General features: G+C 40.5%; 1 protein-coding gene, 1 non-coding gene and 2 pseudogenes across 5 annotated transcripts; 2 read left to right on the top strand and 2 right to left on the bottom strand.

The window, feature by feature from the left end:
• Window positions 1–72,406: 72,406 nt before the first annotated feature.
• On the bottom strand, window positions 72,407–143,286 carry Nceh1 (neutral cholesterol ester hydrolase 1). 4 transcript variants are annotated; one of them, XM_074073761.1, is made up of 6 exons: window positions 143,044–143,176; window positions 107,628–107,767; window positions 95,381–95,609; window positions 91,259–91,328; window positions 78,926–79,097; window positions 72,407–76,554 (listed from the first exon to the last, which is right to left on the bottom strand). In XM_074073761.1, exons 4-6 carry the CDS (start codon window positions 91,294–91,296, stop codon window positions 75,937–75,939), a joined length of 828 nt encoding a protein of 275 aa, XP_073929862.1. In that variant the 5' UTR covers window positions 91,297–91,328; window positions 95,381–95,609; window positions 107,628–107,767; window positions 143,044–143,176; the 3' UTR covers window positions 72,407–75,936. The 4 variants fall into 4 exon arrangements, with proteins under 4 accessions (XP_073929862.1, XP_020014902.1, XP_073929864.1 ...); XM_020159313.2 differs by lacking the exon at window positions 107,628–107,767 and having other exon boundaries at window positions 143,044–143,286; XM_074073763.1 differs by lacking the exons at window positions 107,628–107,767; window positions 143,044–143,176 and adding an exon at window positions 103,556–104,092.
• Window positions 120,038–120,538, top strand: LOC109683465 (small ribosomal subunit protein uS10m pseudogene; annotated as a pseudogene).
• Window positions 123,368–124,432, top strand: LOC109683455 (heme oxygenase 2 pseudogene; annotated as a pseudogene).
• On the bottom strand, window positions 128,901–129,006 carry LOC141423649 (U6 spliceosomal RNA). The gene has a single exon (XR_012448487.1). It is a non-coding gene; the product is annotated as a U6 spliceosomal RNA (small nuclear RNA).
• Window positions 143,287–144,179: the final 893 nt, after the last annotated feature.

Raw genomic sequence — 144,179 nt, 5'->3', positions numbered from 1 at the left:
ATAAAATGAGTCCAGGGCCAAGACAAAAGGCCCCATGTAGAGATAACTGCCCATTCCCACCTTCCTTTGTCTCCTTCTGTAAACAAACTTTCCAAAGCAGACCTCCCCTGCTGCTCCTATCTAAACAACCTGGGGTCTCTAACCCAGCACTAGCTCACCTATTAACAACCAACACATTCCTTGTAACCTGATGCCCTGCACCGTGCTTTAAGAATCCTGTGAATTCATTGAAGGGGGTCCATCTGTTGTAAGCTCATCTGGTACCTTCAGCATAAAATAAAATCTGAGTTCTCCACTTCTCTGTTGCTTGGTTTCTTGTCTGACAATATTTCCACAACAGTTCCACAAGCATTATTTCCTTTTTTCTCCAAAGAGAGGAGTCTGCCTTCTTACTTGCCCAGAATGCGTGTGTTGAAATGTTTTATTATAAGCTCTTCAAGTCCTTTTGGAAAGTAAGCATAAGATTAGTTTCTCTCTCTCTCTCTCTCTCTCTCTCTCTCTCTCTGGCAGTATTGGAACTTGAACTCAGGGTCTCACCTCTTGAGCCACTCTGCCAGCCCCAAGATGAGTCTTACAGACTTTTGTTAACATTAGCATAAAGTAAATACTATTCCTTATTCTCAGTCACTGAGGGAACATGACTCTCCCACATCCCATAGTTAGCCGGAGAAGTAGAGTAGGTAGATTGGATGTCGAAGACTAAGCATCTAATGTTTTTAAACATTCTGCTGTTTGTCCTCCAAAAGAATGTTGTTAGTAAATGCATTCCTTCACTTCTTTTAACTGACAGTTAAAATGTGTCCTGACAAGCTTAAAAGGTTGCAAAGGAGGTATTTTCCCTAAGGTTGTAATAATTAACATTTTAAAACAAAGTTACTTTATCACACTTTAAAAAAAAAAGTAAATGTTTCTGTAATGGCTGTGGGTGTAACTCAGAAGTAGAGTTCTTGCCTTGAATGCATAAGGTCCTGGGTTTAATCCTCAGTACTGCAGGGGGATAAAGAAAAGACACAAAAAAAATTTTCCAACAAAAATATGGCAAGGAAACAGACAGAAGTGGTGGCTGGAGGAAGAGAGAGCAGGAGAGCAGGTGGGAGGATGAGGGAGAAGGGGGAGGAAAAGAAAGAGAGATACTAATTTTGTTAAAGATTTACTACTCATGGATTCCCTGAGGAGGAAATTTCCGGGAAATAAGGAACTAAGACTGCATTGAGAGTTTCCTGTTGGCATTCCTTCCTATTGTTGGGTCTGATAACCTAAGGCAGATGAGTGAGCATCCCATCCCCCGTGGAGAGCAATATCATTCCTGCATCCTGAGGAGATGGAGGCCTGCATTCCTGCATCCTAAAGGAGAGATACAGATCTGCCACAGGGCTGATGAGCAAAATGCTCTCAAGATTGTTCCCCTCCCCCAATAAAGGTGCAAACCAAACCAGTTCACCTGAGAAAGCCCGCGAATCCATGGCCAATGAGAAAAACCCCCAACCCAGACTTAAAATGTCCATAAAAACCTCAGCCTTAACCTTGCAGTGAGCCACCAGCTTCAGGACTCCACTGCACTTCTCTAGCTGTAGCCTTTCCTTTCTCTCTAATAAATCCCACTTTATATACCAGCTTTGGCTTATCATTCAGCTGCCCCATGAGCCAGTTCTCTGGACTGTGAAGGCAAGGACCCTCAACACTGGCATGTAACACTATTAAAGGTCTTTTTCAACTTACTAGGCAAGTTAACTTGTTTGACTATTTAACAATGTCTGACTCTCTTTGATTTCTGAATTATATAATACCCAAACAAAGAAAATGATCAACCAAAGAAAGCTAGTAATTTTTCTAGACATTTTGGTCAGGGTATTCAAACATTAAAGATGTAGAGCTGAGAAACAATCAGGTAAGGGTGATGTTGCAATCAGAAAAGCGAATGTCACAGAAATGGACTTATTGGTCTCTCTGGGAGGATTTGAAGGTGACATATTTTCAGTGGGATGAATCGTGCATGTTTTTATGGTCGCCGGTCAAAGTGAAGGTTACTCTGCATAAAAGACATGTTGTTTTGCATTCTTCCAGCCCGATTGGTGAGTATGTCCCTGAATTCAGATTAGAGAAATGTTTATGGCTCCTGCCTACAACACTAATTTATGACTTTTCTCTACAGTTGTACTCAGGTCATCTTTCATGCTATTGGAGACTTTCTTTTCAATATAAGATATAAGAGAACAGAATAATATAATTGATATTAAAGAGACTATGACTACCTTTTGCAGGATCATCTTTTGATCTGAATGGAATGGATGAGGAATGTAAACAAAACTGTGTATGCATTTAAATGTGAAAGGAGTTCTTCAAGCAGAAAACACAATAAAATGTTCACCATGTAGCAGCCACATATCTGATCTGACCTATGTGACCTTGGAGACAATGCTATCTAACATGAACATAATAAATACTTGTCCTACCTACTTCATTAACACCCACAAACAATACTGACAGAAGCCACTTCCCGAATAATTTGCCTCTTTTTTTTTTCACATTAACCTTGCTATATCTATTCTTAACTATTCTGCAAACTGGGGGTTCTATCTCTCTCTCTCTCTCTCTCTCTCTCTCTCTCTCTCTTACTGGAGGAGAGACTTACTTTTTCATATACTAAGTCATTTCCCCTTCCCTTGGGAAAAGTCAAAAATGGAATCTTTTAGGTCCCTGGCATTCTTGGGGCAGGCAGAAGGTCCTGAGGCTAGCACTGAAACCAGACCCCCTGATTCATGACTGCTTGCCCAACTCCCCTGTTTGTTTCTCTGCTTGAAAAACACCTCAGGAACTTCCAGTTACTCAACTAGCCAGGCATGTCGACCCGTTCCATCTGGTGATCACAGATAATCAAACCAGAGACTCTTTTCCTCCCCCATGGCTTGGACCCTCCTATAAAGCACACTATCCATTTCAGCCAAGATGCTGCTCCCTGATTTTGGGGGAGGGGAGGCTGACAGCCCTGCAGTCTGGTTCCTAATAAACCTTTCCTTTCCACACATACTGTGGTCTTTATTCGGCAGTACCTGACATCTGGTGCCGAAACCTGGGAGAGGATAACAGGACTCTCCAGCCTGGGGCTGCTCCTGTGGCTTTCGTGTCCTGCCCTCTCCTGAGCCCAGACTGCTGAATTGACCCCACGTGCCTCTGGTCTGTGGATCTCAGACCTTACTGCCTTGCTGGCTTTCCCATCCATCATTAGCCTTTCTCTTCCACTGCTCTCCACCTGATCTACTCCTTTCCTCAGACTTGGTAAATGTCACCCTCCTGCTGGGGCTACATGCTCTGCCCAGTGTGGAATTCATAGCCTCTGTCCACCCACTGGGGTGCCCACTGTTTAGCACGGGGACACCTGGCTAACCAGTTGGGACATTTTCCATTGGATGGCAACCCAGACTGGGGACGCCCACCCTTGGGAACCCATTCAGGTGACACTCCCACTCTCTCCCACTCTTTCTCTCTCTCTCTTGCTCTCCCTCCCTGTTTTCCTTTCCTCTACCTAGGGTGAGATCTCAACAGCCCCTCCAGCTTACTTTGACTAAACAGCAACTGGATGATTCTGCTCTCCTTGCCTGAGTCATGTAAGAGAGGCTAGATCTTGACCTAGGTCTATATTGGCCTGAAGAGTAAACTCACCAAGGGCATCTGCCTCTCTCTCTCTCTCTCTCTCTCTCTCTCTCTCTCTCTCTCTCTCCTTCTGCATTATGGGGACCTCCCACTCTACATTAGACACGTCCACTGGGATGCCTTCTCCGCACCCTCCCCCTTGGTCTCCAAGATGATATAAAACCTAAGCGACTGATCTTCACACACTTCTAGATCTTGACAATTTCTGCCACTGCAATAGCAAGTGATCTGAAATTCCATTTGTCCAAGCTTTTCTTTCTTTCTGCTCTCAACCCTCCCTCCTCCAATCCTGTAATGCTGTTAAAAATCCTCCTTGCCAGCAACAAACCCCATTCAGAAGACTCTTCTCTTACTTGTGACCTCGTGGGCTCTGTCTGCCCATCTCCCAACTCCTCCTGCCAATCCTCTACATCAATCTCTTCTTCTACCTCATCTTCTCATGACTCAGACCCCCCTTCTTCCACCCCTGCTGGCTCTCCCAAACATCTGCCACCCTATTCCCCTTCTACAGTGGTCACAATTGACCCTGAGCCATTGGCTCCTCAGGAGCCAACACCACCAGCCTTGCCCTCAGCCCCTGCTACACCCTCACCCTTCTCCTCCCCACCTGCATCCCATACTGGCTACCATGCCTCCTCCCAAGCACACTCAGCCCACCTGTACCACTCTGGGAGGTGGCAGGAGCTGATGGCATCATCAGAGTTCATGTGCCCTTTTCCATGACTGACCTTTCCCAAATTGAAAAGAGACTTAACTCCTTCTCTAATGACTCAGCCTCCTATATTAAAAAAAACTTAAATACCTAACCCAAGCATATGATATGACTTGGCATAAGACCCATCTTTCAAGGATGGAATAATTATTCTCAACTCTCATTTTATTTCCCAATCCTTCCCTGATATTCAAAGAAAAAACTTAGAGAGGCAGAGGGTGGCCCTCAAACCCCCCAGGGAGATCTTGTGAAAATGGCATTTAAGGTATTTAATAACTGAGACAAGGCTTGAGACCAGTGAAAGGCCCAGCTCTTGATGGCTGCCCTGAAGTCACCTCCTCCAACTTCCAGACAGCTAGACAACAATGCACACTCCCAGGGCTTGCTTCAAGTGCAACCAGACAGGACACTGGGCAAAAAAAAAAAACTGCCTTTCGCCTCACCCGCCACCAGGACGCTGTCCACAATGTAGCTAGAGTGGATACTAGAAGGACGACTGCCCCTTTTTGTCTCTGCAAGGTAGGTCAGTCTCCCATTCCCACTCTCAACAAAGTAAAGGCCTCATGGAGCTCTTGGGCCTGGCAGCAGAAGACTGTCGTGGCCTTGGGACCTCGGCCCCCTTCAAGATCAGCTTGGAGGAGCCCAGGGTTACCGTCCAAGTAGCAGGTGGGCCTCAATCACCTACCAGACTTCTCGGGTAAACTTTATCCTTCACAGATCTCTGTGGTGGGGGTGGATGGTCCCCTCCACCAGCCAAAAAGGAAAGACAGTTTTATTTAAATTTAAAATTCTTATAAAACTTAATTTTAAAATACAAGTTACAAAGTAAACAATTGGAAAGTATATAGATGAGTAAACTTCAATGTATGATAAAGTTAAACTTGACTATAATCTAAGAGTTGCGAAAAAGATTTTTTAAGGTCATGTCAAACTAAAATCAAATTCTCTAAGTCTAAAAAATAACAAGGTTATCTTAATATTGTTCTGCTCTGAGTAACATCTACAAAAAAAGTTGTTAGGTTTTATCAAAGAAATGTGTTTTCTGCTGATCTTGTCAAGCTTTAAGTACTACTAAATCAGAGTTCATTTACATATTTGCTCATGTGTCTTAAATGACTATCTTGTAACAGTATTGTGTCTATACTTTTTCTAAATATGGTACAAACATTTACAAAATTAAAAATGTAGATTTATATAAAATAGTGAGCTAAAGCTCTCTTTTATCCAAAAATATTACATGTAACCTGCATTCTGACAGTCAGCCCAGTTTGCCTTTAAAGATTCCACAAACCCTTCACGGCAACTAACCTGGACAGTTTTGGCACAAGCATTTAAAGACAACCCTCATCTTTTTGAACAGACCCTAACCAGAGACTTATTAGATTGGCACTACCCAGAGGCCACCCTTCTTCAATATGTTGATGACATACTTCAGTGCAGAGCCACAGAGCCCCTTATCTGCAGGGCAACTGAGTCCTTTTTAAAACTTTCTGGCCTCCAGGGATACAAAGTCTCTAAGGAGAAGACTCAATTATGTCTCCCACATGTCATCTACCTATGTGTGATCTTAAAGGGACAGACTCACTCCCTGAATCATGAATCAATCAACCCAATCTTCCATTTCCCACTCCCCTATACCATAAATGCAGCTTAAAGCTTTCTTGGGAGTTACAGGATTTTGCAGAATCTGGATCCCTAAATATGCAGCCTTTAGCAGACACCTTTTATGCTCCTTCTAATATTCCTATTTGGGTCTTAAATAATGTATGGCCACCCATTTCTCTTAGGAAACTTGCCTCCAACAGACTCTGCTCCTCTGGCTGACTACTTACCTTAACTCCCCTGGGAACTTCTCAGACAGCATGCATACCAGATCCTGCTCCACCCTATAACAATTTCTGTTAAACCAGGGCATCTTGTTCTCCTAAAGGATCTTTGACCCTCTCCCTTAGGACCTCAGTGGACTGGCCCTCACCTGGTCATCCTCACAATGCCCACCACTGTCAAGCTCAACAGGACCCCTCAGTGGCAGCACCACCAACCTCAGACTCTTCCACTACAGCAAAGAATGAGTATTCTTGCATACTGCTGGGCCCCACGCGGCTACCCCTCCCCTGAAAACTCTCTCTCTCTTCCAGTCTTGCATAAGCTCTTAGTCCTCATATGACTGTCAATCTGCTTTCCCTTCGCAGCCCAGAAATCCTCCTCCTGTGACCCATGTATGCACATTGCATGGGCAGAAAGTATTGTTACTAAGACTTTACTGTTCCACACTTACTATTTCTGTGCAGGCTTTGTCATCAGGTCATACAATCACAATCACACCATCTATCAGGTGTGCACCCATGATAATCAATATACCTGCTTCAACCCCACTTATTGCCCTGTGCAGCAATGGTTAGAACTCAGGAGTGGCCACCTCACTGGGAACATTGTTACTCACACCCAGGTATTTGATCCTGAAAAACCAGTGTCACTATTGTTTGATGCATGTGTGGCCATAGATAAACTATGTGGAGGTACAGGCTGTGGCTGTGGGGGCCTGGGTTGGGAAAGGACCTAGACATCAAGTGAAAAAATATGTGCTGGGGAGACAACTCCTGGCCATGTAATAATGAGTGTTATCATTTTTGCCCTTATTGGAGTTGTGTTTCATGGGTCACATGGCACAGGGCTACACACCTAGCCCTCCTTCAAAAAGACACTACTACCCATAACTGCAGTCAAGGCACCTGTAACCCTGTAAATTTCACTGTACTCAAGTCATCTGATTGGACACAGGGACAGATAATTAGCATAAGGATAGATGGCCAAGGCTTTGACCCCGGGACTCTGTTACACCTTAAGTTAACAACTGTTACCCATGAGAGTTCCCCATACCAGGTATTCCACTCCTGTTATGAGGAAATGCCAGATAAATTCTCCATTTCTGTTACAACTAAAAACTTGTTCCTCACACTGGCCGAATCTATAGCCCAGACACTAAATGTCACTTCATGCTATGTGTGCGGGGGAACCAACATGGGAGACCACTGGCCCTGGGAGGCAAGAGAGTTAGACCCACGAGTGCCATTCAATGAAAGTGCCTTCCCATGACACAGGACAGGCGTCTGACTCCTTAAAACTTCCATTATTGGGAATTACTGCATCTCCCACCATGGAAAATAATTCTCCACCCCAGTGGGGGACCTAACTTGTCTAGGACAAAGTTTTACAATGACACAGCCCAAGAGACTCAGTGGTGGGGTACTCCAAACCATACAGAACCCCAGCCTCACCCACTCGCCAACTTTTCTAATCTCAAAACAGCATGCATAATACTCTCTTGCTTCCTTCCCTTGGTTATACGATCTATTAGGTTAATTATAGAGGCTACTATAGAAGGAAAAACAGCTGCACATTTAATGATGCTCTGGAAATAAAAACCCTTAAACCAGAAAAATGCTCTTTAACCCTAGATGCCTCCAGGATCATTCAGGGAACTCAGCAGACAGACTTCCCACCAGATGCTACTACAACCTTCTCCAACAACTGGCCTTGTCTGCAAATGAAGCCTGGGAAAAACCATCAGCCTCCACTCCTGGGAACCTCACAAATTTCCAAATTCCAGCCAAACCCCTCTTAACAATGCCCCCTACTCAGCACAAAGCAGCTAGATCAATCAACACCCACAATACCAACAAAAGGCTGGAATGTTAGGTTCCTGGCATTCTTAGGCAGGCAGAAAGTCCTGAGGCTAGCACTGAAACCAGAGCTCCTGATTCATGACTGCTTTCCCAACTCCCCTGTTTGTTTCTCTGCTTGAAAAACACCTCAGGATCTTCCAGTTACTCAACTAGCCAGGCATGTTACCTGTTCCATCTGGTGATCACAGATAATCAGAGACCAGAAACTCTCTCCCTCCCCCATGGCTTGGCCCCTCCTATAAAGCACACTACCCATTTCAGCCAAGCTGCTGCTCCCTAATCTCAGCAGGGGGTTGAGACAGCCCTGCAGTCTGGTTCCTAATAAATCTTTCCTTTCCACAAGTGGCGTGTTCTTTATTTGGCAGTACATTACAGAATCATCTCTAAAAATAAGAGTGACAATCCATTGTATTCATTTAAATGTTTATCTTGTTTGCATACCTCCTCATATAACCTCTGCTGGAGAATACAATATGAGGAGATGGCCAAAAGATAGGAGGAGCCCCAGAAAAAGAAAGTACCAGGCTAGGCCCTGGGTCCACAGGGAGGGCCTTGTTGCCATGACTTAAAAATGGGGTCAAAAATGAAGAGGCAAATGGAATCCCCACTGAACAACTAATGACCCAATGTTGAACTGAGGGTCACCTTGAAATCTTATTATTATGTGCTTGGTTTTTGATCGCTTGAATAGAAGGAAGAGTGTTCCATTGAGTAGGATGGTCTTGCTGATTGGTCTTTTCCCTATGTGTCCCCTCCAACACTCCAGGGGGACACATAGAAATATATCCCTCAGCCAGAGAAGAGCTTGGGGGAGAAATTACCTCCACCATCTTATCTTGACCTAACCCTTTTAAAAATAGACTAGAGCCAGATGCCAATGGCTCATGCCTGTAATCCTAACTATTTGGAAGGCTGAGATCGGGGGATCACACGTTGAAGCCAGCCCAGGCAAATAATTCATGAGACCCCCCCACCTCCACAATAACCAAAGAAAAATGGACTGGACATGTGGCTTAAGTAGAGTACTTGTTTTGCAAGTGTGAAGCCCTGAGTTCAAACCCCAGATCCACCCCCCCAAAAAAAAGAATACAGGCTAGGATGGAGCTGAGGTTTAGTGCACCCATTGGAAACCAATGGCCTACACCTCAGTATGCATGGAAGGGTAAAATCTTGATTGTGTAAACTTTTATGGCACTCTTGGCAACAGGGGGTCAGGTCACTATGATTCCTGACCCTTACTATGGATCAAGATGTCTGGGAGATTCAGACTCAACATTGTCACAAATAGGAAGTCACTACACACTTAAATTATGTGTTCCTTAGATATACTTCATACATCAGTGATTATGCTCCCCACTTTAAATGCCTCCTGTCCACAAGCATGAATCACTGATTCTGGGGATATGCCCAACTGTTAGGGGGGGCGGCCTCTGGAAACTCTGGCCAGAAGATGCTAGGTTCCTACATCCCTCATGGAGAGAATCCAGGTAGCACACGTAGATGTAGTGAGCATTATAATAAAGTTTATCAAAAGTGAGGGAAAGACACCACGAAAAGCAGTGGTGGTCCCTGCCAGGCAGGATGGAGGAGGGCAAGGAAGAAAGAGAGAAAACTCATTTGTTTTGTCTCAAGAGAACGCTATGGGAAGAATCTGAGCATCCTGGGAAGAATTTGGCAGGTCTTCCTGGGATGGGCTAGGGTGATTGACAAGTTTGATTCATTCTGCACATGCACTTAAGCTAGTCATCAGGTATTTTAAGTTCATACATGAGGTTTGATTAATATTGATGTTTTAAGCAAAAGGCTTTTTACCTGAGAGACAAGGGGAGGGCAACAGGAAAGAGTTGGTTGCTTCAAGGTTTTCTATCTTACAGCTGCAAGGGATTTACAATTGAAAAGGGCTCTGTGACTGCTAAGATTTTACAATCACCACTAGGGAAAGTCACATTGAGCCTGAGAATCCCAATAGCTTTTTTTTGTATTTTCTGGCCTGCCTCACTACCAAACGGTTTTGTTTGGATAATCACCATGGGTTGTATTTCAAGAACCACTCAAACTGCCTGTGCCACAGAAAGTGGTCCAAAATGGGCAATACCATATCTCATGGGCAGAAAAGAAAGTTACTGTTTTGATTTTAGAGTTAATGGAAGCTGGGCTGGGCGTGGTGGCTCAAGTGTATAATCCCAGCTACTGGGGAGGCAGACATCACAAGGATCAAGATCCAGACCAGCTTGACCCAAAAGCTCATGAGACCTTATCTCAACCAATTAAAACTGGGCATGGTGTTATTCACCTGTGATTACAGCTACTCAGGAAGCATAAATAGGAGGGTCATGGTTCAGGCTGCCTAGGCATAAACACATGACACTATTTTAAAAATAACTAGACTGAAAAGGGGCTGGGACATGACTCAGGCGGTAGAACACCTGCCTAGCAGGTGCGAAGCCCTGAGTTCAACCCCCAAAACTGTTAAAAAAAAAAAAAAAAGAGTTAATGGAAGCTGAGTGTGATAATACATGCTTTAAATCCCAGCATTCAGGAGGCTGAGGAAGGAGGATTGTGTAAGGCCACCCTAAGCTACATAGAAACCTTGTCTCAAAAAAAGAGTTAATAGAGGCTGGGGTCTTCTGGTCCATTATTTTCAAAATTAAAAGCCTGATCTGGCCTATAAGAAAGATATCCACAGTTAACAGTGAATGATCACCAACTCAGCTCTGTGGTGCCACTTGCCTCATCCTTATCAGATATTATTTTCACTCCCAGAGTGCTTTTCCAAACATGGCAGGACTTGGCAAGCTGCCATTGACCTTATCAAGGCTTTCTCCACTTCTTTAAGAGAAATTTGGAAGCAACATGCCTGTCTTGTCCTCCTCTAAGGACATCAACTCTCCCACCATCTTCTTTCAATGGATGAGGATGGATTTGCAGCCAGGCTGAACATCCAGCAGGATCCTCTTCCTGTTATGTTAGTAACATTGATTTAATTGGTTCAGATGAAAGCATGATTTGAGGGACAATGTGGTCTAGGCAATGATCTCAATTGGCTAGATCAATAATTCAGATAAAAGTCCAAGGCAAGCTCAGCCTTTTTAAGGCATGATGTAGGCCAAAGCCTACTGGAACATTCTAAGCAAGTTTAAGGAGAAACTCTTCACCACAGAGTTTTCAACCTCCAAGAAGAAAGCACAACACCTGGAGAGGCTGTCTGGAAACTAGAGACTGCACATTCTACACCTGGGTATTTCCCTGGCCCCACTGGTGAAGGTCTGTGTAAAAGATCCCCACTTGCATGAAGCCTCAAAGATGTGCACTGGAAAAAGTACAACATACTGCCTCTGGGATCCGCAAGCCTCTCAATTCTTTGAAACTACCAATCTCAACAACACTTACCTTTTCCAACTGCAGCTTATGTCAGAAAGAGACTGCTGTGGCATTGAATGGCGAGTCAGATTTTGAACTAAGAAATTCCTGGTGACCATAGTCAAATGCCTATCTTTAAAAATAGTTACTGACCTGTTCCTGTCCACTAATGCAGACAAAGCATGTCACCTGTGAGTCATCAGTGCTACCGAGACCTAATCTGCCTATTTTAAACTGGGTCAATACAACCCTAACAAGGAGAGATAGGTATAACACAGTTCCATCATTAAATGGAAATGGTAACACAGGACCTTGCTCACCTGGGGCACCATGATTCCACATACCTTCATGAGTTGGTTCATTCCTAGTTGGTAAAACTCATAAGCATACCACAAGCCCCCACTGACCACTGCTGAACCCCTGATGCTCCAATTACAAATTGGGGACCCATCCTGAAGGAAGTTTCCCCAAATTACATAGTCTGAATCACTGATGGACAAACAAAATAATGCCTGACAGGATCCACTAAATGACCCTGTCATCTGCTCTTCAGATGATCAAATCATGACCCATTAGGGACAGATCAGCTCAGTGGAGAAAATACACAGTATTGTGGTTGGCTGTACATCCTACCACCAAATCCTCCCCATGCTGTATTTTCACAGACTTCTATGCCATGGTCAATGATCTCACCCCATGGTCAGGGAAATGGGAAACAAAACCAAACTGGAAAAAAATATCTTGTGGGTACAGGATTCATGGCAAGAACTAGGCTAGTGCTAGCCAAGCATGGTGGCACATGTTTATAATCCCAGTACTCAGGAGGCAGAGGTAGGAGGATTGTGAGTTTGAGGTCAGCATAGGCTATATAGCAAATTCCAGGCTAACCTGGCTGTATAATGAGACCCTGTGTCAAAATAAGCATCTGATAGATAATATGTGCCCCACATCAACCTCTAACCACAGCACATTACAAATGGGAAACTGACACAACAGCCATGCAACAAGTCACACAGGTCATCCTTGATAGCTGGACAATGAGAATGACTAAAACTGTCTGGACCCTAAATACAAACATACAACCAAAGGAAACTATGCCACTACATCACTTGCTTGACTATAACACAAATGGAACAGAAAAGGAAAGCCAGGGCCTCATTTACATATGAAAATTACATTTCATACTCTTATCTCCCATCACCCTTTCTCTTTTTCCCATTGCCATGGGAACTTGAAGGGTGGTGAGTAGTCTAATGGCCACTCTACCAGGAACTCATGTTGCCTGGTAGAAATTCCCTGCCTTGGGCCTCTCACTTCCCAAGAAGGAATTTTCAGGCAATTGTAGAGAGGTGAGCAGCTCTCACATGTGCAGCTGAGGTGACAGATAAAGTCAGAGGGTATGTCAAGGTGGTTATTAATGTCACCCATCCACTGACCTTGCATGGCCACACATGACCAGGAAGTGAGGGCCTGGCAGAATCAATACCCCTGGATAATTGCAGATAGACTGGGTAGTACAGGCCAGACAGACATCTATATTGTGGTCAAAGAACATATGAGATGTTGGAAAGTCTGTGGGTTGAAAGGAATGGGAACATTTTTCTTTCATCTTATCCCAACAGAAGCCTCTGATTAACCTGGCATAACATCTGATAAAAATCAGCACAGGCATGGCAAGGGGAAGCAAACTCAAACAGTACTGAATTTTGTGATCCCAGAATGAAGTCCTTATCCCTCATGGCTGTTGTAATCACTTGACCAGTACACAACAACCTGAACTTTGCTCACCACCAACCACACTCACTACACTCACCATCCAACATGGTGATGAATGACCAAATAGTTCCCATTTGGCAGAACAGTAGTGTTTGTTTTGTTATTGCCAATACCTCTTCCTGTGTGCATGACAAAAGCCAAGGCAAAAACCAAACTGGAAAAGATCCATACTCAGGTGAGATAGTTATAAGCTATGTACACTTGATCTCCCTTAGAATCATTTTGCCCTTTTTATCTGGCTTAATCAGGGTACTTGCAGTTTCAGGTTGAAGACCACTTTGGACTAGCCATCTGCCTGGGCCTGGTTTTCCTTGTAACCCTGATAAAATACTGTCTCAAACTGATAGCAAACGACATCCATACAGGTTGTTCTGGGTTCCTATGGCATACAGCTTTGGTGCCAAGTTCAGAACTGTTTGTTGGTCCTATCAAATTTGATATGCTTTATCTGCCCTTTCAGCACCTGAATGAAGGTTAGAGGGTGGACTGTTAGGAAAATTAGCCTTCTTCACACCATTTCAATACCATTCAGCTGGGGTTTGGGCCTGGATGGCTTGCTCACCAAGATATAGAGAGCCCATACCACCTAGCTGGGAACATCATCCGTGTTTCAGATTCAGTGTTGTTCTTTCATCTTGTGTCCATGCCCCTTAGGCACTCCCCAGCATCCTGTATTTCAGACTATGGGATTAGTATCACGGTCCTACCACTACCACTGAGGCAGGAAGTGGGGTGTGAGTCAGCTACTTGCAGTTGAATCTGCCAAATCTCTCTCTTCCTGCCCTTTCGCCTTCTACTCTTCTCTTTTATTATAATTGTTCTAAAAGTTGAACCTAGCTTGTATGTTGTCTTTTCTCACTAATTCATGTACTCACTCCTTGACCTGTATTTTATTGACTACACTCATTTTTTTAATTCATTTATTCACATGTGCATGCATTGTTTGGGTCATTTCTCTCCCCTCCCCCTGTCCCTACCCTCTCCCCGCAAACACCCCCTGCTTCCAGGCAGAACCTGTTCTGCCCTTATCTCTAATTTTGTTGAAGAGAAGACATAAGCATAATAAGGAAGACAAAGCGTTTTTGCTAATTGAGCTAAGGATAGCTATACAGAGAGAGTCCTACCATTGCTTCCATATACAAATGTGTTACAACACAAGTTGATTCATCTCTAACCGATCTTTTCACTAGTTCCTGATCCCCTTTCCATGTTGAACTCTGTCACTTTAAGGTTTCTGTATTAGTTCCTCTGCAGTGGGGACATCAAACGCTTTCATGGTTTGGGTTTACTACCTATCCCCGTAACTCTCGTATGTGCTCTCCCCTTGTCATGTGACCCAAGTCCAACAATATTGCTGTATTTGCCCTTGATCTAAAGTCCGCACATGAGGGAGAACATATGATTTTTGGTCTTCTGAGCCTGGCTAACCTTGCTCAGAATGATGTTCTCCAGTTCCATTCATTTACTTGCAAATGACAAGATTTCATTCTTCTTCATGGCTGAGTAAAATTCCATTGTGTATAAATACCACATTTTCTTGATCCATTTGTCAGTAGTGGGGCATCTTGGTTGTTTCCATAACTTAGCTATTGTGAATAGTGCTGCAATAAACATGGGTGTTCAGGTGCCTCTGGAGCAACCTATGTCACATTCCTTTGGGTATACCCCCAGGAGTGGGATTGCTGGATCATATGGCAGATCTATGTTTAGATTTTAAAGAAGCCTCCAAATTTTTTTCCAGAATGGTTGTACTAGCTTGCATTCCCACTAGCAGTGTACGCGGGTTCCTTTTTCCCCATATCCCCACCAACACCTATTGTTGGTGGAGTTTTTGATGATGGTTATTCTAACAGGGGTGAGGTGGAATCTTAGTGTGGTTTTGATTTGCATTTCCTTTATGGCCAGAGATGGTAAGCATTTTTTCATGTGTTTTTTGGCCATTTGAATTTCTTTTTTTTGAGAAAGTTCTGTTTAGTTCAGTTGCCCATTTCCAAATTGGTATATTAATTTTGGGAGAGTTTAGTTTCTTAAGTTCCCTGTATATTCAGGTTATCAGTCCTTTGTCTGATGTATAGCTGACAAATATTTTCTCCCACTCTGTGAGTGGTCTCTTCAGTTTACAGACCATTTCTTTTCTTGTGCAGAAGCTTTTTAATTTTATGAACACCCATTTGTCCTTCCTTTCTCTTCGTTGCTATGCTGCTGGGGTTCTTTTGAGGAAATTCTTGCCTATACCTATTAGTTCCAGAGTGTTTCCTGCTCCTTCCTGTACTAACTTCAGTTTCAGATCTGATATTAAGGTCCTTGATCCACTTTGAGTTGATACTAGTACAGGGTGATAGACATGGATCTATTTGTTTCTTGCAGATGGATAACCACTTTTCCCAGCAACATTTGTTGAAGAGGCTGTCTTTTCTCCATCGTATACTTTTGGCACCTTTGTCAAAAATAAGGTGAGTATAGTTGTGTGGATTCATATCTGGGTCCTCTGTTCTGTTCCACTGGTCTTCATGTCTGTTTTTGTGCCAGTACCATGCTGTTTTTATTGCTATTGCTTTGTAATAGAGTTTGAGGTCGGGTATTATGATACCTCCAGCATTGCTCTTTTTGCTGAGTATTGCCTTGGCTCTTTGAGGTCTCTTGTGTTTCCAAATGAACTTTAGTGTAGATTTTTCAATCTCTGTGATGAAAATCATTGGGATTTTGATGGGAATTGCATTAAACATGTAGATTGCTTTTGGTAGTATAGCCATTTTTACTATGTTGATTCTACCAATCCATGAGCATGGGAGATCTTTCTATCTTCTGTAGTCTTCCTCAGTCTCTTTCTTCAGGGGTTTGTAGTTCTCCTTGTTGAAGTCATTCACATCCTTTGTCAAGTTTACCCCTAGATATTTGATTTTTTTTGTGGCTATTGTAAATGGAATTGTTTCCATATATTCTTTCTCAGTTTGTTCATTATTGGTGTATAGAAAAGCTAATGATCTTTGTAAGTTGATTTTGTATCCTGCTACCTTGCTATAGCTGTTTATGGTGTCTAGTTTTTGGGTAGAATTTTTTGGGTCTTTAAGGCATAGGATCATATCATCTGCAAATAAGGATATTTTGACAGTTTCTTTACCTATTTGTATTCTTTTTATTTCTTCTTCTTGCCTAATTGCTTTTGCTAGGAATGATAGTACTATGTTGAATAAGAGTGTGAATAGTGGGCACCCTTGTCTCATTCCTGATTTTAGGGGAAATGGTTTCAGTTTTTCACTGTTAAGTATGAAGTTAGCTGTAGCTTTGTCATATAAAGCCTTTACAATGGTGAGGTATATTCCTTCTATTCCTAGTTTTCTTAGAGCTTTTATCATGAAGTGGTGTTGCATCTTGTCAAAGGCTTTTTCTGCATCTATTGAGATGATCAAATGGTTTTTGTCTTTGCTTCTATTAATGTGCTGTATGACATTTATAGATTTGCATGTGTTGACCAAGCCAACTTGGTCATAGTGGATGATCTTTCTGATGTGTTCTTGGATTCAGTTTGCCATTATTTTTTGAGGATTTTTGCGTCGATGCTCATTAAGGAGATTGGCCTATAGTTCTCCTTTTTGGAGTTGTCTTTGTCTGGTTTGGGGATGAGAGTAATATTGGCTTTATAAAATGAGATGGGTAGTGTTCTTTCCCTTTCTATTTTGTGAAACAGTTTAAGGAGGGTTGGTATTAGTTCTTTTTAAAGGTCTGATAGAATTCAGCAGAGAATCCATCAGGTCCTGGACTTTTCTTTTTTGGGAGACTCTTTATTGCTGCTTCACTTTCATTTTATGTTTTAGATCTATTCAAGAGATTAATATCCTCTTGGTTCAGTTTTGGATGATTGTAAGTATCTAGAAATCTGTCCATTTCTTTAAGATTTTCAAGTTTATTAGAATATAGGTTCTCAAAGTAATCTCTGATGATTTCCTGGATCTCCATGGTGTTTGTTGTTATCTCCCCTTTTGCATTTCTGATTTTACTGACTTAGGTTTTTTTTCTCCTCATTTTAGTCAGGTTTTCCAAGGGTCTGTCAATCTTATTTATTTTTTCAAAGAACCAGCTTTTTGTTTCATTGATTCTTTGTATGGATTTTCTATTTCATTGATTTCAGCCCTTATTTTTCTATTTCATTTATCTCCTTCTGCTTGTTTTGGGATTTGCTTGTTCTTGTTTTTCTAGGAGTTTGAGATGTAGCATTAGGTCATTGATTTGAGATTTTTAATATATGCACCCATGGCTATAAACTTTCCTCTTAGGACTGCCTTTGCTGTGTCCCATAGGTTCTGTTAGGTCATATTTTCATTTTCATTAGCTTCCAGGAAACTTTTAATATTCTCTTTTATTTCATCAATGACCCATGGATCATTGAGCAATGTGTTGTTCGGCTTCCAATTGTTTGCATGTTTTTTTACTGTTGTTTTTGTTTTTGATTTCTAGTTTTAATGCATTATGATCAGACAGAATGCATGAGATTATTTCTATTTTCTTATATTTGCTGAGGCTTGCTTTGTGCCCTAAGATATGATCAATTTTGGAGAAGGTTCCATGAGCTGCTGAGAAGAATGTATATTGTGCAGAAGTTGGATGAAATATTCTGTAGATATCAGCTAGGTCCTTTGATCAATGGTATGACTTAATTCTAGAATTTCTGAATTGATTTTTTGTTTGGATGACCTATCTATTGGTGATAGGGGAGTATTAAGGTCTCCTACTATCACTGTGTTGAAGTTTATATATATTTTTAGGTCCCTCATAGTATGTTTGATGAAATTGGGTGCATTGATGTTGGGTGCATATAGGTTGATAATTGTCATTTCCTTTTGGTGTATTTTCCTTTTTATTAGTACAGAGTGTTCTTCTTCATCTTGTTTGATCAATGTAAGTTTGAAGTCTACTTTGTCCAAGATAAGTATTGCTACCCCTGCCTGTTTTGGGGGGGGGGCATTGGCTTGGTAAGTCTTCTTCCAGCCTTTCACCCTCAGCTAGTGCTTGTTTCTGTCAATGAGATGAGTCTCCTGTAGGCAGCAGATTGTTGGATCTTCCTTTTTAATCCAGTGTGCCAAACAGTGTCTTTTGATGGGAGAATTAAGTCTGTTAAAATTCAGTATTAGTATTGATAGTTATGTGGTGATTCCTGTCATTTAGTTGTCCTTGTTGCTTAAGGTTTGATTGGACCACACTCATTTTTATAGTCTATGCTATGGTACAGCTTGAACCCCCTTCCCCGACACATACACACACTGAATGGCCAAATGGAAAAAAATGTTTTAGGCTGAATAATGGCTCTCCTAATGGTGTTCATAGTCCCCAGAACCTGAAATGTGTTACTTAACATGGCAAATGGGACCTTGCAGATAGGATTAAATAAGGATGCTGAGATGGGAAGAATATCCTGAATTATCCAGAAGGGATTACAGAAATCACAGTGTTGTAAGAGGGAGTAGGAGGATGAGATTCATGATGATATGAAGACAGATATAGAGAGAAAATGGAGATTTGAGGTGAGACCATAAGCCAAGGAATATAGGCAGCCTCTAGAAGCTGGAAAAGGCAATAGATTCTCACTTAGCATCTCAAGAACGAGCTAGTGTTTTTGCCACCTTTATTTTAGGCCAATGAAATTTATTTGAAACTTCTGACCTCCAGAACTTTAAGCTAAAGTTTTGTGCTGTTTTAGTAAAAAATTCATAGTGATTTGTTATTGCAGTGTAGCAGGGAGGAGGGCCAGAAAAGAAGCAAGCCAGTCTGTGTTCTGATAATGCAGCAGTGGGGAGGGGATGGCATAGCAGGGAGGCAAAACTTAAAGAATCTGAACATGAAGAAGGTCACTTAACGCTGAGAAAAAGCTAGCCAATTAAATAGTATGCAACTATATATGGGTTAAACTTTGTTTCTTGCTTCTGAAATCTGCCTAAAATGGTGTATCAGGCAAGGGCCCTTTGTTGCCAGGGCTTAGTCTTCAGATGTGAATCAGTTGAGCTGCTGCTAGCAGGCTAATAAACATTGCTTCCTGAAAGCTTTGGTGTCCTATTTCCCTGTTCTTGAGTATCCCACAACATTTCTAGGGGCTCATCCAGGATTCAGAGACGATGTTTTCACCTCCTTGTCACCAGGACTCAGCATCCCTGGTTTGTTGGGAGAGCATCCCACCAGGCACCAGTGGACCTGTTGATCCGAAGGAGGGACTCACCTCTTCTGGCATGCCAGAGAATGAGTCTCAGTTGCATAAAGGAACCTGGAGAAGGCTCCAGAACTGCCTCTCAGACTGGTAAGAACCCAGGTTTGAATAATAGGCCTGACTTTGGGAGGCAGAAGGGAAGCCTGATCACCTTCCAGAGACTTCCAAGTAACCCTGTCTCAGGTAAAAACAGGTCTCTCAGGTTTAGGGAGTGAGAAGGAAGTATATGAGACAGTCCTGGGAGTTAGGGACTTTGAACACCTACCAGGTTTTCTCACCAGAAAGATAGATCAGGATGGGGAACAACACAAGAAAAAGAAAGCACTTTGGGTAAAATGCAAAAAACCTTGGGACTGGGGTATAGGCCACCACACAGAGAGGAGTGATCTGGCCAAGAGATTCTTTATTGCTGGGTGGGAGAGGGAGAGAGCTGAGAGAGAGAGAGAGAGAAGGGCAGGGGCTTAAATACCACTCAGTGGGACTCAGCATGATCTGATTGCTTAGGATCTTATGGTTCATGCTGATTGGAGGTTGGGGCAGAAGGAGAATTCAAGCTAGACTCGAGGCAGGACCATGACCATGGGAAACAGAAGCTTAAGGGTGCAGTAAGAACCAAAACCTATCAGCGCCATTATTGCCAACATTCCTGCCTTTTTTGTTTATTAAGGAAGGGGGGCGTTGTGTTTGCTCTGGCTTCTTCAAGCTGGCAAGGGGCGGTGTAGGGGAAGGGAGGGTTAGTTGGCAAACAATGTTGGATTGGTGAGCCTCATGATGGCATACACCCAGGCTCTGAAAATGAAAATTTCCTCTTCCCTGAAGTTGATGAAGGTCCCTTGTAACCATAGGTCATAAAGAGTCTCGAGCCAATCCTCCGACCTCCACATGGTGGGTATCAGCCAACTATCCTCATGTAGGGAGTCAAGGAATTGTAGCAGGCATCCTGTAAGGGGGTCTTGATGTTTATAACCCAGTGAGAGCCCTCATAGCAGTCCTCTGGACTGTTTTGGAGGGGTTGGTATCCCTGGAGGTATAGCTGGTTAAATTTTTGGTTAGCAATAGCAGACGTGCAGTATGATACAAGGGAGGAAGCCTAAGAATAGGAGAGCAAGAACACAGGCATCAGGATGGGCATTGGCCAGGAGAACCACTGTGAGATGTTGTTCCCTAGACAATTTCAAGAGTCCTCCAATTCCCTTCTCCATTTTTCTAATTGTTTCTTGAGAGGTGCCGCCATTGGGGGAACCCATTGAGCTTGACAGCAATGGGTGTCATGAGAATGACCAGATGAGGGCTGGTCCATCAAAATCCCAATGGAGAGGGTAGAAGATTCTTTTTGAAGAACAAGATGCCCTGGTTTAACAGAAATTGTTATAGGGTGGGGCAGGATCTGGTTTGCATGCTCTCTGAGAAGTTCCCTGAGAAGGCAGGTAGTCAGCCAGAGGAGCAGAGTCTGTTGGAGGCAAGTTTTCTAAGAGAAATTGGTAGCCATACATTATCTAAGACCCAAATAGAATATTAGGAGGAGCATAAAAAGGTGTCTGTTCAGGGACTGCATACCTAGGGATCTAAATTCTGCAAAATCCTATAATTGCCAGGAAAGCTGTAAGCTGTCTTATGGTATGGGGGTTGGGAAACGGAAGATTGGGTTGATGCATTTATGACTCAGGGAGTGAGTCTGTTCCTTTAAGGCCACACCTTGGTAGGTGACCTGTGGGAGGCAGGGGCTGTCAAGATTTAAATGTAACACTCTTGGATAAAAGAGAGCTTTTGCTCATTATTTTATATAAATTGACACCTTTAACTTTTTAAATGTTTGTACCATATTTAGATAAAGTATAACATAACACTGTTACAAGGTGGTCATTTAAGACACATAAGCAAATATGTAAATGAACTCTGATTTAGTAGTACTTAAAGCTTGACAAGATCAGCAGAAAACACAGATTTCTTTCATAAAATCTTTCTCAGTAATGGTTTTTTGTAGATGTTACTCAGAGCAGAACAATATTAAGATAACCTTGTTATTTCATAGACATAGATGATTTGATTTTAGTTTGACATGACCCGAAAAATCTTTTAGGCAACTCTTAGATTACATTCAACTTTAACTTTATCACTCACTGAAGCTTTTATTATACACTTTTCAAACTTACTCAGACCTTCATACAACATACAAAACCCTTTGATGGTTTGTCCTTATCCTTCTTATTTGAAACAATCTTTAGGACAAAATCCCTTCTCATCCAAAAAACCATTCTTTTTTCCTTTAACTTCTCAAAAAAATACATTTATTACCTATCTATATCCTTTCCAGTTGTTTACTTTGTAACTTGTATTTTAAAATTAACTTGTATAGGAATTTTAAATTTATTATAGGGGCTGGAGAAACTAATTAGTAGCCCTTGTTGTTTTAAGGAATAGGCATAAGGCCTCATTGTCCCTCAGGCTTGAGGGGATATTGTTTTAGGTGTGGAAACTGTGAGGGATTTTCAAGTTTTATTTGAATAGGGAGGGCCATCCTGGCTCACCCTACGCTCATCTCATCAGTCCACACTGTGGAATCTCTTTGTTCCTGAAGGAGGGGGCAGCAGAGATAGCTGCCTGGGGAGAGGAGAATTTGAGCTTTTAATTGAGATAGTAAATCCTGTAAATCCTCTCCCAGCAGGGACACTGGAGTTTTAGGTACTATGAGTGACAGAAGAGGAGGTCTCCCCAGGAGCAGGCCAGAGGCCAGGTAAACTAGCACTCTAGGGGCTGGCCAGATTTGCCCCAAACAATAACTTTTGTCATTGGCCAGGGACCAGGAGAAAAAGGTAAAACAGAGAAATGGCCTCCACTATCTAGGAGGAAAATGACCTTTTGTTTTTCTGCCAATATGGCTCCCCAACATTGATGCCAAGAAGTGGAGTATGGACAGGAGACTGGGACCCATCACCCATCAATCCATAGGAGATAGAACCTCGCCTTCCATCTGGTGATGGGGGCACTTAGACCTCCAGTGGTTACCCTTGTAGAGGGCAGGGTCCCAGTTGGGGGCAGGGCTGTCTCCCGGGCTGTCCCCCCTTAAGCATTCTCAGCAGAAGTGCCCCTCCTGCCCACCACAGTAGCAAGTTCAGGATACAGGCCCCAGTCGGGTGGGACCCTCTCTGAAAGCAGCAATGAGGCCATAGTGTCTCTTATCTTTTTCTCTCCTGTTAGTAAGGTCCTGGAAATACAGACATAGCTATAAATACAGACATGGCTGGCTATATTACATGGTTCAATGACTTTTCCCTTCAGCCACAGTCGTTTTTACGAATATCTGGGGCTGACTGTTAGGAATTTATCTTTGAGGAGAACCTCTCTCACCTGTGACTCTGAGTCCGCTGTGGTATGCTTTCTTTCTTTCTTTTTTTTTTTCTTTTTTTGTGGTAATGGGGTTTGAACTCAAGGCCTCACAGTTGTTGGGAAGGCACTGAATCACTTGAGCCACTCCACCAGCCTATGGTATGCTTTCTGATAGCATCCTTAAGATGCTATAGATAGGTAAGATGATTTTTTTTTTTTTAGGTTGTTGCTGTAAAGTAAAGTTGTAATTTTACATTGACACCTGACACTCTGGAGAGCAGGTCTCTGAACTGTTCTGGGCCTCTGTTTCCTCACTTGAAGAATGAGGGATCTGGCCTAGGTTAAACTACATTTTTCTACTATGAGATGGCTGAAGTGATATTAATGCCACTTATTATTTTTTTTAGTAATGCTGGGGAATTGAACCCAGGGCTCTGCACATGCTGGGCAGACATTCCCCCATTGAGCTACTTCCTCAGCCCCAAATATTATTATTATTTTTTACTTTGGCTGTACTGGGCTTGAACTCAGGACTTTATGCTTGTAAAGTGGCACTCTACTGCTTGAGCCATATAATCATTTCCAACCTGAGTGGCCTGGGCCAGAACCCATTGCTTTTCTAATGAGACAAGAATCTGGTCTAGTAGAAGTATAATATCCTTTCATGTCAGTTGAAAGGTTTGGATCACAGAGATAAAGGCTTGAGTGTATTTGTCTGGGCATCAGTACAGCTGTTTAGATGTTTTTAAATTTCCCTTAGATCTGATAACTGGAAGGGGACATACGACTTGCCCTCTTCCTACCATTGCCTGTTGAAGAGGGAAGCACTCATTAAGAGGTTCTGAGTATTGGAGTGACTTAGAAGGGAGAAATTTGTATAGAGGACCTCAGTTTACTTTTTTATTTTTATAGAAAAGGTCTAATTGGAGTATGGTATTGTAATTTAAGGAACCCTGTGAAGGCCACTTCTCTTGGTCACCCAAGGCATATTGAATCCAGGCCTCAGTACAAAGCTTCCAACATCTACCAGCCAGAAGACTGGAGATGCAAGTCCCATCTAGAAAGAACAAAATGCTAGGATCCTGTCTTTCAGCCAACAGCAGGTAGCCTCTTTAATAAAGGCTACCTTTTTAACAAAGAAATCATTTGCAAAGTTAGAGAAGGGCATTCAGGGGGCATTTCGGGCCAATAACAGTACCATACAGGACAACTAGTGCTAATATTTGGAGGGAAAAATTTATGTTGAGGTCAAAGGTAAACAAAATTCTAAATGAGAAGTTTAGAGACCACAGTAATGTCTATTTTGTTATTTCTGGAACTATAACCTTGAGCTAACAATTAGCTTACAAGGGCTGGGTCTGATGTCCTGAGGTGTGAGGTGGGGCTAGGAGCAGGACTTGGTGCAAGGCGCTACTCCCTCCACACACACCTGGGACAAATGACCCTGACTGCCTAGGCCTGATCCTGCAGCCTGTCACCTTTCCCCCCTTCTTGTGTGCTTTGCACGCTTTTATTCTAGGGGAAGTGGCGGCAGGCCACAGCCATCACCACGTGTGGCTGGCAGCCCAGGATGCACTGGGTCCTCTCTATGGATTTTCTTAGCTATGGCGGGCGTTTTTGCTGTGTCCAGAAGCTGGCATCCTGTGCACAGTTGTGCCTGTTTGCTTTCCCTCTTCCCCTTGTGGGGACGGAGTTACAGTGTGAGCATGGCAGCTGCAATTTTTTGTAAGCACTTTTGTAAAGCAGCTAATTTAAAGTTACTTTAGTCTGAGAGGCCTGGCAAACTAGTTGGAATAACTTAAGTCATAAGGTAACATGCTACAAGTTTTTCATGGGAGGCAGGGTCCCAGTAAGCCCAAGAAGGGGAAGGCAGACAGAGACAAAGGACATGTGGTGAGACCATGGAGGAGGCAGAAAAGGTGTGCTGACATCTTAGGTAAGGGAGGGGAAGGCAGAGCCTGAAGGCATGACACACACCTATGGGATTAGCCATCACCTGTGTCTCTAGGTTGCGCCCATTGACTGATACTGGCACGCTTTCAACAAAATGAAACCTCCACTCTCTGGCCATTGTCTCAGGAAAAAGGGACATTAGATGGGGAGGGGAAGAGAAGCAGTCGTCAGATGCCATAATTAAACAGGACTCCACCAATGCAGCATGAGGCATACCTGAATAAATCCAGGGCTTGGTCTCAGCCCACAGGAAGGGAGCATGAGCTCTCCCAGAGCTAGAATCACCTTGAGGCCAGAATTGGCAAGGAGTGGCTTGCTTAACTCCATGATGGGAAAGTTTTTCAGGAAGATAGGAGGAGATAGGTATGGTAAGCAGTGCATGAAGTCTGTTTACATGGGGAAGGAGGAGGTTTGGCAGAAGAATTGGCTGATTTAGAAACTGGTTTACAAGCTGATAGAATCTGCGCAGGGGAGCAGAAAGTACAGAGGGAGGGTTTGAAGGCAAGAAGTACATGTTTCAGTTTGCAAGTGGTGCAGAGAGCTGGATTTAGATGGAGGTATAAAAAGGCTTGGGCATATGGAATCTCTCCCCATCGTCCCAATCACTCACAGTAGTTATAAGTCCCATAAAACGTTGGGATCTAAAGACCCAAAAAGGGGCCAGTGACTTAGGTTGTCTAAAGGATGAGTGGGCCAGATTTGAGTACAAAAGCAGATCAAATTTTTGGCTTTATATCTGGGGTCAAACCGAAGGTGTCCAAATTATTGAGGAGGCATCTCAGTGGGGAGTAAGACGGCAAAGAGGAGGTGGTTCCCATGGTGGGAGCCAGTTGGAAGGATATGTGGAATCACGGGGTGTCCCCACACGGCTCGAATATCCTGAGAATGGTACAAGGCACACAAGAAGCAGTTGTCACTGCATTCAAGTGGCTTGTAGGGCCCCCAGAGCCCAGAGGCTGTGGGTTACCCGGCACTGGGCTTTGCAGATGGGTGGTCTCTGAGACTGATGACAAAAATAGACACAAGCTGGACCGAGGGAAGGGAACCCCCCCTCTACCATCTGAGCCCAAAGATAGCCCAAAAGGGGAGATGTTTAAACCCCAGAGACACTGAAGGGAGAGACTGCAAAGGGAGCCCAATAAGGGTGTGTGGACTCAACAAAGAATGTCTGGTGTTGGATGCGAGTGAGGGCAATTGGGATGATGTGTCTTGGCCAGTCACGGTCCTCAGTGTGGTCATGGGGTGAGTTGGAATCGGGGTCCCACCGGAATTAGTGGGGAGACCTGATCCAAATCATGGCAGCAAATGTAGGCCCCAAAGTGACCACGCGGAGAGGAGTGATCTGGCCAAGAGATTCTTTATTGCCAGGTGGGAGAGGGAGAGAGCCAAGAAAGAAAGAGAGAGAAGGGCAGGGGCTTAAATACTCTTCAGTGAGACTCAGCATGATCTGATTGGTTAGGATCTTATGGTTCATACTGATTGGAGGTTGGGGCAGAAGGAGAATTCAAGCTAGACTTGAGGCAGGAGTGTGACCCTGGGAAACAGAAACTTAAGGGTGCAGTAAGAACCGAAACCTATCACCGCCATTATTGCCAACAAGGGGAGGGGGAGGTTTAGCTTTTCCCAGGACATAGCTACAACCAAGGTTAAGGGATGGATAACAAAAATTCAGTTCCAAAGAAGGAGACTCACAAGAGAACAGATGCATCATCCACCATTCCACAGGATAGCCCTCTAGGTCTGGTTTAAAAGTTTTTTTGTTCTTTATTTTTTTGAGAGTTCATTCTAATTTTGTGTGTGTGTGTAAACAGCTTCAAAATGGTTCTTTTATTATTATTATTATTCATATGTGCATACAAGGTTTGGGTCATTTCTCCTCCCTGCCCCCACCCCCTCCCTTACCACCCACTCTGCCCCCTTCCTCTACCCACCAACCCTCTCAATACCCAGCAGAAACTATTTTGCCCTTATCTCTAATTTTGTTGAAGAGAGAGTATAAGCAATAATAGGAAGGAACAAGGGTTTTTGCTGGTTGAGATAAGGATAGCTATACAGGGAGTTGACTCACATTAATTTCCTGTGCATGTGTGTTACCTTCTAGGTTAATTCTTTTTGATCTCACCTTTTCTCTAGTTCCTGGTCCCCTTTTCCTATTGGCCTCAGTTGCTTTTAAGGTATCTGCTTTAGTTTCTCTGCGTTAAGGGCATCAAATGATAGCTAATGTTTTAGGTGTCTTACCTATCCTCACCCCTCCCTTGTGTGCTCTCGCTTTTATCATGTGCTCAAAGTCCAATCCCCTTGTTGTGTTTGCCTTGGTTTAATGTCCACATATGAGGGAGAACATATGATTTTTGGTCTTTTGGGCCAGGCTAACCTCACCCAGAATGATGTTCTCCAATTCCATCCATTTACCAGCGAATGATGACATTTCGTTCTTCTTCATGGCTGCATAAAATTCCATTGTGTATAGATACCACATTTTCTTGATCCATTCGTCAGTGGTGGGGCATCTTGGCTGTTTCCATAACTTGGCTATTGTGAATAGTGCTGCAATAAACATGGATGTGCAGGTGCCTCTGGAGTAACCTGTGTCACAGTCTTTTGGGTATATCCCCAAGAGTAGTATTGCTGGATCAAATGGTAGATCAATGTTTAGCTTTTTGAGTAGCCTCCACATTTTTTTTCCAGAGTGGTTGTACTAGTTTACATTCCCACCAACAGTGTAAGAGGGTTCCTTTTTCCCCACATCCTCGCCAACACCTGTTATTGGTGGTGTTGCTAATGATGGCTATTCTAACAGGGTGAGGTGGAATCTTAGCGTGGTTTTAATTTGCATTTCCTTTATTGTTAGAGATGAGCATTTTTTCATGTGTTTTTTGGCCATTTGAATTTCTTCTTTTGAGAAAGTCCTGTTTAGTTCACTTGCCCATTTCTTTATTGATTCATTAGTTTTGGGAGAATTTAGTTTTTTAAGTTCCCTCTATATTCTGGTTATCAGTCCTTTGTCTGATGTGTAGCTGGCAAATATTTTCTCCCAGTCTGTGGGTTCAACATGGTTCTTAAACTGCTATTATAAGGTTAATGTTATATTCAAGGTAACAAAAAACCAGGGTGCTTGTGTTAAAGATCTCTGTTATAAACAACTGAAGCTTTTTACATATGAATATGTAAACATCTTGAGGATGGCTCTTTATAGAGTCAATGTAAAAATTGTTACTTTTACTCTGTTCTACTGGTACTTCTAAGAAAACTATTTTCAAACTTATTTCAATCAGGAATTATCGGGATGCAGACATTCATGGGCTAACACTCTGGCTCAAACCAGAGGAGAAAAATACAAGAAAGAAAAGGGGGACCAGAGTCTGCAGCAGGAATCTTGAAATTTGGGTAAGTCAAAAAGTGACCTTAGCCTGTTTCATTCTCTCGTAAATAAAATCTGGGATTTGATTCTCTCCTATAATACATGGGTCTATTAACAAATGGTCTTTCTATAAATTATTATTTTTATACAAAAATAATTTTAAGGTTGCTTTCTTTCTGGTTTTTTTCATGCAAATATAAGGCTCTAAGTTAAAAGGTTTATGAGTATTTTCAACAAGTAACAAAAATATATAAAAGGTATTAAGGATATGGTTTTTTAAAATAAAAGGTTAAAAAATACTTTTAATAAACAAAAGAAAGGATAAAGAAAAACTCCCCTAGGGGATACAAAATAAGTTGTCATAAAGATACAGAGTAAGTTGTCATAAAAAGATGGAACTTACAAATGCTTATGTACATGATTAAGTTAACTGAAATCTAAAATTACATTAAAGGTTTTGTAATGTCAAAATTTAATGTACTGATGTTAGACTAAAACTTAATTCTCTAAGCTCATAATAACAAGGCTTGAAGGGGTGCTGTTTCTCGTGCTCCCTCCCTTGCTGGAACGAGGTTTTCTCTCTCGCTCCTTGGTTATTACTGGACCTAACTGGACTTAACTGGGGGCAACTGGAGATAATAGAGAATAGCAGACAGAAAGAAATTTGGGGTCAGGTGTATTGCACATTCGGCTGGAGATGCACAACTTTCATTGCTTCTTTTTCTCTATCTTGATACTTTAAGGCCTTTCTCCTTGCAGTTCTTTAAAACCTTGCTTCTAAAGTGTTCTTTAAAACCTTGCTTAAAACTTCTTTCCTTGTGCTCTCACTGTCCCATGTTTGCTCTCAGCTTATCTTTAGCTTAATTGCTCTTAAGGTCTTTTGCCCCCAGGCTTGCATTGTACCATCTTTCTTTTGCTCTCTTAAAGCCTCAGTGCTCAAATGTGAAAACAGCCATGCATACAACCTCACATGCATAACTCTTAGTCTTGGTCCTTAGACTCGCACTGTGCACTGTCCCATGTTCTCTTTGGCTTTTCTTTAGCTTTAGCTTTCCTAAGGCCTATGTATGAAGTTCTTTCTCAGCTTTGCTTTCTGAAGCCTACGTTAAAGTTCTCGGTGCAGACTTTCTATCAACTCCTCTTTAGCATTTTCCTTTTAAGCAATTGTTCCCTTTTCCCTTTAGCATTTTCCCTTCAACAATTCTTTTCCCTTCCAAGAGTTTCCCACACCAAAAAGCCCAAGTAAATCTCCCAAAGCAGAAAGCAAAAAACCCTCTTCCTTCTCCAGGAGTCTTTTATAGCAGCAAACAGGGTGGAGCCACAGAGAGGGGCATGACATTGTAACAGGAGAAACCTGTGTTCCTGCTTCTCTGAACACAATTTAGGAGATGCAGCTGTTCTGCCATTCCATGTTCGTGACTGAGGGCTGTGCCTATCTCGGCCTGCAGGTAAAAGCAATTAACAGCATCTCACCTTGCTTGTGTCCAGTTTTCATAGGCTTTAATCTGCTCCCCACAAAGGTTATCTTAAAAATATTGTATTGTTCTTTATAACATTTCCAAAAAAAACTGTCTTAAAAAGAGTTTTTGTTTTGTCAAGATAACTGTCAGGAATTTTTGATGCTACAGGTTAATCCAAAAATTTATCAAGACAATAAGAGTTTATTAAAACACAGAGAGGCAAGAGGCAGCTGAGTACCAGGAGTGCTGCTGCACTGATATGAGGGTTGAGACAGATTTACTTATGTAAAGCAAATTAAAAAAAAAACTCAAAAAGAAGAACTACACTGGAGGTCACAGACCTCCACTTTTTATTGGAGTTAACAGAGTAGAGATGTCCTACTCCCTCTACATGTCAGGTAGAGGGAATTTTTGGCCTGGGATGGCCAGATTGGGCCTGTTATTTTAGGGGGACTCCATTGATTACAGGTTGGTGGGATCCTGCTGTATGTCATGAGCCACCTGTTAATGTTAGCAATCTGGGATATGATCCCTTATCAACATCTGAGCCATGATTCTTGGCCCTTAGGTTTCCTAACTCCACACTTAATCCCCATAAATATTTACCTGTGTTCTCTGGGGATTCTTGTTAGGGTTTTGACTACTGAGGTAACTGAGTAGTAACTAAAGAAAAGCTCACTTATGTAAAATTCTCTAGATGACCTCATAATTGTGGTTAAACAACTGTTGTCTTGGGTGATTCTAATGCAGTCAGTACCCTATATGTGTCTGTGACTGGGCTATTTGGGGTCACTGACACTGTTGTTCCCCTCCGCCCCAGCTGATGAGAAAACCTAAGGTTTTATTTCAAGAGCAGCAGCTAAACTAATATGTATATACATCTTCTATAAAGCTATGATGCTGTGCTGGTTCCTGTATATTAAATATATTTGTTTTTCAAGTATATCAAGTCTTCTAAAATATAAAATTTGGATAAACATGGTAACAAAAAGTTAATGGTACTGATACACTGTTCTGTTAGTTGCTAAATTGTCCATCAAAATTTTAACCATGGTTATTTTAAGTTTTTGTCATTACAGTTCTAATCCTTCTGGGGCATGTACAATCAAATCCATGGAAAATGACTCTAATAACTACTTATGTGTCAAACAGGTTAGCTTTTTGGATGTCTGTTTTTGTTGGATTTCCTTATGTATAATCCTGGTTTAGACCCACTGCCTAAAAGCCACTCTTTCTAAGCCTCTTTGTTGCTTAAATTTGGCCAAAAGGGTTTAGTTGGCATTGACTCCCACCTGATCTTATTGTTACTTCTTCCCACCCCACCCTGACGTGGGACCAAAACCAACCAAACAAACAAAATCCAGGAAAAAAAAACAAACCTTCATGATGAGGAAAAAAAAATAATCGGGGAAGATCTTTATACCACCCTGAACACGCCAAATCTCATCTGGTCTCAGAAGTGAAGCAGGGTCGGGCCTTGTCGGTACCTGGATGGGAGAAAGATCTTTAGAGGAGACTTCTCAGAGACAAGCAGTTTGGAGACAAGGGGGGAATGCCATCAAAGTTCAAATGGAGTCACTCTCAAAATAACCAAAGCCGAGAGTATTGAGGAAATGGTTCTTATACATGTGTGGCTATCTGGCATTAAAACCCCTCCAGGCACTAACTTACATTTTTTTAGTCAGGTCTTCTACTTAAATAGAGAAAAAATGACTATTTTTACTGGCTCTAGACATGTCCTTTGATACTTAAAGATGGTGGTTTTAACTTTTTAAAACAACATGTTTTCTTGGACATATATACTGATAATATATTGTTGCCATGGTAATTCTACTCAGTAAAAAAAAAAAAGTACTGTTTGGGTAAAAGTATAAAATGTCCAACCATTAAAATCCCATTGGAGGGGCCCCCCTTGTTGTTATTTTGTCTACCCCCACTACACAATTAAAGTAGCAGAAATTGCTCCCTGGATCCACCACAGCCAAATAAAGCCAGCCTCTCCTGAGTGGGAGTGTGTCCCTGACCCAGCTTCACCATGCAAGATCACCCTCCAGAAATGCCTGCGCCCTTCCTTGGCAGGACCCTGCTACCTGAAAAACAAGAGGGAACCATGAACAATGGGACCACATCCCGGCTCTAGTCATTCTGGAAGCTGAGTAGTCTACACATGGAGGAAGATCAAACATGGGATGTACCACTGCTCTCCTCTACACACTTGGACTCTTTTTTACCCTTTGGGTTGGCCCTTGCAAGTTTTCCCCCATGTACTGAATGTTATAAGAGAGCCATTGTTGGGACCTCTGCACAGCCATGCTTTGTGCAATACACTGACCATAGGTCAGGTGTTACATTGGCTCAAATACTCCCCAGATTTGCAAGGTTGCTGGTAGGTGATACTGAAGTCCCAGAGTAAGGAAAACAATACAGGCCACATTTGTTATGGAAAGCGGGATGATAGGTTTGTCCTGGGAGCATGTCTGATGTTACCCTGCCTGGTTCCCTTGGTATTGTGGTCCACCAGGACCATTATAGAGGCCACTATAGAGAAAAATAAACCAAAAACCAAAAAACAGCCACCCATGTAATGATGATATGAAAATACAAATCCCTAAATCAAGATGATGCTTTTGACCTTAGGTGGGTCCAAGCATCAAAGGGGGGAATGATGTAGCAGGGAGGGGGACCAGAAAAGAAACAAGCAAGTCTGTGTTCTGATAATGCAGCAGGGGGAGGAGATGGCATGGCAGGGAGACAAAACTTAAAGAATCTGAACATGAAGAAGGTCACCTAGCACTGAGAAAAAGCTAGCTAATGAAATGGTATGTAACCATATATGGGTTAAACTTCATTTCTGGCTTCTGTAACCTGCTTGGAAAGGTATATAAGGCATGGCCCCTTTGTCCTCAGGCTCAGCCTTTGGATGTGAATCCATTGACCTCACTGGCATAATACTGATAAAATAATATTAACTAACCTTGCAGTGCTGTTTTGAGAATAAGAAATAATACATCTGAAGTATGTATTATTTCCACAACAAAGTATGAATATTACTGTTGTTGTTACTATCATGTAGCGGGGGTTCCTGTGACTGACATTAGCATGATCCCTGAACTTTTAGGAGTTCCTCATTCATTCCCTGGTTCATCAGCTGCTCCTTTTTACTAGGGTCCCTACATTGAAGGCCTCAAAATATCCCCTTTCTTCTCCCCAGCTCACTATGACCCTGGATTTTACAGCTTGTTGCTTAGAGGATGCTTGGGAAAGAATAAATTACACAAAAATAAATGATGTATATGCCTCACAGTTTTATCTACTGTTTTCCACTGTAAATTACCCTTGAGGAGTACCAGAACATTGGGCTCTCCTGATATTGACCAAGACCTTTTACTCTTTCTATGATCAATAAGTAAATTAGCCAAATTACTTTACTAGCCCCAATCTATTTTACTAGGAAAGTTACCTATTGTGGCAGGATATATTGGAACACATAAAAGGTATTCCCCGAGAGTTTTAAGAAAGATATGCTTGTTTTGTCTGTGAGGCTGAGCCTTCTGAAGCTAAATGGTGAAGCAGTAGCTTTGGAGTCAAACAAAACACCACTGAGAAGCTGGATGAACTTGAGGAAGATATTTAACCTCTAATTTAAGAAACCCAGACATGTAAAAAAGAAAACTCAGAGGTCGGGTGTGGTGGCTCACATGTGCAATCCCAGCACTTGGAAGGCTAAAGCAGAAGGATCAGCCAATATTGGTAATGAAGTGTTAAGTAAATAGCCATTATCTTTCATTTCTTAGTTTAAATGTCCTCATTTCTCCTTTTTACTTTCACTCTGCTTTTTTTTCTGTTTTGACCATTGTTTAGATATATCCTCAGTTTCCCTTTTCCTTAGTTATGGGTTCAGATTCCATAACATCTTTCAAATCTTGCTTCTATAATTACAAGAAGAAGCAATGAACATAAATTTGAGACAAAATGAACAAAAACATAAAAAAATAGGAAACAGACAATTAGAGTTCTGCATATGGGTCATCATGTAGAAAAATCATTTATGTAGTGTTGTAAGTTATTTTATATTTTTGTGGAAGATGAGCCCTCATAATTTTTTTCCAATTTTGTTGTAGAATACACAAAGTTTACCATTTTAATCATTTTCAGTGTACAATTCAGTAATATTAGGTACATTAATTTTGTTCAACCATCACTATTATCCATCTTTCAAAATTCTTTTCATCTTATAAAATTGTACGCTAGCCTGTAATCCCAACACTCAGGAGACTGAGGCAGGAGGATCATGAATTTGAGACCAACCCGGGCTATACAGTGAGTTCTGGGCTAGCATGGGCTGCACAGATATTTTCAAAAAGGAAAAAACAAATAAACAAATGCACACACAAAACCCCAAAATGACAACAACGACATCCTAAAACTCTACACCCACTGAACAATAAATCCCTATTCTCCTTGGAAACTAACATTCTAATGTCTGTCTCTATGATTTTAACTACTCTAAGTACCTTACATAAGTAGAATCACACAGTATTTCTTTTTGTGATTGGCTTATTTTCTTAGTGTAATGTCTTCAGGGTGTCCATGTTGTATGTGTGTTATAGTTGAGATAGGATTCATGCGTTAAAACCTTGGTTGCCAGCTCATGGGCTTTCAGAAAGTGATTGGATTCTGAGGGCTCTCACCTAATTGGTGGACTAATCCATTGATGAATTTATAATTTGATGGCATTATTGGGAGGTGGTGGATACTAGGAGGTGGGGCCTAGTTGGAATAAGTAGATCACTGGGGATGTGCCCTCAAAGAGTGTGTCTTGCCCTCAGCCACTTTACTATCTTCAGCTTTCTGGCTGCAAAGGGGTAAAAAGCTTTACTCTCACATACTCTTCTGCCATGACACTTCTGCCTTGCCACAGGTATAAAAAACAGTGGATTCCAGTGACCATTGACTGAAAACTTTGAACCATGAGCCAAAATAAATCTTTCCTTTTTCAAGTTGTTTTCTCAGGTATTTTGCCACAGTAATGAAAGCTAACAAACAATGTGTATACCTATCCTTCCTTTTTAAGGCGTCATTTAGGTATTTGTTTTTCATATGCCTTATAGCTTATTTTGTTCCTCATTTCTGGCATTACTGTCTTCTTTTGTATTTAGTTGCTTTTTGTAGTGAAATGTTTAAACGTCTTCCTTATTTCCTTTTGTGTATATTCTATAGATGTTTTCTTTGTAGTTACCACAGGTATTTCACTTAATATTCTAAAATAACACTCTAATTTGTACTTATACCAGCTAACTTCAATAATGTTCCTTTACATTTTTGTCCCTTTCAGTTGTTGACATCACAAAATTATACCTTTATATGTTATATATCCAACTTGCAAACTGGTAATTTTTAAGAAATGCACTCATCTCTTTAATTGTGTAGAAAATAACATGTGGAATTGTAAACTAAAGTGCCAACAATGTGAGCTGACATCCCGAGTCCAAACATCTGAAATCTGAAATGTTCCAAAATTGGGAACTTTTTGAGCACTGTCATGCTGCAAAGTAGAAAATTGCACACTTGATCTAAGGTAATGGGTGACAGTCCAAATGCATGCACACCAGAAATATATATATAATTCCCTTCAGACTATGTGGATAAAACATACATGAAACATAAATGAATTTTATATTGAGACATGAGTTCCACCAAGATATCTCATGTATATATGCAAATACTCAAAACTGAAAAATTCCAAAATCTAAAACAGCTCTTGTCCCAAGCATTAAAAAAGGGAGAGGGGAGGATATGCAACATGGAGTAGTTTTAAGAATAATAACTGACTTTTAAAATCTCTTAAAACTTGAAACCAAAAGTGGGATTACAAACCATAGTTAGAATAATAGTTTTGTAATTGCTCTTGTGTTTGCCTTCACTGAGAGCTTTCTTTCTTCATACACTTCATGTTACTGTCTAGTGTCCTCTCATTTCAAACTGCAGTTCTCGCTCTAGTGGTTCTTCCAGGGACTGTCTAGTAACAAATTCCTTCAGCTTTTGTTGATTTTGGAATGTCTTAATTTCTTCCTGACATTTAAAGTACAGTTTTTCTGAAAATAGGATTCTTGGTTGATAAATTTTGTTTTCTTTTAGCACTTTAATTATATGCCTCTGACCTTCAAAGTCTCTGATTAAAAAAAAAAAACCTGCTGATGAACTTATTGAGAATCCCATCTATGTGATAAGTCACCTCTCTCACTGCTGTCAAGACCCTCTCTTTGATCATAATGTTTTTTGGTGTGGGACTCCTTGAGTTCATCAAGTCTTAAAATTCATTGAATTTCTCGGATTTTTTTTTTTTTTGAGACAGGGTCTCAGTGTGTAGCCCAGGCTGGCCTCAAACTCACAGTCCTCCTGACTCAGCCTTCCAAGTGCTGAGGTTACAGGCATATGACATCATGCCTGGTTCTTTTTGGTTGTTTATAATCCTTGTCTTTCAATAAGTTTTGGAAGTTTTAGAACATTATTTCTTCAAATATTCTCCCTTCCTTTTTCTCTTTCCCTTTTTCCCTGGGACTCCCACAGTGCTTCTGTTGATTTGTTTGATGGTAGGTCCTGGGTCCCTTACACTCTTCACTTTTCTTTAACCTTTTTACTTTCCGTACCTTGACCAAGTCATTTCCATTGTCCTATCTCCAAGTTGGCTGGTTCTTTCTTCTGCCTGCTCAGATCCATCCTTGAATCCCTCTAGTGTTGATTATTTTATTATTTTCATTTCAGCGTTTGTACTTTTCAACTCCAGAATTTTTGGGGGGGGGTATCTCTTTATCTCTTTATAAATATTTCCATTTTGTTTATACATTGTTTTATTAACATTCCCCACATCCTTCTTTAGTTCTTTGAGTGTTTTTATTTCATTATGTATATTTTTGGCAATACTAGGGTTTGAACTCAGGGCCTCATGCTTGCTAGACAAGCCCTCTACCACTTGAGCCACACCTTCAGCCCTCTGTGAGCATCTTTAATACAGTTGTTTTAAAGCCTAGTACATCTTCCAGGTTGGCCTTGAACCCCAATCCTCCAGTCTCTGCCTCTTTGGTAGCTGGAATTACAGGCATGTGATACCATACTTAGCATTTCTTCCCTTTTTTTTTTTTTTAAACAATCATGAGTTGAAAAAAAGCAGATATTGTCCATTAATACTTTGGTTCTTCTTTCTTGAGTTATTTCTTGTAGTAAAACCACAGAGAAACAAAAGTGTTAACTTAAAAGCGATAGTAAAAAGAAACTAAGTTTCTGCTTGTTCCTGTATAGAATTTGAATTAAAATAAGGAAGGAAGTATGCTTCCTTTTAGAAATCAACAGCCTAAAATCAAAACTGAAAGAACAAAAATTAGTTACATAATTGTGGTTGACAAGAAATTTAACCTCAAGTAGGGTAAAGAGTAAGAGCTTACATGTCCCATTAATTAAAACCCCCAGGTGCTATACGATTGATAACGTGAACGAGTTTCACATTCTACAGGAGTTCATCTTTAATTTATTAACCATAATATCGAACATGAAACTATCAAATACCATTTTGTAGCATTTTGACTTTCTTTCCAAAGCTGTCTTAAGAATTACAGTATGAAATGAATTTTTTCAGAGTCCTTAAGGGATTTAAATGAACCTAAAAATTTCCTTATCAGTTTACCACAGTGAGTAGATTATTTTTCTGCCTATGCAACACATCACCTACATAGAATAGGTGAAGGCTTGGTACACAGTTCAGATGAAATCAAGTTTGACATGTCCATGAACGTGCCTGTCCACTACACCCAAAACTCACCTTAGCTGTCAAAGTAGATTACTACCTTCTACTAGTTTAGCTTCTTTCCAAGCAAAAAAGAAATTTTGATACACAAGTTATTTTTAATGTACATGAAATTTTACATGGAATTATACATTTAGCAAATGTGCTGGGATATGTACCCCCACTGCAGCATCGTGAAAATAATTCCACTGTTGTAAATATCCCATGTGCTCTGCATATTTATTTCTGCCCCCCAACTCCTGGCATTCATCAACATGCCAGATCATCTTATGGAGTACCAACGACTTGCAAATAAATTTTGGAAGTTATGAACTAAAATCATCTTTGCCATGGCACATGGATATAGTTTGGCAGATGGGATATGGGCTTGAGTTTTATTGAGAAAAGATCATTCTTTTTTTAAGAATTACTTAATAGTGGAGTGTGGACCTAGAAGTGCTGCTGTCTACATGGTCACCATGAGGAAAAAGCCAGCTTCATGACAATGAGGTCAGTAGTGTAGGTAAGGGGCAGGTAGGGTCAGATTGACTCCTTTCACTTGATAATATTCATTTAAATTTTTCCTGTGTTTTTTCCTGGTTCAGTAGCTCATTTCTTCTTTACTATGAAATCTTCCATCATCCTGATGTACCATAGTTTGCTTACTGCTTCAAGGACGTCTTGTCTGCTTCCAAGTCTTGGAATAAGGTTGCTATAAACATTAGTGTGCAGGATTTGTGTGGACATAGTTTTCAGCTCCTTTGTGTAAATACCAAGGACACGACTGCTTAATAATATGATGAAAACATGCTTAAATTGTAACATACTGCCAAACTGTCTTTCTTACTCAGCTTGGGCTGCTAAAACAAAATACGTCACTGGGTAGCTTACATGTAACAGAAATTTGGCACCAGCAGATAGGATCTGATGAAGGCCTGTAGCTGGTAGATGGTGCCTGCTACGTGTGTCCTCACATGGTGAAGCATTTCTTCAGGACTTTTGCCCATTTTATCAGATTGTTTGTTTTCTTATTTGGAGTTTTAAGAGTTCTTTGCAAATTTTTGATAGCAGTACTTTTTATATATTGGGTAGATCTTTTGCAAATATTTCCTGCTTATTTTTTAAAAAATAAAATCAGACAATATCCTTGTTCTAAAGCTTGATTTGAGGGTACTTGGTGGGGAAATATCAGGATATTAGGATATTATTTGTGGCCTGCCTGTAAGGAATAGTGAAGGAAAATACAGCTTATTTAAGAAAGATATGTTTTCCACTAGCATGTATCTGAAGGAATGTGCACCAGGATACGATAAAGCCACTTGCACAGCCATGTTTATTACAGCACTATTTACAATAGCCAAGTTTTGGAAGCAGTCCAGATGCCCCACAGCTGATGAATGGATTAAGAAAATGTGGTATATATACAGAAAATATACCATAAAAAATATATATTGTGTATATATTGAAGTTTTATTCGGCCATAAAGAAAAATGAAATTACGTTGTTTGCAGGTAAATGCATGGAACTGGAGAACTTTGTGTCAAGCTAAGTAAGCCAGGCTCAAAAAGTCAAAGGTCACAATGTTTTATTTCATATGTGGAAGCTAGACATAAAAGTTAAATGCATATATATATATATATATGATCATGTATATGTGCATACATATATATAGTAAGAGAGAGAAAAAACAAAATTATATTAGTGAGTCTGTCTGAGGGGACTATGGAAGGCAGGAGAGGGAAAGAAAATGTTAGGGAGAATGAAAAATATTGAAGCCACCCATCTATATATGAATATAATATAATGCAATGGACTACATTTTTGAATATTAGGGAGCATGGTGACAGAATGAGTAAGTAACAGGAGAGGGGGTTAATTTGATTAAGGCACACTATAAAAGGCCTGAAATACCAAGGTAAAACTCCCTTGGGCTATTGATAAACACTTTACAAAAAATGAAGGGCAGGAAGGTAAAATAGGTATTTTCTGGGAGGGGGTGGGCACAAGGAAAGAGTAAATGAGTGTGAATATGGTGGATGTATTTTGTATTCATATATGAAAAATAGAAGAACGAAACCTGTTGAAGTTGTTCTAAGAAGAGGGTGGGAAGAGGAAGAACAATGGAGGGGTAAATCTAGCTAAGATGTATTGTAAGTACACATATAAATATCATAATGTATCCCCCTGTACAACTATCATATGCCTGTACTCCTCTACTCAATCTTGGCTGCCACAATCAGACAGACAGAAAGTGCAAGGACACTTTTTTCTTGCATCTGTAGTGAAAACCTTAGCAGCAGACAGTTATTTCTTTCTCTTACTGCTGTAGCTAGGAGTTCCAGTACTGTATTGAATAAAACTGGGGAGAGTGAACACCCTTGTCTCCATCCTGACTTTAGAAGAAATGATTTCAGTGTTCTCCATTCAGTGTGACGTTTGTTTGTCATATGCAGCCTTTATTATGTTGAGGTACATTCCTTTTACTGCTAGTTTCTTCAGAGCTCTTTATCATGAAAGGATGCTGAATTTTGTCGAGCTTTTTTCTGCATCAATTGAGATGATCATGTGATTTTTTTCTTGATTCTGTTTATATGCTGTATTATATTTATCAATTTGCATATTCTGTACCATCCCTAGAATGAAACCAGTTTGATCATAGCGTATGATCTTTTTGATAAGTTGAATTCTGTTTGCCTGTATTTTATGGAGAATTTTTGCATTTATGTTTGTTGAGGAAACTGGTCTATAATTTTCATTTTTTGCTGTGTCCTTATCAGTTTCTGGTATCAGGGTAATACTGGCTTCATAGAATGAATTCAGTCATGTTCCTTCCCTTTCTATATAAAATAGAATAGTTCCAGGAGCATTCGTGTTAGTTCTTTAAAGTTCTGTTGGAACTCAACAGTGAATCCATTTGGTCTTGGGATTTTCTTTGTTAGGAGACTTTACAACTACTTCAATCTCATTGCTTATTATGATCTGTTTAAGTGGTTTATAGTCTCTTGGCTCAATTTTGGTAGGTCAAATGTATCTAGAAATTTATGCACTTCTTCTAGATTTTCCAGTTTCTCCCTTCCCTTCCCTTCCCTTTCTTTTCTGTTCTTTCACAGTACTGGAGATTGAACTGAGGACGACAAGTGTGCACCCTAGATTTTCCAGTTTATTAGAATACAATAATCCAGAGACCTCTAATGGGTCTCTGGATTTCACTAGTATTTGTTGTAATATTCTCCTTTCCATCTCTAATTTTAGTTATTTAGTTTTTGGTGGTTCTGAGATTTGAACTCAGGGCTTCGAGTTTGCTAGGCTGGTGCTCTTACCACTTGAGCCACTCCACCAATGCTTTTCTTGTGATGGATTTTTTTTTGAGATAGGGTCTCACAACCTATTTGCCCTGGGCTGACTTCAACCATGATCCTCCTGATCTCTGCCTTCTGAGTAGCTAAGATTACAGGTGCGAGCAACTGGCGCCTGGCTCATCTCTAATTTTATTAATGTGAGTCTTTTCTTTCCTTTTTTTTGGTCAGTTTGGCTAAAGGTTTATCAATCTTATTTATCTGTTCAAAGAATAAACTTTTTGTTTCATTGATTATTTGCATTTTTTGTTTCCATTTAATTAATTTCTGTTGTAATCCTTATTGTCTTTTTCTGTCTATTATTTTTGAGTTTGGCTTGTTCTTGTTTTTCTAGGAGGTTGAGGTACATCATTAGGGTATTTATTTGAGATCTCTGTCTCCCTTGCTCACTTTTTTGATGTAAGCACTCAGAGCAATAAACTTTCCTTTTAGTATTCATTGTTGTATCCCAGAGACTCTACAGTTATATTTCCATTTTCATTAGGTTCTAGGAATTTTTCATTTTCACCTTATTTCTGCAATTACCTACTGGTCATGTTTTGAATAGTTTGATTTGTTCTTGATTTCTATTTTTATTCCATTGTGGTCTAATAGAATATAAAGAGTTATTTTAGTTTTATTGTATTTGTTATGTACTAAAATATCCATTTTGGGGAAAGCTCCATGGGCCGTTGAGAAGGATACATATTCTGCAGCTGTTGGATGAAATATTCTGTAGATATCTGTTAAGTCTATTTGGTCTATAATGTTGTTTAACTCTGACGTTTCTTTGTTGATTTTGTATGGATGACTTTTCTATTGCAGAGAGTGGGTATTTAAGTATCCCACTATTATTGTGTTGGGGTATATCTGTGTTGGAAGTCCAGTAGTGTTTGTTCAATGAAATTAGGTGTGTCAATATGGTGTGGCATGTATGTTAAAAATTGTTATCTTGTCTTGATGGATTGTGTCTTTATTTGTATGAAGTGACTTTCTTTGTCTCTTCTGACTAATTTTGGTTTGAAGTCTGTTTTATCAGATTTTATAGCTATTCCTCCCTGCCCTTGGGGTCCATTCACGTGGAAAACCTTTCCCACCATTTCACCCTGAGCCAATGTTTCTCTTTGTCAATGAGATGTGTTTCTTGTAGCAACAAATGGTCAAGTCTTGCTTTTTAATCCAACCTGCCAGTCTATGGCTTTTAGTTGGAGAATTGAGACCGTTAACATTCAGTGTTAATATGGAAGGTACATAGTTCCTGTTTTTTTAATATTGTTTGTAACTTTCCTAACCCTCATTTGCTAATCTATTCATCTAGTGAGATTTATTCTTTTCTGTATTTTCCTTGTTGCATTTATCTTCCTCTTCTGTGTGTAGGATTCCTTTCAGTATCTTCTGCAGCACTGACTTAGTGGTCATGAATTCCTTTAGTTTTTGTTTATCATGGAAGGTTTCTCCTTCATAATTGAAAGGGAAATAAAAACTTTAATCTAGGTTGACAGTTATTTTCTCAGGACTTGGGCTATATCATTCCATGCCATCCTTGCATGGAAGTTGAAAAAATCTGCTATTATTCCAATGGGTTTGCCTGTATTTGTGACTTGTCACTTCTTGCTTGAGCTTCCAATATTCTTTCTTTGATCTGTATATCTAGTGTTTTAACTATAATATAGTTAGGGGTGTTTCTTTTCTGATTTTGTCTATTTGGTATTTTGAAAGCCTCTTATACCTCTCTTTCTCAGGATTGGGGAATTTTTCTGCTATTATTTTACTGAATATGTTTTCTATGACCTTGGCTTGTAACTCTTCTCCTTCTCTACCCATGATTCATAGGTTTGGTCTTTTGATGGTGTCCCAGAGGTCTTGTATGTTCCATTAGTATTCTCTTAGTATTTTTTCTTTGTTGTTGTCTGATCTAATTTTTCTACTTTACCTTCAATCCCTGAGACTCTATTTTCAACTTGTTCCATTCCATTAACAAGGCTTTCAATTGAGGTTTTTCGTTTGGGTTATTAAGCTTTTCATTTAGTGCTTTCAATTTGATTTTGGGGATGGAATTCTACATAGTTACTGAATTCTTCTTTTAGATCCTGCATTGTCTTCCTTATTTCATTTGGCTATTTACTTGAATTCTCTTTAAGTTCATCCAGTTCTTTATTTGTATCCTCTTTGAATTTATTCATGTCTTCTTTAATTTCATTTATCATTCTAATCATTGTTCTTTTGAGTTCCTTGTTTGAAATTTCATCTGCTTCACTATCATTCAAGTCCTTTTTTGTGGACTTGTTGACTTTTAGAAGAGACATGTTGACTTGTTTTCTCATATTATTTGTGTTTCTTTATTGGGGTTTGCATATTTAAAGCCAAGTTGTTGATTGGAAATTTTAATCACCTGTCATCTTTCAGTTGAAATAGTCTCAATGTTCAGGCAGGATGGAATAGTAGATGGGTTGAGGTGGCTATTTCTTACCACTGGACTGGAGCATATGGATTAGTAGCCAAGCATTTACCCAATGCTCAGGTTACTGGAACTGATCCCCAGCACTGCTCAGATCAAGGAAAAATAGCTAGAATTCTTGTGGAAGGATTGATTGTCCATTTCTAGACTGCTTTCACTACAGAAACTTCCTTTCTTTGTGTACTGGGAGCTGCCTATGGAATAAACAGGTTCCCACTTGCTCTACAAGCCCCCTTCCCCCAGTTTGTCTTCAGGGTCAGTAAATGTCCAAGTTCTAGGGTGCCCCCAAATGTGATAGAGTGAGGAGGTAGCAAGTAGAACACTGAGTCTGCACTGACTGGGGAAAACTGAGGGACCTAATTGTTCTGCTTGCTGATCTCAATACTTACAGACCCCATCCAGCACTTCACCTTCCTGTGGAGAGGAGAAGGCTCTGGAAGTTTCGTGATTGAGAGGGTCTGGACTCTGGCCCCTCAGTCCTGTGAGCAAACACACCAGAATGCAGTTTCCAAGGGTGTGTCTCAGTGTTTCCAGGTCCTGCTCAGCAGTTCCCTTTTTGGGGTTGTGAGGGGTGAAGGAGGGGAGCTGTGGATATCACATGACTTCTCTGCACAGGGCTTTGGCCTACCCAGCAATCAACACAAGCAGTCAAGAAGTGGATACTGGAGGTCAAATACTAAGCCAACCTCAGGCTTAGTACTTTGTTTACACCCTAGCTTCAGGAGATAGGACTGGCTCTAGTCCTAATTTTTGAATGTGTAATATGAGAGGGTTGCAAACTTCTGGTTCCAAATTTTTTATGATCTCATTTGGAATAAGAAACTACAGTGAAAGAGGTATGTAAAACTGAAACTTCTGGGGAATCAGGCACACAATTAAAATTTGGCAAGTAATAGAGTAAATAAACACATACTGTTCTCACACTCAGATTCTCATGCAATGGAAAACAGAATCTCATAAAAGTACCTTGTTTTACTGCTACATGGGAAAGGCATAATGGACTCAGCATAAAAGAGTGTTACTGGCATTTCTGGTAGATGGTCCTTTGGTACAGTGAGCCTTCTCAGACTACAGTGGTGATATTTAAGGCATATTTTGCCCACAGATCTAGGCACACCCAGACTTGTATATTTCTATATTTGCTTACTGCAGTATAAGGATATTCTGGAAATGCTTATGAGTGTTATTAGCACATGTTTAATTTGTTTCTTTCTTTTCTCTTTCTAACTTTATTTTCAGAAACAGAAGAAATTTAAAGAAATAAGAGATGACAGTAGAGAAATAAGAAATGAAAAGACAATATGCAAGGTCTGAGCATAAGAAAAATAACCTCTCAGTATATTTGCTAAAAGATTTAAAAAAAACATTGCAAAGAATATGACCAAATTGTTTACTTAGAAAAGAACACAAGAACTCATTTTACTTTTCCTCTGGAGAAGAAGGGCTCCCTGGCACTCATTGATCTCCTGCTACAGGAAGGCGGGTTAGCCTTAAGTTGAGCAGTTACCTAGGAGTTTTTACTCATGAATAAAAGTTCTAAGTAACTAAACTTGAAATACAAAAGAAAGGAAATGTGGTTCTGTCATTAAACGTCCCACATATTTCCCTAAATGATAGGGCCTCACATGGCAAACTCTTCTTAAAGCATTTGTCTATCCCAATTTGGGATGCTGAGTACTGGACAGAGGTGTGGAAGCCAGAAGTGGTTACTCCTATTTCTTTTCCTGCCCGGCAACAATGAGCCTCTTGGCGTATAAGGTTCTGAGTCATATTGTGTCTATAGTAATGAGGGAAGATGGATTCATCTCATTTTCGAGCTAAGGTCTCACCATGTGTAACCCATAAGTTCCAGGCTAGCCTTGAACTCATGATTCTCCTGCTTCCACCTCCCAAGCTCTAGAATTACACGTGTGCACCATCATGCCTGGCTTATTTTTTCTTCTTATTGAAGCCATATGCAATATTGTATCATTCTTGCTTTATTTAAAAGCAGTTTAGCCTGGTATTAAGCATTTGAGCATATGTCTGACTGCCTGAGCTCCTAGATGAGTGTAGGTAACTGGTTTATCCTCCCTAATTCTCAGTTTTCCTTGAATTAGGAAGCACAATAGCATGTTTATCCAAAAGATCATAATATATAAGCAATTATCAGCATTGCTATGGTATATGATTAACTTACTGTTAAATGTCTCTACAAGCCTAGTGATACTGATTAAAGAGAATTTTGATGGATACTTTGCATTAAAAACTATTTATGGACTGGATATGTAGTTCAGTAGGAGAGTGCTTGCCTGCCATGCATAAGGCTCTAGATTTGATCCCTAACATTACACAGAAAGAAAGCAAGAAAAACAAGAAAAAAAAGGAGGAAAGAAAGGAAGCAAGAAAAAAAACCACATCTGAGCTCTCAAAATTTGAATAATATAGCTCTAACCAACTCATCTGCCAATCTACACTGGAAAGCTATAATATCCACATGATCTAATCAGTCTAAACAAAAAGTTTAGACTTTCCATAAAGTAGGTGAAGTAGTGCTCGCATTTTACATACATGGACACTGAGGCCCAGTGAGGTGAAGTGAGCCACAGACAAGGCCAGTGCCTGCCGCACCACATCAGGCTGACCACAGTATGCACAGGCAAGTTCTTTCTGGTTGAGTTTAAACTTTCATCCCCATATGGCCTCTCTGTTTTCTCCTCTGACCTGTATGGGCCCCATGTTCTTGTTATCAACCACACTGTGTTGTTCAGTGACCTTCCCCACTAATAAACTTGGGTTCATATTGCCCTTTGCCAGAAGTGCCTACTGATAGAACCATAATGTCGTCATTTATAAAGCAGCGCCATTTTATCCTCAGACCTCACTTGAGAAACTTCCAAGGACAGCCCCTCCCTTAACAGAAAATCCCGCACTCTAAGACAGCCCCACCCCTACCAGAGACTCCCGCGCATGCGCTAACTTCCTTAACCTTCCCCTCCTATAAAAGCCATGCCTGGCCTAGATTCGCTGCTGTGCCATCTTTTCCCTGGCCAGCCTGGCAGTTTGGGCCTGCCATTAAACTTTGCTCTATGGACGTGAGACTTTTCTCGTGAACTTTCTTTGTGAGCGGCATTTTTCCTAACACCTACCATCTTTCTAAACTAAAATTGTTGTCCTTCAGAAAGTGTTCCTAATTTAATCCATGTGGTTCTCTGTTTAATTTTAGCCTCTTATGAATCCTTATAACCCTTGTTTTTTCTATTAGCACTTAGGATTTTCAGTTTTGCATTTCAGTTATTTTCAGTATTTGTCTTCACTCTACATTTTTTAGCTACCTTAAAACCTCTTAAACTACCCAGCATAAAAATTGCTTAGGGAGCTGGGCTCTGGAGGCTCATGCCTGTATTACAATCCTAGCTACTTAGGATCCCAGATGGAGATCAGGAGGCTGAGTTCAAAGCCAGACTTGGAAAATAGTTCAAGAGACACCCCATCTCCAAAATAACCAGAGCAAAAATGGACTGGAGGTGTGGCTCAAGTGGTAAAGCACCTGCTTTGCAAGCATGAAGCCCCAATTTCAAACCCCAGTTCCACCAAAAAAAATTGCTTAGGAGATGCCAAATGGATATGTATTAGATGAACAAATAGGTTAATGATGTAGCAGGTGATAAGTATACATATTTAAATATTTACTTATTAAACAACCGTGGGGGTATAAGTTCAAATGTGCAAAAATACATCGCCTTGCCTGGATGTTTGAATGTAGCAAATGACTTCCAGATTCTACCACCATTTCATTCATGAATCTGTTTTAAGGTCTTTTTTTGGTCTGATCTCATTAATAAACTGTATGTGACTTTGCTCTGCCTTGTGGGCACATTAATTTCTATGGATCACACAGCAATGGGGACACTCTAAGAAAATTTTCTGAATGTCTAACATTCAGGATAACAGATCAGGGTACCAGCTAGAGTCCACTCTTCTCCCAGGTGTGTCAGGGTGTTCCCACCAGGGCAACATTGTATTCAGTCAATTTGTTTCACACTCTTCAATATGATTAAGTAGACTGGTTGAAAAATAAGGTCTGGCACAGTGTCTTCTATTGTCTAATACAAAATATGATTCTAGAAATTATATGAAGTATGCATTTCAATTTTTATGCATTTTAATTCTTAATATTCTTCTAACTTAGCTGCATATGATTTGAGATATACTTCAAGTGTTTAATGCAGTATGTTCAATCTATTAAGAAGTCTTTTTTTCATTTTCTTGCAGTGTTGGGGATCAAACTCAAGGCCCTGTGCATACCAGCCAAACAGTGAGCTACATCTTAGCCTCTGTTAAAAAAGTCTTGAACTGAATGAGTGAAATAAAAAATTTCATGTATTGTATGCACAAGAGAACTATAGTTAATCACACTATATTGAAAAATTGTCAAAAATGAAATTTTAGTTGCTCTTACAATAATGGTAACAAGAAAAGAAGTAACATCAAGAAAGAAGACACCAGGCACCAATTGCTCACGCCTGTAATCCTAGTTAATTGGGAGTCTGAGATAGGGAGGACTGGAGTTTGAGGTCAGGCCAGGCAAATAGTTCACAAGTCCCCATCTCCAAAATAACAGAGCAAAATGGACTTGTAGTTGTGGCTCAAGTTTGCAAGTGTGAAGCCCTGAGTTCAAACCACAAAAGAAGGAGGAGGAGGAGGAGGAGGAGGAGGAGGAGAAGAAACAAAGAAACATGATGGTTGTTAAGTTTTTTACTTGTAGGAATTATTTTACTATATGAAGGTATATCAAAACATCATGCTGTAGATCTTAGATATACATGATAGGAAATAAAGAAATAATTTGAAAGATAATGTTTATGTTTTAAATTTCTTACTTAAAAATAACTAGAAGGCCTTAGTAGTTTTGGATGATGAGTTACTCTCTGTTTCCTAAGATTCTTAGTAATACCAAAGGCAAATGTGTGTGAATGTGACAACAGGGACGTTGTCTGCTGCAGTGGAATTTCCAGACCATTACCAGAGATGAGAGGCTTGGATGTAGACCAAATGAAACTAAAGTAGCAGCTGGCTGACCAGAATTGAGCAGGCTGTGTAATAGGAACTCCCCAATTTCCCAAAGCACTCAGCACAGCTCTTTAGGTTGGAGCTTGGTATCAGAAAACTCATCTCCTTTGGGAAAGAGTGATGCAATAAGCACCATAGACTTTGGAGTTAAATTCACCTGTGTTCAAAGCCTCCATCCCTGCCACTTTCTAGCTATGTTGTGGTGGTTAATTTTATGTGTCAAACTGACTGGGCTATGAGGTGCCCAGATATTTGGTTAAACATTACTCTGAATGTGTCTGTGAGGATGTTTTGAATGAGATTAACATTTGAGTCTGCAGACTAAACAAGTAGATTGCCTTTCCCCGTGTGTGTGTGCCTCATCTAACCTGTTGAAATCCTGAACAGAACAAAATGCTAAGTGAGGAGAATTCACTCTCTGTTTTACTGTTTTGAGCTGGGACATCAGCCTTCACCTGTCTGAAAACTTGTACTCGTACTGAAACTTATGCCATCACTTCTCCTAGAACTCCAGTTTGTCAGCTGTAGATCTTGGGACTTCTTTGCCTCCATAATTTCATGAACCAATTCTTTATTTCTTTTAATTTTACTTTATTACCATATATAATATATAATATTATATTGTATATATTCTTATATACATTCTGCTTCCTCTGAAGAACCAATACCAAAATATATGTGATCTTGGATAAGCCAATTCACCTCAATTTCCTGATTCACAGAACTCAAAATATTGGAGATCATTCGGGGAAATATTGGTGACATAATCATCACAAATACAAGCATTCAATAACCAGATCTATTATTGTTAGTGTTTCTCTTGGGATTTATATATTTTTCCAAAAAATAATTATTTTGTACTTAGTATTTCAGGTAACATAGAAAATAATTTAGAAATAGAAGATGAGTCAAAGTAGCTTAAGTATAATATTTTTGAGGTACATCCTTTTAAATAAAAGTTAAAATTAAACCAAACTGTGATAATAATTCTTTACATGCTCCATGGGGCTCTATTATGTACTCTGATTTTAAGAAATCCCAGGTCCTCACTGGGTTTCTAGTATGCCAAACTTGGTAAGCTAAGCAAAGCAGGAAAAAAAACACATCTCTCCACCAATGGACAACAAAGTGTTCCCTCTTTGTTTACAGCATTCTTACTCTATTAGGTCAAGCCAATTTGGGGACTAAAAAACACATGGTGTGGGACTTAGAGGGCATTTTAATTTGGCTTCACAGAACTCCATGTGCTGTTGAGGCACAAATTTATTATGGCCCCAGTAAAAAGAACAAATGTTGACCATGAGGGCAGATAGAACATTGTTTATTGCATTATCATGATATTCTACTTCTGCTCGGCAAAGTTGGAACAAATAATCCAAGCTTGATTACAATTGACCTGGATATGAATCTTGGGGGAAGCAGTCATAGAACCCATGTAGGCAATAGGGTCAGACCCAGGTGAAGTCAGGAAATAATGAATGTTACCTGGTGGTGACCTCTCCTATTTTCTTCCCATCAAGCCAACTTTTATTACATACCTCCACCTTCTGTGTTCTCTCATTGTGCTCTATTCCTGTGACAGTTAAAGCTGCTTTGTGTTCTGGAAATAATAACTTAATATTTTACCCTTCCAAGTTGATGTGCCTTTTAAACAAAAATATTATAGTGCAGTGCCTAGCATAGGCACATATATTCTGTGACTTGTATTTTAGTTCCATCTCCATGAATCATTAGTCAGTACTTAATTTTTCTGAGCCTCAGTTACTTATCTCTAAAATCAGGACAATAAAAATTACTTCCCAAATTGTAGCTAGTATTAAATAATAACATTCTTTTTTTTATTTTTAAAATGCTCTTGGTGAATGAAAGTACAGCTCAAGTTGTAGAGCACTTGCCTAGCAAGCTCTAGGCTCTAAATTCAATTTCCAGTACCACACACGCACACACACGCGCACACACACACACGCACGCACACACACACAAAGCCCATTTCTATTTTAGGTCTGACGTAATGAATTTTGGAGTTGTCACTCTATACTAATAAGTAAAAAGCTGGACAACTTTCAAAATCAACAACTCTTAGATCCATGAAAGAAGTGAGTTCACAGGGAGGACTGATGCTCCCCAAATTGAAGAAACAAACAGGCAAATAGAGAGAATCACAACTTGACAGATAGGAACCTATCAGTGGGCCAGGTCCATGGGAAACAGTGCCAAAGTCAGGAAGCCCAAAGTGTGACTGGCAAATTGCTGGAGGCTCAGGGAAGGCAACTCTGAGTTTAAAAACTCCAGGAAAACCCAGTTATGGGGGCCGTACAATATGTCTACCAAGCCGTGAAAAGACATGGAAGAAATTTAAATGCTTAATTACTAAGCAACAGAAGCCATCCTACATAGGCTACATACCATAGGACTCTAACTACATGACATTCTGGGAAAGGAAAACTATTGAAGCAGTAAAAAGATCAGTGGTTTCCACGGGTTAGCAGAGGGGGAGGAACAAATAGGAAGAGCACAGGAAGTGAAAGTACCCTGCATAATACTATAATGCAGGACACGTGTCATTATACATATGTCCAAATCCACACAGGGTACAACCCCAAGAGTGAACCCTAGTGTGAGAATTAATTATCACCCAATGTTGATGATGGAGGTTCACCAACTGTAACAAATGTATCACCCCTGGGTAGCTGTTGATAATGGGAGGGGCAGTGCTTGGGTGGGAGAAGGGAGTATTTGGAAATCTCAACACTTTTTGCTTAATTTTGCTGTAAACCTGAAACTACTCTAAAGATAAAATCTGTTTTGAAAAATACTTCGGATTGTAATAAGCACTTTTAGTTATTTTCATAATCAGCTCATTATCATTAACTTTTCCATCTTCCAGAGTCCTCAAAGGATTGTAAGCTCCCTGAGGGCCTGTATTGTACCTGATTACCATCAGATTTCCCCCACACACAGACACACTGTCAGACACTTAGGGATAAAACAACATTTATTAAGTGAATGAATAAATGCATGAATGAAAGACCAGGACTACGTGGGCATTTTGAGATTCAATATGTTATCAATTGAATCATCCTTATGGCCTTTCTCTGTCTGGACCATCCTCATTGGTCATAGAATGGAAGTGCTGTCATCTTTCTTGACTGACCAATAAACTGACAGTTTACAGATGTCTTCATCTCCTTAAATGTTGGAATTGTAGTTTATGAGATCTTTTATTCCTCAACAAGTGTTAATCCATGCTCAGAAGTATTCAGGAAAGATTATTTGATCCTAAAATTCTTACTTAAAAGGGCAGGCTAGTAGTATATTTTTAGTTATTGTGCTTATGGATTTCAGCCAAGATAACCACTGGATGTAGTGGTTGTAATAGAATTACACCTATTATTTCTAAATTAAACATCACTTCTATTCTTTTTTTAAGCATAATGACTTCAGATAGCATTTGCCTGTGTAAAATGGACATGAGCCAACTACCTTCTTTCATTATCTGCACTGCTTTATCCTAACCTACAAAAATACTAGACATGGGGTTCAGCCTCCAGACCCTTGCTCTCCAGATCCACACCTTCTCCACCTGACTTTGAGTCCAGAAAGTTTGATGGGTACAGACTGCACGAAAGGTTCTCTCACTTCCAGTTCCAAACATGGGAAGCATGGGCAGGAGGATGGAGGGCAGAAGGAGCTGGGGTCTGAGGAATACAATCCTTGGCTTCTTCTCTGCTGCTCCCAGGCTTTCTTTACACAGCTACTCTCTTAGAATTGGGAAGCCCTCCTTTCCCTGATTACTAGGCCTAGGTGAAATAATAGCTTCTTATGGCTACTAGACTGAGTGCTGCACTGTCTCTGTTGATGTCTGTAATCCCTGCCTTCATCTTTGCATAGAGTCCCTTGTTAAATGCTCTCAAATGAACCAAGTTGAGCTTACTCCCTCTTTCCTGTCAGGATCTGACCAACACACCTCATGTGCAGAGACTATAATGTGCCTGCAAGTTGGCCTTTTTATTGTAAAAATTTGCAAAGGCCGGAATAGAAACCATTCTCTTGCTACCTCTCTGAGCAATTCACCCATTACTGTATAACATTTGTGACTCTAAATTATTTCCTGAAAATTTGCATACATTCTTTCAATCCTGTCTATGTGGTAGATGATTATCAGAAGTAGGATCAAATAACACAGTAGCATCCTGTGTTCAGGATCACAGCATTACTTGGGACCCTGCTAAAATGTAAATGATACTGAGCTCTGTCCCAGATTTGCTGAATCAGCCCCGTTAAGGATGGGCTAGCAATTCTAATCCATACCAACATCTGAAAACCACTGACATAACATATGGTTAACTATGTAACAAATGGTTACATCTGTATTTTTGTGGGGAGGTAGGGATAAAGGAGAATGATGCGGGTGAATTCAGGTATGATATATTTGATACATTTTAAGAATTTTTGTAAATCCCACAATGTAGGGATTCCAAGATGGTGGCTAGAGGTAGGAAGCAGAAAGTGACCCTCCTATAGTGAAATCTTGGAGAGACGCTGGAGACACACTTTGCAGGCATAATCACTGAGAAAAGGCATAACTTTGACCCCTCCATATCTCCAGCTGGTGCAGAGAATCTCCACCTCACGTTAAACGGAGAAACGAGGAGGGCCCCCAGGGCCGCCAGTGGCTGGCGCCCATACGGCTTGGGAAGACGTGGACTGGGTGAGTTTCGCAGTACCGTGGTAGCCCCACAGACAAGCCTGGGCCAGAGCAGCATAGCCCCCTGGACAGACTGACCTCCACCCGGGAAAAAAAGAGAAACTGAGTAATAAGCAATAAGAACAGTTAAGACACGCTGGAAAGAGGGTGGGGTGCCCTGAGCGCTGAAGATTGGGGGAAGGGAATCCTTCCCGGGACTGTAAATAAACAAGCCGGGCTGGCCTGAGAGCCTCTGGCGGGAGCAGGGCGCGTGCCCAGCAACCAGGAGCGGGAAAGCTTGTGAGAGTGGCGGAGGGAGGAAAACTCCACAGGAGAGGAGGGAAGACCCACTTCCCACGTGAACTGTAAATAAACAAGGCGGCTGGCAGGAGCAGCAGCACCGCCCAGTAAGCAGGAGCAGGAAAGCTTCTGAAAGTGGCAGTGGGAGGAAAACTCCAGAGGAGACGGGGGAAGACCCACCTCCCACATGAACTGTAAATAAACACGCAGGCCTGACAACGCAGGGGCAGTGTCACCTTTCCCAGTGCTTGGAAAGGGGAAAGCCTGTAGCAGAGGCTCCCGCACAGGAGAACTCTGAGCAAACAAAGCCTGTGGGACCAGGTGAGTGCTAGCTCACCCCAGAGATCTGCATAAATAATGCCGCCAGCTACAGGCTGAGAGCAGCAGGCAGGCAAGCCACAGTTGCAGATACCACTCTCAGAACTGTCTCCAGACCCTTTCTTTTCTTTTTCTCCCTACCTTTGATGAGAGAACAACCGAATTACACCTGCAAGCCGAAAAACTTACTGAAACTGTATTGCATTTGAACTGGGGACACTTGGTGGGGCTTTTTGTGTGTGTGTGTGTGTGTGTGTGTGTGTGTGTGTGTGTGTGTAGTTTTGTTCTACTTTATGCATACCCTTTGATGAGACAACTACAGAACAACATCTGAGGCACCAACTCCAGGACTGGAGATTGAGATGGACACCCAAATTATTAAGACTGAAACTGCATTGCATATAAACTTGGAAGTTTTTTGGTTTTTTTTTTTTTAATTTTCTATTTTCCATTTTATTTTAATTCATTTTTATATATAGATATTTCTTTCATTTACTTATTTTTTATTTTTTTTAATCTTTGATTTTCAATCCTCTCTCTATCTCTCTAATGTCTGTTCAGCTTACTGTCGATTAGTACACTAACACTCCCTGTTTATACCTTTGAAACTCTCTTGTCTGATACCTTGTTCTGCTTTCTCACTCTTGTCTGTATATTTCTTTTCCCCTTTTCTTTAACTTCTTGCTTTCCATCTCAGCTCACCCTTCCATTCTAAATATTACCATTGTTATTATTACAAGCTAGAAAATACTTAATTGCACACAGTACAGGGACAGTAACAACACCAAGGACAATGACAGGAAGACAGAAAAAACAGGGAAACCAGTTTCCCCACAGCAAAAAATTAGTACAGGAACCAGAGGGGAATGAAGAGAACAGAAACTCAGATCCAGACTCCAACAAAATGAAGATACACTATGCCAAAGGACCCAATGAAGCCCACAAGAATAATTTAAAAGAAGACATACTACAAGTACTCAATGAGAATTTTATAGAGATGATACTGGATAGGGTCAACCAAAATGTACAGGAGACACTCAAGAAATTCCAAGACAATAAAAATAGAGAATTTGAAAAAGCAAAAGAAGAAATAAAGGAAACCATAGAAGCACTGTATAAACACCAAAGTGAAAGAGAGAACACAATGAATAAACGGATAAATGAACTCAGGACAAAAATAGACAACATTAAAGAAGAAAACTGCCAGGATATGGAAAACCTCAGAAAAAAGAACGAAACAGAACTACAAAACAAAACAGAAGGCCAATCCAGCAGAATAGAACAAACAGAAGACAGAATCTCAGAACTTGAAGATGAAATGGTAATTAAAGGAAAAACCGAAGAACTATTAATTAAACAACTCAAGACCTGTGAAAAGAAAATGCAAGAACTCACCGACTCCATCAAAAGACCAAACTTGAGAATCATGGGCATCGAAGAAGGAGAAGAGGTGCAAGCGAAGGGAATGCGTAATATATTCAACACAATAATAATGGAAAATTTCCCAAATCTAGAGAAAGATATTCCCATACAGATGCAAGAGGCCTCCAGGACACCAAACAGACCAGATCAAAATAGAACTACTCCATGACATATCATCATTAAAACAAGTTCAGAAACTAAGGAAAGAATATTGAAGGCTGTAAGAGAGAAAAAACAAGTAACATACAAAGGTAAACCCATCAAAATCACAGCAGACTTCTCAACAGAAACATTAAAAGCAAGAAGAGCGTGGGGTGAGATCTTCCAGGCACTGAATGAAAATAACTTCAAACCCAGGATGCTCAACCCAGCAGAACTATCATTCAAAACAGATGGAGCAATAAAAGTCTTCCATGATAAGCAGAAACTAAAACAATATGTGACCACAAAGCCACCATTACAAAAGATTCTTCAAGGGATCCTGCACACAGAAAGTGACACCCAACTTAACCATGAAAAGGCAGGCAGCACCAAACCACAGGATAAGAAAAAGCAAGACAGTAGAGAGTAACATCAAGTTAGGTACACACAATCAAACCTTCAAACAACTAAGATAACTAAATGGCAGGAATCACCACATACCTATCAGTACTAATGCTTAATGTTAATGGACTTAATTCACCCATCAAAAGACACCGTTTGACAAAATGGATTAAAAAAGAAGATCCAACAATTTGTTGCTTACAGGAGACTCATCTCACCGACAGGAATAAGCATATGCTTAGGATGAAAGGCTGGAAGAAGATTTACCAAGCCAATGGCCCCCGAAAACAGGCAGGAGTAGCAATACTTATCTCTGACAAAGTAGACCTCAAACCTACATTGATCAAACGAGATAAAGAAGGACATTCCATACTAGTAAAAGGGGAAATAGACCAAAAGGAAATAATAATCATCAATCTGTATGCACCCAATGTCAATGCACCCAATTTCATCAAACATACCCTGAAAGACCTAAAAGCATATATAAACGCCAACACAGTGGTTGTGGGAGACTTTAACACTCCATTATCATCAATAGATAGGTCATCCAAACAAAAACTCAATAAAGAAATCCAAGATCTAAAATATGCAATAGATCAAGTGGACCTAGTAGATGTCTACAGAACATTTCATCCAACCTCTACACAATATACATTCTTCTCAGCAGCCCATGGAACCTTCTCCAAAATAGATCATATGCTAGGGCACAAAGCAAGCCTCAGCAAATATAAGAAAATAGAAATAATACCGTGCATACTACCTGAACACAATGCAGTAAAAGTAGAACTCAACAACAAAAGTAAAGACAAAAAACATGCAAACAGCTGGAAACTAAATAACTCATTACTTAATGAAGAGTGGATCATCGATGCAATAAAAGAGGAAATTAAAAAGTTCCTGGAAGTCAATGAAAATGAAAACACAACCTACCAGAACCTATGGGACACAGCTAAGGCAGTCTTGAGAGGAAAGTTTATAGCCATGAGTGCATATATTAAAAAGATTGAAAGATCCCAAATCAATGACCTAATGATACATCTCAAACTCCTAGAAAAACAAGAACAAGCAAATCCCAAAACAAATAGAAGGAGAGAAATAATAAAAATAAGAGTGAAATCAATGAAATAGAAACCAAAAAAACCATACAAAGAATTAATGAAACAAAAAGTTGGTTCTTTGAAAAAATAAACAAGATCGATAGACCTCTGGCAAACCTGACTAAAATGAGGAGAGAAAAAACACAAATTAGCAGAATCAGGAATGCAAAAGGGGAGATAACAACAAACACCATGGAAGTCCAGGAAATCATCAGAGACTACTTTGAGAACCTATACTCAAATAAATTTGAAAATCTAAAAGAAATGGACAGATTTCTAGATACATATGATCATCCAAAACTGAACCAAGAGGAAATTAATCACCTGAATAGACCTATAACACAAAATGAAATTGAAGCAGCAATCAAGAGTCTCCCCAAAAAGAAAAGTCCAGGACCTGATGGATTCTCTGCTGAATTCTATCAGACCTTTAAAGAAGAACTGATACCAACCCTCCTTAAACTGTTCCACGAAATAGAAAGGGAAGGAAAACTGCCTAACACATTTTATGAAGCCAGTATTACACTTATCCCAAAACAAGGCAAAGACACCTCCAAAATGGAGAACTATAGGCCAATCTCCTTAATGAACATTGATGCAAAAATCCTCAACAGAATAATGGCAAACCGAATTCAGCAACACATCAAAAAGATTATTCACCACGACCAAGTAGGCTTCATCCCAGGGATGCAGGGGTGGTTCAACATACGAAAATCAATAAACGTAATAAACCACATTAACAGAAGCAAAGACAAAAACCACTTGATCATCTCAATAGATGCAGAAAAAGCCTTTGATAAGATCCAACATCATTTCATGATAAAAGCTCTAAGAAAACTAGGAATAGAAGGAAAGTTCCTCAACATTATAAAAGCTATATATGACAAACCTACAGCCAGCATTATACTTAATGGAGAAAAACTGAAACCATTCCCTCTAAAATCAGGAACCAGACAAGGATGCCCACTATCTCCACTCCTATTCAACATAGTACTGGAATTCCTAGCCAGAGCAATTAGGCAAGAAGAAGGAATAAAAGGAATACAAATAGGTAAAGAAACTGTCAAAATATTCCTATTTGCAGATGACATGATCCTATACCTTAAAGACCCAAAAAACTCTACTCAGAAGCTTCTAGACATCATCAATAGCTATAGCAAGGTAGCAGGATATAAAATCAACATAGAAAAATCATTAGCATTTCTATACACTAACAATGAGCAAACTGTAAAGAATGTATGAAAATAATTCCATTTACAATAGCCTCAAACAAAATCAAATACCTAGGTGTAAACCTAACAAAAGATGTGAACGACTTCTACAAGGAAAACTATACACTTCTTAACAAAGAGACTGAGGAAGACTATAGAAAGTGGAGAGATCTCCCATACTCATGGATTGGTAGAATCAACATAGTAAAAATGTCGATACTCCCAAAAGTAATCTACATGTTTAATGCAATTCCCATCAAAATTCCAATGACATTTATTAAAGAGATTGAAAAATCTATTGTTAAATTTATATGGAAACACAAGAGGCCACGAATAGCCAAGGCAATACTCAGTCAAAAGAACAATGCAGGAGGTATCACAATACCTGACTTCAAACTATATTACAAAGCAATAACAATAAAAACAACATGGTACTGGCACAAAAACAGACATGAAGACCAGTGGAACAGAATAGAGGACCCAGATATGAAGCCACACAACTATAAGCAACTTATCTTTGACAAAGGAGCTAAAAATATATGATGGAGAAATAGCAGCCTCTTCAACAAAAACTGTTGGGAAAACTGGTTAGCAGTCTGCAAAAAACTGAAACTAGATCCATGTATATCACCCTATACCAAGATTAACTCAAAATGGATCAAGGATCTTAATATCAGACCCCAAACTCTTAAGTTGATACAAGAAAGAGTAGGAAATACTCTGGAGTTAGTAGGTATAGGTAAGAACTTTCTCAATGAAACCCCAGCAGCACAGCAACTAAGAGATAGCATAGATAAATGGGACCTCATAAAGCTAAAAAGCTTCTGTTCATCAAAAGAAATGGTCTCTAAACTGAAGAGAACACCCACAGAGTGGGAGAAAATATTTGCCAACTATACATCAGACAAAGGACTGATAACCAGAATATACAGGGAACTTAAAAAACTAAATTCTCCCAAAACTAATGAACCAATAAAGAAATGGGCATGTGAACTAAACAGAACTTTCTCAAAAGAAGAAATTCAAATGGCCAGAAAACACATGAAAAAATGCTCACCATCTCTAGCAATAAAGGAAATGCAAATTAAAACCACGCTAAGATTCCACCTCACCCCTGTTAGAATAGCCATCATCAGCAACACCACCAACAACAGGTGTTGGTGAGGATGCGGGGAAAAAGGAACCCTCTTACACTGTTGGTGGGAATGTAGACTAGTACAACCACTCTGGAAAAAAATTTGGAGGCTACTTAAAAAGCTGGACATCGATCTACCATTTGATCCAGCAATACCACTCTTGGGGATATACCCAAAAGACTGTTACTCCAGAAGCACCTGCACATCCATGTTTATTGCGGCACTATTCACAATAGCCAAGTTATGGAAACAGCCAAGATGCCCCACCACTGACGAATGGATCAAGAAAATGTGGTATCTATACACAGTGGAATTTTATGCAGCCATGAAGAAGAACGAAATGTTATCATTTGCTGGTAAATGGATGGAATTGGAGGACATCATTCTGAGTGAGGTTAGCCTGGCCCAAAAGACCAAAAATCGTATGTTCTCCCTCATATGTGGACATTAGATCAAGGGCAAACACAACAAGGGGATTGGACTATGAGCACATGATAAAAGCGAGAGCACACAAGGGAGGGGTGAGAATAGGTAAGACACCTAGAACATTAGCTAGCATTTGTTGCCTTTAACGCAGAGAAACTAAAGCAGATACCTTAAAGCAACTGAGGCCAATAGGAAAACGGGAACAGGTACTAGAGAAAAGGTAAGATCAAAAAGAATTAACCTAGAAGGTAACACCCACGCACAGGAAATCAATGTGAGTCAATGCCCTGTATAGCTATCCTTATCTCAACCAGCAAAAACCCTTGCTCCTTCCTATTATTGCTTATACTCTCTCTACTACAAAATTAGAAATAAGGGCAAAATCGTTTCTGCTGGGTATTGGGGGGGGAGAGGGAGGGGGCGGAGTCAGTGGTAAGGGAGGGGGTGGGTGCAGGGGGGAGAAATGAACCAAGCCTTGTATGCACATATGAATAATAAAAGAAAAATGAAAAAGAAAAAGAAAAAGAGAAAATACCAAGGCAACACATCACAGAACAAGAACACACTCTAAAACAATGAAGGTCAAAAATGTAAAATAGGCAGGTTACTAGGAGATGGGGAGGGTAAAGGAAAAGTGTAAAGCAGGATGAACATGGTTGATGCACATTCTATACTTGTATGAATATGGCACATTGGATCCTGTTGAAATCATTTGAAGAAGGGCAATGGGGAAAAAGGGAAAAAAATGGAGACAATGAACCAAACCCGTTGTGATATTTGTATATATGCCATGTGGAACTATCATATACTAATAAAAAGTGTTTTAAAAAATCTCTTTTATCACTTTAAAAAAAAAATCCCACAATGTATCCCCACCCAGCACAACAATAAAAAATATATATATATAAATAATTTTTTTAACATGAGAAATACCATCCTCTTCTTCCCCAGAGACACCCTAACGCAGAAGGTGCATTATTTTTTATTTTTTTCTTCAGTTCAATGGTTCTCAAACAGGAGTACGCAAATGCATCAGAATAACTTGTTCAAATTCCCAATGCCCAGGCCTCAAGCCGGACTCAATATGTCAAAGTCAAAAATCTGTAATTACTCCATCAGTTCAAGATGGGGAGAAATCACACCTGGAATAGAAAGCAACAAATCTGAAAGGAGAACACACACCACTCAGAGTTTGTGAGTCTGAGGAAACAGGGACTGCCTATGCACCTGACGTTGGGTTGTTGTGTATTTGGAAGAGGAGAGATTTTCTGTTTGATGTAGTTGGATTGTGCTTGTGGTAGATTTGGATTCAGGTAACTATAGGATGTTTGGTCCATGTTTTGAGATCTTGCTTTCCCATACTCCTCTTTCTCAGAGACACTGCTCCCATCCATAGCTCTGGCTAAGTGAATATATGATACAGGCACCCATCCCAGGAGTGATTTTGTCAAACCCAATTCACTGACTGGCTAGTCAACCAGTCAGATTCCCTGACTTAAAAAAAAAAAAAAAGTGTAGTCAGCCTTCATTCTAAGATACTTTTGCCAAAATACTGTGCCAATACTTTAAAACCAGCAAATGAAGAGCCCATTTCTCACTCACCTTTGCCATTGCCAGTATTTTTAACACTGGCCAGTACAGTAGCCAAAAAATGCTGTCATTGTTTTTCTTTGAATTTGTTTCCTTTATTACTACTAGGGTTGACCATAAAAAAATGTTAACAAACTGTTGGCATTTTCTTTGAGAACTGCTTCATATCTTTTGCCAACTTTTCTCCTCAACACTAATTATGTATATAGATAGATATGGCTATGGATATAGATATATGTAAATTTTTAAATGAGAATAAAAAAGTGCAGTAAGATCTTGCTATTCCAAACATGCTGGCCACTGGCAACAGGGAATCCCTCAGGTGCTTGTCGGAGAATCAGATCTCTGGACATCTAGACCTACTGAACTGGAATCTAAAGCCTAACAAGGTCCTGGGTGATTCATAGATACACAGTAACACTTCAGAAACACTGGCTTAAGAAACAAGCATCATAGAGAATTGAATTGTGTGCTTTAACCCTATCAAGAGTTGGTGGTTATGATTTATACTACGAAGTTAAGACAACTTGCTAAAGCAAACTAAGGAAGTCAATCAGCACAGAGAATTGCGGTATTTAGAACAAGAGAAAGAAAGAAGTAGAAACTAGACACATGGACAGAGGAAATAGCCTGAATTATTGAATTTTTGTATTAAGCTCTCTAAGGGCAGGCTTTCATTAATTTTTTTTTAAATCTTGGATGTGCAGGTTTCTGGTTGTATCCTTAGATAATCTCCCTCTACTTTGGCTAGCTTGAGTGTTTCTTGCAAGAAATCATTTGCAATGGTACATATGCACAACCTCAGGTAAGCTAAAAAAAAAAAAGAAATCATTTGCAAAGCGATGAATGACATCATAACTAAACGACACCCAAAATGATACTCTGAGTCACCTTGTAGACATTGTACAGAGAATTCCTTAAGGGTAAATTGGCCTTATCTTCCCACTTTAAAAATGCTAAGTAATTACACAGTTATTATGAAAAAATTAAAATATTTCATAGGGGACCAGTAGAGGGAAAAAGCTGTCTTCCTTTGGACTCTTCTTCCTATTCCCCAGAGATGATTAATTAATGGTTTCTTATCAAACCTTCAACACTTTTTCTATGTTCTTACATAATGTCTTTTGCCCCCTAGCACCAATAAAAGAACAAAAGGCAGGTTATCTTGTTATCAGTACACCTGGAGGAACGCATTCAATAGTATCTGACATTTGTTTGACACAGAACTTTTGCAAATGCCCTCTCTAGCTGTTTGTAATAGTCTTTCAGGCAGGCAGCAGGACAAGCACTATTACTTTCTTTGATTTAATGTATAGATACACTCAGGTTTAAAGTCATGTCCTCAGTTCTCATTAAGTTTCATTAAATCAATATTTATGTGAATGTTATTACTGTATTTGCTTTAAAATAATTGAAGGGATTATTCATTAAGTCGCAAGAAGGATTTTTCTTTTAGAATTTGGTGCTTGGGAAAGACCATTGCCTCTGAGGAATTGGAAGACACCTTTCTTTCTGAAATAAAGGCTAGATCCTGGCATGGGAGCACATGCCTGTAATCCCAGTCATTCAAGAGGCTGGATAGGAGGATCAAAGGTTTGAAGCCTAGCATAAGCAAAAATTGCAGGACTCCATCTCAAAAAAAAAAAAAAAGTTGAAATAAAGACTGTATCATCAGTGATGTTTTTACTTTTTGCCTTGACTGCCATTTGTTCAGTCAAACAAACACTTCAATCTCAGAACCTGAGTTTTCTAGTTGGTGTATTTGTTCTTTTCCTTGGCGATGAGCTACTTTTTCTGTATCACTGCCTCATTGATTTCATTTGTTTATTTACTGCAGTTCTGGGGATCAAATCCAGGGCTTGTGCTTGCTAGGCAAGTCATTGCAATTTTGTTTTGTTTTGTTTTGGAGACAGGGACTTGTTATGTAGCTCAGGGTCATGTCAAACTTGTGATTCTGCCTAGGCCTCCTGAGTGCTGTGATTACACGCAGGTACCACTACAACTGGTATATTTCTTGTTTAATTATAAGCTGCTTCAAGTATTTTCATAAAGAAGGAGAAAGGTTTAAAATGGAGAAAACCATGTACAAATAAAGACTTTGCTGAATGCACTGAGGCATTTGCGAGAACTAGGATTAGCTCCTGAATGTTACAGCAGGTTCCACGTGAGCTGAGTGGCAAGTGAATCTCCTTGACTGTGGAGCACATTTCATCTATTTTCTAAAAAAGTATGGCAATCACACAAACGTCCCTGCTGGATACTGCTTGAGTTGAACATGTGCTTTGGCTTTGGAAGGCCATCCAGCCTGGCCTGCCTTGCTGCTTTCAATGGCAGCGTCTTCACGTTAGTATTTGCAATGCAGTGCTGGGCAAGTGGGGTTTGCCAGCACACAAAAAGACCTCTGCCTTCAATTTCCTCCTGCAGTAATTTGTCCTCAAAAACACAGAGCGCCATTTTATTGTCAGCCTTTCTCCAAACGAATAAAAGCATGTTAAAAAAAAAAAAAAGGACAAAAAACACTTTGGTGAGCAGAGAGATGAGTCATGTTTTAACAAAGAATGGTCCTATTTTGTCTGTTTTGAGAATTCAGACATTTTCTTTTAGTTACTCATAAGGATTTAAATTTTTCTCTTTTGAAAAAAATTTAATTTATTCTGTGATGAAATATGACTTTTTTTATTCGCCTTTTACAAATAAAACAAAGCTACTGAGAGACACTTTCCTTTTTAAAAAAATTCCAGATGAAACAAGCAGCAGAGCTCCAGGTGGCTAATGCCATCAGCTTTCAAGGGTGCCCTCTGCTGGTAATTGCCAGAAATTTTAAAACCTCTCTTGTAGGCTTGGGGATTTCATTCTTTCACCAAATGAGGTTTTTAGTGCATTAAAAGAGAGAAAGTCTATTCAGGAAGAAAGTCCCAGAGACTTTATCTTAAGAATATAAATAAGAAAATATATATAAGAGGATCCAGCACAACTTTCTGAAAAGAAAACTAGCCTTTTACTGTGCCATATAGGAAGGATGCCATAGTTAGTTGTTCAGCACATATTATCAAGGCTTATTTGGTAAGAAGCATGGTGTCATGCTGACATGACCCACATCAAGGATCCTAGCTTTGTGAACAGAAAAACTTTCAGCTTTGGCACACTCAGGTGTTCCATATGGAATCCACATGCTGTCCTTCTAGAATCCCAGGAGGAAGAGCTGCGTGCAGAGAACTGAGAACTTGGCTGGCAGCTCGCACAGCTGCCCACTTGCTGAGCCCTCGTGGGTGTTCTGGCCCAGTGGGAGTCTCAGGTCTGCAGCCTCCATCAGCACTATGTTGCTAATCTCGGGAAACCTAGAGTCTTGAGATAATGACTGGCTACTGGGTTTTTGTTTTGGTTTGGTTTCTTTGAGACAGTGTCTCAATATGTAACCCAGGCTGGCCTCAAATTCATGATCCTTCTGTCTCTGCCTGCTGAGTGCTTGGATTATATGTGTGCACCACCATGCCCACTTGTGGCTACTGTTTTAAATTATGAGTGTCAGCAACAAATAACCAAATCAATATTGCAGCATATATACTGGTCATGGATTTGCCTAGAAAGAAGGAAACTCCCATTTATTGTAGCAGGGAGGAGGATCAGAAGAGAAACAGATAGGATGTGTTCTGATAATGAGGCGGGGGAAAGGATGGTAAAACAAAGAGATAAAACTTAGAGAACTGAAACATAAAGAAGGTCACCTAGCACTGGGGAAATGAAATAGCCAATAAAGTCACATGCAGCCATATGTGGGTTGCGCTTTGCTTTTTGCTTCTGCAACCTGCTTGCAAGGGTATGTAAGGTGAGACCCTTTTGTTCTTGCAGCTCAGCCTTTGGATATGAGTCTGCTGGGTCTGTGTCAGCACAATAAAATGTTGCTTCCTGCTAAACTGCCTCAGTGTTCTGTATCTCAGCAACATTTCTTTGGGGCTTGTTGCCAAGATTGTGGAGATGGTGATTTGTCACCTCCCTTGTCACCAGGAGAAGATCCTACCAGGTGCCAATGGACAGCTTGATCCGGAGGGGATTCGTCCTTGTGGCAAGTTGGGGTGAAGGCCTTGGATGCACAACAGAACCTGGTGAGGTGCAGGAAGCACCACTCATCAGACTGGTAAGAACCCAGGTTCAAATTCAGGCCTGCCCCAGGAGGTGGAAGGGGAGACTGATCACCTCCCAGAGACTGCTAGTAATGACCTTTTGGGGTGAAGCCATGTCTCTCAGGTTCAGGGAGTGGTGCAGAAGTACTGTGCTATGTGAAAGTGTGTAAGACACCTCTGAGAGTTAACGGGGGCTTGAGCTTTTCCCAGGAAATAGTCACAGGTTAAGGGATGGATAACAAAAAATTCAGTTCCAAAGGAGGAGACTCACAAAAGAACAGATGCATCATTCACCATTCCACTGGATAGCCCTCTGGGTATAATTTAAATGTTTTTTCTTTTTTTGAGAGTGCACTCTAATTGCGTGTGTGTGTGTGTGTGTGTGTGTGTGTGCGCGCACGCGCGCGCGCGTGTGTGTGAATGTAAATTTGTTTAAAGCACTGGGCAAAATTTAATTTGCTCCTGGAATTCCAGCTCATCTTATTGACATAATTTCCTGGCATACTTAATTTATAAAACTCTTACGTGTGTGTGTATATCTAAGCATCTTCAAAATGGTTCTTAAAAGATGTTATAAGGTTAATGTGATATTCAAGGTAACAAAAAAAATGGTATTTGTTTTAAAGATCTCTGTTACAAACTGCTTAAGCTTTTTACATTTAAATATGTAAACATCTTGAGGATGATTCTTATTATAAAGTAAATGTCAAAAATTATTACCCTGTTCTATTGCTACTTAAAAAAAAACAAGTTTTCAAACTTATTTCAATCAGGTCTCACTAGGATGCAGACATTCAGGGGTTAACACTCTGGCTCAGACCAGAGGAGAAAAAAAAGAAAAAAAGAGGGGCCACAATAGGAATCTTAAAATTTGGGTAGTTAAAAATGACTTCAGCCTGTTTCATTCTGTCATAAATAAAATCTGGGATTTAATTCTGTCTTATGATATATGGGTCTATTAACAAATATGCTTTCCATAAATTGTTTTTATACAAAAAAAATAATTTTAAGATTGCTTTTGTTCTGTTTGTTTCCATACAAATATAAGGTTCTAAGTTAAAAGGGTTTATGAGTTATTTTCAACAAGTAACATATATATATATATATACAAATATATGGTATTAAGGATATGGTTTTTAAAAATACTTTTAAGTAAAAAAAAAGATTAAAAAATCTCCCCCCAGAGGATACAAAATAAGTTGTCATAAAGGTACAAAGTAAGTTGTCATAAAAAGATGGAACTTATAAATGCTTATGTAAGTGACTGAGTTGACTAAAATAGTTATATTAAAGGTTTTATAAGGTCAAATTTTAATGTACTGATGTTAAAACTTAATTCTCTAAGCTCATAACAACAAGACTATCTTAAAAATATTGTTCTTAATAACATTTACAAAATCTGTCTTAAAAATTGTTTTTGTCTTGTCAAGATAACTGTCAAAAAATTTTGGTGCTACAGGTTAATCCACAAGTTTGTCAAGACAACAAGAATTTATTAAAACACAGAAAAGCAGGAGACAGCTGAGTACAGGGAGTACTGCTGCATTGATATGAGGGTTGAGACAAATTTACTTATGTAAAGCAAAGTAAAAAAAAAGCAAAGCCAAAGTACATCCTCCAGATTAACACACACAAAAAAATGGCAAAACAATGTATGCACATGCGAATAAATGAATAAATAAACCAAAAATGAGCAAACAAACAAAAAAAACCTCAAAAAAATGTCACTACACTGGAAGTCAAGACCTCCAGTTTTTATTGGAGTCAACAGAGTGGAGATGTTAGTCCTACTCCTTCCACATGTTGACAAAGGGAATTTTTGGCCTGGGATGGCCAGATCGGACCTGTTATTTTAGGGGGCTTCCATTGACCACAGGTTGGTGGGATCCTGCTGTATGTCATGAACCATGTATTGATGTCAACAATCTGGGATATGATCCTTTATCAACATCTGAGCCATGATTCTTGTCCATTAGGTTTCCTAAATAGTCCCCATAAATATTTACCTGTGTTCTCTGATGATTTTTGTTGAGATTTTAACTACTAAGGTGACTGAGTCATGCTCATTTAAGAGTTGGTTTCTGTTGGAGTTAACAATGAGGACAGCTATGTTAGGACTAGGTGCTCTCCCCCCTTGCAGATGACTTACTAAAAACTCCCCACTCAACCCCAAAGACTAACAAAGAGACCATTGTTAACCTTTATCTCCCCGAATGGATGCCAAGGACATTTGGGCAGAACGGTGACCTAACTACAACTTATCTTTCTTAGTTGCCCAGCAACAGTATCCCTTAGTGACCTTCCTGGTATTTTTCCACTAGCCCCCTATATCTAGCCCAAGCCCATGTATGGCAATGGGCTCTAGCTCTCTTGGTGGGATCCCCCTCAACAGGGCTCCTGCCTAAACAATGAACCCTGTACTGGTGATTAAGCCATCTCTCTGCCTCTTCCATGCCTCTTATTTTCTAACAGTTTATATAAAATTTTCTAGATGACCTCATGGTTAAACAACTGTTGTCTTGGGTGATTCTAATGCAGTCGGTACCCTATATGTGTCTGTGACTGGGCTATTTGGGTTACTAGAACTGATAAAAATCCAAGGTTTTACTTCAAGAACAACAACTAAACTAATACGTATATAACCCCTATAGAGTGTTACTTATACTAAATATATTTATGTTTATTGCTGGTTACTTATACTAAATATATTAATGTTTTTCAAGTATATCAAGCCTTCTAAAATATAAAATTTAGATAAACACGATAACAAAAAGTTAATGGTACTGATACACTATTCTGTTAGTTGCTAAATTGTCCATCAAAATTTTAACCATGGCTCTTTTAAGTTTTTGTCATTACGGTTCTGATCCTTCTGGGACATTTATAATCAAGTCCATAAAAAATGACTCTAATAACTACTTATGTGTCAGCCAGGTTAACTTAGACATCTGCTTTTGTTGGATTTTGTTTTGTATTGGCCTTGTCTAAAAGCCCAAGTTGCCTAAGGGCCACTTCTTCCAAGCCTCTTTGTTGCTTAAATTTGGCCAAAAGGGTCTAGTTGGCACTGACTCCCACCTGATCTGCTCACTATTTCCCCCCTGACGTGGGACCAAAATCAAACAAACAAACAAAATCCAGGAAAGAGCAAATCTTCACGATGAAGGAAAAAATTAACCAGTCAACAAATATCTTTAGTCTACAGTCATTCCACCCTAAATGTGCCCAATCTCGTCTGGTCTCAGAAGCTAAGCAGGATCAGGCCTGGTTAGTACTTGGATGGGAGACAAATCTTCAAAAAAGACTGCTCGGAGACAAACAGTTTAGAGACAAGGCAGGAATGCCATCAAAGTTCAAATGGAGTCACTCATGCCAGACCTCTCAAAAATAACCAAGGCTGAGAGAACTGAAGAAGTGGTTCTTATACACATGTGACTATCTGTCATTAAAGCCATTCCAAATACAAACTCATATTTTTAGACAGGGTCTTCTACTTAAAGACAAAATGACTATTTTTACATGCTCTAAACATGTCCTTTGATACTTAAAGATGGTAGTTTTAACTTTTTCAAACAACAAGTTTTCTTAGACATATATACTGATAATATATTGTTGCCATGGTAATTCTACTCAGTTAAAAAAAAAAACCAAAAGAGACTGCTTGGATAAAAGAATAAAATGTCCAACCATTAAAACCCCATTTAAAGGGGCCCTTTTGTTGATGTCTTGTCTATCCCCACTACAGTTAAAGTAACAAAAATTGCCAGCTTCTCCTGAGTGGGAGTGCATCCCTGACTCAGCCTCACCATCCAAGATCACCCTCCAAAACATCTGCACCCTTTCTCAGCAGGACCCCACTACCCAAGAGACAACAGGGGACCACAAACAATATGACAACAGCCCCGCTCTAGTCACTCCAAAAGCTAAGTAGTCTACACATGGAGGAAGCTCAAACATGGGATGCACCCCTGCTCTCCTCTACTTGGACTCTTATATTTTGGGTTGGCTCTTGCAAGGTTTTTCCATGTACTGAATGTTTTAAGAGAGCCATTGTTGGGACCTCCGCACAGCCATATTTTGTATCATGCACCCATGAACAGGTCAGATATTACCTGGCTCATATATTCCCCAGGTTTGTGAGGTTGCTAATAAGCAATACTGAAAGTCCCAGAGTTAAAAAAAAAAACAAAAACAATACAGGCTACATTTATCATAAAAAGTGGAACAATGGGTCTTATCTTAGGAGCATATTTGATGTTACCCTGCCTGGTCCCCCTGGTATTACAATCTATCAGGAATATTATGGAGGCTGCTATAAAAAGCAAAGTGGCCACACATGTAATGGTGCTATGAAAATGCAAACCCCTAGATCAAGATGATGCTCTTTGGCCATAGGTGGGTCTGAGCATCGAAGGGGGAGTGGTGTAGCAGGGAGGAGGGCCAGAAGAGAATCAGAGAGACTGTGTTCTGATAATGAGGCAGGGGGAAGGGATGGCATAGCAGAGAGATAAAACTTAAAGAATTGAAACATGAAGGTCACATAGCACTGGGGAAATGAAATAGCCAATGAAGTCACATGCAGCCATATGTGGGCTAAGCTTTGTTTTTGCTTCTGTAACCTGCTTGTAAGGGTATGTAAGGTGAGACCTCCTAGTTCTTGGGGCTCAGCCTTTGGACATGAGTCTGCTGCATCTGTGCTGGCACAATAAACGATGCTTCCTGCTAATCTACCTCAGTGTCCCATATCTCAGCTTGAGATTCCCGCAACACGCTAAGAGCAGTGGAAACACAGGAGGCAGGACAAGTGTTATTTAGCTTAGCAAACTATTATCTTAAAATAGAATACTTAAAGTAACTTTAATTTGTGGTCAAACCAAATATTTATTATTTCTTGATTTCATGAGCCTAACTGGAATAAAGAACATAGCATCTGATTTTCTATTAAAAATATGAAAACAAAGAAAGGAAGGCAGCAGTATCCTAAAAGTCAAAGAATTGCTTCGTCTGATTAAAATCTCCACAGCTCTTGAGCACCTGTGCTTTTGTAATTGGTGGTGGTGATGGTGGTAGTTTTCTTTTGTTTTGTTTGGTGTTACTGGGATTTGAACTCAAGGGCTTTGTGCTTGCTAGGCAAGTGCTCTACCACGTAAGCCACACATCAGCCCCCTAAAATTTCTACAACTCTTACAGTTGACTTCCGTGGAACCCTTGGGAAATATGTCATATATAATATTATTCTATTTATTGATTTTTTTTGGTGGTACTGGGGTTTGAATTCAGGGCTTCCAGCTTGCTAGGCAGGTGCTCTACCACTTGAGCCACTCTAACAGTCTTTAAGGGAGGTTTGCAACAGTTCATTCAATACCGCAGAAATCTCAGTATCTATTCAGAAAATGAAGAATAGATTTCAGCTGTGGGAGGAAGAAAACCATCATTCATTCAAAAACATTTGGCTTTAAAATTTTGTAGTTAACAACCAAATTAACTTACCTCAATTGTTTTGAATGATTTAATTTTACTCTTAAGTAACTATTTGTAGTTAACATAAACGTAAGTTATTTCCATGATTGTTTTGGCAGTACCAGGGTTTGAACACAGGACCTTGTACTTGCTAGGCAGGTGCTCTACAATTTGAGCCATGTCCCTAATCCTTACGTTACTTTAGAATAAACACATGGAAAATAATATGATTCTTATAAGTTGAATTTTTTAATGAGGATTTATTCTTAAACATTTTTGAAAGCCCATTATTTGCTCTAAATGCTGAGGAAATAGAAACGACACGACAGAGAAGGTCCCTGCTCTCAAGGACTTACTTTAAGTACAGGGAAAACAGGAAACAAGCATATAGCTGGGTGTGGTGGGACAGTCCTGTAATCCCACCACTTAGATAGCTGAAGATTTCAAATTTGAGGCCAGCCTGGGCTACACAGTAAGATCATGTCTCAAAAAAAAAAGAGAAAAAAGCGAGGAGGAGGAGGAAAAACTAGAACAGAAAAATGAGCATATAATGAAGCAAATGATTAGGATGTTGACATGGAAAGAGCAAGTTAGTGCATCATCTGATGGAGAGGGCATGGGGCTGCAGGGAAGGTGGTGCTGGGAGGGACAAAGCCAGTTTGGGCAGACAGTCTGCCTGAGAATGCGGACTTCTCCCAGGAGGGGGCGCTGAAATGCCAACAATGAGCCAGCCGTAAGACAATCTGGGATAGGAGTCGTCCCACCAGAAAACACTTGCAAATGGTGTCACCAGCCCCTCTCAGTATCTAATGACATAAAATGATGTGCTGAGTGACAGGGCTGAGCAATCCCTCATAAAAATTACATCTCCAGTCTTTGTATTTGAGTAATTTGGTACCGAACTCAATAGCTTCTAGATGTTTAAAAAGGGATGCTATTAGAAAGCATGAAATGTAAAAAACAAAAACAAAACCTCAAACCAAACCCATGGAGAATTAAAAGAGAATGATAATCACAAGAAAGTCCGTATTAAAAACACAGAGTGCTGGGGATGTAGCTCAGTGGTGGAGCACTCGCCTAGCATGTACAAGTAGGCTGGAGCCACAGAACCAAAGGATGAAAAAAAAAAAACTCACATATGAGTTTACATTTACATACCTCAATGGAGAATCATTGGAACTTTCCAGCAAATTTTAGCCACACACCAGAGGTTTTATTGGAAAAGATTAACATAGTGATAATTGAATTAGAAAACCTGATTTACACACTGGTGAACTTCCTTTTTTTTTTTTTTTGAGACAGGGTCTCACTATGTAGTCCTGGCTGGTCTCAAACTTGTGACCATCCCTGCCTCAGCCTCCTGAGTGCTTCCATTCCAGGCGTACATTACCACACCTGCCAGTATGGGACCATTTAGTACCAATAAAAAATTCACACTAGGTCATTCCCATTCTCTCTCTAGAGATAACCTGTTTTCAGTCTATTGAAAGTGTATTCCTTTCCTAACAAGCTTCACTATCACTTTCACTGCAAAAAACCAAATTCACTCTAGAGAAAAAGTTTTGTCGATTCCTATGATATTGATAAAATAAGCATAATAAGCTCCAGTGTGAAACAGTATGACAGGGTCAGCTTGAAAACTTGCCTTTGGTGATACTGACATTCCTTTGGCTGAAATGGTTCCAACCCAACCCCATTTTTATCATGACCATGATTCCCAACATGGCATTGAAGGTCCCCAAACCATTACCAGGCCTGACTTTTGTAACTATCCTGGCCAGTCCAAGCAGGTCTCCCTTGGACCAGGCAACATCTGATGTATGCAGACACAAAATGAATGCCATCAGGTGGCTACAGAGCCATGGCTCTGGGACGGAAAGGCAGTGGGTAGAATTTCGAGGCAGGGGTCTGGCATACAGAAGAAAGGAGGACAAGAACAATGTCTCAGCTGGGAACCAGAAAATATGAGTGGGAGAAATGAAAGAGGCACATTCCCAGATGGACCCATTTTATTTCTAAACATGGTTCCAAACAGAAATACACTTCCCCATCTCCACACTGGCTTTTCATTTTATGAAATGTATTTGCTCCTAAAATCCTTCATAAAACCTGCCTTCCCCTTTACAGAGGGAAATAGCAAAAAGTCAAAGGTTAAAAGGTCACGCATAGCATATTACAGCCACCAACAGAATTAATCACGTCTTAAATTCTTCAGAAATCAATGATAAAACATTAAGATTAATTTACACTTCACTGTATTTTACAGCACTTCAAGGTTTTTCTTCATATATTAATGTTCCTATTTCATAGACAACAATGGTATTACAAAAGATTATCAGCTTTTCCATAAAATGGGAAAACAAAAAAAGCTAAACTATTGATTAAAAGATCAATCTGTAGAGCACAAATGTATTTCATAAGAATAAAACCCAAAAAGAACAATAAAACTCAAGTATTTCATCCAAAACAGCGGTTGACCCCTTTATCCTTCACTCACTTTTCCTCTCACAGGGCTCTTTAGAAGTCCATAACTGTTGTCTGTAATTACTACAGAATCTGGCTCACAGTTCTGGAAGAAAGTATCATTTTAAGGAACACTGTACGTGTATTATATTTCTTCTTTCTTAGAGGTGGGCAAACTCGAAATAAGGTCACCTTAAAATGGCATCAGAAAAAACAGCCATGGACGGCAGGCATAACTCAGTGGCAGAACACGTGCCTAGCAGATGAGAACCCAAGTGCAATCTCCAGCAGCAAGAATAGAATTAGATGAAGGGGTGGCTGTCAGTACAACAGTGTTTTTTAATACCTTTATGGTTGGTTTCTCCCAACCTCGGTTAAAAATGAGCATGATGACCCAGGGGAGGTTTTGAAGCTGTTTGGGGTGAGACATAAAATCTGTTGGCTGTCTTGGTTTGTTTTTTTGGTGGTACTGGTTTGTGAACTCAGAGTCTTGTGCTTGCTAGGCAGGTGCTCTACCACTTGAGCCACACCCCCAACATTTTTCACTCTAGTTATTTTTTTAGATCGAGTCCCACATTTTTTGCCTGGGGCTGGCATCAGACCATGATCCTTCTGCCTTTGCCTCCCCTGTGGCTGAGACTGCAGATACGCACCACCATTCCCAGCTTGCTGACTGAGATGGAGTCTCACTAACTTTTTGGCAGGCTGACCTTGAAACACGATCCTTCAGAGCTCTACCTCCTGAGTAGCTAGGATTACAGACACAAGTCACTATGCTGGCCCCCAAATCTCATTTTTTTGAAATAAGTCTTTGATGATGCATGTGTCTGTGTGTATGGAATTATGACTTACCAAAACAAAACACCATAGAAGAGGCCGATACATTTGTCCAGTATGACAAAATGGTTGAAAGTCACTGCTGGAAGAGACCTCAAAGATCACATAATTCAGCTCTCTGATTTTAGAGAAAAGGGAAAAGAGGTCCAGAGATGGGACGTGACTCACCTAGGTACATTAATAAGGTGCTTATATGATTGTTTTTATATACACAGCACACAGAAATACACACACTGTTGGCATTACTCATTTTGTACATAAAACCCTATTGTATGCAAATTTTCATTTGTTAGCTCATTGCTGGAAGTGGGAAGTACCCACCATCCAAAGGCGTGAAAAGGGTCAACTTTCATTCCTCAGCTGTATCACTGCTCTCTGCAGCCCCTCAAAGTAGCATGGACTGGGGCAGAGGTAGGAAGGAGGGCAGGGTGCCCAACTCAAGTTAGAATTGGAGTTTCTTGGGATGCACAGGACTTCACTGGCAGTGAAGACCTTGCATGAGGGTAAGCGTGCGTTGGTGGAACTTTTAGACCTGGTTTGAAGTCACAAATGAAGGGTGTGAGAACCAAGTCCAATGTCTGCCCTTCACTCAGAAAGCAAGGCTCCTCTGACCCTCAGAGCAGCGAGCAGCGTGTGTCTTGTCTAAGATGCTGAACTATAGGCTGAGTATCCCTTGTCTGAAATGCTTGGGATCGGAACTGTTCTGGATTAGGGATTTTTCTGGACTTTGGAATTTGTCCATGCATAAGGAGATATTTTGGAGGATGGGACACAAGCATTAAATAAGAAATTAATTTGTGTTTCTTATGCACTTTGTACACAGAATCTGGAGGGAGCTTTGGACAGTATTTTTAATATTTTTGTGCACAAAACAAACTTTTGGACTGTGCAATTTTCCACTTGTGGCATTTCATCAGTTTTGAAGTTTTGGATTTTGGATTAGGGACGTTGAACCTGCATAAACTTGGTGACTAGGTGCAGTCAGAGTTTCTAAATATTTTAACTTGTATATGCATATAAATATCAAAATATTTTGTCCTAATATAGTACTAATGATTACTATTTTATCTCTTTCCATAAAATTACATATGAATAGAACTCTAAGGTCATTTTTAAAAATATTATTTTTAATATTATAGATGGCTTTCAGAAAAATCCTGTCTAACTACATATCAACGTTCAATAACTTAAAAAATAAACAGTACATTATATTATACCAAAATAGTCCCATTTTAAAGCCATATAAGTGAAAAGGCTGAGTTTTCAAGAATGGACTAGACTTTCTAATTTTCATTATTTCAAACTAACATTAAATGTCTTTTATTCCTTAACTATACCAAACATATACACACTGCTCTTAGCAATTTATGTCAGAAGTATTTTTATGAAACAAGAAGTTGTTTCATTTGCCTTTTAACTTATTTCAAAATGGGAAAATTGTTCTAAATCTAAACAAATTTGTTCCCAAGAGATTTCCCCAAGGAGAAGACATAAGCAAACAATAGCGATGTACAGCTATCCAGTGCACACAGCCTAATATTTCCTCATACTTGTCATAGAAAGCAACTTTCAAGGATCATTTTAACCCAACTGGATGTATAGATAGCTCTCTCTTAAAATTAACACTACAGGGGAGGAAAGTCTCTCGATTTTCAAATATAAATAATTTGTCTTGCTAGAAAGGCTTTGTTGAAATTCCCATAGGACAGAAAACCATTCACAAAGAATAGAGAGCACATGGTCCTCAGCACTGACCTGAAAGTGCACACACTTAACACTGCTTTGAACCCAAAGGAAACTCTAGCAAGAGGAAGAAGAGCTCACATTCATTGTCTCAACTCCTCAAAAGTCATTATCTCACAGCTGAAAAAAATCTCTTCTGAAAAGAAAATGTTGATGAAGGCAGGACCCGAGGCTACTTCCAGCTCCAGGTCCTAATTTCTGTAGCTGTGGGTATTCATAGCAGAGGGCTAAAGCAAAGAACAGAGAGAATGGCCCACTTTGGGGATCAACTCAGATGTTTTTGCACCTAAGTTAGTCAAACTCATTTTTAAAAATTAGATTATCATAAAGTGTGCAGGGGAGAGAGATTCCAAAACTCACAAGTCACAAGGGAGTGGTGGGGGGGTGGTGGGGGGGAAGTAGATGACCTAAAAAGTACATATTTCCAAACCAGGAGCAGGAGGTCGAGAGGCTCAAGCCTTCTAGAAGTTCTACTTCTTTACAGGTTGTGATCCAGCCACTTCATGTAACTATTCCTAGTCCGGATCCCCACTGAGAAGTTGGTGGGCCAGCTCGTGAAAATCATGCACCCGTGGAAGCCATCCTCAAAGTGGTCAAGGGTCACCTCCACACCTGCGTTCTCCAGACGCTTGGCATACATGATCCCATCGTCCCTTAGGACGTCATGCTCACATGTCAGAATGTAGGTCTTTGGGAGGTGCAGGAGCACCTCCTGCTCTGCGATGAGTGGGGAAGACCGGGCATCCAGCAGCTGAGGGAGCTCCTGCACGATCTTGGTGTTGCCCGTGGTCTGCATAACAGGCTCGTAGTTCTTTGTGATGGATGCAGGCAAGAGGGACATCCAGTTCAGACGGGCCCTGAGGGCAGCAGCCTCTTCCACATCCAGTGCAGTGTGGTTGTTAACTAGCATTTCTGGCACAAAGTCATAGTTCCCTTTGAAGTAATCAACCCAGTACTTCGCCATGACATGGCGGGGCAGGATTGGCGTGTTCACATTTTGCTGATAAGAGGGGGTGTTAAAGTCTAAGGCTTGAAGGACCGGATAGATTAAAGCTTGCAGTTTGAGCTTATTTCTTAGGTTGGCATCTTGAGTAAACTAGAAAAGAGAAGGGCATAATTTCATTTTGTATGGACCTTTTTACAGAAGGTACACCCTAGAGAGCATCTTCACGCATTGCTTTCAATCAGTCAAAGGTGTAAGTGTTAAATTTCTACCAGGCATGAGATTAAGTAATGGTTATGGTTTGGAGCTATCATTTCCCCACAAAAGCTCACATGTCAAAGACCTGGTTGCTAGCTGATGGCTTTGGGAAAGTGACTGGATCATGAGGACTCTGTGGATCCATAATTTGATGGCATTATTGGGAGATAGTGGAAACTTTTAAAGGTGAGACCTAATTGGAGGAAATAAGTCATGGGGGGGTGTGACCTGGAAATGTGTATCTTGTTCCATGAGCTTTCTTCCGCCATGCCCCCCACCCCAGGATGTTCTGCCTTGCCTTTGGCCCAAAGTAACAGATGACCATGGACTGAAACCTCCAAAACTAAGCCAAAATAAACCCTTCCTCCTTTGAGCTGGATTCTGTCAGGAATTTTGACATAGCAAGGAAAAGCTGGCTAATACACTAGTGTAGCTTAAAAAATAAATAATTCCCTATCACCACTACCTTACCAAGCTGCCAGATATTTTCTTTAAAATGTATATTGTCTGTGACTCGTATTTCTGAATGAACCCAGGGTACATGACCTGTGATGTCTTTAAACCCCATTAACACTTTATTCACATCTATCTTTTGGTACTTAATACACCTTGCTGAATGAATAATCTATGAATCTAACTTAATTTTTTATTTCCAAAAAGGCGAAGGCTTCCTAGGGAGAAAAAAAAAATGAGTCTTACTCTTCCAGAGAAGAAAGAAGAGCAGGAAAAGCTAAATGATAGATGATGGGACTCCAAAGTGTTTTACTAAGCATTTATTGTTCACGCTTGATAAGAGGATTTAAATAACATTGATGACACATCCTCCATTCTCCTTGATGAGCTTGTGCCAGACTGAGGCTGAGATGGGAATGAGGTGAATTGTGCTCCTCAACAGATCTCAGGTCACCATGGCTCTCTGGAGTGTGAATATATTGCCCTATTTTGTAATTCTAGTTTTAAAATTAAACATTTGTCATGAAACATTTTAAAGGAAGCTAAGTAGTTTACATGTTTCATAGGTAACTAAACAATCTTCAAGGTAATTTTAGCCATCCAATTTTGCTTAACTCCTTGACTTCAGAACCATCTCCATGAGGAGACTGAGGCAGGAGGATTGGGAGTTTGAGGCCAGCTTGGTTACATAGCAAGACCCTGTCTCAAAAGAAAAAAGAACCCCATCCTCAGGTAAGATGCAACTACCCAGCAAAGGTAAGAAGAAATGATCAGTAAATAATCCCATGTGCTAAGAATTCCATAAATGTCATTTCTCAATGTCTTTCTAATAGTTCTGCAATCAGATGACATTTTCCTGAGACTCAGGGACTAGACCTGCATCTCTGTATCTCTCAAAGCCAGGGTCTGGATTAGATCCTAGTTTTGTTTGGCTTTGAAGCCTCTCCACTACTCTCCTTACTGTACCTGGCTTTTCTTCTGACTGTGTGTAAACACAGGGGTGGCCAACTTGTGGATGCCATTTGGAGAATCAAGTTCTTTAATTATTATTAGTTAATAATTATTAATGAAGCAAAGGAGAACAAAATCAAGGTACATCATAAATAAAATGACAGGTCCTACTGAAAGATACCAAAAGAAATTTAGAGGTGGAAATAGAGAGCTGCTATTCTTAAATTACTTAATCCATGAGAGGAGGAAAATGTGCTTATCTATAAGTTTAATCAGATGCAAAAAAAAAAAAAAAAGAAAAGGAAAAACCTTTAGGGGCTATTAGAGCTACATACAGTTTCCACAGAATGTAACCAGGTAAAACGTGGATCAAGTTGCAAATTTAACATCTATAATAACTGAACTATTTATTTTTCTTTTTGATACTAAAAGAAAAATTTGACAAACACTTTAATATTTTAATTTGTCTCAAAGTCCTACGAAAATACTCACAGGAACTGGAATTTAAGCAAAAATGCCCCATTTTGCAAGTCAAATAGGGGAAGAGCAAGAGATTCTGAATGTGCGGGCGTCTACCTGAGGCGCGAGGGTGCCCTCTACAGGATCAGCCTTGTCAACACTGACTGCAATTAGGGCTCCCAGGACTGAGACACGTCCTTCAAGGACTCAGCTTGAGTCCTTTTTACTTCAGAAAAGCCCTCTCAGAGCAATCCAAGTGCAGTCACAAACAATAGGGCTGTGTAGTGAGCGGCTCCCAGGACGATGGCCTCGCTCACGTCATCGCTCACGTCGTGGAAGATGTGCTGGTCTGTTGGACGTTATACCTCCTGCTACCACCAGCACTGCGGGGCAGTGCAGTTACCTGTTGTCCAAGGGCAGCAGCCAAATTCCCACCAGCGCTGTCACCAGAAATGCCAATTCTTCCTGGGTCAACTTTATACTTCTGGAGGACTTCTGGCCGCAGGAAATATTTTGTGGCACGTACAACATCATGAATTTGCTCAGGAAAATAAACCTGTGGAACCAGCCTGTATCTGCGAAGAGAAAAGTTGTATTCATTTCAGGGCTTCACCAAGCTTTTATAGGCCATTTAAAGTGTGAGGACAAAGCTGGTGGGATGGCTCACATGGTAGAGCACCTGTCAGGCAAGCGTGAGACCCTGCGTTCAAACCCTAGTACTATGAATAAATAAATAAACAAAGTGTGAAGACAAAAACTGATTCTCTTAAAGCCAGAAACAGATAAAGTAACTACAAAAAATACACATAAATAATTTATTTTCTTGTAAGAATAGGCTAATATGAATGATTTTGTATTAGCAAAAGCCTGTTTGTTTTAATCTCTTAGCCACCTCACAAAACAAAACAGACTCACCACCACCAACTCAAAAAGAAACCTTAATGAAGAGGCAGGTGCTGATTATCAGCATATGGATAGACCCATAATAGATTTTGGATGTTTATTTCTGGAAGTCCGTGATCCTTTCACAATGTCTGTGTGTTAGAAGGTGACTGGGCAGCACTGGCCACTCTCCTGATCTCACATTTAATAAGTCTCTGTGGTAATCTTCATAACTTATTTGGTAGGTATAATAAAGTTGTACTCCATTGAAGAGGTTCCAGCCACCCTGGCATTACACCCAAGTAATGCACATACTAGTTGGAAAATTGGAACTGAGAGGTCACGCTAAAACAGCAAAAGGAAAGCCAAGTTTGCATGTAGCCTTGTCCAGATCCTCTAGGACACTTTCTTTTTTAATTCATTTATTCACATGTGCATACATTGGGTCATTTCTCCCCTCTGCCTCTCTCCCCACCTCTAAGACACTTTCCACGATGGGAGTCCTTTGTGATCCTAGCCTTTAAAATTTTTAAGAACCTGGTTTCGTCAAATGCCTCATTCACAGCATTGCCCGTACATCCACATTTCAGTCTTGGTGTGAGTGCTCCCCCAGCCTCTGCCCTCCTCCCACACTGTTCACTTTCACTCATCCCTCAAGTCTTAGCTGGAGGGCTTGACTAACTCCACTTGCTACTGGAGCTGCGTTGGCTTTTCTAGGAATGCTTCGAAGTTTGTGCATGGTTGGGTATATCGTCATTCTTATTACTCATATTCAAAGTATTTCTCTTAGTTTCCTATGAAACTGTGGGTTTTGCTGATATGAGGAACTATACTCAATCATCATTGTGATTGCTTCTTGGTCTTTTGGTTAAGATCAAGAGAAGTGTTAGCCAGGCGTCAGTGGCTCATACTTATATTCCTAGGTACTCAGGAGGCAGAGATCAGGAGGATCAAGGTTCAAAGCCAGCCCAGGAAAATAGGTCTTGAGATCCTATCTTGAAAAAAACCATCATGAAAATAGGGCAGGTAGAGTGGCTCAAGGAGTAGGCCCTGAGTTCAAACAACAGCACCGCCAAAAAAAAGAGTAGTGTTATTGCTTCCAGTATTTGTGAATGGTCTATCTAATATGTAGTTTTTGAGTATTGATATATCCTCACTCTGCAAATAAAGAAACTGAGACACAGAAAACTTGCTTGATGTATAAAATAAATCACACATAGAACAAAATAAGGTAGTAGAGAAACTAACTGCCTAGTTAAAATTGAATAGCAAGACATTAAAAACTCGTATCTTTTGATAATGAACTTAATTTTTTCTAACCTATCTTATGAGAGGCCCTTTCTTTCTTCTACCTAAAATCCAGCTATCTAATTAAAACAACTTGACATTCAGTGCAGATATAATGAAATGGGCAAATATTTGTGAAATACTTTGTTAAGTGGTGAATAGGGAACTGGTCGTTCAGGAATTATTACATTTTGAAACTAAATGCAATAAGAAATTCCCCTGGGTTGAGCATGATCAAAGTACATTATATACATGTATGGAAACATTGCAATGAAACCACTGACTTTGTACAATTAATATATGATGATAAAAAGAGAAATTCCCTTACTGGATGTTTTATAGAACATAAAATAAGCTTTCTAATTTATTTTTAGTTTTTCATCTTTGATGATAAATTAATCATTCAAAATGACTTTTCTACAGTTGATTTTCACTGTGTCTTAAAGCTGTTGCTACACTATTCTATTGGTTAATAATGGGCAGAAGAAGTAGGATTGTCCTATTTGTTTCACTAGGTGGCATTATCTCATAAGATTCTATTTATCCCCAGCTCTGATAACCAGTAAAAGCTGAATTTCTAATCTTAAGAAAATAGATAGGACTGCATCAAACTAAAGAGCTTCTGCACAGCAAAGGAAACAGTCACTACAGTCAAGAGACAGCCCACAGAATGGGAGAAAATTTTTACTAGCTACTCATCTAATAAGGGACTAATATCCAGAATCTACAGGGAGCTCAAAAAACTCAGCCCACAAAGAATCAACACTCCAATGAAGAAATGGGCACATGGCTTAAACAGGGAATTCTCAAAGGAAGAGGTACAAATGGCCAGTAAATACATGCAAAAGTGTTCAACTTCCCTGGTTATAAAAGAGATGCAAATCAAAATAACACTTAGATTTCATTTCACCCCAGTTAGAGTGGCCATAATCAAGGGTAACAACAAATGCTAGTGAGGATGTGGTGAAACAGGAACTCTTATACACTGTTGGCGGGAATGCAAATTAGTACAACCATTATGGAAAGCAGTATGGAGATTCCTCAAAAAACTAAAGATAGAACTGCCATATGATCCAGTGACACTGCTCCTGGGCATCTACCCAAAAGAATGTAAAACAGGATACAATAGAGATATTTGTACACCAATGTCCATTGCAGCACTATTCACAATAGCCAAGCTTTGGAACAACCAGGTGCTCTACAACTGATGAATGGATCAAAAAAATATGGTATATATTGACAGTGGAGTAAACTAATGACATGTGGTTTGAAGGTAAATGGATACAATTGGAGGACATCATGTCAAGTGAAGTAAGCCAGAATCAGAAACACAAAAGCCACATTTTTCTCAAACATGGAAGATAGATCCAAGATAAACACATATACAAAAAAAAAGTATGATCATATACAAACTTAGATGTAGAACAAGTTTGTAACAGTGGAACTATTTTTCTACAGATTGGGGAAAGAGGGAAAGGAAAAAAGAATGGTAGAGCATCAGTAATATTGCAAACCAAAGATGTGAAGGTAGAGGATATAAGGATGTTTATTGAAAGCTGTTGAAAAATGGGGACGGTAGACAAGAGGGTAAGGGAGAGTAATGGAAAGGGGAGAAGGGACCAAAGTAAAGTATTCCCACAGAGGGCATGCATTGAGACACCCTCTAGGACATCAACTTAAATGTTAATAATGAAAACCAAGAGTGTACAATAGGTACAGTGTGTGTGTGTGTGTGTGAGTGTGTGTGTGTGTGTGTATAGGGAGGGTACTACTGGGAGAAGGGAGAGTAAAGGAAGGAGATTAAGGTGACAGTATACGGCAGATGGACTTATACATATACCTATATGAAAGAGAACTAAGAAACCTTTTGCAATGCTTTAAGTGGGGTGGGGAGGGGCCTGAGGGGGAGAGACGATGGGAGCAATGTAAATAATATACAATATAAGTCTAACCAGAATTGTCACTATGAATCCCTCTTGTATAATGAATATTTCCTAATAAAAATTTATTTAAAAAAAGAAAAATAGGTGCACATGATAACTCCAGTTATGAAATTCAGTCTACGATATTTCATTAATATCCTATATATCCTGGTAAACAGCTTTCCTGGTTGCCTAGGAGGTCGGAAGATATCCATAATAGGATATACACGAATTAAACTGAATTTTCCAGTTCTATTTCAGAAAAAGTCTTTGGATCAAAGGAAACTGGAAATCTAAAAGCACATGCCACTGATTAATCTTGTCAACTAATAACTGTCTCAGCTAACAATGTAAACATGCTTAAAAGACAAACAGATCGTGCATGATGTGAGAGCTTTCCTGGCACCATTAAGGAACCAAATTCTAAGCTGGGTACCAGTGGCTCACACCTGTAATCCTAGCTACTCAGGAGTCAGAGATCAGGAGAATCGTGGTTTGAAGCCAGCCCAGGCAAATAGTTTGTGAAACCCTTCACAAAAAAGTGGCTCAAGGTGTAAGCCCAAGTACCATAAATCTAAAATAAAATAAATCTAAACTTTAACCCCTCTTCTTTGTTCAAACTGGAAAAATCTTTACTTTTTAACTCAGAAAGAAGGGACACTTTCTGTAGACGGTAGAATATACTGAAAATAGGTATGTCTTAGGTCATACAGAATAAGATGAACATGCTAAGTTGTTGCAATTTACCTGAGAAGCATAACCAAATTTTATATTTGTAGACACAGAAAACTGAGTCAGGAGGAAAATCATGGGTGCTATAGCCATAGAAAGTACACATAAGCATATTTGCTACCTGTTGCTGTGTTCAAAGCTATGTCCTTGCAAAGAGGACTCAATTTTTATGTAAAAAAGAAAGTTCTTGAATTAAAGCATCTGATAAACACACACATTATCTCTGTATGTGTAGTTCAGTTAGACTAAGTTAGTGTAGGATAGATGACTGCAATACCAGCTGGATTCCAAGTCTTCTTCGTCTCACGTGCCTCCTACTAGATGCACAAAATTCAGTACAGGGGCTTTTGTCAACTGAGTGAACGTGCACAGTCTGAAAAGCTTATCCTATTCCTCCTAGTTGATGCCTCATAAAATGCTTTACAGATGTGTTTTACCTAAATCCCAGAAAAAAAACCTGTGGGTTTAAGGATAAAAACATAAGGTTCAAGAAGGATGTGTAACTTGTCTAAGACAGCTAGGAAGGGCAAAGCTGGATCCTAGTTCACAACTGACTTCAAAACCCATAGCATTCCCCCTTTAAAATATATGTTCAGTCTTCAAAACCCACAACCTATATTCTTTTGGTATATGCATATATACATCCTTATCTATGTATGTATGCTCATTACGCCTCACCCCTAACCAGGGAGATGGAGCAATGCTCAGAAAGACTGACAATTTGCTGCTTAAGTCAAAGGCAGATAACATATACAGCCTGGAGTTGAGGGGAAACGTGAGCTGTCCGAAGCATAGCATGACAGTACTGTTCTAAAAGGGTAGAACGAGCATTTTCCTGCAAAATAACCTAATCTAAAGCCATGGTTACCTCCTTCTGCTGTGAGAAAGGACAGTTTGCTTCATGTATGCCAGTTGGGTGAAAGGTTCTCGTGATAGTCTGGAACAAAGCCAGATTCTTACTAGATTCAGCAGAAAAGAGAGAAGTCTTTCTGCCCTGTAGCTTTTTCCCCCTTTTCACTGTCTGCCAAGGAAAGCTCAATAAATTCATCTTGGGAATGTAAAAAGGTTAGAATTCCCCAGGTCTGGAGAATTGTAACTTCAGTAGGGGGTATCCAAAACAAACTGAAATTGCATTCAAATCATTCTCTCTATTTGAGGGAGACAATCCCAGAGGAATAATCTGTTCATTCCTCTAACAACCTTCCAACCTTCCCTCTCATTAAACACACAACAAACCTGTACCACAGTGGAAGGACAGAGAATAGACGACTGTTCCTCTTCTCACCCTTCCAGCGTGGTTTGCGTGTCATGGTTGAAGAAGGGTCTTCCTTGCTGTTTTGACTTTCAACATTGGCCCCTTGGGACAGTTCTCCCACCAATCACTCAGCAAGGGAGAGTAAAGATTAGCAATGGCTTGGCTGCTTGGATAAGTATAACATTCAAAAGAACAGACACCAGGGTGACTGACCAAAATCCTAGAAGTAGAGTGAGTAAGCCTGGAATTAGGACCTACTTAAATTCTGAGACTTCCGGTAATCTGTTCTCAACTTCAGACTTCACGGGGTTGTCAGTGTGGCTCAGTAGTAGAGTGCTTGCCTATCATGGGAGAGGCCCTATGTTTGATCCCCAGTACCACCAGAGGAAGAAAAAAAAAAAAAAAAAAACCTCATGAGACCTACCTATTTAATCAGCAGTGTCCCAGGTTATCAGCATTTTATCTAACTGCCTCCCCCCATCCAGAGGCAAACTCAAGGGCAAAGACAGAGCCATAGCACTCTTGCAGGCTTGCTGCCATGTCCTTCTAGCCTCCTCTCTTGACATGGTTCCAGAAGCTAAAGATAGCTCTGGAAGGTCCAGGTATGAGAGGGACCAGGCCTTCCAAGCTCACAGAGGCTTTCAGACATCGACATCGGTGTTCTATAGCTGCAACACAGGCTTTGTGTAAAGCTCTGGAATCTCCCCACTTTGCCCCACCAAAATTCTAAAAGATCTAAACCACAAGAGAAAAGTCTGAGGATTTTTTTTTTGAAATTTTAGTAGAGATTAGAGCCAAGAAATATGTATAAAAGAAGTGATTCATTAGTTAACAACAGTGAAGGAAACAACCTACTTTGTAAAAGAAGCCACAGTATTTCTCTTTGTATTAAGTTATTTGTGATGCTATTTAGGTTTATTAAGGTTGGCATGAATGATTAAAAGGTCTGTTTTCTCTTGGTCTCTTGAGTTCTTCTGTCCTTCTGCCTCCTGCCATGAGATGACAGAATAGGAAGTCCTTACCAGATGCTGGCACCTTGGTACAGGCATACTTTGTTTTATCACACTTTGCTTTATTGTGCTTCAAGATATTATGTTGTTTACAAATTAAAGTTTTATGGCAACCCTGTGTGGAGCAAGTATTTGGCATCATTTCTCCAGTTGCTCAGATAGCAATTTCTAGCAATAAATAAAGTTACATATATTGCTTTGGTTTTAGACATAATGCTACTGCATACTTGATAGATTACCAATATAGTATGAATAGGAACTTTGTGTGTGTGGGGGGGAGCTGGGGATTGAACTCAAGGCCTCACACATACTAGGGAAGCATTCCACCACTGAGTCACATCCCCAGCCCTAAACATAACTTTAATGTTACTGGAAAGCCAAAAAATTCATGTGACTCATTTTATGGCAATATTTTCTTTATTTTGGTGGTCTGGAACCAAACCTCTAATATCACTAAGATATGCCTGTATTGGACTTACTGCTCCTCAAAACTGTGAGAAATAAATTTATTTTTTTACTTAAAAAAAAGAGGCATGTTTTGAGCAATCTTCCTTTTTTTTTGTAGTGCTGGGGATGGAACCCAGGACCTCACACTTATTCCACCACTGAGCTACATCCCAAGTCTGTCTAAATGGTTGTGGGTGAAGATTGTCCCCTTATAACTCTGAGGAAGAGCAGGACAAAGACAGAGGGAAAGGCACAGTTAGGTCACCCACCATTTCTACATGTTCTCAGAGTATCTTATATATACAACTGTTTATGGAGATGAGCATCTTCTGGTGCCTCATAAAAGCACCATGATGCCGGGTACTGGTGGCTCACACCTGTAATCCTAGCTACTCAGAAGACAGAGATCAGTAGGATCACAGTTCAAAGCCAGCCTGGGCAAATAGTTTGAGAGTCCCTACCCTGAGAAAACCCATCACAAAAAAAGGGTTGGTAGAGTGGCTCAAGGTGTAGGCCCTGAGTTCAAGCCCCAGTACCATCAAGGAAAAGAAAAAAAAAAAGAAGAGCAACCTAAAATAGACCCCTGACCTCAGCCAAAGATGGGACAGTTTGAGCTTCAATAGGGTAGGAAGTGCAACTCATCAGAATGTTTAAATGCTCATGTTTGTGGAACTCTTGGGAAAAGAGTTTTTCTTGGAAAAACACAACTTGAAGTAGTTTTCCACACCCAAAAAGACAAGAGAAACCCCTTGGCGGGCTTAATAATGTCACTACACACCCATGCTGCATTATCTTGCACTGTATTTTTTACACTTTTCTTCTTGATCTTAGCCAAAAGGCTGAAAAAAAATGCTTTATTTTTTAGACAAAGATATGAAACCTTCCTTGTCCCTTATGTCTTATGGTTCTAGTATTGTGTTTCATTAAACAAACGAGGGAGAAAGGCTCCATGTTATAACCAGCCTGCACTGATGTTTATGAACATAAATAAGACCTTCCTAGGTTACAAGAGGATACATCCATGTAATTTAGATATGCTAAAATGAACGTTTTTACTTATGTACCAAATACCTATTGTGCAATTAATATGTAAAAAATAGCATAGTGTTTGCTGTAAAGGTACTAAGTAGTAAACATTTTGCATGACTAAAGGCCTTTATATCTATCTTACTTGTTAGGTATGTTCTCATCATAGGTGCTATGAACAGAAGAGTTCCAACTCCTTCCATGTGATGGGAACTCACATCACATGAGGTGATTCCACTACCAGGGTTGCCCAACTTTTGCCAAGCAACTTCCTGAGATTATAATCCTCCCCAAGGCCATAATCAACAGGAGGTAAAGCCATGACACCACTATTAACTTCTGTGGGCCTTGAGGGTGAGGAACAACTGGTTGCAGAAGAAGGGGGAATTCTAGAGGAGCCAGGGTCCATCATGCTCCTGAACACTCTCAGGATCCTCCACTTTTACTCCTGTTTTCCCATTACCACTGGAAGAATAAGTCCTTCTATCCATCTTCTCTTGTATTCATCCCCTTAATGGTTTCTGCCTGGCTCCTTTCCCCACAACCACTCCCATGACACCACTTTGAATGTCTATGACCAAAGTATTGACTAAGTTTTGTGCATCTTTGGTGAGGGGCTAAACTCAAGCATCACTTTCTTTAGGATGCCTTTTCTGACGCTTTGGACAAGGTACATGTGATCTTGTCTACACATGTCCCTGTTAATACTCACTTCTACTTCACATCACTCAGCACACTTAATATTACTTGTTCAAGATTTCGTTTCTCATCTAAATTGTGAGGACAGGAATTAAGTATTACTATTATGTCACCAGAATTTAACATAGTAACTGAGTAGAATAGGAATCTAATCAGCATTCGTGGAATAGAAGAAGGAAAAGGGAAATTCAGTGAGAAGCACATTCCCAAATTAGACCTCTGAATATTCTTTCCAAGACAAACATCACGATCCTGTAACACTGGCTAAACTTCAACTAGAGCACAGGTTATAAGGCTGTTTGCAGCTGACCTGGACACTAACCATCTTAAGTCATTATTATTGGGGGAAAAAAAAGACGCCATGAGTGCCAAACACATGTCGATAAATAGATTTGTAAGTTAACTCTTTGTTCTCTGGGTTGTAGCACTAATCCTGCAGACTTATCTAGTAATTGCCTACATCAATTGCCAAGACAGCTCTCAGAAGCCGTTATTCCAACTCCACTTGCACATACTTAACATGTACGTACATTTGAAGCCTTGCACTAGGAGCTGGGACAAAAGGAAATGCTCCTATTTTCTGTTCCCTGTAGTCACATTTTGAACACACAGGAAGGATTCTTAATCTCATTTTGCATGAGTTTAAATGACTTGCCTGAGGGTTACACAGTCATGAGTAAGAGCACTTGATCACAGCTCTGTGATGCCACCCAGCTGACAGACTTGAGGATGTTACATCATACAGATTAGGTGTGACAGGAAACTAAGATGACAGCAATCCTTTCTAAGTTTTAGTTCTTTTTACAAAATCTTCTTAAAACCATCTTATCAATCTTTCTTGTTTAATGAGAAGCCTAGACTCAAAAGAACACCTGTTTTATTGGAGACAGATGCTAGGTACAGATGGGCATGCAGAAAGGGGCCATCTGTCAATTGCTGGTACTGAAACCCTAAAGGTGAGTCCTGTGAGGTGAACAGAGAATCCTCACAGTGCCAAGCAAAGCAAGCCGGACTTCCTTCTGTTTTCAGCATGAAGTTGAAGCTACAAAGGAAACTGTTGACAGACCCCTGCAGTGTTGACCTCCTCAACACTGAACTATGGGGTCTTTCTCCCTAATGGGGCTTGGCTGCTTAAAAAAGCCCCCGTGGGCCTCTGCTCAGCTGGCCAGGCCAGAAGACACAATAATAAAGTTTACCTAAGGGAACCTGCACTACCAAACTGTACCAAGAGCCCCTGAGTGGTCTGGGAGGCTTGGCTGCAGTTCAGAAAGGCCTGGGAGCTGTCCAGAGCTGTCTGGAGCCAAGTCTGACAAGTCTGGAGTAGAAACAAGAGGGAGGTGAGCCAGGAATGGGAGCGCATCTGGCAGAGAGAACTACAGGGACCTAGGACATGGAAAGAGCATGAAGTTGCCATAGTTCTGTCATTCAGCATTATCAGCTTCCTCCAATAAGAGAAAGATGTTGAAATATTTGCCATGGGTGAGTTATACAATGATTAAGTAAGATTCTCCATTCACTCATTCCACAAGTATTTACTGCATGTCCACGATATGCCAGGGTGTTTCCAAGCAATGAATAAGACAGACATAAAGTCCCTAAAATTCCCACTGTCATTAATTCACACAGTCTATTTCCACTGACCACTATCCACACACAATAAATTAAATATATGGTCTGTCAGACATTGATGGTAGCTTTGGAGGCAAATACAGCAGAGCGAGGCTGGGAGCCTGTGGCTCACGACTGTAATCCTAGCTACTCAGGAGCAGAGATCAGGAGGATCTCAGTTTGAAGCCAGCCTGGGCAAATAGTTCGTGAGACCCTATCTCAAAAAAACCCATCACAAAAAAAAGGTGGTGGAGTGGCTCAAGATGTAGGCTCTGAGTTCACACCCAAGTACTACAAAAAAAAAAAAAAAAGCAGAGCAAGGTGGGCTGCAATTTTACGTGGGTGGTCAAGGAAAGCCTGCTTGAGAGGGTTAATGTGAACAAAGACCTAAAGTACCTGGTCCTCAGGAGGCTGAGACAAGAGCATTGCAAGTTCAAGGCCAGTGTGGGCTACACAGAAATCTTGTCTCAAAAAAAAAAAAAATCTAATAGAGAAAAAATAATGGTTCAAAAGCACCTGCATGATGTCTAGCACAGAGTAAACATGATTTTTGTATTATTACCATAGTCATAATTGTTCTAATTATTATTCACATTCATTTTACTCACCCAGAACAGTCATTTATAGAGAAATGACAGAATAACTCAAAACATTACTATTACTATAGTAACTATACTGTTAAGAGTTATTGGATTCTTATTTCTATTCCCCAAGCCCAACTTACAGAAACTGACTTTAAGAGTTGGTAATAACTTTTCCAACTCTTGGGTATAGGAATGATTCTCAAAATCCTGATTGAAAAAAAAATCCTAATTGCTTTTTAATTTAAAAAAGTTAGTATCAAACTTACATGTTATTGGCAATTGTGTATTTCTTTAGCTTTTAGTTAATTTCTTTTCAAGGTTTCTAAAACCAAAATAAGAAGGAAGTCGGGGTGCTGGACACACACATAATCCCAGCAATAGTGAAGCTGAGAAAGGAGGATCTCAGGTTTGAGGCCTGCCTTGGCTACACAGTGAGACCCTGTAAAAACAAAAAACAAACAAACAATAAAAACAACAAAAAAAGGAGGTAGGCTGGGGATGTAGCTTGGTACAGTGCTTACCTACCATAAATGAGGCTGTGGGTTCAATCCCTAAGCCAATGAATAATAATAAAAAATTAATGAATAAATAAATAATTAAATTAAAAATAAGGCCAGACATGGCAACACATGCCTCTACTCCCAGAACTCAGGAAGCTTAGGCAGGAGGATTCAAATTTAAGGCCAGCCAGCTATATAGCAAGACCCTGTCTCAAAAACAAACAAAAAACAAGGAAAAAAACTAAAAATACAAAGGTATATTAGAGCTAGTTCAAGAAAAGTTAAATTAAATTAAACCAAATGTGGTGGCACACAACTTTAATCCCAGCACTGTGGAAGCAGAGGCAGGAAGATTGCAAGTTTGAGTCCACCCTTGGCTACATAACAGGACTCTGTCTTAAATAAAAAAAAAAGAAAGAAAAGAATTTAGCAGAAGTCATTTTTTCCCCCCAATCCTGCCAATTGTGATGACTTTGGGCAAGTGGTTTTCTATACTCTATCACTTGTAAAATAAAAAGACTATTAGCTAGAATGTCTTCTTTTTTTTGGAGTGACTGCAAGCTTGCAAAGCAGGTGCTCTACCATTTGAGCCACACCTCCTGTCTATTTTGCTCTGGTTATTTTAGTGATGGGATTTTGTGAACCATTTACCTGGACTAGACTCAAACCATGATCCTCTGATCCTCCCTATCTCAGCCTCCCAAGAAGCTAGGATTACAAGTGCTTGGCACACAATGCCAAGAAATCACAAGAAAGTAGTTTATGACTGGCATTAATTACTTACTCAATGGAGACAATGACAGCATTCAGTTCCTCAGCCATTGATGTACACAGCTCATCATAATACCTGATTTCTAAAAGAGACAACAAAACAGGTCACTTGATGCTGTCCATTCTAAAATTCTGCCAAGTGTAGGTCATTTTAAAGCTTGGAGTTCATAATAAAAACAAACAATAAAAAGCAAATGTGAGTAAGCATCTTGTTCACATTGTTACATGCACAAATGCAAACAAGTCTAGTTATGATAAAGTGCAATTATAACAGGAAATCTACATTAGGTTAGCTTTGAATGTTTTTAACTAGCTACACATTTACTTCATAATGGGCTATATGAAATGTACCAAATTAATTCTGACTTTATAGTTCTTCAAATGCATACCTTTCAACACCCCCCCACACCACACCCTAAATAAGCAATTTCCTCCTTAGAATCAGAAAAGTTTGCTCTTTTAATGTTCTCATTGGCTGTGATTCAGGGAGGTTATCAGTTTAAAGATATGGCATTCTTTTTAAAGTCAACACATAAGGAACTAGAATTTTTGGAAGTCTTAGCATTTCATAGAAAGAGGGCCCAACTAACCTTGTTAACTCTTCTTTATGAAAGAAAAACTCTTTGCCTACCATAGAAAATGCTTGCAGAGATGTCTTCTGATTGCAATAGGTCCCCCTCCCCTTATTTAATTAATTCCTTCCCTCCCTCCTTTGCCCATTGCCACAATCAATTCTTTTTTTTTCTTTTATTATTCATATGTGCATACAAGGCTTGGGTCATTTCTCTCCCCTGCCCCCACCCCCTCTCTTAACACCCCCCCCCGACTCCTCCCTCTCCCCCCCACCCCCTCAATACCCAGCAGAAACTATTTTGTCCTTATTTCTAATTTTGTTGTAGAGAGAGTATAGGCAATAATAGGAAGGAACAAGGGTTTTTGCTGGTTGAGATAAGGATAGCTATACAGGGCATTGACTCACATTGATTTCCTGTGTGTGGGTGTTACCTTCTAGGTTAATTCTTTTTGATCTAACCTTTTCTCGAGTTCCTGGTCCCCTTTTCCTATTGGCCTCAGTTGCTTTTAAGGTATCTACTTTAGTTTCTCTGCATTAAGGGCAACAAATGTTAGCTAATTTTTTGGGTGTCTTATCTATCCTCATACCTTCCTTGTGTGTTCTCGCTTTATCATGTGATCAGAGTCCAATCCCATTGTGCCACAATCAATTCTTTTGAATAAACTATTTCCTTATGATCAAGGATCTTAATATCAGACCCCAAACTCTTAAGTTGATACAAGAAAGAGTAGGAAATACTCTGGAGTTAGTAGGTATAGGTAAGAACTTTCTAAATGAAACCCCAACAGCACAGCAACTAAGAGATAGCATAGATAAATGGGACCTCACAAAACTAAAAAGCTTCTGTTCATCAAAAGAAATGGTCTCTAAACTGAAGAGAACACCCACAGAATGGGAGAAAATATTTGCCAACTATACATCAGACAAAGGACTGATAACCAGAATATACAGGGAACTTAAAAAACTAAATTCTCCCAAAACTAATGAACCAATAAAGAAATGGGCATGTGAACTAAACAGAACTTTCTCAAAAGAAGAAATTCAAATGGCCAGAAAACACATGAAAAAATGCTCACCATCTCTAGCAATAAAGGAAATGCAAATTAAAACCACGCTAAGATTCCACCTCACCCCTGTTAGAATAGCCATCATCAGCAACACCACCAACAACAGGTGTTGGCGAGGATGCGGGGAAAAAGGAACCCTCTTACACTGTTGGTGGGAATGTAGACTAGTACAACCACTCTGGAAAAAAATTTGGAGGCTACTTAAAAAGCTGGACATCGATCTACCATTTGATCCAGCAATACCACTCTTGGGGATATACCCAAAAGACTGTTACTCCAGAGGCACCTGCACATCCATGTTTATTGCGGCACTATTCACAACAGCCAAGTTATGCAAACAGCCAAGATGCCCCACCACTGACGAATGGATTAAGAAAATGTGGTATCTATACACAATGGAATTTTATGCAGCCATGAAGAAGAACGAAATGTTATCATTCGCTGGTAAATGGATGGAATTGGAGAACATCATTCTGAGTGAGGTTAGCCTGGCTCAAAAAACCAAAAATCGTATGTTCTCCCTCATATGTGGACATTAGATCAAGGGCAAACACAACAAGGGGATTGGACTATGAGCACATGATAAAAGCGAGAGCACACAAGGGAGGGACGAGGATAGGTAAGACACCTAAAAAACTAGCTAGCATTTGTTGCCCTTAACGCAGAGAAACTAAAGCAGATACCTTAAAGCAACTGAGGCCAATAGGAAAAGGGGAACAGGTACTAGAGAAAAGGTTAGATCAAAAAGAATTAACCTAGAAGGTAACACCCACGCACAGGAAATCAATGTGAGTCAATGCCCTGTATAGCTATCCTTATCTCAACCAGCAAAAACTCTTGTTCCTTCCTATTATTGCTTATACTCTCTCTACAACAAGATTAGAAATAAGGGCAAAATAGTTTCTGCTGGGTATTGAGGGGGGAGAGGTAGGATTTGGGGGGGGGAGTGGTAAGGGAGGGGGTGGGGGCAGTGGGGAGAAATGAACCAATCCTTGTATGCACATATGAATAATAAAAGAAAAATGAAAAAAAAATTTCCTTATGAAAAGGGAGGAACAAAGGCAGGAAGAAAGGAAGGGAGGGAGGGAGGGAGGGAAGGAGGAGGCCAAAGGACTGCAGGGACAGAAGCAATTTTAGTATGTAACAATTTAATTCTTTAATTGTTCTTAAAATAAATTAAGATCTCTATTGTATCAACAGAGAATCTAACAGTTCCTTATTGATGGGCATTCCAAAATAACCTTAGAACCAGAAGTTTACAAATGGGCACTGGTTGCTCACGCTTGTAATCCTAGCTACTCAGGAGGCAGAGATCAGGAGAATCGCAGTTCGAAGCCAGGCTGGGCAAATAGTTTGCGAGACCCTATCTCGAAAAAACCCAGCACAAAAATAGGGTTGGTGGAGTGGCTCAAGGTGTAGGCCCTGAATTCACACACGCACAAGAAAAATGACATCATCCCGCACACATCCACCTTCCCCAGCAGAAAGAGTGCTCACAACCCACACCATTCCCGGCACTTACACTTCCTATCTCCCACATGATGGTTCTCCTGACAATTTCCCAGAGCTACACGCTCAATCTTTTCTAAGGCAGAGACCGTGTCTTTTCATTTTTGTATCTCTAGCCTGTATCAAAGTGATCGGTGACTCACGTTTGCCCTCAACTGTGAGTGTTTGGACTGAAAGCCCTGCACCTCAGGGTTTGGCAAGTCTGCTCTACTCAGGAGAAGAGAGTTATCAAAGAAAATCTCCTTGAACTTGGCAAGATGCTTTCTTTTTAATGACTAGATAGTTTTTAAATTTTAATCTTTGGTTTTTATAAGCTGATAAGATGTTGATGGGCTAATATGTATCAAGAAGTATCTGCTCTATTTGGTAGAAAGATGTCAGTCATCCCTGCTATATAAATGGTATAAATAGAAGGATCGTGATCTGAAGCCTCCCCAGGCAAAAGCTTCAGTGCCAATCTGAAAAATAAGTAAGTCCAAAGGGCTGTGGGGAGTGGTGCAAGTGGTAGAGAGCTTGTCTTACAAGTGTGAGGCTGGGAGTTCAAACCCAGTACCACCAAAAGCAGGTAGACAAAGAAAGAGAGAGAGAGAGAGAAAACTAAAAACAATCCCCTCATATTTTAGCCCAGTGAAACTTCACCTTGTTTTGGTGCAGAAAGCTATTATCAACACTTTGCAATGGTCTATGATTTAGATCACAGGAGACATTTTCAAAATAGTCTTTCTGCAGTAAGACACAAACCAATAAGCAAAAACCTTTACAAACAGTAACTATATAACTTACCATTCAAATCAGGGCCCCTTTGAGACTGCAAAGGGGGTGCTATTAAGTAATGTTACTGAGACAATAGGGAGAAGGGGGATGGTCCAGGGGAACCAAGGCCAATGACTCCCTTTTCCTTACCCACTGAGAAAGCCAAACTCAATCACATATCTTCCCAGGGCCAACCACAACACCATGCAATATGAAGGTGACTGGGACATACTTGCACTTGCCAAGGCCCAGCCTCCTCCATGGATATAAACAACGCTGCGTCTCAGTGGCTGGTCAGGCTTTGGAGAGCCTTCAAACACTCTGACTTCCACACCGTCAAAGTCAGTGTCAGTCACCTTCACTCGGGCAGACGACCATGCACTTTTCTTGCCGAAAGAAAGGATGATAAAATTCAGTGCTAAGAGGTGATGGCTCAGTCCTACATGGTGTATCAGGTTACTCTGCAGGAGGGAGGGAATAAAGGAGAGCGGGCGGTCAATGTTGTCAGCACGAGAGCTACTCACCAACCTATCATTCGAATTTCCATAAGCAGCCACTGGCCTGGAGGACAGGACACTTGCAATACCACAGCAAATCGTATCCCCTTTTGCATTTAGAGCTGATGTCATCTTTTCATACATGAGATGGCCTTTCATTTTCAGCCAGCTCTGAGAGGGAATGAGCAGGTATCATCAGTCCCATGGGATTGGGAAGACTTAGAAATGATCAGAACTTGCCCACTTAGTTGGCTAAGTTACCCGACTCAAACTTGAGGCTTGTGAATTCTAGCATTTTTCTCTTTTTGTTGTTTTGCTTTTTGTTTTCTAAATAAGTACATCACACATCCAGTAACATACTTGGAGTGGAGGAGGAATACTTTATGTGCAAATCAAAGAGAGGAAAGTTTTGACATTTACTTTAAGTACTTTTGGGCAGTACTAGGGCTTGAACTCAGGTCTTGTGCTTGCTAGACAGGTGTTCTACAGCTTGAGTCACATCTCCAGCCCAACTTTAAGTATTTTAAGGTGCTTTGAAGCTTATCTATAGTTGGTTTTGTTTTATTTTGATTTGCGGTAGTGGGCTATGAACTCAGGGCCTACACCTTGAGCCGCTCCACCAGCCTTTTTTAGTGAAGGGTTTTCTTGAGATAGGGTCTTGTAAGCTATTTGCCTGGACTGCCTTCGAACTGCAATCTTCCTGATCTCTGCCTCCTGAGTAGCTAGGATTACAGGTGTGACCCACCAGCGCCCAGTTGTCTAGTTGTTTTGAGAATAGAAGAACGTAATGAGTGTGCAAAAGAGAAGGAACAAGGTCAGCTGAGGTCCCAGCATTTGGACACAGACCAGCTCAGACATAACCAGGAGCTTTTTACAAATGTGCAAAGACCATATGGTCCAAGGTCTCTTCCCCTCCAACCCCTGAAGACATTGAGGTGTACATTCAGGCCTCTCGCAGAAGAGGTGCAGAGAGAGAAGAGACCCAGCAAACATAAGCAAAGACCCCTCAGAGTTTATGCTTCTCTTTCCACTTCTGTGAGAGCCTCAGGAAGGGGACAGGCTGTAACTCAGCAGTACTCTTGTAGAATATGAAAAGGAACACTGGCAATTAGTGAAATCATAGGCCTCTATAAGATCAAGAACAATGACAGGAGAAATGAGGACTATGAGCTGGCTACAACACACTGTAAAGCAGCCGCTCTGCCTGTGCACAGGGCTCACCGCTGGACCTCAAGGGTACAACAGGCTGCAGCGCTCACCTTCAGCCCCTGGGCAGCTGGCTCTTGAGCCACTTCCCTCAGTGTCCCATACAAATACGACTACTATGTATTACACATATAATACATGAAACGAGTTGGAAACCACTGCATCGCAAAACCATTAGCCTGTATTCATGAAAAAACAAGAAGAAGAAGCAGTTGATCTAGCAATGAACAGCTATTTCAGGAATTCTGTTAATATCCATTGTGGACCAGTATAAGAAGCAGCCACGCAAATGAGTATTCATAAAACAATTCAACTTCTGAATATGCTCTGACTTCAACTGCCTAATTTGGTGAAAAAAATAAAAATAACTCTTAGTGTCCTTCCTATTAAACATGAGAGTGTGGCAGCATGATGGACATGTCCCCCACATACACACAGAACTCTGCCCGTCAACTTAACTTCAAAGGTGGCAAAGGGTACTCATCATCTGAGTTTTGTGGTGAACGCCAGTAGTCTAACTTGGGGAATATTGCTATCTACCAGGAACAACTGAGAATCACTGAATTTGCCAAGATTTCTAGAGTCGACACAATGAACTCTTGTCAACACTGTTATTAATGAATAGCGATAAACAAGACAAGACAGGTAGCTTGAGAGCCAAGAAATAATGAAATATGGCGAAAGAAATGCTGGCTGTATTTGACTTTCTTCTCCTTCTTTTTTTTTTTTTCAGTGCTGGGGTTTGAACTCAGGGCCTTCACCTTGAGCCACTCTACCAGCCCTTTTTTGAGATGGATGTTTTTGAGCTAGCACCTCAAGAACTCTTTGCCTGGGCTGGCATCAAACCACAATCATCCTGATCTCTGCCTCCTGAGTAGCTAGGATTACAGGCGTGTGTCACTGGCACCCGGCTTTTTTTTTTTTTTTTTTTTTGCATATTCTGAGTGCATGCAGACTTGACTCAGTTTGCCCATGTCTTTCCAGAAACATAGGAAAACATGTTAGCTTATGTTCACTTGCATTATCATTGCATTGTTTACAACAGTGATAGGGTGGTATGGTGGTTGAAGTGCTGATTAGAAAAGGGACAGTTTGCTTAAGAAAGAAAAAAAAAGAAGTAAGAAACATAGGTGTGGGAAAAGAACCCAGTAAAGGAAAAATTTTGCTAATGTTTGAAATTATATTGATAAATCAGAGAATAAAATAGTTATTCAACAGCAATGTCAAGATTCTTTCAAAACCTGAAAATGGAGAGAAATGAATAGTAGCAACCTATCATTAGCTACTATTACAAATAGCTGTCACTGCTTAAGGTCAGGGTCAGCGGTGGGATTTGGCTACAATTCTAAAGTAGATACTATGCTATTCATTGTTCAAAGGAGAGAGAAGAGAAACAGAGATTAAGTAACCAGTGCGGAAGCTGGGTTCTTTTTTTTTTCTTTTTTTGTTCCTTTGGCAGTACTGGGGTTTGAACTTATGACTTCACACTTGTTAGGCAGGCATTCTACCACTTGAGCCACTCCGCTAGCCCTTTCTTTGTGTGAGATAAGGTCTTGCTTTTTCCTGGGCTGACTTCAAACTGCATTCCTCCTGATCTCTGTCTTCTGAGTAGCCAGTATTACAGGCATGAGCCACCGGTGCCCAGCAGAAGCTGGATTCTTAAACCCATGAGGTGGCAGTAGGACATGCAGAACTGCCTTAGAAATGTTGATGTGGCTTCATGTGGGGCCGTGAAGCTGCTCTGAGTCCTGTCCAGGAGATAATATTCACAAGTCTATGTCATGTCCTGTGGCATAATAAAATTGTGAATATCACTCAATTTTTTCCTCCAGTATCTACTGTTCCCCTTAGTTTTTCTCACTACTCCCCTCCCATCCCTCCTGTCCAGCAAATAAAATCAATAACCAAGCATTTCTACACTTGCTACTGCAGTGAAGGGGCATAAGAACAAGTAGCAAAGAAACAGGAGGCGTTTTTTTTTCCTTTTGACTTTTATTTTATTTTTTTGCTAGAGACAGAACCCAGGGTCTTGTGCATGCTAGGCAAGCACTCCACCACTGAGCTACAACCCCAGCCCCTGGATGTTGACATTTACAAGCTTATATCCTTTGAAGAATTAAGAAAAAAATAAGAGTTTGATTTAGAAGATTACAGAGTAAATAAGAAATCTCCAAGAATAGGGCTTGGGGGTGAAGTCCAGTTATAGAGCAATGTGTTTAGTGTTTAAAGGGCTCTGGATTCAATTTCCAGTACCATCTCCCTCAGATAAATAAATAAACAAACAAATAAATAAAGGTTTCATTGAAGAAAAAGAAAACAAAAACAACCTGGATGTAGTGGTGCATGCCTGTAATTCCAGCACTCAGGATACCCGAGGCAGGAGGACTACGAGTTTGAACTCAGCCTGGGCAACATAGTGAGGACCCACCTCCCCTTAAAAGAAAAAAAAAAGGAAAAGAGAAAGAAGAAAGGAAGACTTAAGATGACTGCCTCTAAAAAGCTTATTGGTACGGCTACGTCAGGGGAGAAGGAGGCTTGAGAACAGGCAGCAGGATGATAGCTCAGTCACATAAATAACTTAGCATGTGGTCAGGTTTCAACACAAGCCACCTGCATTGAGTGCTCAGAGCCATCCAGTCCGACTCCCAGTCTGCTTCGCGTCTCACAGTCAATGGTTTGGATGCTACGTCTGTGGTCATGCCATTCTGTCAAACACCTTTTTAATTCTCCTCTCCAGATTCTGCTTTTCTTGTGCCAATTATAAGAAAATTTATAATCTCATGAATTTACTTTTCTGCCTGAAAATCTGTGGTCATATATTTTAAATCTTATAATATCTGCAGGTACTTTTAAGTGCAGATTTAATTTTGGCTATTATTGTTGACATTCAACACTTGATACCACTATACAAATCCCCTGAGATTCACTAATACACAATTCTATTCTACTCAGAACTTCACTTTGTGTGGGAAGAAACTACCAAATCTGTTTGTTATGGCTTAGATGTGGTTTGTTACCCAAGGGTTCACGTATTGGAAGCTTGATTCACCATGTGCCGATGTGACAAGTGGTGGGAACTTTAAGTGGTGGAGCCTAGAGGGAGGATGCTAGGTCAGTGAAGGAATTAAACACTAAGACTGAAGCAGTAATAAGTCTCTGTCAGGCTGGACAAGTGACTCAAGTGGTAGACTAGCACCTGCGTAGCAAGCATGAGGCTCTGAGTTCAAACCCCAGGACCACCAATCAAAAAGAAAGGAAATGGCTGGAAAAATTTCCTTAGCTAGGTGCTAGTGGCTCATGATTATAATCCTAGTTACTCAGGAGGCAGAGATCAGTAGGATTGTGGTTTGAAGCCAGGTTGGGTAAATAGTTAGTGAGACCCTATCTTGAAAAAACTCATCACAAGAAAGGGGCTTGTGAAGTGGCTCAAGGTGTAGGCTCTGAGTTCAAATCCCAGTCCTGCAAGGAAAAAAAAAGGGCTGGTGGAGTGGCTCAAGGTGTGGACACTGAGTTCAAGCCCCAGCACAGGAAAAAAAAAAAAAGTTTCCCATCAAAGAAAAGCCCAGGATCTGATGTACTTACTGCCAAATTCTACCAGACCTTTAAAGAACCAACACCAGCACTCCTCAAACTTTTCTATGAACTAGAAAGGGAAAGAATACTATGAAACTCATTCTACGAAGCCAGTACTATACTCATTCCAAAACTGGACAAGGACACAACAGCAACAAAGAAACAGAATTATAGGCCAATCTCCTTAATGAACACTGATACAAAATTCCTCAATAAAATGCTTGCAAACTGAATTCAACAACATATCAAAAAGATCATACACCATATAAGTTGGTTTCATTCCAGGGTTGCAGGGATGGTTCAACATGTGCAAACCAATAAATATAATGCAGCATATTAACAGAAGCTAAGATAAAAATCACATGATCATCTCAACAGATGAAAAAAACGCCTTTGACAACATTCGACATTTTTTCATGATAAAAGCTCTGAAGAAACTAGGAATAGAAGGAGTGTAATAAAGGATATATATGATAAATGTATAGTAAATATCATCTAAATAAGGAAAAACTGAAATCACTTCCTCTAAAGTCAGGAATGAGACAAGAGTGTCATTCTCCCCAGTTTTTATTGAATATAATATTGGAATTCCTAGCCAGAGCAATAAGGCAAGAGAAAGAAATAAAAGGGGTTCAAATAGGAAAGGAAGACATGAAATTATCCCTATTTGCAGATGATATGATCTTATATTAAAAGACCCTAAAAACTCTACCAAAAAAACTCTTACATAGCATAAACACTCTCAGCAAAGTGTAGGATACAAAAATGGTATAAAAATCATATCTTTTCCATGTACTAACAATGAACATACTGAGAAAGAAATCAAGAAAATAACTCCATTCACAACACACACACACACACACACAAATACACCTAAGAATAAATTTAACAAATGAAGTGAAAGACCTCTACAACAAAACTATAAATCACTGAAGAAAGAAATTGAAGAAGACATCAGAAGATGGAAAGCTCTCCAAGGCTTACAGATTGGCAGAATTAATATTGTAAAAATAACTAGTCTACCAAAAGCAATCTATACTTTCAATATAATCCCTATCAAAATTTCAATGATGTTATTCATAACGATCAATCAAGAAAATCAATCCTAGCCAAGTGGCTCACGCCCGTAATCCTAATTACTCAGGAGGCAGATATCAGGAGGATCGTGGTTCGAAGCCAGCCATATCTTGTGAGACCATATCTTGAAAAAAAAAACCTTCACAAAAATAGGGCTGGTGGAGTGGCTTAAGGTGAAGGCCCTGAGTTCAAACACTTTGAAAGGAAGCTGCCAATAAATACATGAAGAAATGCTCAACATTCTTGGACATAAAGGAAATGCAAATTGAAACAACACTGAGATTTCCCCAGTCCAATCAGAATGGCTATCATCAAGAACACAAATATTGCTGGGCGCCAGTGGCTTACACCTACATTCCTAGCTACTCAGGAGACAGATCAGGAGAATTGTGGTTCAAAGCCAGCCTGGGCAAATAGTTCTCGAGACCCTATATCCAAAAAACCCATCACAAAAAAAGGGCTGGTGGAGTGGCTAAGGTGTAGTTCCTGAGTTCAAACCCCCGAAATGAAAAAACATAAATGTTGGTGAGAATGGGGGAGAGGATGGAACCCTTATGGAAAATAGTATGAAGGTTCCTTAAAAAGCTAACAATAGTAACTGCCATATGATCCAGTGAGACCAGTGGGCATTCAGCCAAAAATGTGCTCCAGGATAAGATAGAGCCACTTGCACACCCATGTTTATTACAGCACTACCCACAATAAATAAGCTATTGAAACAGCCCAGATGCCCTACAGCTGATGAATGGATTTAGAAAATGTGATCTGTATATGGAGAACTGGAAACCATCATGTTAAGTGAAGTAAGCCAGGCTCAGAAAGACAAAGGTCACATATTTTCTATGTAGAAGACAGATTAAAAAAAAAACATAAATAAACAAATAACATAAAAATAAACAAATACAGACATGATCATATATACTATACAGAGAGAACATGTTTATAGTAATGGGACTGTTTGAGGGACCAGGAGGAGAGAAATGAGAAGAGAATGATAGTGAATAGCATCAAAAGACAGATGGCATCACGAAGTGCAGTGAAAACTGTTAAATGATGGCGGGGGGGCAGTAACAGAGGGGGTAATTTGATTAAAATGCAACATACACATATGTGAAATACCAAGGTGAAACTTCTTTGAACAATGAACATCACTTTAAAAAATGAAGGACAGGAAGGTGAAACAAGTCCTGTTAGGGGATGGGAGGGGTGGGTGGATGGAGTGGGTGAAAGACTTTGAATATGGCTGGTGCACTTCATATACTACATAAAAATAAAACAGTGAAACCTGATGAAATTGTTTTGAGTAAGGGGAGAGGGATGAGGGAGAATGATGGAGGGGGTGAACCTAACCAAGGTACATTGTATGCATATGTAAACGTCACAATGAAACTCCCCTGTACATCAATACATGCCAATAAAAATGCTTTTTTTCTTTTTTAAAGGTAGTTCTCATGGGACTCTGAGCTAGTTCTCTGAGAGAACGAGTTGTCAGAAAGCCCAAGGCTGCTTCCCAAATCATTCTCCAGCTGCCTGTTTGGCCATGTGATCTCTTCCTCTTACCTGTGCTGTGACCACTGCGATGCCATCCACCCTGAGATCCTCACCAGAGCTAGCAGATGCTAGCACCATGCCCTTGAATCTTAGAATTACAAACTAAATAAGCCTCTTTCCATTATAATGTAGCTGCCTCAAGTATTTTGTTATAGTAATGAAAAACAGTCAGACTTAAACAGTCACAAAGTTGTAACTCAACAAATATTAATTAGGCACCTATTAATGCTACATGTTACAAAAATACAAATGTGGGGAAAAAATTAATCAAAAATTTTAGTACATAAAAATTTGTCATCTGATTTTTTCCCCAAATTCTTTCTTTCTTTAAGATTTCATAGTTCTCTGAACTTCTTCTGAGACTTTATTTTTTTTTAAAGAAAATCTCATAATCTTAAAGTATTAATTCAGATTAATATTTTTAAAAGTTGTACAGGCCAAACCTAGACAAAAAGGGCCAGCCATTACCATTTCCTATGTCAGGATGATCCAGTCCTACTTACTCAGCAGCTGGCAAAACCATGGCAGATTAAATGCCACTCTTGCATGTAGGCTCAGTGGTCAGTGGTGAAATAAGAGGGTTTTGGTTTGGTTTGGTCTTTTAAGGGTCTTGCTACTTAGCCCGGGCTGTCTTCAAACTTGCAATCCTCCTGCACCAGCCTCCTGAGTGCTGAGCTCACAGACATGTGCCACCATGCCTGGCTATAAAAGAGATGAAAAAATGCTCACCATCCCTGGCCATAAAGGAAATGCAAATCAAAACCATACTAAGATTCCACCTCACTCCTATTAGAACAGCGATCATCAAAAACACCACAACAACAAATGTTGGTGAGGATGCGGGGGAAAATGAACCCTCATACACTGCTGATGGGAATGTAAGCTAGTACAATGACTATGGAAAACAATGTGGAGGCTTCTTAAAAACTAAATATAGATCTGTCATAGGATCAGCAACACCACTCCTCGGAATATACCCGGAGGAATGTGACACAGGTTATTACAAAGGCACCTGCACAGCCATGCTTATTGCAGCACTGTTCACAATAGCCAAGCTATGGAAACAGCCAAGATGCCCCTAACAAGATACTATTGACAAATGGATTAAGAAAATATGGTATTTTCATACAATGGAATTTTATTCAGTCACAAAGAAGAATGAAATTTTGCCAATCGCAGGTAAATGGATGGAACGGGGAACATCATCATAAGTGAAGTTAGCCAGGCTCAGAAGGCCAAAAATCACATCCTCTTTCTCAGAGAATCTTATATGTACAACTTTTTATGGAGATGAGCATCTTCTGGTGCCTCATAAAAGCACCATGATGCCAGGTACTGGTGGCTCACACCTGTAATACTAGCTACTCAGAAGACAGAGATCAGTAGGTCACATCTGAGAAGGGTAGGGTAAAAGAAGGAAACTAAGAAGATGAATGTAGCTAATATACTCTATATAAGAATGAATATAGAATTCTTAAACCAGTTGAAACCACCATAAGAAAGGGACAAAGGCGGAATGAAGAAAAAAGAGGAGATGAGCCAATTGGGGTTATAATACATATATACAAGGAAATATCACAAGAAAACTCCCTGTGTAGCTACCTTTATCTCAAACAAGCTAAAATGTCATGTTTTTCATTTTCTCTTACAAAATTGGAGAACAGGAGAGCAGAACAGGTCCTGCCCAATGGGGAGGGCTGTGGGAGGGGTGAGGTGGAGAAAGGGGGTAGGAGGGTGAATACAGTACAAAAAATGTGTACACGTGTATGTGAATGCAAAAAACGGTATCTGTTGAAACTATTCTAGGAATCGGGGGGGGGGGGGAGGGATAAAGGAGAATGGGTGCGGATGTATGATATATTTGATACCTTGTAAGAACCTGTGTAAATACCACACTGCATCCCCACCCATCACAACAACAAAGGAAAAAGAAATGACTGGATGCTCTGGGATGAACCACACAGCCAAAGCCAGGTACAATAGACTAGTGTAAAAAGCTCTTCACAAAAAAAGGGCTGGTGGAGTGGCTCAAGGTGTAGGCTTTGAGTTCAAACCCCAGTACCACAAAAAAAAAAGAATCGCTAAGGAAATTAGGTCACCTACTTCATTCACCTGCCATTTATTGAGTTCCAATCTGATCCTAACTGTCCTAAGCATCTTGGGGCACAAGGATAAAGAAAGTGCAAGGCTCTGTTTTTCAAGGAGCACACAAATGGAGGAATATTCTAGACACGATACACAATTATGGTATGACACAAGTAGAGATTTGTCCCTTAAAGCACAGCAGTGTATAACTAAGCCCGGAGAGGAAAGGCAGGCTGTCCACAAATGCTGCCAGACACAAGCCAGCTGAGATGGAGTGAGTTTTAATGCACATCGGGAGACTAGAGAAGGAGGGGAAAGCTCCTTTTTCTTTTCTTTGAGATGAGGTCTTACCATGTTGACGAGGCTGGCCCCAAAGTAGCCATCGTCACACTTCAGCTTCCCAAGTCGCTGGACTATAGGCACACACCACCTCCCCAGGCATAGCACCATTTCTGGGAGGATTTAGGACACGTGATAAATTTCATGGGGCTGGGGAGTGGATTTGCCCAGAAAGCAGGAATTGTAAAGCTGGATAAAATAAAAAATGGAACCTTGGAGAACATCACCATTTACAGAGCCAGTGGACAGGAGACTAAAAGAGGGTGAGGGAGGGAAGGAGGGGAAAAGAAGGAAGGAGAGAGTCACAGAGAGAGGGAGGGAGAGAGAAAGAGGGAGAAAAGGAGAGAGGGAGGGAAGGAGGTAGGAGGGAGAGAGAGAGGGAGGGAAAGAGAAAGAGGGAGAAAAGGAGAGAGGGAGGGAAGGAGGTGGGAGACAGAGAGAATGGGTGAACCCATTGCAATGGATTGGCATCAAAGTGGATAGTCTTTGAAAAGTCACTGCAGTCTTTAAGAAAAAGACAGAGCTAACCTCAACAGAAAAGTTAGAAATAAATGGTCACCTTTCCTCTCTGTCCCTACAGAATTTACTTTAATTCTTTCCCTCTGGCTATTGACCTAGTGCCTTTCTTATCTTCTGCAAAAAGAGAAAGTTGTTTTCTCCATTCCCTCTCCTATTTCTTCAACTCCCCCTCGCTTTACCACCCATCACATTCTGACCTCCAGCCCCACCTCTCTGATGAAACTATCCTTACTAGGCTTTCCCATGACCTGCTAGGCCTCTCGGCAGGACTTGGATAACCTGCTCTTTCTGGAAGCTCTCTCCCCCCTTAACTTTTCCCGCTTCTTGTTTCTCTTTCTTGTCACACTAACAACTGCCCCCTTCTCCCCTCCGCCCATGTGTTATCTTTTATCTACTGGTTCTTCTTTTCCTGCCCACCAGTCCCTTAAATGATGATGTTCTCCAAAGTTCTATTTTTATTTAAAAAAATTATTCAACTTTATAATTACGGCTTTCCTTTTTTTTTTTTTTTGGTAGTATTGGGGTTCAAACTCAGGGCTTGTGCTTGCTAGGCAGGTACTCTACCACTTGAGTCCTGCCCCCAGCTTCCAGCTGACAGTGTACCACCATGGCACAATGCCTACCATATAGGAAGTGCTTACTAGAAGCTTATTAAAATAGAATGACATCTCTATTCCCAGTTCCTGCTCTCTTTGAAGTTCAGCTCCCTATTTTTCCACCCATGTCCAAGGCATGATCTATGAGCTCCTCAAAATTTACAGGGACAGGGCTGGGGGAAGTGCAGCAACTCAGTGGTAAATGCTTGTCTCGCGTGGTGTGTGAGCCTCTAGCTTTGATCCACAGCACTGAGAAAAAAAAAAAAAAAGAACCTTGTCTACTCTCTCCCTTCTCCACCCCCAGCATGCTAACTCACTACTACACTAAATTCTCAATTAATCATCTCAAACCTAACTTCCAAGGTTTCTACTTTGACACCCCATCAGCTCCTTGCCCGTTCCATGTACTTTCTAAGCAATCATCAATTCATCTTAACTCCACCTGCCAACACTTTCTGAAACTTATTCTCCTCCAGCAACCACCCCCACTGCCAATGCTGCCTCAGTTAAGACACCCATTATTTCTCACACTCGCCTACTAACTTGAACTGTAGACAACACTCTCTTTCTCTATAACCTGTGGCACACAGCTAGCTGCCAGACCTCCTACCCTAAAAGACTGGCATGTGACCTGGCTGCTTAAAAATTTGTTGAATGTCCTGTTTCCCACAGGAAAGCTTTTTCAAAAAATACCTGTTCTTGGCGTTCCATTCTACATTCCAATCTGTTTTCTCACCACTCTACCTTTTGTACTCAAGCATAACTTGTCTAACTTCTTAATTGTTTTTGGTCTGCTCTTCTCTTGGGCAGGGTCCTTCAGAAGTAGCCTGGGACTAGCACTTGCTGCTGCATAAAAACCAGCTGAAGAATCTACAGGAATTTTGCCAGTTGATTGACATTGGGCAGAGTGGGGGTGTTTATATGGTGAAATCAGTGCCTGCTACAAGTCAAAGGAATGGCTCAGGCTCCTGGCCCTTGGTTGACCTCCTTCTGGTTTGGGATCCATTCTATCCATTCTATGTCCACCATTCCTTACCTATTTCTTTCACTCAGCATTATTTTTGTAGAATAAACCTTCGTCCCAGCTGAGAGTATGCATAGACACAAAGAGTATTATACAGGGCACAGTTGCACAGTCTTCACTGGAAAAGTAGCGGAGGGAATTATTTAGCTCACCTGTAAAGCACAGATACTATACTCATGTAACAATAGGGTCCTCTCATGAGATCACACCATTATAGAATTGTTTAATTTGCTTCCAACTGTTCAACGTATCCAAGAATTTCATTACAGATTACAAAGCAAAACTCAGAAGAACCTTACCACCACTCTATAACAAGACAAGCCAGATCAGAGAGAGAGGGGTCCAACACCCAACTCTATCACCCTAAAATGGTCAGGTTGTTCTCTTCCTCCCAACAAACCTCTGTGGTTCATTCTCAGGGAGGGAAAAAAGGATGAGTTTGTCTCTTTCTAGTTCCTTAACTTTATTTTTTATTAGCACCCAGAAAATAAGTACTTTCCACGTGGACAGACTTAGCTTCCAATGCCTCCTACAGGGCTGGAGGCAGGGATCAAGTGGTAGAGCTCCTGCTAAGCAAGCAGGAGGCTCTGAGTTCAAGCTCTAGTACCACCAAAAAAAAAAAAAAAAAAAGGAGGAAGAAAAGCTTCCTATATTCTAAAGGATGAGTTAAGGGGAACAGCTCATGTACAGACATTTGCTGTCTGCCAGTGGCTGTTCTATTGTGTAGGAAGCCAGGCAAGAGTGGCCATGGTCACACAAGCAGCTAAGGGAGAGCTAGATAGTGACCCAAGCATTCTGGCTCTGGAATCCAAAATCATGACTCTCTACTGCCACTCACAAGTAAGTCAATTCTCAAAAGCCATCAGACAAATGTACACTGAAATGTAAATCATAAAACAGATGATTTTTGAGGCAGGATAGATGGATGAAGAGACGGGAAAATTAAAATTAGTAAATATTAAAAGGGGCAGATGCACACATTATAATCAGAAAGTAGAAACTGAAAAAAAATAAAAATAAAAAAAAACAGAGCAGTTATTTCTCAACCACCACCTCTTGTTAGGTAAGTTTTACAATAGGGAGGCACAAAGGGACTGCCTGCATCTGCCTTCCCCTTTTGTCTCCTTGAGACAGAAAACTGAAACATGTCTTGCAAAAGGAAGATCACCTATTGTCCCTGCATTTGGGTAGGTTTCATCACATCTCCATGTTTTAGAACAATAAACAGCACCCACCTTAGCCACCCAGAGCCACTGTCTAATGAGTAGGGGCTACGAGACTATACGACCAGGGGTCCTGAAAGATTATAACCTACCTTTTTTTTTTTTTTTGCAGTACTGGGATTTGAACTCATGGCCACCTTGAGCCACTCCACCAGCCCTTTTTTGTGATGGGTTTTTTTTTGAGATAGGGTCTCTTAAACTATTTGCCTAGGCTGGTTTCAAACCGTGATCCTCCTGATGTCTGCTTCTTGAGTAGCTAGGATTACAGTCATGAGCCACCGGTGCCCAGCTAAAACCCACCATTTTGAATCTTCACTTCCATGCAGGGGAGAAGGAAATGTTTCTCCCTTTTATTTTTTCACATCTCCCTACTTTATCCTGCTATACCAAACTAAATCCTTGCTAAAACTTCCACCTTGTGACTCGAGACTCCTTGTTGTGAGAAACCTTGAAATGCTTTTCCCATGTAGATCTCAAGGACCTGTGATTTGGGATGGAAACTATGAGTCTGAGGGAACCCTCACTCCTCATCGAATGACAATTTTACATCTAGAAGGATCATTTAACTTCTCCCACTGACTAAAAGGAAGTGGTCTCAGGAAGGAATATGACTCACCCAGGCTCAGTAACCATGGCAGTGCAGCTCCAGCCCTTGCTGGTCAGGACCAAGGAGTCACCCCCATCACTTCCTTTCTCCAGCTCTTCCTCTCAACCACATCCCTCTCCAGTCTTTTCTTTAACACCTCTCTTCTTCCCATTCATGTTTCACTCTCCTTTGCCTTCCATAGTCAGCCAGGTGAAAATGAATCTTTTTTAAAGTTCTGAGCCGGGCTCTGGTGACTCTCACCTGTAATCATAGGCTGAGTTGGAGAGGATGGCAGTTCCAGGCCAGCTTGGGCAAAAGTTCACAAGTATCCATCTCAAAAGAAAAAGGAGAGCATGGTGGCACATGCCTGTCACCCCAGCTTCAACAGGAAGCATAAATAGGAGGACTGGGGGCCAGGCAGGCCTGAGCAAAAGCAAAACCCTATCTCCAAAATGACCAGAGCAAAAAGGGCTGGAGGTGAAGATCAAGTGGTAGAGCACCTGCCTGGAAAGTGCAAAGACCTGAGTTCAGGTCTTTGTGTAGCTTAGCTGTAGAGTGCGTATTCCATACCACCAAAAAAAAAAAAATTGAGTTCCTTTTTCACTCACATTTCTGTGAAATAAGCAGATTGTGAGTGCCTTCAGGCAAGGTCTGAGTCTGGGGGATCGATTTTTTTCCCCGGGAATGGAAGTATAATTCAGTAGTAGAACATGTTTCCACTATGTGGGAGGCCCTAGGTTAATCCCCAACATTAAAATGAAAAATACATAAATATAAAGAAATGTTTTCCGTGTACTGTTCATAAACAAATGTCCTTCCTGAGGCTGCCCGAGCTGCTAAAAGCCTCCCTTGATTGCCAGGACAAGTGGTGCTTGTTTTCATTTACCCAGTCCAAATAGCAGCTGACTAAAAGCAGCACAAAAGAAACTTCCAACAAAACCTCCTCAACTCCCTCTGGGACATGGCAATTCAGACCCTGCCCACCCATGCCCTCTGCCTGACTTCACAAGTGCTCCATGGGATACTCCATAAGTGGGCAGCAGCAAATCAGACCAGATCACTGACAAATAATTTTTTTTTTTTGACCCAAGGGTCTATATGTAACTCAGGGTGACCTGAAACTCACAATATTCCTGCTTCAACCTCCAGAGTGCTGGGATATACAAATGATTTTTCTTAAATGGCTCAGAAACACTAAATATAGAAGGTAAATGATTTTTATAGATATCTACAGATGTCAAAAGCTAGACTCAGACGATTATAAAGACTACCCTTACTAGGCACTGATGACTATAATCCTAGTTACTCAGGAGGCAGAGATCAGGAGGATTGTGCTTCGAAGCCAGCCTCTGGCAAATAGTTAACGAGAAACTAGCTCAAATATACACATCACAAAAAAAGGGCTGGAGGAATGGCTTAAGCAGTAACAGCACCTTCCTGGCAAGTGTGAGGTCCTGAATTCAAACCCCAGTGCCACCAAAAAAAAAAAAAAAAAACCAAAAATCTACTTTTTATACACATTCACATCACCATGATAAACGGATGCACATTTTATAAAATACATAATACATTATGTAACCTTTTGTAAGGTTTAATTATGACCATTTGAACTTTCACTTGAATCTCACAAGGATCTGAGAACTAGGAAGGGCAGGTATCATTTTACGCTTATTTGAGACTTAGAGAAGTTAACTGCCTTGCTCTGAATCATAACAAAGCAAGCACCCAGACCAAAGTTCAACTGCTTCTGACTCATCACTGTGAATGTCATTACTCAGAGCTCAGAAGACAACCAGTGACCAAATCAGTCTGCAAGGCTGAGCCTCTCCCACCACAGCAATTGTTCAGCACTTGAGAGTGAAAGGGTGAAAATCAGGGTGGAGAAAGGAAGTAGGTTAGGAAATGTATCTCAGATTCTACCTTCCTACCATATAGTCTCTCCACCAGCAAATTCACTTGGCTGGTTGATAGGACCAGTTTCCATATGTAAACAGTGCCTGAGAAAATCAGCATCAATACAAACTTTACAGCAGTTAGAATTTCTACAAACAGCAGTTTCAAGTTAAGGCAGCTCAGTCACTCCTTGGCTGGAGGCCTTAGGAGATAGGATGGCCTGCCAGTCCCTGAGGCATCTAGATGATTCCTGAACGATGCAGGGTTAACATAGACCAGGAGATGATGCTGGTTTTAACAGACTCAGGAAAGGGAAACTATGTACTCTTCACAAACATACAGTCTAGATCCACTTTGTTAACCTATCAGGTTCAGGAAACAAGTTGAGCCCCAGACCCCACAGAGGCACAACAAGGCCTAAAAATGCCTTATGGAGAACTTGTCAAGCTCAGTGAACTGCCCAGTCCATGCCATCAAAGAGCTGCACAAGTCATATGTTAAGACAGAGGCCAAATTTGATAAGGTTCTGGGGAAAAAAAGAATAATGAAACAAATTATTATTTTTTTTTCAACCCCAGCTCCTCTTTCATTTTTTTTATTTATTTTTATTATTCATATGTGCATACAAGGATTAGGTCATTTCTCCCCCCTGCCCCCACCCCCTCCCTTAACACCCACCCCAACCCCTCCCTCTCCCCCCCACCCCCTCAATACCCAGCAGAAACTATTTTGCCCTTATTTCTAATTTTGTTGTAGAGAGAGTATAAGCAATAATAGGAAAGAACAAGGGTTTTTGCTGGTTGAGATAAGGATAGTTATACAGGGCATTGACACACATTGATTTCCTGTGCGTGTGTGTTACCTTCTAGGTTAATTCTTTTTGATCTCACCTTTTCTCTAGTTCCTGGTCCCCTTTTCCTGTTGGCCTCAGTTGCTTTTAAGGTATCTGCTTTAGTTTCTCTGCATTAAGGGCATCAAATGATAGCTAATTTTTTTAGGTGTCTTACCTATCCTCACCCCTCCCTTGTGTGCTCTCGCCTTTATCATGTTCTCAAAGTCCAATCCCCTTGTTGTGTTTGCCCTTGATCAAATGTCTGCATATGAGGGAGAACATATGATTTTTGGTCTTTTGGGCCAGGCTAACCTCACTCAGAATGATGTTCTCCAATTCCATCCATTTACCAGCGAATAATAACATTTCGTTCTTCTTCATGGCTGCATAAAATTCCATTGTGTATAGATACCACATTTTCTTAATCCATTCGTCAGTGGTGGGGCATCTTGGCTGTTTGCATAACTTGGCTATTGTGAATAGTGCCGCAATAAACATGGGTGTGCAGGTGCCTCTGGAGTAACCTGTGTCACAGTCTTTTGGGTATATCCCCAAGAGTGGTATTGCTGGATCAAATGGTAGATCAATGTTTAGCTTTTTGAGTAGCCTCCACATTTTTTTCCAGAGTGGTTGTACTAGTTTACATTCCCACCAAAAGTGTAAGAGAGTTCCTTTTTCCCCGCATCCTTGCCAACACCTGTTGGTGGTGGTGTTGCTGGTGATGGCTATTCTAACAGGGGTGAGGTGGAATCTTAGCATGGTTTTAATTTGCATTTCCTTTATTGCTGGAGATGGTGAGCATTTTTTCATGTTTTTTTTTTTGGCCATTTGAATGTCTTCTTTTGAGAAAGTTCTGTTTAGTTCATTTGCCCATTTCTTTATTGGTTCATTAGTTTTGGGAGAATTTAGTTTTTTAAGTTCCCTATATATTCTGGTTATCAGTCCTTTGTCTGATGTGTAGCTGGCAAATATTTTCTCCCACACTCTGTGGGTGTTCTCTTCAGTTCAGAGACCATTTCTTTTGATGAACAGAAGCTTTTTAGCTTTATGAAGTCCCATTTATCTATGCTATCTCTTAGTTGCTGTGCTGCTGGGGTTTCGTTGAGAAAGTTCTTACCTATACCTACTAACTCCAGAGTATTTCCTACTCTTTCCTGTATCAACTTTAGAGTTTGTGGTCTGATATTAAGGTCCTTGATCCATTTTGAGTTAATATTGGTAAAGGGTGATATACATGGATCTAGTTTCAGTTTTTTGTAGACAGCTAACCAGTTTTCCCAGCAGTTTTTGTTGAAGAGGCTGCTATTTCTCCATCATATATTTTTAGCTCCTTTGTCAAAGACAAGTTGGTTATAGTTGTCTGGCTTCATATCTGGGTCCTCTGTTCTGTTCCACTGGTCTTCATGTCTGTTTTTGTGCCAGTACCATGCTGTTTTTATTGTTATTGCTTTGTAATATAGTTTGAAGTCAGGTATTGTGATACCTCCTGCATTGTTCTTTTGACTGAGTATTGCCTTGGCTATTCGTGGTCTCTTGTGTTTCCATATAAATTTCACGGTAGATTTTTTAATCTCTTTAATGAATGTCATTGGGATTTTGATGGGAATTGCATTAAACATGTAGATTACTTTTGGGAGTATTGACATTTTTACTATGTTGATTCTACCAATCCATGAGCATGGGAGATCTCTCCACTTTCTATAGTCTTCCTCAATCTCTTTCTTCAGAAGTGTATAGTTTTCCTTGTAGAGGTCATTCACATCTTTTGTTAGGTTTACACCTAGGTATTTGATTTTTTTTGAGGCTATTTTAAATGGAATTGTTTTCATATATTCTTTTTCAGTTTGCTCATTGTTAGTGTATAGAAATGCTAATGATTTTTCTATGTTGATTTTATATCCTGCTACCTTGCTGTAGCTATTGATGATGTCCAGAAGCTTCTGAGTAGATGTTTTTTTGGGTCTTTAAGGTATAGGATCATGTCATCTGCAAATAGGGATATTTTCACAGTTTCTTTACCTATTTGTATTCCTTTTATTCCTTCTTCTTGCCTAATTGCTCTGGCTAGGAATACCAGTACTATGTTGAATAGGAGTGGAGATAGTGGGCATCCTTGTCTGGTTCCTGATTTTAGAGGGAGTGGTTTCAGTTTTTCTCCATTAAGTGTAATGCTGGCTGTAGGTTTGTCATATATAGCTTTTATAATGTTGAGGTACTTTCCTTCTATTCCTAGTTTTCTTAGAGCTTTTATCATGAAATGATGTTGGATCTTATCAAAGGCTTTTTCTGCATCTATTGAGATGATCAAGTAGTTTTTGTCTTTGCTTTTGTTAATGTGGTTTATTACATTTATTGATTTTTGTATGTTGAACCACCCCTGTATCCCTGGGATGAAGCCTACTTGGTCGTGGTGAATAATCTTTTTGATGTGTTGTTGAATTAAGTTTGCCATTATTTTGTTGAGGATTTTTGCGTCAATGTTCATTAAGGAAATTGGCCTATAGTTCTCCTTTTTGGAGGTGTCTTTGCCTGGTTTTGGGATAAGTGTAATACTGGCTTCATAAAATGTGCTAGGCAGTTTTCCTTCCCTTTCTATTTCGTGGAACAGTTTAAGGAGGGTTGGTATCAGTTCTTCTTTAAAGGTCTGATAGAATTCAGCAGAGAATCCATCAGGTTCTGGACTTTTCTTTTTGGGGAGACTCTTGATTGCTGCTTCAATTTCATTTTGTGTTATAGATCTATTCAGGTGATTAATTTCCTCTTGGTTCAGTTTTGGATGATCATATGTATCTAGAAATCTGTCCTTTTCTTTAAGATTTTCAAATGTATTTGAATATAGGTTCTGGAAGTAGTCTCTGATGATTTCTTGGACTTCCATGGTGTTTGTTGTTATCTCCCCTTTTGCATTCCTGATTCTACTAATTTGGGTTTTTTCTCTCCTCATTTTAGTCAGGTTTGCCAGGGGTCTGTTGATCTTGTTTATTTTTTCAAAGAACCAACTTTTTGTTTCATTAATTCTTTGTATGGTTTTTTTGTTTCTATTTCATTGATTTCAGCTCTTATTTTTATTATTTCTCTCCTTCTATTTGTTTTGGGATTTGTTTGTTCTTGTTTTTCTAGGAGTTTGAGATGTATCATTAGGTCATTGATTTGGGATCTTTCAGTCTTTTTAATATATGCACTCATGGCTATAAACTTTCCTCATAGGACTGCCTTAGCTGTGTCCCATAGGTTCTGGTAGGTTGTGTTTTCATTTTCATTGACTTCCAGGAACTTTTTAATTTCCTCTTTTATTTCATCAATGATCCATTCTTCATTAAGTAATGAGTTATTTAGTTTCCAGCTGTTTGCATGGTTTTTGTCTTTACTTTTGTTGTTGAGTTCTACTTTTACTGCATTGTGATCAGATAGTATGCACGGTATAATTTCCATTTTCTTATATTTGCTGAGGCTTGCTTTGTGCCCTAGCATATGATCTATTTTGGAGAAGGTTCCATGGGCTGCTGAGAAGAATGTATATTGTGTAGAAGTTGGATGAAATGTTCTGTAGACATCTACTAGGTCCATTTGATCTATTGTATATTTTAGATCTTGGATTTCTTTATTGAGTTTTTGTTTAGATGACCTATCCGTTGATGATAATGGGGTGTTAAAGTCTCCCACAACCACTGTGTTGGCATTTATATATGCTTATAGGTCTTTCAGGGTATGTTTGATGAAATTGGGTGTGTTGACATTGGGTGCATACAGGTTGATGATTATTATTTCCTTTTGGTCTATTTCCCCTTTTATTAATATGGAATGGCCTTCTTTATCTCGTTTGATCAATGTAGGTTTGAAGTCTACTTTGTCAGAGATAAGTATTCCTACTCCTGCCTGTTTTCGGGGGCCATTGGCTTGGTAAATCTTCTTCCAGCCTTTCATCCTAAGCCTATGCTTATTTCTGTCAGTGAGATGGGTCTCCTGTAAGCAACAAATTGTTGGATCTTCCCTTTTAATCCGTTTTGTCAAGTGGTGCCTTTTGTTGGGTGAATTAAGTCCGTTAACACTAAGTGTTAGTACTGATAGGTATGTAGTGATTCCTGTCATTTAGTTGTCTTAGTTGTTTGAAGGTTTGATTGTGTGTACCTAAGTTGAGGTTACTCTCTACTGTCTTGCTTTTTCCCTGTTTTTTCTATCTTCCTATCATTGTCTTTGGTGTTGTTACTGTCCCTGTACTGCATGCAATTAAGTATTTCCTAGCTTGTAATAACAATGGTAATATTTAAAATGGAAGTGTGAGCGGAGATGGAAAGCAAGAAGTTAAAGGAAAGGGAAAAGCAAATACACAGACAAGAAGGAGAAAACAGAACAACGAATCAGACAAGAAAGTTTTAAAGGTATAAACAGGGAGCATTAGTGTACTAATTGACAGTAAGCTGAACAGGCATTAAAGAGACAGAGAGAGGATTGAAAATAAGAAATAAAAAATAGGTAAATGAAAGAAATATCTAAATATAAAAATAAAATAAAATAAAATGAAAAATAGAAAATTTTTTAAAAAAAAAACCAAAAAGCCAAAAAACCAAAAAACTTCCAAGTTCAAATGCAATGAAGTTTCAGTCTTAATAATTTGGGTGTCCATCTCAGTCTCCAATCCTGGAGATGGTGCCTCAGATGTTGTTCTGTAGTTGTCTCATCAAAGGGGACGCCTAAAGTAGAACAAAACTACACACACACATACACAAAAACCCCACCAAGTGTCCCAAGTTCAAATGCAATACAGTTTCAGTAAGTTTTCCAGCATGCAGGTGTAATTCGGTTGTTTTCTCATCAAAGGTAGGGAGAAAAAGAGAAAAAAAGAAAAAAAAAAAAAGAGTCTGGAGACAGTCCTGAGAATGGTATCTGCAGCTGTGGCTTGCCTGCCCGCTGCTGTCAGCCTGCTGTTGCTAGAGGCGTTATTTATGCAGATCTCTGGGATGAGCTTAACACTCACCTGGCCCTGCAGGAGTTGTTTACTCAGAGTTTTCCTGTGAGCCTCTGCTACAAGCTTTCCCCTTTCCAAGCACTGGGAAAGGTGACAATGCACCCACGGTCTCAGGCCTGCGTGCTTATTTACAGTTCATGTGGGAAGTGGGTCTTCCCCCCTCTCCTGTGCAGTTTTCCTCCCACTGCCACTTTTACAGGCTTTCCTGCTCCTGATTACTGGGCGGTGCTGCTGCTCCTGCCAGCCGCCATGTTTGTTTACAGCTCACGTGGGAAGTGGGTCTTCCCTCCTCTCCTGTGGAGTTTTCCTCCCTCCGCCACTCTCACAAGCTTTCCCGCTCCTGGTTGCTGGGCGCGCGCCCCCACTCCCACCAGAGCCTCTCGGCGCCTGCCTGGCTTGTTTATTTACAGTCTCGGGAAGGATTCCCTTCCCCCAATCTTCGGCGCTCAGTGCGCCCCACCCTCTTTCCTGCGTGTCTTTATTGTTCTTATTGCTTATTACTCAGTTTCTCTTTTTTCCCCGGGTGGGGGTCGGTCTGTCCAGGGGCTATGCTGCTCTGGCCCAGGTTTGTCTGTGGGAGTACCGTGGTACCCTGAAGCTCACCTTGTCCGCATCTTTCCAAGCCGTCTGGGCTCGGGCGACTGGCGGCCCGGGGGCCCACCTTGTTTCTCCGTTTAACGTGAAGTGGAGATTCTCTGCACCGGCTGGAGATATGGAGGGGTCAAAGTTTTGCCTCTTCTCAGTGATTTTGCCTGCAAAGTGTGTCTCCAGCATCTCGCCAAGATTTCACTATAGGAGGCTCACTTTCTGCTTCCTCCCTCTAGCTGCCATCTTGGAATCCTCGAAAAAAATTATTTTAAAAGCCCTTGCTTGCCAAGACACATGAGCTCACAGGACAAGTGAATAAAAATGCCTGGACCTTAGAGGCTGAGGGCCCTGAGGAGGATGAAGAGATGGGTTGTAGGAAGAGGAGGAGGCAGTGGAAGAGGAGATAGAGGTAGCACCAATGATAAGATTCCCACTTGGTTTCTGATGACACTGAGAAATAAGAGGAGCCAGAGAAGGGAAAAAAAAAATCTAAACATAGCTTTAAAAAAATTCATGCACTTGGGGACTGGAGGTGTTGCTCAAGTGGTACAGCGCCTGCCTCTCAAGCACAAAAATACAGGAAATGAAGAAATGTATAGACTTGGCTGGGAATGCAGCATCACAAAAAAAAGCAGAAACATACAACAAAAAACATGATCTATCTATGTATCTATGTGTCTATCTAGTTAGTTAGCTATGGACTTAAGAGGTCTCAGTAGGCACCCAATCATCCTAGCACTAGGGAGAATGAGGCAGGAGGACCACAAGTTCCTGGGCTAAATAGTGAGTTCAAAACCAACCCAGAGTATATAGTGAGATCCTGTCTCCCAAAAAACAAAAAGATATGAACTTGAAAAGGGCTTAGATTTTTCATTAAAATAGAATGTGAAGCTCTTCTGATTTTGCTATAATAAAGTGAGGCCCTGAAATCTTGGCTAACCCATAAATTTCAAGTTTGATTTTCATTTTGAACACAATAAATGTATCCAACATTATTTCTGTGAAGAGGTAAATGATTTTTATAGATATCTACAGATGTCTGAAGAGCCAGCTTCAGATGATTATAAAGACTACCCTTAACCGGCCACTGGTGGCTATAATCCTAGCTACTCAGGAGGCAGACATCAGGAGGATCATGGTTCGAAGCCAGCCTAAGTGACATTTAGTCTATATGCAGTTCTCTAGAAAGACCCCAGGAGTTGGAAATCAGTTAAGCAAAGTACCATTAAAGATCCACCTTTGCCAAGCTAGCTATGATGGTGTGAGCATTTGATTCCAGCACTGGCAAGGCTGAGCCAGAAGGTTCAAGGCCAGCCTGGGATACACGGTGAGTTCGAGGCCAGCCTGGGCTACATATTAAAACCCTATCTCAAAACTAAATTTAAAACAAACAAACAGAAAAAACGTTTATTAAGCTGGGCGCTGTGGCTCACGCCTATAAGCCTAGCTACTCATGTGGCAGAGATCAGGAAGATTGTAGTTCAAAGTCAGCCCAGACAAATAGTTCTCCAGACCCTATCTCAAAAAAAAACCCATCACAAAAATGGGCTGATAGAGTGGCTCAAGGTGAAGGCCCTGAGTTCAAACCCAAGTACCACAGGAAAAAAAAAAAAAAGTAATCCATTTTAACCAGGCTCATAAAGGGCCTTTCTTGGCATCATTCTCTCTAATATAGGTCTCAAGCCTCATTTCCTTGTGCCTTTCCTCAATAAATTCCTTTTCTGTGGCTTCAATCTTTATTAATCTGGATACTAATGACATAATTTTAAAACCAAGAGGGCCCACCAGACATACTCCTTAGAAAAATTGATGAAACTTATATCCAGAGAGGTGAGTGACAAACCCCAAATGCCGCAGTTACTGAAGTGTTTGGGCTAGAACCAGGGTAGCAGATTCCTATTTCCAGGCTCTTTTACTCTATCTCTACTGGAAAAAGTTCCAATTCATCTCAGAAAGTTTTTGCAGCCTTAACTTTTCTTTCTCCTCCCCATCTTGGCAAAATTGACTAACTCTACACTTATTTTTGCTGTTCTACTTCTGCCTTCCAACTTTTCTTTTCACTTGCCTCCCAGACCTAGAACTAGAGTATGCAGGTCTTGACAGTATCATTCTAAATCTTCACTGTCTACAATCTTTTTAGAGATGTCCCACGATGGATCTCTGACCTCTCTTTGACTTTTGTTATGGTTTGAATGTCCCCTCCACAAGTCAGGTAGAAAACTAATTGTCATTGTAACAATATTAAGAGAGGGGACCTTTAAGAGGTGATTAGGTGAGCTTGGGGCTGTGTGCTGCTGCCTCCCTTTGGGCTTGGAGAATTTATCTACAAATGGTTCTAAGAGCAGTACAATAAAAAATGGTGGCTTTCTTCTTACCAATATGAAGTGAGTACAGTTTTCAAACCTACACACTAATGTTCCAAAGGAACTGTCCAAACCTACAATAACCATTTTTGCTGCACAGACACATATATAAAGGCCACAGTAAGGTTGCTTTGGACAGTTATGAAATATTTTGCTGTACTTGCTGCTAAAGAATTTGATATTTTTATTAAAGTACATGAAACTTTAAGGAAAACAGAGTGATTTACTCTTCGCAAACCAGTGAGCACTTTCAAGAAGCCCAGAGTTCAGAATGAAATGAGAAGACTCTACAGTTGTTTAATTGGAACATCTAATGAGGCATGGAGATGTCTACTTGGAAAATATTCAGCAAAACTTACCTGAAGGGGTTGCCATGGAAGTAACAAAGACACAATTAGAATAGTTACCTGAACACATAAAGGAGCCAATCTGGGAAACAGTACCAGAGGAAAAAGAAGAAAATAAATCCTAAAGTGTTAGAGATGTCACTTGTGCCTGGATTTGAAATGAGCAGGGCCTAACGTACATGCTTGAATGGAGAGAGCTTTACCCGTGTTTGTTGCAGCACTGATCACAATAACTAAGCTTTGGAAGCAGCCCAGATGCCCTACTACTGATGAATGGATTAAGAAAATGTGGTATTTATACACAATGGAGTATTAATTCAGCCATAAAGAAGAATGAAATTATGTTGTTTGCAGGTAAATGGATGGAACTGGAGATTGTCATGTTAAGCAAAGTAAGCCAGACTCCAGAAGGATGCAGGTCACTTGTTATTTCAACTGGGTACTATATCCACTATATGACATAGCCCTATTATATGACATAGGCCCTATATAGGACACAGGGCTGTGCTGGTTGTCCTTATACAACTTCTTATACACTACTAAATATTATGCTGGGTGCCAGTGGGCTCATGCCTATAATCCCAGCTTCTTAGGAGGCAGAGATCAGGAGGATCATGATTCAAAGCCAGCCCAGGCAAAAGTTCTCAAGATCTGATCTTGAAAAAACCCACCACAAAAAGGGCTCACGGAGCCTGCCTAGCAAGTGTGAGGAAAAAACTAAATATTGTGTCATGGACATGCAAACCCATCCTAACGACCTTTCTCATAGGTTCCCAAGAGCAAGAGAAATCCCAGATCAAAGTGCCCTACAGGAACAAAGTGTGTGAGGCTCTTCAGCTGGGCCCTAGTCTTGTGAAAGGCCCAGCATTTGGTAGTACAAACTGCTCGCCCTCCACCCCTCCCTTCCATTTCATTTTCAACGAGCATCCTCCTCCTCCTCCCTCCTTTCTCTCCCTTTCCCTATTGTCTCTCACACCAATTTTTCCCAGTTGACTCTAGAAGGCCTAATATGACAGAATTCAAGGTCTTTTTCCCATTTTTTCTTGAAGGAAAGAGAACCAGGAAGAAGTAATATGAGCCAGGTGGTGGTGGCTCCTGCCTATAATCCGAGCTACTTAGGGGGCAGAGATCAGGAGGGATCATACTCCGAAGCTAGCCCAGGCAAATACTTGGTGAGACCCTGTCTAGAAAACACCCACACAAAACAGGGCTGGTGAAATGGCTCAAGTGGTAGAGTACCTGCCTTGCAAGGATGAGGCCCTGATGCAAACCCCAGTGCAGCCAGAAGAAAAATAATAATAATGTGAAAGAGGAGTTCTAAGTGAAAAAGAAGGTTTAAGAATGTGAAAAACATACTTTGCATAAAAAGAATGGGCAAAAAAAAAAAAAATGAGCATGGGCTAGTATTTCACACACTTCCAGAACAATTGTGAGGTAAATGACAATAATGGTAAAAATTAAAGGGTGGGTGTCAGACAGCTTCTCAGAAGAGAGGTCACATGCACTCTTTTTTGTACCTCCTTTATTTTTATCAAACAGGGCTACTCACATTCCTACCACATTGCTTTTGTTGTTTTTTGTTGTTGTTTGTTTTTGTGGTACTGGGGCTTGAACTCATGGCCTACACCTTGGCCCACTCCACCAGCCCTTTTTGTGATGGATTTTTTTTGAGATAGGATCTCCAGAACTATTTGCTGGGGGTTGATTTTGAACCATGATCCTCCTGGTCTCTGCCTCCTGACTAATTAGGATTACAGGTGTGAACCACTGGTGCCAGCTGTTTGTTTGCTTGTTTTACAGTGCTGGAGATCCAACCTAGGGCCTTGCCCATGCTAGACAAATACTCTACCATTGAGCTACATTTTCAGACCCATTGTTCATGTTTGATATGAGTTCCTTCTCTTCTAACACCCATGCCACCCTTCTCTTGCCTCCCTGCAATGCTATTCAGACCCATCCTTCAAGGTACAGCTTCCATTTTCACCTTCCTAAGGCCGCTCCAGCTCAGTTTTCATTCTTCTGTGTTCATAGCCATTCTTAACTGCTCTGAAAGTACTTACTACCTCCCGACATCTCTGGACTTAGACTCCTGTATTATTTTACTTGTTATGTAATTATTTCCTATGTTCCCAAATACATTGTGAACCCTGGAGCACAGGAACTATTTGGAACACTTTTGCAAAATGAAAGTCATCAATAAATAAATATTTGTTAACAACAAATAAATAAAATGAGTTTTTATTATTGAGTGTGTTATGAGATCATATCTTTAGGGACCAGGGCAACTATGAAAACGAGTAAAATGGGTGTAAACACCAAGGACTGGGGAGGCACGTGGCAAACTGGAGAAAGAAGACTCTGCAGAGGCAGCTGCTGCTCAGCTGAGGGTCACTGCATGAAGAGTAAATTCCAGCCCAGTTTTGGCCAGATGATGGCTTTTTCAAGAGAAACTGTAAGCTCAGGTCACTGGGTAAAATTCTTTGAACTTTAAGTGTTGGCAAGACATTAAAAGAATATGCTTAATAGATAGTATGGTCTAAAAATAACACATGCAGCTCAGTCTGCAGATCTTAAGCTGGTTCTTGGAGAAGCCAATCACATCAGCTCATACGAACAACATGCATAACCAGCTGTGCTCTATCCTCAAACCCAGACCATAGCAAACAAAATCCAGCCATAGAATTAGAAATCTTGGATTGTTTTTTGGTTTTATTTCACATTTCAAATTATGTTAATGCATAGAAGCAGTATGCTTAGTGATGAAAGTGGGCTTGGAATGCTGGTGGCTCACGCCTGTAATCCTAGCTACTCAGGAGGCAGAGTGCAGGAGGATCGTGGTTGAAGGTCAGGCTGGGCAAATAGTTTGAGATCCTATCTTGAAAAAAACAATCACAAAAAGGGCTGGTGGAGTGGCTTAAGGTATAGGTCCTGAGTTCAAATCCCTGTACCCCACCCCCACAAAAAAAAAAAGTAGATTTATCAGATCCTGTCAAGGATTGCACAAGAGGATGCATTTGTTTCTTTGTAAAATCTCTTCCCCTCAAGCTGTCATGGGGACTGACAGGCATGGAGTGGAACTGCTTACCAGACCAGAGGGAGGGCAGCAAGATCCACTTGGCAACAGTGTCAGTGTTAGTGGAGACCTTCAAAGAGGCAGGGAGTCACAGAAAAGGAACTCCATGGCCCCAGAAAAGGAAAACCATACCAGAATGACTGACCTCTCTGAGCTCCAGAAGGAAAGGACGAAGAAAGCCCATGATGGGTCAAAAACACCCAGTTTATCGAGGACTTCTGAGACGGTGACATCAGGAAGGGGGTATTTAAGCTGGCCACTACTTACTTCACTTCACATACTTGCTCCTCGAGGAGGAAATTGGCCACAACGAGGACACAGAGCCTTAACCTCCTTGTTGCTCCCCACAGAGCTGCAGAAGCTGGCGCTGACCAAGGCCATGGAGTATTTCTCTGGTGAAAGTGGGAGAGCAGGTGAAGTGCTAGAAGTATATAGGGCGGATCTTCTAGTTAAGGCAGAATGACCCAGAGCTGCCTGTGGCCTGTGCTTACACCTGTTACATGAGGGAATCTGTGGGGGGTCAGGTGCTGAAGGAGGTGACCCAGTGGGCACTGAAACTCCCCAGCACTGGGAAAGGAAGTTAGGCCTGTCTGAGAGGGACGACGATTCCCAGCAGTTGCAGCAGTTCTGCCAGGCCAGGATAAATGCCCTGGACCTGAACCTGGACATCAAAGAGAGGATCAGGGAGGTCAGCAAGGCCTTCGAGTACAACCTGCAGATATTCAATGCACTGCACCAGGCTGGCTCCATGCTGGCCAAGAGACCTGGAGGACAGACTCTGTATGTGACAGGAAGGGGCACGTGTATAACTGCCATTTCTCACTGCTCAGCAAGACAAAGGTGCCCTTCCTGATAGCCATGCTGTGTGAGGAAGCCCAGCCTTCAGGTCATTCTGGCTGCCAGGATGGTCTTGGCTGCTGGACTTATGGCTTGGTACTACCTGTGAAGAACCTGTCATATCATGCTAGCTCCTTGCTCCCCAGTGTCTCACACCCATCTCGGCTCCTGAATAATTTATCACCTCACATGAATTCTTTAATGCTGGGTTTGAGAAAACAACCAGCCACTAAAATCTAGGCACTAAGAAAAAAAATTTTATTTCCCCTTCAAACTACACAGATTTCCTTTTCCTTGACTTGAGGATAGCTATCTCGATGGAGGTAATTTGGGAATCACAAAACGGGGGTCAATGATTAAATTTTCTGAGATAATTACTGAGCTAGAGTTCGAAGAGGAGATAAAAGGGAAATAGATTAAAGAGAAAATTATAGGCAAAGTTAGAGAGTCAGACAGACAGAAAGACAGACAGAGATACAGAGAGAGGTAGGAAACCCAAACTTTCTGTCTATCCAATGCCATCTCCCTCTGCCCTCACCCGGGATGCTGCTCTTCAGACTCACCAGGAAGAGGTAATTTATAATTGGGTGTCGTCATAACAGAGGTAGCCAACACTAGACTGAGGCACCAGCAATGCAAACAGGTGTTTCCTCTGGCCCTTGTCCTGGAGACTGACAGGAGGTTGAACACTTTGTGGTAACCCAGAAGTGCTGTGGACATACAGGGCTCTCCAACTCAAGCAGGAGTGCAGCCCACAGTCTCATGCAAACAAGACCAAAGCAACTGCCAGGGCACGTGAGTGAGTGTCTTCACCAAAGGACGCGGGAGTTCACAATGTGACCTAACGTGGCTATCCCTGACTAATGTGTTTTTACAACTGTTTTCAGACACTGGTTCACTCCTTGAATATAAACAAGTGGAGACAAATCCTCCTTCCCCGAGGTTGAATTTGAATTCTGGGAAAGTCAAAAGTTCTTCTAGAACAGGTTGGGTGGTGCAGTTAAGGATTTAATTCTGTTCATAAACAAGGTGAGATTTTATGAGATTGAAACTCACATGGACCTCATGACATAAGTTGAAATAAAATCTGAAGATATGTTGGAGACGTGTTTTGAGTACTAGCAATGACAGCACCATTAGATTAACTTTAGAGTAATAATTCTGAAGAGACAGGCACCCTGCTGGAAAGCCCCTGTATTCCCCTTCTAAACGTAGGGCAGCAGATTGGAAAAACCACAGAAATGAAATGGACAGACCAGTTTTCCATCTCTCCTAGCCACTTACTCTTGTATGAATTTGGGCAAAAATATTTAATCTTTCAAGCATTTTTCATGTATTTATTTGTTTACTGGTACAGGGGTTTGAACTCAGGGCCTCACGCTCAGCCAGGCAGGCACTCTACCACTTGAGCCACTCCATCAGCATTATTTTGTGTTGGGTATTTTCCAGATAGGGTCTCTTGAACTATTCGCCTGGGGCTGGCTTCCACCTGGATCCTCCTGATCTCTGCCTCCTGAATAGCTAGGATTATAGGCGTAAGCTGTCGGCCTTTCCTATAAGCAGCGTTTCTTTAAGTGTGGGAATATAGAGGATGAGAACAGGAATTATGCTCTCATTGTTCTTTCTCTAGAATAATGCTCCTTACAAAGTGATTGCACTAAAAATTCTTCGAAGGAAAAAGCATCAACTGTTTCCAAAGAAAGTCCAATTACACTAGGGACCCATGTAAGGTATTAAACTAATATGTCTTAAAAATCAGTTATAATAATTCATTCTGAAAAAATGTACAGCACAACTGGCATTGTTACACACTGCTATTAACCATGTAAACTGGAAAATAACTTCAAAATAAGTAACAAGACTACAAAAATATTTATAGTCTTTGATCCTAGTAGGTCTGCTTTTTGAGAATCTCTTGAGAAAAATATAAAAACAAAAGGATTACATACACAAATATATTCAGTGTAACATTCTTTCTGGTGGCAAGTCACTGAATAATCGAAATTTTTGGAAATAGGAGAACAGTTAGATTGAAGAATAGTACAGGTTCTTTGATGCATTCATTACAAAGAAAAGTGGGAATGCTATGGAGTAGTGACACACTAATTCTTTCTGGTAAAAGTCTAAGAAAAATAAGCGGTGCTTAAAATTATATGGTGCGAAAGAATCTAACAAAAGCAAAACAACACATACACAAAAAGAGACAACAGGTACACGTCTGTAATCACAGCATGCAGGAGGCTGAGGCAGGAGGAGTATGAGTTCGACGCTAGCTGGGACTGTTTCAAAAAAGCTAAAACAAAACAAAATTAAAGAGAGAGAACAGAAATATAATTGACAACAAGGCAAATGGATGTTGTATCAAGATGAGATTGCAGGTGATTTTTTTTGTTTGTTTTCCAAAATGTGTATGATGTGATTATTAACCTTGCACATTAAAAAAAAAAGTTTTAATTTACAAAAGCAGTTGTGATAGCCAGGAATTACAGAAGTTAAACATTCTGTGATACCCACCTACTGTCCAAACACACCTTTACCTACTCACAGTTCTATCTACCACTTTCCCATCCATGCCTTGCCTGTACACTTGTCTGTCTGTCCTCTAAGATGCAGATGGCTAGATTGTAGAACTCTATCTACTTCTGCAATTTCTCTGCCTCCTCTTGACCAAACTCCTGTTCACGCTTCAGTGTCTATGTCAAACATTCCTCCTCTGTCATCCTGTCCCACTTACTCCTTGGAGAGTAACTCCTGCCTTTGTGCTCTCTATTTCTTGGTGCTAGCTTCTACATTTGAAACTTGTTGAATCATCATCAGTTTCTTTTTTTTGGTGGTACTAGGGTTTGAACTCAGGGCCTCACACTTGCCAGGCAGGTACTCTACTGCTTGAGTCATTCCACCAGCCCTCATTATCAGTTTCTAGATAGACCTCCTTTATTTTGTTTCCTTAGGGCTAGCATACAACCTGGTACATAATTGGTGCTCAAAGCCAGATATGGTGGCACACACCTGTAATGCCAGCTCTCAGGAGGCTGAGGCAGGAGGATCATAAGTTCCTGGTTAGCCTGGGATACATAGGGAGATCCTGTCTCAAAACAACAACAAAAACATAATTAACTAGGGTTCAACAAATTGTTGAATGAATGAATGTACTTTATTGCTGATTATGCTTCTTCTCACTGTTGCTTCTAAGTTCTTGCCTTTTGAAGCAGTAGGCAGTTTACCCCCTTTCCATTTTCCTGCTTAAAGGAAGGAAACTGGAATCCAGGGCAAAAGCAAGCAATTTTCCTGACTGGTTCTGCTTATGCTGCCTGATTTGAGAAACAGGAAGTAACTTCCTGTGAGGAGTTATCACCAATACCCTCCCTACTGAAGCTGTCTGGGGACTTCGAGTCTCTCACCCACTCACTCACTCAGAAAATTATGTGTTAACTTTTGCGCCAGGTACTTTTAAGAGTTGGGTACACAGTGGGGAAGCCCACAGACATGCCCCTTCCCCTGCAGAGCTTCCAGCCAGGGTGAGGACACAGAATGACTGAGGGAGAAATTATTAGAAATAATTAAACAACTACCCAAAGAACTGGAAAAGAAGGGAAAAACAGAACAGGGTGGGGTTAGAGGAAAACAAGGTGAAGGAAACCAGACTGGATACAAGAGGTCTGTCAGGTTCTGGCTGGAATGTAGCTCAGTGGTAGAACCTTTAGCTAGCAAGCATGAAAGTCTGGGTTTGATTCTCAACACTATAAAGATGTCAGGTTCTCTGCCCACAGAACCATCTCTTTGAAGAACATGCAAGAAAGTTTTGTCTCTAATATGGCACCATAGCTGCCAACAACTATAGTGTTCATTTCAAACTTTCAGCCAAAACAACTTTCAAAAAATATGTAAGAAAGACTGATTTGAAGTTTTTCTTGAAGACTAAAATGCTACTAAGACCAAACAACAGTAGAAAAACACATTGCTTCCAATCAAACCATATTATTTGGTCACCAAAATGTAAACATATTTTACAGGTTTTAACAGAAACTGTTTTTTTCAGTGCTGAGGATGGAGCCCAGGATGGAGCTAGGCAAGCGCTCTACCACTGAGCTCCACCCCTAGTCCATGACAGGATATTTTTCATAAGTAGTTTATGATCATTTCACTAAGCAGGACTTTTTTTTCCCGTACTACTGGGGTCTGAACTCAGGGCTTTGCAAAGCAGGTGCTTTACTGCTTGTACCACACCTCCAGGCCATTTTGCTCTGGTAATTTTGAAGATGGAGTCTCTCTCTCTCTCTTTTTTTTTTTTTTAAGATGGGGGTCTCTCGAACTATTTGCCTGGGCTGGCCTGAAACCACAATCTTCCTGATCTCAGCCTCCCAAGTAGCTAGGGTTACAGGCATGAGCCACAGCACCCAGCAACAGTACTTACTCTTGAAAAAAAATGAATCATACATTGGTTGTGTACTTTCACAATCCCACTATTAGCTTATTGAAAGTGACCAAAATTAAGAGCATAATATAATAGGTTTTTTTAACTCAGGGCTTCAACTTGCTAGGCAGGTGCTCTACCACTTGAGCCACACCTTCAGCCCAATAGTTTTTTTTAATATGGAACAATGCTTTGCAAATTTGTGCAGGGGCTATGCTAATTTTCTCTGTCTCATTCCAGTTTTAGTATGCTGGGCCGAAGTGGGCCCAGCATGACAGCCTCACTGGACAGGCTAAGTCCCACCGTGGTTCATCTATGTAAAGATCTTCAAACTCGTATTTTATACTTTCAGACACTCAATAGAAGTAGCTTTTTTTTTTTTTTGAAATGGTCTCACTATGCAGTCCAGGCTGGCCTGGAATTCACAACCCTCTTAGCTCAGCCTCCCAAGTGCTGCGGTCCACCTCGGACTTTTGTACCTGCTGTTTTCTCTGCCTGATGCCCTTCTTGTCTGTGGATCAGTGCTGCTTGTCATCCTTTCAGATTCAACCAGCATTTCCTCTGACTTCTCTGCCAGAGTCCCTCAGACACACAGGGGCTTCCTCCATTGGGCTCCAAAGGGCTTACTGCACACCACAGAAGGAAGCACTCTGTATGCTTTATCTCCTTGGTTTTTCACAGTCAACTTCAAGGTCTCTGTAATGCCTGCCACATTCTGAATGATCAATAAATGTAGGCTAAAATATGTTGGCACTTTAGAAAATGAATAATGAATCACTTATCTCATGAACAGAATGAGGTAGTGCTGAACAGAGTATAATGCTATACATTTAACTTTAATGTTTACAAAAAGATCTTGAAAGTAAACCTGGATCTCCTGTGTGCACATAAAACCTCAGGAACTAATTTTTACTGCAGCCACTTTAAGGATCACAGAGATATAGTGTTTAAAAATGCTACCCATGATTGCTTGCCACTCTCTGAAGCCTGAAAATGGAAAAATACAGGAGGTGATTGGACGTAGAGGGTGGCATAAAGATATTTAACTGCCACCAACCCCCAAATGAAAGTCTAACTTCTTTGTTTTCAATGCTGAGAATCATGCATCCTAGGAAAACACTCTACCAGTGAGCTATATACCCCAATCTGAAAGCACAAATTTTTAAAGCAATTAAAAATTCTATGATTTGCCCAAAATTCTGATTTTAGAAAGACAGGAAACTCATGTTAATGTCTTTAGAATAATTGAAAATCAGTACCAAACAGGTTCCCTCGGTAGATGTAACCAATAACATTTTTCTTTTTATATAAAACACAGCTTCTGAATTGAATAATTCAGAATTATACTGTATTAATTGGCTATGTGAGAAAAGAAGACTGGCAAGTTACTGAGTTTTGGTCAGCAACATATCTGTTGCTGCAAAGACCCAAATCTGGTACTGGGCGCTGGTGGCTCACCCCGTAATCCTAGCTACTCAGGAGGCAGAGATCAGGAGGATCACAGTTCGGAGCCAGCCCAGGCAAATAGTTCATGAGATTTATCTCAAAAAAATCCTTAACAAAAATAGGGATGGTGGAGTGGCTCAAGGTGTAGGCCCTGAGTTCAAGCCCCAGTACCACAAAAAAAAAAAAATCATCACAAAAGAAAAAAGGGCTGGTGGAGTGGCTCAAGGTGTTGGTACTGAGTTCATGCCCTGGTACTGAAAAAAAAAAAAAAGAATAAATAAATAAAGTTAGTTATTTGGGGCATGGAAGTTTCTTTCCTTTGTATATTTTACTATTTAGTACGAAAGTAACATCCAGCAGTAACCTCCATCTCAGGTTTCACTTTTATTATTTTTTTAGGGCTGGGAATTGAATCCAGAACCACATACATGCTAGGAAAGTGCTTCACCCTGAGCTACTCTCTCTCTAGCCCTCCATCTCAGCTTTTATTTATTTATCTATCTATGTATTTATTTCACATTGGGAGTAGAACGCTGGGGTTGTACATTATGAGCATGCACTCTACCACTGAACTAAATCCCAACCCCCACATTTCAAGTGTTAATCAGAACCCACAAAGTATCATTTGACTGTTTCCTATCAGAAATAATAGCTTTGGGCCAGGTTTGTGGGTTGCATGTCTGTAATTCCAATACTCAGGAGACCGAATACCAACATTGCTGAAGTTAAAGCATCAGTTTTGGCAGGGGTCCTTGAAACCACTCTAGCCAACAAGACACAAGTGGCAGCCCTAATGTAAAAGCCACAGAGCTTGAGTATATTTGTGGCTGACACACTGTGTCAGAACCCTGGTTGCTCAGCCTCGAAGGAGAACACAGCACAGCTGACCATCCTCTCCTGCAGTGTTCCTTCTGAGTTCTGTTGACTCTTTTTCCCCAGTTTTCCTCCTTGTTCCCAGACTTCTTTATTGGCCCCATCTCCTCTCAACAACCCTAAAATCTCTCTTTTCATTCGACACTGCTTCCTTAGGGGATTTCATGTGCTTTCAGGGTTTCCATTATTGACCTGCCAACAAACTTCCTGTATTTCCTATAGTTGCCCTTAAATCACTACCTGTCACAAGTTTTGGTACTGGATTGCAGCTCCAGAAGGGTCAGGTGCTCTTTGTCTTGTGAACTGCCCCCAGGGTCTCACCCATAATAACTGTTCAATTAACAAATAATAGAGATCATGGTAAATTTCTTTAATCATGGTAGCCAAAGATAAATTTGCCTTTGATAACCTTGGAAGACAAAGTCATGTTTTCCATACTTATAGACCAAATCTCTGGGTCCCACAGATGTCAATCACTTAAGCAAATTCAAAGCCTTTTGTCGAGAAAAAAATATCAATCCTGCTTTTGTTTCTTTATTATTTTGGTTTTTTGAGACAGAGCCTTGCCCAGGCTGACGTCAAACTCATGATCTTCTTGCCTCAGCCTCTGGAGTGCTGGGATTATGGGTTTGTAGTGCATTATATATGGATTTATAATACATTATTAATGTGGATCATATTAGTATGAAAGAGTTTAGAGTGGAGGAGGTGAAGTGGAAAAGGAAGAAGAGACAGGACAACCACTGTAGGAGATTACTGAGTATAGTTCAAACAGCTGGAGTAAAAGACACCTGGTTCACAGCCAGCCTCGCTAAGCAGTCATGTGTCTGTGAGCAAGTTACTTAATTTTCTTGGTCCTCTATTTCCTTTTTTTTTTTTTCTTTTGCATTGCTGGGAATTGAACCCAGGGCCTTGGGCATGCTAAGCAAATATTCTACCACTGAGCTCCACCCCTAGACCTCTATGTCCTTTATTGTAAAGTGAACACATTACTATTTTATAAGGTAGCTATGTTTATAATTCAGAAAATGGATCTATTACCATGAAAAACCTTGGGACAAAGATCCTATTTGAGAACTGACATACATATAAGAAATACAAGATAAACATCTTGCACCAAAAGTAGACTTCAAAATGTTCAAAGAAAAGGTAGTTTGACCCAGTCCTACCAAAAAAAAAAAAAAAAAAAAAAAAAAGACAGAACTGGTAGTTTGAGTCCAAGATGGGATGCTAGTATGGGACAGGTAGCCCAGAAGAGGGCTCTCATTATTTTCCCATGGGACTTTCATCAGTTATCCTATCCAAGAGAAAAAGTGGAAGGTAGAATGATATCAAATAAATGTGGGAATTTATCAGTGATCTTTTAAGGAAATACCCTATAATTACACCCAATGTTTAGCTAGAAACAGGGAGTTAGTTAATTCCAAATTAAAAAAACAAGCATAAATCTATAAAAACATTATGAGGAAGTTAAAAACCCAGAAAACAGCAAGGCTTGAAAAAAAAAAAAAGTTGTGAAGAATAGCAAGAAGCCATTTTTGGCTAGGTTGAGAGTCAGAAGCACACGGAAGCCATATTTCTGTCTCTAGGGGCACATGGAGTAACACTAAGGCTGAAAGCAAGCAGAACCATGAATTCTTATTTTCTTTTCAGTTTGTCTTCATAAACAATCTTCAAACAAAGCCAAAACAGTAAGAAGGAAATTATGTCTGATAAGTGAGAAAGCTGATGTATAAAGAAATACCAACATAAGAGAAGAAACATAAAGGATCATATAAGAAAGACAAAATGCTTGCAGAGTGACTGAAGGCTGCTTAGGGCTGCAGAGAGATGGGGAAGTTTTCAAAATGAGATGAGTTTTCAGTTGATGAAAGATGGGTGGGATGTTGAGGGTAAGAGAGCTGGAGGGCATTTGAGGCAGAGGAGACAAGAGGAAAGCCACAGTGTGTAAACTCTTTCGGGGGGTGATGGCATGTGTCTGTAATCCCAACACTTGGGAGGATGAGGAAAGAAGATCATGAGTTCCAGGCCAGCCTTACACAGCTTGATCCTGTCTCAAAAAAACCAAAAACAAGCTGGCAGAATGGCTCAACTGATAGAGCACCTGCCCAGCAAGTGTAAGGCCTTGAACCATCAAAAAAAAGTACCAGTTTTCACTTAGCAAATTGGCAAAAATAAAAAATAAAAGCAAGTGAATAAACTCTTCAAGTGCCAGATAAGGAACTTAGTACTTTTATTCTATAGGGGACAGGAAGACAGGGAGGGGTGTGGGAGTGGTGACAGGAGGGTTAAGTCAGATTGGAGCTTCAGGAATCATTCTACAACCTTGACTTTATTGTAACATCAGTGATTTTTTTTTTTGTGGCGGTACCGAGACATGAACTCAGGGCCTCCCACTTGTGAGGCAGGCACTATTACTGCTTGAGCCACTCTGCCAGCCCAAACCTTGACTTTATTTATTTGAATGCTTGCAAGTCAAACAAATGTATTGTAAGCATGTGTCCAGGTTTGTCTAGGAATAATTCTGGTTTGAAACTGTTGTCCTGGTGTGATTATTAACAGCAGTCCCTGTTATTTTCAAAAATGTTCTGGTTTGGACAATAAATTATATGGCTATTTAGATATGTGTAACGCAGGACTATCATTCTATATTTAATAGGAATGATAATAAACATACACTTAAACAGTTACAGGGCTGGTAGAGTGGCTCAAGTGGTAAGAGTGCCTACCTAGCAAGCATGAGGCTCTGAGTTCAAACCCCAGTACGGCCAAAAAAGAAAATGGGACTGGAAGTGTGGCTCAAGCGGTAGAGTGTCTGCTTGACATAAAAAAAAAATAATAAGTTTAGAGCTTTTCCATGGAAAATTTTATGCTGGGCACTGGAGGCTCACACCTGTAATCTAACTACTCAGGAGGCAAAGATCAGGGGGTCATGGTTCCAAGCCAACCCAGGCAAACAGTTTAACCCTATCTCAAAAAAAAACCATCATAAAAAAGGATTAGTGGAGTGACTCAAGGTGTAGGACCTGAGTTCAAGCCTCAGTACTGAAAAAAAAAGAAACCCAGTTATAAACTGTAGAGAGGTTAGTTTCCCATACAAAAGATTATAAATTGGCTACCAGAAATTGATGTATTATAGGGGCAAAAACTTAAAACTTTTTATTTTCCATGCTGGGGCTCAAACCCAGGACTTTTTGCATGCAAGGCAAGAATTCTACCACAGAGCTACATCCTCAGCCCTTATTTTTGTGACACTATCTCATTATGTGGTCTAGGCTGACTTTGAACTCTCAATCCTCCTGCCTTAACTTCCCAAGTGCTGTGATTACAAGTGCATGCTACCACATCTGGCTTAAGATAATGCTTTATAGCTATTTGGAAGTTATCAGTGTTGGCACTGTATTTGAGAACCGGTTGCATAACTCCATAAATCTTGTGAACTCTGTTATTCAAGTCTGTGCAGAATCCCCCCAAACTGCTTCCAGTAACTCCTGGTGTACTAAGGAAGCATAACCACTTCTGTGAAGACTGGGAAGCACAGATGTAGATTAACTCAACTGCTAGCTCAAACAAGGTCAGGAGACAAAGACTGCACTGGACTAGTGGCAAAGGTATCTTGCACATCCCCACAGCTCAGCCCAGCAGTGCAAGCATGAAACTAGGAGCAAAGGAACTTCAATTCTTGCCCAATATAATGAATCATGTGATCTTAAGGAGGTCACTGACCTTTCCTGAGTCTCAAATTGTCTTAGCTGACAAACAGAAGTAACAATGCCAATCAGTTATTTGATGCAAAAAGTGATTAAATATGGTTGATATGAGTGAAATCCTTCCTAAAGCCTAGAGTGCTAAATGAAGTGTAATGAAGTCGTATTCTTAATGTTCTTGTATCTCTTAGGGCTAGCCTCTTCTTTTTGTTATTGTTTTGTTTGTTTGAGACAGGGCTTCACTATGTTGCTTAGTCTGGCCTCAAACTCTCAATCCTCCCACCTCAGCCTCCTGAGTGCTGGATTATAGGCATGTACCATGGGCTAGCCTTTTCTTCCTGGAGCACTGGTGTCCTCCAGGAGTACCCTCCAGAAGCAGGGTCCCCAATCTTACTCTAACACCATATACACTTTTCTACTACCTCCACCACCACCATTTGCCAGTGATTCCCAAATCCTTATTTGTAGCTTTGATCTCCTTCTTCTGAGTTCCAGACCCATGTGTGCAGCTACTTAAGAACAGCTATCCTAGAACTGGTCCTACAGACACTTCACAACAAGTCCCAAACTCTCTATTTTCACCCTCAGATAGACATCTCCTAAATCAGGGTCACTGTCACCATTCACCCAGTTATCCCAGGGTCTATCCCAAGGGTTATCTTGGCCTCTTTCTCCTTCTTCATTCCACACCATCCCCTGGAACAGCATCTCTGGTCTATCATTAGTGCATCTGAATTAGTGCTTCCTAAATTGTCTCTTGATTTCAATTTTGCTTTCTTAGATTTCAGTCTCTACACTGAGCACTGTTCTAAGGGCTGAGAATATAGGCCAATGACAGAGAGCTTGCCTAGCATGGGCTTGATCCCTACTACTGAGGAAAAAACAAACACAAGCATTGCTGGGAAGGACTGTTCTAAAACACAGTTTCAACCATGTGACTTCTCTAAAAAATCTTTTCTTGGCTCCCTTCTTGACCACAAAGCACTTTATTTTCACTCATGCTGCCCTTCTGCCTTGCTCTCTGCCCTTTGCATTTTAAGCTCTAGTCAGTCTAAGCCATTTTTGGTTTCTTAACTGTGCCATCACCTCCCCTTGGGACCTTCATTTGCATACTGCTGCTTTGGCTGTGGTGGCCCTCTTGCCTGTCTCTTCCTGCTCCCCTGTTTCTATGGAAAGGCAATCTAGCATGATGGTTAAGTTCTCGAGGTGAGGAGTCAGACAGGCTGGACTTGAATTTTATAAGCTCAGTCATCTTAAGCAAGTTACTCTTCCTTGCATTCCAGTTCTCTCTTTTGTCACATAAAGAAAAATAAAAATACCTGTCTGACGTTACTAAAGCACCAGCTGAATGAACTGCATGCAAATCATATTGTATCTGACACAGAGTAAATGCTGTGTTTACAAAATGTGATGGTTATGCTGGGCATTCGTAGCTCACACCTGTAATCCTAGTTACTCAGGAGACAGAGACCAGGAGGATCTCGATTCAGAGCCAGCCAGGGCAAATAATTTTGCAAGGCTCTATCTCAAAAAAAAAAAAAAAAAACCCTTCACAAAAAAGGGTTGGTGGAGTGGCTCAAGGTGTAGGCCCTGAGTTCAAATCCCAGTACCACAAAAAAAATAGAAAACGATGTTATGTTTAAATGGTCAACCTTGATGTCACCTTCGATAACCAGATTAGATATCAACGTGAAATGGAATCATCCCCCCATTCCCTGCCCCTCATACCTGGGTCTACTTTTTTGTTGTTTTGATTTATTTGTTTGTTTTCTTTTGGAGCCCAGGATGGCCTTGAATTCAAGATCCTCCTGTCTGCACCTTCGGAATATTGGGATACAACTGTGTATTGCCACACCCAGTTCTTCATTCTGCTTTTTATTTTTGTTTTGAGACAGGGTCTCCCTCTTCCTACCTTCCTCTCCCAGTGTTGGGATGACCATTCCATTGGGATGTTCATTCTTTATAAGCATAAAATGAGAGAAAAATTCCATAGTTTCATTGGGGAATTAAAAACAAATATACACTCACTATTTTAAAAAGAAGTAGTTGTGCGTAAAAAGAATGGTTAAGAATGAATAATTGCACTTTCGCACATCACAGTGAAGTCTTCAGTCAAGCTCACATTGCCTGTTAGAAATAAGACATCCCATTATAATCAAGCTGTAACAATGGTATTTCTGTGCTCAGGGCTGTACTTGTAGAAGTACTAGAAAAAATAAAAGTGAGGCCATAAATTAGTCATAGCCTTACGCGCCTGATAGCTGAATCAATCTAACCTTCATGTTTCACAAGTGTTGTCTACAGAGACCAACTCAAACTGCTCACCTTCAGAACTAAGACACATTAAATACTGTCCCAAAGCTGATTCTTCAAGTCTTTCTGCTGTCCTACCTATGGCTAAAGAAAGTCCTATCAGATCAGCTCAAAATGACTGTGGTTAGTGAAATCTCCAATTTACATGACAACATCACAAATCTGGCAGGCAGTAGACAAACTTATTATTTACTAATGTTTTTTAAATTTTTCATTTAATTTTCTTTTCTTTTTTGACATGAGGTCTTCCTATGTAGTTCAGGCTGGCCTTGATCCTCCTGCCTCAACCTCCCAAGTACTAGGATTACACGCTTGGCTACTTACTAATGTTTTAAAGTTAGGTTTACTTGACATTTGTATAATTTCCAGCTCAAAACTATTATGAGAAAGTTTAGGACACTGCAGTGCTGCAGTTTCTGGCTGAGCTGTCCTTTCAAACCCAGCCACACAACCTAGAAGCACATCAGGCAGAGAATTCGGGTGAGGCCATAGTAAATCTCAACAAACTTGTGGACATCTTACAAGATGAAAACTCTTACTGAAATAGTCCAAAAGCATGGCTTTTTCCATACGAAATCAGGGAATAAGAAGGCCAATTTCAGTAATTTCCCTTTTACATCATGTCACTACAAAGATGTATAACTAGTGAGTTGTGGCTGGGGTATGGCTCAGTAGTAGAGTACATGCTTAAATAAGTTAGGAGATGATCCAAGGTAAAATAGTCCAGGCTCTTGCTCTGAACTCCCTTAAAACATTATTGCCTCCGGTCACCATCTTTTTTTTTTAAGAATTTTTATTTATTTATTTATTTATTTATTTATTTATTTTTGGTGTACTGGGAGTTGAACTCAGGGCCTCATGCTTGCTAGGCAGGTATTCTACCAGTTAAGCCACTTAACATCTCTTGAGCAGAATTTTTTACACAATGACTATATATGTACATGGACAATCAAAAATAGGGAAAACCTGTAAAGTAATGTTTAAACAAATTATAAGGTGTTGCTAAAGGCCATATACTTGCATTCTTGGATTTAAAAGAAATCATCCAATAGATGAATAGTCTCTCATTCACTTTGGTTGAGTAACTAATTGTTCTTTGTATAAAACCAATACATCATAGTGGTAAAAATTACATTTCTTAAGACTCCTCATAATCTGGTCATCATCTTTATCACTCATTAAATTGCACAAAGCCTCTCCCTCCTATAAGTTTTTGTACCTACTTTTTCTCTGATTCCTACGAGCAACCAGTTTCCTTCCAACTTTTTTTTATTTTTTATTTCTGGTGGCACTGGGGTTTGAACTCAGAGCCTCACACTTGCTAGGCAGGCGCTCTACCATTTGAGCCACTCTGCCAGCCCCTGATCCTCTACCTTTAGCCTCCTGTACTGCTAAGATAATATGCCCTCACCACCATGCCTGGCTCTAGCTCCCTGCTTTTAAATAGCTATGTATTAACTATTACATCCTATTAGCTTTTCTGATGTCATTTTAGCATCTCCTCAAAGCCTCACACAGGTTTTCAATCTATACATGAGACTATAATAGCCATATCAGAATATAAGAATGCATATTTAAAAGAAATTTGAGTATGATATAGTTGATACATGGTAATGCTACAATGTACCCCACCCAGAACAACAATAAAAGGAAAAAAGAGAGAGAGATGAAAAGAAAAAAGAAATTTGAAATCAGGTATACTGGTGCACGCCTGTAATCCTACCACTTAGAAAGCTAAGGCAGGTGAATCAAGAGTTTGAGGCCTAGCCTGGGATATATAGCAAGTTCAAAGACAGCCTGGGCTACAGAACAAAGCCCTGTCTCAAACAAACAAACAAAAAATCTGATTTTCTTCATAGAGAAATTCCAAAAATATACATCCCATTAAATGTACATGTGCCTCAATTTTACTTGAGAAGTTGGAATCATATACCTGGGCCAAAAAAAGTTTTTTAGAATCATTACTATGTTCATTGTGGAAAAACTAGATCACAGATATAAAAACTGAAGATATGACCCTACAACTTAGAAAAAAATCACATATTTCAAATTATATCTTTCTACTTTTTCTGTTTATACATACATAAACATATATTTTGATACATAAATGGTATACAGGCTGTTTTATAGCCTTCTTCATTTAACATACAGTGCAAATCTTTTGTAAGTTATTAAACATTATCTTACAACATAAATATTCTAGTTGCACAGTGTTCCCAAATATGAACATGCCTTAGTTTAATCTTTTATTTATGTATTTGTTTGCATGGTTGAGGATCAAACTCAGGATCTCATAAATGCTAGGCAAGTGCTCTACCACTGAGCTATATCCCTAGACTCTTCTTAAACTGTTCCTAAATTTTTATTCCTTTAAATGATGCAAAAGGAAAAAACAAAAACAAAGGAAAGGTTGCTGAATGTTCTTTCACATTTCTCTGTCTCTCTTCATTTTTTCTTTTTCCAGGGTGCAGTACTGTGGTTTGAACTCAGGGCCCCACTCTTGCTAGGCAGGTGCTCTACCATTCGAATCACACCAACACTTTTTGGGTTTTAGTTGTTTTTCATGTAGGGTCTCAAGTTCAGATTCTGATCCTCCTACCTATGCCTCCCCCATAACCGGGATTCACAGGCATATGTCACCATGCCTGACTTAACTGAGATGGGGTCTTGTTAGCTTTTTGTTGCCTGGGCTGGATTTGAACCATGACCTGCCCAATTTCTACCTCCCAAATAGCTGGGAGCAGAGGTGGGGATCAATGCACCCATGTCCTTCATATTTCTTACAAATAGCAGTGCTTTTGGATGAGCTGAGCAGGGTTTTTAGTCCTATAGAATACTTCCATCTACAGCTACAACTTTGCCTTCATTCATCATGGAGTCTAGCAAATTCTCTCCAGAAGCATTGATGGGTTAAAGAGTAAACATGCTTCCAAGGCTTCTGATGGATATTGTCAAACTACCCTCAAAGAAAATGGTCCCAATGTGCTTTTTCTCCAGCAGTGTACTTTTTACCTGCAAGGGATTATCATAGCTTTAAGAAATTATCTTCAGAACTCCCCCACACTCTCTTTCCTCCAGGGTCCTCCATATCTTCATCTGGAGTACTCCACCATTCCCAGACCACTTTCATTTGTGATTTTCCACTACTCAAGTGTAATGATGCCTCTGCTTTAACCCTGAAATTTGCCTAGTTAGTATTTTATCCCCTTAGACTCTTAGGGCTAAAGTATCAACCAACTAATCTGATAAGCTCAACTCTGCTAATGTAAAGGGCTGTCATCCCTAGCAACATGTCTGCAATATAACTCTAACAGTTTAAGAACATATATTATCTAGAACAGCAGCACGCTTTACTTTCTACAGCAGTGATTTTCAAGATTTGCTGCAAATGAAATCACCCGGGGAATTTTTTTAAACACTGATAAAAATACTTATCTCCCAGAGATTCTGAGTAACTTTGGTATAGGTGATGATCCGGGCATCAGAATTTTTTAAGGGTCCTAATGAGGCATCTCATCTGTGTCTGACTTGAGAGAGATTCTAAGTAGGTTCTTCTTAGGTAATACTGGAGGACCCCAAGGAAGAAAAGTGCCATGAACCTAGCTTCCATAATCTGACTCATGGCGTAAAATGAAGGAGATGAAAGGAGTAGTGAAGGGTGAAGCGTCTGCAAGGACAAGAGAATAGAGTAGTACTCATTTTTCTGTGCTAGGTAGGTGCTGTTGAGTTAGGAAGCAGGCCAAATTTAATCTCTTAAATGGCTTCAATTACTTTTGTAACTGAGTTAATCAATTCAAACTAAAATTATTTGACAAACAAGGTTTATGCCATGCAATTTAGTGGCAGCTCTCTAGGTTTCAATGATATAAATTATTTCCACTTTACTTTTTTGGGGGGTGTGGGGAACATGAACCAGCTAAGCAAAGCAAGTGCTCTACCATTGAGCTATATCTCCAGCCCCAGTTTACACTTAGTTAATTATCTGAACAACGTTGGGCAGTCCTACAGATATTCCCCATAATCCATAGTGGGACATTGAGGACAACTCTTAGAATAACCAGACATTTAAATACACTCCAGGCCTGGGGCTATAGCTCAGTGGTATAGTGCTTGCCTAGCATGTACAGGCCCTGGCTTGGATTTCTATTTTATGGGGAAAACTCTGGAAAATTACTTTATTGAATAGAATGTTTTCATCTGGTCTTAATAAACTTGCTAATATTTCACAATTCAGAAACGAAGTGGCAAGAGTCACTTCTCTACAAGCCTACTCCTAAGCCACAGAGTCAGGTGAGGACTCTTGCTATCCCATCTATTGCTGGGACCTGACATTACAGGTTCCCACTTCCAAGCACGTCTGAGGGCACACTATAGAGGACCCCATATAGCCTTGCCCTTGATGGTCTAGCAGCCTACCTGGAGAAGAAAAGCTTTTTTCCAAACCTGGCTCTTCCTAAGTTTCTTATAAGACTTCCTTCATGACCTGAAAGGGGCAGGCACAGCAGTTTCTTTATTTCTGTTTTCCTTATTTTTATGCAATGTAGAGGGCCATCCATTCAATCCACATGGGGAAATACCATTGTCCTACAGCATCTTCAAGGGTGTTACTTCCAAATTACATAATTCCATGAGGAAGAGAGGGACTTTAGGGCTTGCTACATGAACGTTGACTTTCTTGGTAGCAGTGTTAGGGAAGGGTATGGTCATTTTCCCACCATCTCAAAATTTTGGTAAGCAGGAGGGAAGGGAGGAAGTCGATAGCTTCATAGACTTTTCCCAGTTGACAATATGGGCTTTGGAGTTGGAATGTGGTTGGATTTGGGAAAAAGCAAATTTATACTAGGAAGCACTTCAATACCCTAGAGATAAGGGGACTTTTAATAGGACAAAGCCTCCAAGGGCTGTAATCTTACACACAGGGCACAGGAAGAAGGAATATAAACCCTCCGGAAAAATCATGTGGTTTTTTTTGCTTTCTGCCTTTGTCTATTTGTAATTCTGAAAGGACTTTACAAAAATAACCTAGATTAAAGCCCAAGGTTGGGGGGGCGGAAGGGGAGGATGGAGGTGACTTGGCTTTGGAGGAGGGTTGAGTTTAGATAAGAAGGCAGGCGGCTCAGAAACGCAGTCCAATCATAGCGCTCGGCCTTGGCTGCAGGCTGAAGCTCTCAGTAAAAACAATGCCTTCTGCCTTGGAATAAACCAGAGACAGTTACATTTTTCTGTCTATGGGCGGAAAGAAACAATAAGCCCGTGGTTCAGTGGAGAGAAATGTTACCCTTCCAGGTGAAGGCAAGGTATCCTAACACAGGCAAAGGTTATCTCCTTGGGAATCAAGGACAAAATAAATGCAGCTAGGCAGGAGGAAAACACAAGGGCCGCCGCCGCCCCCGCCACCTTTGCAGCCAGTTGGGCGTCCTGGCCTCCTTTCTTGGCTGAGCTGAGCTGAGAAGTGCCACGGTTGAAACTGGAGATCCGTGCCTGCCGACCCCGGGAGAGGAGCGAGCCCAAGGCCAGGGGGCGATGGGAGACTGCCATGCCCGCTTCAGCTTTAAGGTGGCTGTATTCCCGGGAATCCGAACCTGTTTCCCTAACACATTTAACTCACTTTCTACCGGCCCCTATGGGAGACCAAAATGGGGGCGCAGTGGCTTATAAAATGCTGCAGGATTTGGCTTTTAACACTGCAAACCAAGAAACGGGGAACATTTAGGACTGATGAATGAGTAACAGCTGTCAAATGCCTTCCGAGAACTTCACCTCGTCCATCACACACAGATCCAGCCCGCCGACAGCCAAGAGGCGCAGGCGATACCCTGAAAATGCCTGGCAGGACCACCTTAAAAGCGATCGCCTGGCCGCGTTAGGAAAAAACGCGTTCTCACATAACCCGGTGGCGAAATTGAATTAAAAATTAAACCGTGTTTAAGAGGAGGGAGAGGGGAGCAGCGCCGGGCTGCGCCTCACCACTTGCTGTGCGCCCCGGAAAGTCGCGTCCAGCAGCATCAGCTTCCAGGGGTCGGACACCGAGCTGGGCAGCGGGATGTAGACGTAATAGGCGGCCAGCGCCACCAGGGCGGTGAGCAGGACACAGGACGCCCTCATCCTCCCCGGTGCGACTGCAAGCACTGGCGATGCCACCCAGGGTCCTCTGGCAAGTTTCTGCCAGCCGCAGCGGCTCCTTCACGTGTTTCTGATGAGCCCGGCAGCCAATCGCAGGCGGCGTCGGGAGGAAGTGGGAGCGCGGACGTGCCCGTTCTTGGGTGTCCTTGCCAAGTGCAGCAGGCTGGCCAGGTTTGAGGAAGCGCGCCCGGCGCCCGGCGTCGCACAGCGGACCCTGGAGGACACTGTGTGTATTGCACGCCGGTGACCTTGGGCCTCCTCCCCTAGGTTGCAAAGGAGAAACTACAATAGGTTCAGCGTGATGGGTCCCTGACTCCAAGTGCAGATCGAGAAAGACAGTAAAAGTCCCCTGTCTAGAGCCGGACTTTTAATGCAATGAAAATTTTAGCTATGTGGTGGAAAAAGAGAATAACAAATTCCTTACAGTTTAGTAATCCCAAATCTTGGTTTCCAAATCACATTCCTCAATAAAAGGAATCATGGATCTTTGTCACATGTCCTTGGAGAAAAGGCAGGTTCCAAAGCTGGGACAGGGAAACTCACAAGATGAGGCTATTGTGCCAGAGGATGAAAAGTGCTCAAAAAATGATGGGGACTTGTTAGAAGGTCACAGGTAGCAGTATGAAGGATCTCCGCATGGATAAGGCTAGGATAATTTTAGCATAACAACAAATCATCATAATGAATTATAATTATAAACCTGGTGAAGACCACCTGAAAGAATTCTTTTTGTGAGGCAGTAGAAGCAGGAGAGGGATCCGAATCCAGACTTCCTGTAAAGACCGGAGGAGGTGGGGAGCAGGGAATGAGGCAGGGAAAACTTCACTAGCAGAATTACAACCAGAAGTTCAGAAGCAAAACATTTAGGGCTGTTTCAAGGAGGTGGTAGGAGAGCAACTCTAAACCTATTGACCAAAGCCTTAAAATGCCTGGGTACATACAGTTATGCATTTTAATAATCTAGATTTAATCTAACCCAT

Source organism: Castor canadensis, chromosome 5 (assembly GCF_047511655.1).
Source record: "Castor canadensis chromosome 5, mCasCan1.hap1v2, whole genome shotgun sequence".
Lineage (NCBI taxonomy): Eukaryota > Metazoa > Chordata > Mammalia > Rodentia > Castoridae > Castor > Castor canadensis.
Note: the sequence above shows the minus strand (reverse complement) of the source record. Positions and strands in the feature narration are given on the sequence as shown.

Bases quoted from the DNA above. Each gene is read 5' to 3' on its own strand.
- Nceh1 (XM_020159313.2), bottom strand. From the start codon at position 143,181: ATGAGGGCGTCCTGTGTCCTGCTCACCGCCCTGGTGGCGCTGGCCGCC. The intron at 91,329-95,380 runs GTATGTCCCAGT...TGTCTCTTTTAG, and splicing joins CTGGGCCTTGGCAAGTGCAA to AAATCAGGTATTATGATGAG. The intron at 76,555-78,925 runs GTAACTGCACTG...TCTCTTTTCTAG, and splicing joins CTGCTGCCCTTGGACAACAG to TTTACTCAAGATGCCAACCT.